The sequence below is a fragment of the Malus sylvestris genome, chromosome 12 (genome assembly GCF_916048215.2).
Source record: "Malus sylvestris chromosome 12, drMalSylv7.2, whole genome shotgun sequence".
Taxonomy (NCBI): domain Eukaryota; kingdom Viridiplantae; phylum Streptophyta; class Magnoliopsida; order Rosales; family Rosaceae; genus Malus; species Malus sylvestris.
Window position 1 is genome coordinate 3,009,377 of NC_062271.1, and position 141,501 is coordinate 3,150,877.

At 37.8% G+C, this 141,501-nt stretch overlaps 11 protein-coding genes, 3 long non-coding RNA genes, 6 other non-coding genes and 3 pseudogenes across 23 annotated transcripts in view; 10 read left to right on the plus strand and 13 right to left on the minus strand.

Moving 5' to 3' along the window:
* The first annotated feature begins 1,428 nt into the window (after positions 1 to 1,428).
* Positions 1,429 to 3,428, plus strand: LOC126594003 (uncharacterized). The gene is made up of 2 exons (XR_007613097.1): positions 1,429 to 1,546; positions 2,829 to 3,428. It is a non-coding gene; the product is annotated as an uncharacterized LOC126594003 (long non-coding RNA).
* Positions 3,429 to 3,760: 332 nt separating this feature from the next.
* LOC126593994 (beta-fructofuranosidase, insoluble isoenzyme 1-like) lies at positions 3,761 to 6,160 on the plus strand. Its single transcript, XM_050260193.1, has 5 exons — positions 3,761 to 4,614; positions 4,864 to 5,022; positions 5,101 to 5,345; positions 5,586 to 5,679; positions 5,793 to 6,160. The coding sequence occupies exons 1-5, from the start codon at positions 3,766 to 3,768 to the stop codon at positions 5,979 to 5,981; spliced, it is 1,536 nt and encodes a 511-aa protein (XP_050116150.1). The 5' UTR covers positions 3,761 to 3,765; the 3' UTR covers positions 5,982 to 6,160.
* Positions 6,161 to 13,450: 7,290 nt separating this feature from the next.
* On the minus strand, positions 13,451 to 15,264 carry LOC126594002 (ubiquitin-60S ribosomal protein L40). The gene is made up of 4 exons (XM_050260203.1): positions 15,007 to 15,264; positions 14,797 to 14,899; positions 13,761 to 13,827; positions 13,451 to 13,612 (listed from the first exon to the last, which is right to left on the minus strand). The coding sequence occupies exons 1-4, from the start codon at positions 15,194 to 15,196 to the stop codon at positions 13,586 to 13,588; spliced, it is 387 nt and encodes a 128-aa protein (XP_050116160.1). The 5' UTR covers positions 15,197 to 15,264; the 3' UTR covers positions 13,451 to 13,585.
* On the minus strand, positions 14,567 to 14,668 carry LOC126594674 (small nucleolar RNA snoR99). Its single transcript, XR_007613397.1, has one exon. It is a non-coding gene; the product is annotated as a small nucleolar RNA snoR99 (small nucleolar RNA).
* Positions 15,265 to 16,384: 1,120 nt separating the features above from the next.
* On the minus strand, positions 16,385 to 18,394 carry LOC126594001 (40S ribosomal protein S14). Its single transcript, XM_050260202.1, has 6 exons — positions 18,285 to 18,394; positions 17,895 to 18,014; positions 17,753 to 17,798; positions 17,321 to 17,406; positions 17,057 to 17,186; positions 16,385 to 16,766 (listed from the first exon to the last, which is right to left on the minus strand). Exons 1-6 carry the CDS (start codon positions 18,285 to 18,287, stop codon positions 16,699 to 16,701), a joined length of 453 nt encoding a protein of 150 aa, XP_050116159.1. The 5' UTR covers positions 18,288 to 18,394; the 3' UTR covers positions 16,385 to 16,698.
* A 14,267-nt stretch (positions 18,395 to 32,661) lies between these two features.
* LOC126593995 (glutathione hydrolase 1-like) lies at positions 32,662 to 35,452 on the plus strand. Of its 2 annotated transcripts, none has more exons than XM_050260195.1 (7): positions 32,662 to 32,908; positions 33,121 to 33,461; positions 33,544 to 34,059; positions 34,186 to 34,421; positions 34,516 to 34,777; positions 34,856 to 34,993; positions 35,077 to 35,452. In XM_050260195.1, exons 1-7 carry the CDS (start codon positions 32,902 to 32,904, stop codon positions 35,308 to 35,310), a joined length of 1,734 nt encoding a protein of 577 aa, XP_050116152.1. In that variant the 5' UTR covers positions 32,662 to 32,901; the 3' UTR covers positions 35,311 to 35,452. The 2 variants fall into 2 exon arrangements, with proteins under 2 accessions (XP_050116152.1, XP_050116151.1); XM_050260194.1 differs by having other exon boundaries at positions 32,687 to 33,041.
* Positions 35,453 to 36,256: 804 nt separating this feature from the next.
* On the minus strand, positions 36,257 to 39,143 carry LOC126593998 (uncharacterized). Its single transcript, XM_050260199.1, has 5 exons — positions 38,839 to 39,143; positions 38,503 to 38,741; positions 37,661 to 37,773; positions 37,068 to 37,208; positions 36,257 to 36,960 (listed from the first exon to the last, which is right to left on the minus strand). The coding sequence occupies exons 1-5, from the start codon at positions 39,065 to 39,067 to the stop codon at positions 36,711 to 36,713; spliced, it is 972 nt and encodes a 323-aa protein (XP_050116156.1). The 5' UTR covers positions 39,068 to 39,143; the 3' UTR covers positions 36,257 to 36,710.
* Positions 39,144 to 39,204: 61 nt separating this feature from the next.
* On the minus strand, positions 39,205 to 39,284 carry TRNAL-UAG (transfer RNA leucine (anticodon UAG)). Its single transcript has one exon. It is a non-coding gene; the product is annotated as a tRNA-Leu (tRNA).
* A 622-nt stretch (positions 39,285 to 39,906) lies between these two features.
* LOC126593999 (protein ORANGE-LIKE, chloroplastic-like) lies at positions 39,907 to 43,284 on the minus strand. The gene is made up of 8 exons (XM_050260200.1): positions 42,952 to 43,284; positions 42,534 to 42,651; positions 42,309 to 42,428; positions 41,809 to 41,895; positions 41,440 to 41,516; positions 41,195 to 41,322; positions 40,683 to 40,819; positions 39,907 to 40,327 (listed from the first exon to the last, which is right to left on the minus strand). Exons 1-8 carry the CDS (start codon positions 43,125 to 43,127, stop codon positions 40,250 to 40,252), a joined length of 921 nt encoding a protein of 306 aa, XP_050116157.1. The 5' UTR covers positions 43,128 to 43,284; the 3' UTR covers positions 39,907 to 40,249.
* A 3,942-nt stretch (positions 43,285 to 47,226) lies between these two features.
* LOC126593991 (uncharacterized) lies at positions 47,227 to 52,573 on the minus strand. 2 transcript variants are annotated; one of them, XM_050260189.1, is made up of 11 exons: positions 52,427 to 52,573; positions 52,280 to 52,295; positions 51,928 to 52,207; positions 51,269 to 51,680; positions 50,972 to 51,127; positions 50,649 to 50,890; positions 49,424 to 50,355; positions 49,013 to 49,356; positions 48,667 to 48,930; positions 48,367 to 48,572; positions 47,227 to 48,146 (listed from the first exon to the last, which is right to left on the minus strand). In XM_050260189.1, exons 3-11 carry the CDS (start codon positions 52,186 to 52,188, stop codon positions 47,439 to 47,441), a joined length of 3,525 nt encoding a protein of 1,174 aa, XP_050116146.1. In that variant the 5' UTR covers positions 52,189 to 52,207; positions 52,280 to 52,295; positions 52,427 to 52,573; the 3' UTR covers positions 47,227 to 47,438. The 2 variants fall into 2 exon arrangements, with proteins under 2 accessions (XP_050116146.1, XP_050116147.1); XM_050260190.1 differs by lacking the exon at positions 52,280 to 52,295.
* Positions 52,574 to 52,598: 25 nt separating this feature from the next.
* Positions 52,599 to 54,216, minus strand: LOC126594000 (uncharacterized). Its single transcript, XM_050260201.1, has 3 exons — positions 53,724 to 54,216; positions 53,426 to 53,479; positions 52,599 to 53,029 (listed from the first exon to the last, which is right to left on the minus strand). Exons 1-3 carry the CDS (start codon positions 54,057 to 54,059, stop codon positions 52,796 to 52,798), a joined length of 624 nt encoding a protein of 207 aa, XP_050116158.1. The 5' UTR covers positions 54,060 to 54,216; the 3' UTR covers positions 52,599 to 52,795.
* On the minus strand, positions 53,602 to 53,675 carry TRNAN-GUU (transfer RNA asparagine (anticodon GUU)). Its single transcript has one exon. It is a non-coding gene; the product is annotated as a tRNA-Asn (tRNA).
* Positions 54,217 to 55,456: 1,240 nt separating the features above from the next.
* On the plus strand, positions 55,457 to 56,311 carry LOC126594004 (uncharacterized). The gene is made up of 2 exons (XR_007613098.1): positions 55,457 to 55,722; positions 55,825 to 56,311. It is a non-coding gene; the product is annotated as an uncharacterized LOC126594004 (long non-coding RNA).
* LOC126593997 (sorting nexin 1-like) lies at positions 56,195 to 61,089 on the minus strand. Of its 2 annotated transcripts, none has more exons than XM_050260198.1 (12): positions 60,713 to 61,089; positions 60,366 to 60,584; positions 60,105 to 60,236; positions 59,606 to 59,741; positions 59,017 to 59,150; positions 58,815 to 58,889; positions 57,978 to 58,137; positions 57,703 to 57,836; positions 57,475 to 57,543; positions 57,089 to 57,168; positions 56,736 to 56,796; positions 56,195 to 56,650 (listed from the first exon to the last, which is right to left on the minus strand). In XM_050260198.1, the coding sequence occupies exons 2-12, from the start codon at positions 60,375 to 60,377 to the stop codon at positions 56,441 to 56,443; spliced, it is 1,203 nt and encodes a 400-aa protein (XP_050116155.1). In that variant the 5' UTR covers positions 60,378 to 60,584; positions 60,713 to 61,089; the 3' UTR covers positions 56,195 to 56,440. The 2 variants fall into 2 exon arrangements, with proteins under 2 accessions (XP_050116155.1, XP_050116154.1); XM_050260197.1 differs by having other exon boundaries at positions 60,105 to 60,239; positions 60,713 to 61,088.
* A 9,397-nt stretch (positions 61,090 to 70,486) lies between these two features.
* On the plus strand, positions 70,487 to 71,301 carry LOC126593610 (uncharacterized; annotated as a pseudogene).
* A 4,020-nt stretch (positions 71,302 to 75,321) lies between these two features.
* On the plus strand, positions 75,322 to 80,559 carry LOC126591903 (uncharacterized). Its single transcript, XR_007612543.1, has 2 exons — positions 75,322 to 75,633; positions 80,397 to 80,559. It is a non-coding gene; the product is annotated as an uncharacterized LOC126591903 (long non-coding RNA).
* A 135-nt stretch (positions 80,560 to 80,694) lies between these two features.
* LOC126594667 (small nucleolar RNA Z266) lies at positions 80,695 to 80,799 on the minus strand. The gene has a single exon (XR_007613390.1). It is a non-coding gene; the product is annotated as a small nucleolar RNA Z266 (small nucleolar RNA).
* Positions 80,800 to 80,878: 79 nt separating this feature from the next.
* Positions 80,879 to 80,981, minus strand: LOC126594664 (small nucleolar RNA Z266). Its single transcript, XR_007613388.1, has one exon. It is a non-coding gene; the product is annotated as a small nucleolar RNA Z266 (small nucleolar RNA).
* Positions 80,982 to 92,714: 11,733 nt separating this feature from the next.
* Positions 92,715 to 94,856, plus strand: LOC126594324 (NAC domain-containing protein 90-like). Its single transcript, XM_050260571.1, has 3 exons — positions 92,715 to 92,983; positions 93,406 to 93,746; positions 94,222 to 94,856. The coding sequence occupies exons 1-3, from the start codon at positions 92,818 to 92,820 to the stop codon at positions 94,558 to 94,560; spliced, it is 846 nt and encodes a 281-aa protein (XP_050116528.1). The 5' UTR covers positions 92,715 to 92,817; the 3' UTR covers positions 94,561 to 94,856.
* Positions 94,857 to 123,053: 28,197 nt separating this feature from the next.
* On the plus strand, positions 123,054 to 124,121 carry LOC126594325 (uncharacterized; annotated as a pseudogene).
* Positions 124,122 to 129,419: 5,298 nt separating this feature from the next.
* On the minus strand, positions 129,420 to 129,520 carry LOC126594666 (small nucleolar RNA Z266). Its single transcript, XR_007613389.1, has one exon. It is a non-coding gene; the product is annotated as a small nucleolar RNA Z266 (small nucleolar RNA).
* Positions 129,521 to 132,665: 3,145 nt separating this feature from the next.
* Positions 132,666 to 136,803, plus strand: LOC126594326 (NAC domain-containing protein 90-like; annotated as a pseudogene).
* Positions 136,804 to 138,967: 2,164 nt separating this feature from the next.
* Positions 138,968 to 141,501, plus strand: part of LOC126593613 (uncharacterized) — a 4,377-nt gene continuing 1,843 nt past the window's right edge. The window contains exons 1-4 of the mRNA XM_050259712.1: positions 138,968 to 139,091; positions 139,415 to 139,483; positions 139,591 to 140,564; positions 140,597 to 141,501. The exon at positions 140,597 to 141,501 is cut by the window's right edge and continues 394 nt beyond it. Coding sequence (XP_050115669.1) covers positions 139,612 to 140,564; positions 140,597 to 141,501 — 1,858 coding nt within the window. The 5' untranslated portion in view covers positions 138,968 to 139,091; positions 139,415 to 139,483; positions 139,591 to 139,611. The remainder of the gene's footprint in view (positions 139,092 to 139,414; positions 139,484 to 139,590; positions 140,565 to 140,596) is intronic.

Below are 141,501 nucleotides of genomic sequence, written 5' to 3' on the forward strand. Positions count from 1 at the left end.
TCTTAGTTTTCGGCATCAAATAAATTGAAGAATATCAATGGTCAAAACTTAACAAGGGTGTAAGAGAGATAAAAATGAGTGTGTGGATAACACTATCCATATGACCTTTATCCCTTTATCTGACGGTCAATTTGTTCATTGATTAAGATTTGCGTTTAGAGTAATACTAATAAGACTAAATTTAGAAACAAAAAACTAAATGATGTTTTACCAATAGAAATTAGCACTTTTATCAACGATTAAGTAATAAACCAATTATTAACTTCCATGTTATTTAGTTTCCAAAATTTTATCTACAAATTTAGTCTTCCTAATATTTCTCTTTGGGTTTAAAAGGTTTGAAGCAAAATATGAACCATAATTTCCAGCATTTTTTTAGGATTTACTAAACCATTTCATCAGAACAACAAGCCATTACATTAACATCAAGAAATAGAAAAATTAATTTTCTTTTGATTTTCACACTGTCACATAATATAAGTGAACGACAAAGTTTACGTTTTTCTAGTCTAATTATACAAATAGTAAATAAATACACATGCCATAACAATCAGGCCGAAAAATCCCTCCAACCTCTTGGCACAAAAGTACTTGACCTAACACCCAATAGATATCATGAAGAGTTTTGACATCCATTTCAAAAGATTAACTGCTAAAAGTGAATTAGAAACCTTAAAACGAGGATTATAATCAACTATGTTGGGATCACAATAAAAAACTTTATAAAAAAGAACATAAAGGTGGAGGCAGTATGTGAACTTTGTGACATAAGATATCAACTCCTTGTTGTAAATAGTGGGATTGTATGCCCACATGTGAATAGAATAAGACATAATTTGTTTTGTTATCTCATGGGAAGTTATTTTCATTCATTGTAAACCTTCTATAAATAGATCACCACATTAGTGATCAAGACACTACGAGAGAAAAACAACTGATAATAATAATATTCATCACTTCCTCTGAAATCATTTTGTGTTAGTTTAATATTTTGCAATTGCTTCGCTCCTCTCCCTAGCAAAAGTTATCTCTCTAACTTTTACCTATTTATAACACTCATTTACTTTTTATTATTTTTCTTTTAAATCCCCATAACTAATAACCGCTCGATTAATAAGAAAGCTAATCCTTAATCCAATCCTCTCCAAACCTACCAACATCAGTTTCTCTCCCCTCCCTTTATATATCAGACTTCCCTTCATCTTTCAATGCACATTTCCTCTCTCTCTCCCACACCACCCCCCCCCCCACCACAAAACCTTCTTTATTATTAAGTATTACACTATATAAACATCCTAAGCCTGTTTCCTAATTCTCTCTGATCTGCAAAACTGCAAATTTTCTGTTCTAATGATGGATATTACAGCAATAAAGTTGCTTGTTGAAGTTATTTTTCTCGCTTGTTGTGTTTTTGCTATAAACAACATTACCGGAGTCGAAGCGTTGCACAATGTTTATCCCGAGTTTCAGTCTCTTGCCGCCGTTAAGGTGAAGCAAGTCCACAGAACTGCGTTTCACTTTCAACCTCCCAGAAACTGGATTAACGGTACTATATACTTACTTTGCTCTATTAATTTTTAGATTTTAGCATCATAAACCTTAATTACACTTTACAATGATCATGAAATTTGGTTTTATTTTTTTTCATCTGCATGCGGCTTTGATGAGCTACTCTCTCATTTCCGAGGGATCGAGTTATGAGTGTTCGTTTTGGTCATTTTCTTTAGTTGTTCAGATTTTGATTTACCCTAATTCCTTTTTTATTCAAAGCAAATGATTATCCCAAGTTGAAATGCGTAAATAGTTACTTGCAATCACAGTCCGACGTATATGATTGAAAGTAACTAATCACATTACGTGATTTATTTGTTCAAATTTTCTTTTGAAATGTATGCATGTATGATTATTTCCCTAACTGATATTTTTTGAGCATTGAGACGCGCAATTAGCACATAGCACTTGCCAAAAAAGAAGAAACCAAGCATGCGATTGTGCGACCATGTAAATATGTTGGGGGATTTGAGAGTGACGTTTACACTTTACAGGCATTTGAGCTCTAGGGTGTTTTTCCCTCCTCATTTTATGGCAATATAAAATTTTCCTTTTTAGTGAAAGAAAACTTGGATAGGCTCTCATCTCCTTTATGTAACTGTTTAAACCATCTTTGACCCAGAACACAAAAATAGTTTAAACCATCCATTTGATAAGCTTTTTAGGCATTCGGAACCAGATCAATAACTTAACCAAATAATTATTTTTCTGGCTTTATGTAAAAAAAAATAAAAAATGGTACAACAGATCTGTCATATATACATATATATATATATAGGCCTTTTATGCAAAGGAATCTCCATTTTTTTCAAAAAAAATGGAGATTAGGTGTGGCGGGTCACTCCACGTTGAACTTCAACGATCCGAACTGTCTATTTTGTAAGTCTCAATTCATAGATCATCCTGGCAAAAATTTAATTCAATCTGAAATCATTTGCCTTCCTAATTATCAAGATAAAATTTCATTGTTTCTTATATAACAAAACATTCGTTAATTTATTTGAATCCAATTAGATGTGTTAAATATTTTCGATTTGGCTAATATTTTGTAATGATGATCTATGAGGTGCAACTTAAAAAATAGATGGTTCGGATAAGACGGTTCGGATCGTTAAAATTCAATGTGATGTAGACCCCACAACTAATCTCATTTTTATTAAAAAATGGGATCCCTTCTCTTAAAAGCTTTATATATATATATATATATATATATATATATATATATATATATATCTTTTCTCTTTTATTTGAGATATCTTTATTTAATTAATTGACAGACTTGCGAGCAAAATGTTGATGAAGACAGTTTATATCCATGGACTCACATCTTTGTGTGCATTCAACCTATTGCTTCTTGAACGGTCCTGAGTGATCAACATCGGACTCATATGATAAAAAAAGGGATGTGATATCCACACATCCCATTTTACTTCTCACACACCTTTTAAATTTTCGGCTGTCGGATCGGATGAATTGAAGAAGATCAACGGACAGAAATTATCAAGGGGTGTGTGAGAAGTAAAATAGAGTGTGTGGATAGCACACCCCTAAAAATATTTTGATCCAAAAAGAACACATATGACAAAATATTATTAATAAAGAGGTGGTTTGTGTTTCTTTTCGGTGATTCATTTATGTGTCCTGGAAAATAGCCGATCTGGTCAGTTCAGAGCACAGGCTTCATGTGGTATTTCTAAAGTTCTGGTCTTTGTTGTAATTATTCTGTAAATTTTGACCCCACAAAGCAAAAAATATTCTAGATTTCACTTGATGTTCTAGATCTGCTCAGTCAGACTCATTATGTTTATTCTTTGTAAAGATCTGAAAACCCAGTTAAACTGCAGCATCACCATAAATACATAATGTTAGATATGAAATACATGTTGATGTGTGGTGTTATTAGTTGATATTCCGTTTGTAGAGTATATTAATGTAAAAACAAAAAGAATACACGTATTATCATTTAAATGGAATAGTAAATATACGTGACAATATTTTAAATACGTTGAAAATCTAGTCGTTGATGTTTTATTACGGTCACTGACATTTTAATTGTTTTACCTTTTTTCTTAAATTCCATGGCTGCCCACAAACGAAATAACACCAAAAGACCCCAATGGTGAGTTCTTCATACCTCCCAACTTGAAATTTCGCAACCCTTTTATTCAATTAACAATTGTTATTTTGATTAATTTCTTAATTTGTCCAGGACCCATGTATTTTGGTGGTCTGTACCACTTGTTCTATCAGTACAATCCTGAAGGGGCTGTGTGGGGCAACATTGTTTGGGCCCATTCAGTGTCCAAGGACCTCATCAATTGGGAAGCTCTTGAGCCAGCCATATACCCATCCAAGCCCTTTGACGTAAATGGGTGTTGGTCCGGATCCGCCACTATTCTACCGGGTAACAAGCCCATTATGCTATACACCGGCGTCGACTCCCAAAACCGGCAAGTCCAAAACTATGCTATCCCGAAAAATGCGTCGGACCCCTATCTCCGTAAATGGATTAAGCCCGATAACAACCCGCTTGTGATTCCGGACACAGGTATCAACGCCACTGCGTTCCGAGACCCGACAACGGCTTGGTGGGGAAATGGACATTGGAAGATGTTGGTGGGAGGCAAAAGGAAGCACAGAGGAATGGCCCATTTGTATAGGAGCAAGGATTTTGTGCATTGGGTGAAGGCCCATCATCCTCTCCACTCTGCTCCCCAAACGGGTATGTGGGAGTGCCCCGATTTTTACCCGGTTCCATTGGTTGGAAAATTAGGGTTGGACACATCAAAAGTTGGTGGAGATGTGAAACATGTGTTGAAAGTGAGCCTTGATGAGACTAGGTATGAGTACTACACAGTTGGAAAATATTTTCCTGAGAAGGATACGTATGTTCCTGATAAAGAATTGGTGGATGGCTGGAGTGGATTGAGATATGACTATGGTAACTTTTATGCATCCAAAACTTTCTTTGATCCTGCAAAGAAGAGGAGAATTCTGTGGGGTTGGGCTAATGAATCTGATACAGCTAGCAATGATGTTGCTAAGGGATGGGCCGGAATTCAGGTAATGGTTGCATAAACAAATATTTATATCGATTACATTGTTGATCATATTTACTAATCACATTGTTGATTGTTTTCTTTTATTAAAGTTGAAACGTACTCAAGTGATTTCACCTATGTAAGAGGTCTCGTCAGCAATGTGATTAGTAAATATGTCAGGCCTCTCGTTGATTTTGATTGTTAAAGGGTTTGCTTTTGTCAAGCAATATGTGCAAGTATTGAGATCTTTTGTTTGGGTTTACTTGTACAGACAATTCCAAGGGATGTGTGGCTTAGTCCTGATGGTAAACAATTGCTACAATGGCCTGTTGTAGAATTAGAAACTTTACGAGGGAAAAAGGTGGGCATCAACAATCAAATTCTCCAACAGGGATCTCATGTTGAAGTCAAAGGACTAACTGCTGCTCAGGTCTAGAATTTTTTTTATTTTTTATTTTTATAATTTGTGCAACTCGTTTTTTTAACATGTTGATGAATCCTCTTGCAGGCTGATGTTGAAGTTATTTTCTCACTTCCGAGTTTGGCCAAGGCTGAAGAATTTAACCCTAGCTGGAGTAACCTTGATGCCCAAACACTCTGTGGTAAAAAGGGTTCAAAAATCCAAGGTGGAATTGGTCCTTTTGGACTCTTGACATTAGCTTCAGAAAACCTAGAGGAATTCACTCCTGTCTTCTTTAGGGTTTTCAAAGCTAAAGGCAGACACGTAGTTCTCATGTGCTCTGATGCAACAAGGTATGTGTCATTGATTTGCCCAAGTTCTTTCTCATTTTGGTTACAAAGGAGTGTTTTCGAACCATGTATCTCTAGCCTACTTCTGCTCATCACCCTAACCACTCTTATTAACTGGCTAACCCCACTAGCTTTTTGTTTAGGCACTATCTAACGACCATGCAATTCTTAACTTGGTCCTTTTTTGTTGGGAAACATTGTGATTAATTTTTGGTATTGTTTTTCCATTTTTGTTTGGGACAGTTCATCTTTGCAGGACAACCTGTACAGACCATCATTTGCTGGCTTTGTAGATGTAGATTTATCTCACTCTAAGCAGCTTTCCCTCAGGAGTTTGGTAAGTACCTAATTGGAATAATTTCTTTTACAATCTGTAACTCTTTTATTTATTTAATCAAATGGATATAATTAATACTAATTATTGTTTTTCATTTTGGTCTTTAACTACAGATTGATCATTCTGTTGTTGAAAGTTACGGAGCTGGAGGGAAAACATGCATCACATCTAGGGTTTACCCGACTCTAGCGGTAAACAACGGTGCTCACTTGTATGTGTTCAACAATGGGACTCAGCCTGTTACTGCGGAGAGTCTCAATGCATGGAGTATGAATGCTCCTACGATGAACAAGCAGATTTAGGGTGTAGAGAGAAGAGAATATGATTAGAATATTGTAAATGCTTTGTTTAAATAATGTAGTCTGAGAGCTAGGGAATAATGAAGGATCTATCAGTCATGGAGTTGCTGTCGCTGATGCTTTAGGTTTTACTGGTACTTGTAGACATTTTATCATAAAAAATAATTTTATATTTAATTAAAGTGCACACCTTCTATCAAATGTCCTCAAATTAAGAAATTAAGGATATAGAGAAGAGATTTAGCCTAAATGTCAGAGTGCCTAATTAAGGTGATAGTTTGGATTGAAAGCCAGACTGATTATTTTAAGACAGTATAGGAGGTTTTGTGAACTTGTAATCCAATGTGCGACGCAACTAATTAATCTACATCGATAACTCGTTCTTGTTGCTCCTGTAATGGTTCTGTGCATTCCAATTCTTCATCATTATCTGCAATTTCAACATCACTCCCTTCATCTTCATACATTTCATTTGAGACTGAAATGGGCAAATTCCTCTTAGCACATTATTTCCAGTCCTAACAAGAGTTCTCATCAAAGATTACATCTCTAGAGATAACGATCTTATTAGTTTTAGGATTGAACAACCTGTAACCCTTCTCACAGGTTCCATAACCAAGAAAAATGCATTTAACACTTGTGGGTGGGTTTGTTTCCCACTCAAAATTAACAGGAGAGCCCACCCTTTAAGTCCTTATACATTCCTCACATTTGGGGTTTTCTTTAGGTATCGGGCGAGTCCCTTAATTTTAATTAAAGAGAGAAACCTCTAGTACAACAAACCCCATTACTAGGGGCACTTGGAATCGAAACACAAACCAAACTAAAATGCACGAAACGGTTCGATTTTTGCGGTTTTAAAATAGTTTTTGTTTGAAACCAAACCTCAAGAACATTTAAAAACTGCACTGAACCAAACCGCACCAGAAAAATTAAATGAATATTTAATCTATTATCAAAGATAATTTATATTGTAAGCTTTCTTTACTTTATTGTTTCAATGTGTTTTGTTACTTCTGTAGTTTTTAAAAGTTTATAACAACTAATGTAATTTATATTGTTTGTGTATTTATATTGTGTAGAGTTAACCAATTTGAATTCAATTACCTCTTATACTCTTAATCCACAACCACAACAACAAGCTCCAAGACAATCTCAAGCTTCTAGCTCATAATATTTATTGACTTCTCATCCATCAGTTTCACTTTCACAGGTTCCAAGGTTTTCCCATGTATCGCATTCAACCTTCAAATAGTAAGTGTCCAAGAGGAAAAAGAGAGAGAAAGGGTTGATGGATGCAAAGTAGTGACTTAAAAGTTAAAGCACCAAAACCTCATTGTTGAATTGTGTGAACAATTTTATTTATTTATGGGTAGTACTACTGATGTCATAAGGCATGTTAATGTTGAAGTTGTTTTAGCTTTAGTTTAGTATGGTAAACTTAACTTTTTCAATTGGGTTGTACTACAGTAGTGCCCTAAAGCATTTTGATGAATTTTATTTCAATTTGAATTTTAGTGTGGTGATCATAATTTTTCTTTCAATTGGGCTGTATTGATGGTATAAAGCATTTAGTTTGCAAATGGTTTGAAACTGAATTGAACCACAACCAAATGGTTTTGGTTCTATTTATTTTCAAATTTCAAAAGTGCACTGCAAAAAATTTGGTCTCAATTTTGGTCTCACTCAAAACTGCACCAAACTAAACCTAGCACACCTTTACCCATTACAATTAAACGGAAAAGAACTTCTAGAAATAGTGGATTAAAACCTATCCCCAATATGTGTCATGTATCTAGTGACCAACACTAGTAATGGCATCGGGAATAAAATTTGCTTTGCGAAGGACACCAAACCAACAAATAAAAGAAAAAGAACTAGCTAGAGATCTGATGTAGTCAAAGATTGTCCTTAGCCACCAAGGAGTACTACACTTGTTCAAAATAACATCAATGATAAGGTTGGAATCTCCTTCAACATACAACTTCTTAAAACCCTTGACATTTTCAGTTCTCAAAGCATCACGCAAAGCAAGAGCTTCAACAACAGAAATGATACATTCTTCGAGATTGCGGGTACCAGCCACAGTAGGTGAACCATTAGAATCTCTTATGACAAACCAGCAACAGCCTGAGAACCCACCAAAGAGCCAACAAAATTAATTTCTATTTTAGGAGCATGGGGGTGGCCTCCACTTGATACTTTGAGATAAACCATGAGTTTCATTATGGGTATGAATTAATCTTATGTTTTATTGGCATGGTATACTGTCTGCCAACTATAGTAGCAACCATAGGGACCCTGGCAGGATGAACCTTGCAAATACAGAAAACAAGATTATTCATCATTTCACACTTACCAAAAAGTTAGAAGAGCCTTGCTAAAAGATAGAAAGCTCAAACTCATCTTTTGCATTTAGCTGGGATAGTCAGGAAATCAAATCTGAATTAGAATTCACATGAGTTCGGCCATTTGTGATCCTCCAGACATTATGAGAGATTGCAATCAACAAAGAGATGTTGATCTTCTTCATCACTGTTACAAACAAGGCAAATAAAGTTAGTATTAGGAAAAAAACTATGCAATCTCTTTCTTGTTTGTAATCTGCCTCAAATTGTTGAGAATATATTAATCCCACATTGATGAAATAAGGGATCTTGAATGTGCTGATAAGTAGTTGGGCTATTCCCCATATTGTCAATTGGTTTTACAGTGGAACCCCAACTTTCTTCATGATAACAAAGCAGGTTGTCTCACATGTAAAGCCCAAAGGCCTCAAGTGTTCCACATCACTCGAGTTGTGTTGTTAATGTGTAAGACTTGAAAGTTCGCCACACGTGGGAGTGTGTTGAGAATGAATCTCATATTGGTGAGAGAAAAGACATTTCAGGTGCTTATAAGTAATTAGGCTACTCCCCATATTGTCAATTAATTTTAGGATAGTTTTGATATAGGCACCTCTTTTTTTAATTTCTTGGATTAAACATCTGCTTCTTTTAATAATTTAATTAAACATTCTTCCTACAATTAAGGTGCCATTTATTTTATAAGGCCCCGTTTGGCACACCATATAAGACATCGGATAGTACTAATAATACGGAGTACGGTGTTTGGTGTCCAATTGTATTAAATAGCCACCGGATTAAACAATCCGGTCCCACCTACTTTATACGGTAAACACCCGCTTGTTTATCCTCTCCAAAACCACGGGACAGTTTAGTCAGGTCCTTCCTTTCCAGACGCAGCCGTGTCTCTGCTCCAGCATAGCCGTCCATCCAAACGGTGATGATGTTGCCTCCCACCTGGTCCTTAGCCTCCGTGACTATGATAATTGGAACGGCGTCGCCGTGCTTGGTAGCCAGCACCTGAGCGATGCAGAGCCCACTGATTCCACCGCCCACCACCACGCAGTCAACAGAGGTGAACATCTTCTTCTTCGTTTCCCATCCCTTTGTTATTCCCCCTTTTTCCCACAAATCCCAAAACCCAATTCCTTTGCCGACGAACCTACAAAGCAGAAACTAAAAAAAAAACGATGGAATTTGAAGAAAAAGAAGAAGAATATGGGGAAGAAAGAGAAGGATTGGGAAATTCAAAGATTTGAAGAAGAAGAAGAAGAATATAGGGAAGAAAGAAGAAGAAAAACCCGGTTGTAGCTAAATGGTTATGGTTCGCTGAATTCAAAATAATACTAAATCATTGTACTAAATGGTTATGGTTCAAATTCCATCGTATTCTTCTTCTTCTTCCTCCTCAGTTCTTCCAGCGAACCCAGTCCTCCTCAATACTTTTGCTGGGCTGATTTGTAGCTAAAAAAAAAGAGAAGGATTCGGAAAAAACCGATGAGAATTTGAAAGGTGGGTTTTGCTGGGTTTCTTGTTGCTGCCTTTGTTTAGTGGGGTTTCGTTCAGGGAGCAGACGGGGAAGAAGAAGAAAGGATAGAGAGGGAGGGATTTTGGGGGGTTTGCGGTGGAGAGATCTGGGAACAAAAGAGAGGATTTCCGTTTCTTTTTTTAATTTTATTTTAAGTTTGATTCCTCTTATCCAGTATAATATCAAACACTATATAAATAATACGATTATTAGTCCGATATTGCACCAAACGCCCGACTAATTTAGTCAGTACTATCCGATGGCTATTTATCCTATCCGACAGAAATAGTCAGTACAGTCCGAGCTGCCAAACGAGGCCTAAGCAACATCCTTTTAATGCCATATTACACGATTTGCCATTATGATGTACCTTTAATTAATTAATAATTATCATGTTAATATCCCAAATCTCCTAAAATGTAGTAGATTAGTTTTTAAAATCTTAACACATCAAACCTGATCCAATTATGCTTCTAACGTGCGTTTTATTCCTAACTTCATATCATACAAGTAACTAACGTTCTATCTTCTTCTACAACCATTAGCAATTTTTTCATGTCACTGCTTTCCTCGATTGGCGGATCAAACCCTCTTTCGTTCTCCCTTGTTGGTCATATTCATTTCCTTCATATTTCATTTTATGTACACCTCTTTCTAAGTATCCATATCAAAGGGTATGCTTTTTGTTTTTGCACACTTTTTACCCATCTTTCCATCTTTTTCACGTAACATGGTACATTTGGGAAATAGAATTTAGTGGTACATTTTCTTTTAAAGGATAAGTTGGTACGTTTCAAACCGATATATTGGTATGTTTTAAGTTAGAATGGGTATGTTTTAATTTAGCATCGGTACGTTTCAAGTTGTTATTGGTACGTTTCAAATTGACCTGAATACGTTTCAAATTGATTTCAATTTAAAATTCACATTTATATATGGGTACGTTTCAATTTAGCATTGGTACGTTTCAAGTTGTTATTGAACGTTTCAAGGTGAAATGGATACGTTTCAAGTTGTTATTGGTATGTTTCAAATTAACCTGAATACGTTTCAAATTGATTTCAATTTAAAATTCACATTTATATATCTCATGCCGAATAGCACTAATCTCAGTCCAAAGACTCCAAACTCATCCTTTTTATCAACAACTTTTATATTTCAATAATAATTTTATGATGTGAACGAGCCAACAAAAATGGTATAAACCCTGACGCCAAAAAATATTTCAAAATTCAAAGTTTATAGATAATATTGGTGATTTAGTTAATAGCCATTAATAATATCCCTAAAAAAAGGTATAAATCCCGACAACCCAAAAAAATTCCCCTTATCAACTAAAAGGATAAAGTGGGAAATCAACATATAACATTTTTATTTTAAAAAATAAACTAATGACACGTAAATAAAATAAATTTAAAAATGATTAGGTGGACCCTAGTTAAAGTGTCTTAATCAAATTTTTAAAAGAAACAAATGTTTAATAAAAATTATGTAAAAAAAGAATGGGGATTCTAATTTTCCCTTAATTTTATGGTGGAACCCCAACTTTCTTGACGAATGAGGAACGAACTAAGCATTTCTATATTTTACAGAAAGTTTCTACATTCTATTTAATAACACTATAGATAGATGTGTCATTTGTTTCTCAGTTTGCAACCAGGTGACCGATTTAACACAGAACTCACCATTAACAATGGACGCCTTATAAATTCATCACGTCTTTCCTGTAACGGTAGCAAGATACTGCATATTCTGCGGAGTCCCTGTATAATAAGACTTTGTTCCTACCAATGTTCTCAATAACATAACTAACTCTTATGTTGGCGAGTTCCTATTTATTTAAACACTTTGAGAACTTGTATTCCGATGCATTGAGAGCTCTTTGTGCCTATATACAGAGACTACGATTGTGAGAACTTCAAATGGAGTTCTTATTGGAGATACTCTTAGAATAAAGAAGATAAAACGAAGAACGAGATCAACAACATATGGCAGGAAACGAAAGGGTTGGCTATTCGACATATAATTATATAAAATATTTTCCCATTGTAATTTAATGGAGAGGTCGGCAATACACAGCAGCAGAAGTCGACATACTAAGAAACAATGATAAGAGCGTCTGGGACAAAGACACCTAGTCACGGAAATGAGAAGAGCTGGTGTCTGGAGAAAACAAGAAATCTGTGTCGTTGGAATTGGAATTGGTCAATAAATGGGCCAAAATAAGTTACCAGTTGAAAAAATATATAAATATATATAGCTCAATGAAATAATCACAATATTAAAATTATGATTAATATGTATGTATTTCTGAAATACAGGTGTTCACATCTGAATACGTTGACTCCTTCTTCCTTCCAATTCTTGCATGTCCCGTAGCAAAACCTATAACAACGAGTTTATAACCTATAACAAGCTAAAGAAAGAGTCAAAATATCCACATCAATAATAACAGTATAAAAAAAACAACATTAGTTATGTTCTAATTGAAATCCCAATTCTTATGTGGGATGATATGAGAATTGACATCAAAGAGAGTTACCGTCAAATTTCACACAGCAACTTCAAATCTGTTTTTAGTGATTATTAAATACTTTTTATTATTTTTGTTAATATTTTTCTTCTGAACAAATGATATTAATTACACACTATGAGGGAAGGGGAGTGAGCTTAACCTCACAATGAGCTAGCAACAATGTGGTGAATCGAACCTAATGCCTCTTATTTACAAGTAAAGTTGAATATTACTAGACCATAGTACTGAGTGACAAATCAAATATAAATTTTATGTTTAAAACTTGACACCTTTTTTTGGAGATAGTCTTAGAAGTCTAAATTATTTTTTTTTTCAAAAGTTTGAGTTTGTAAACTGAAGAAACTACTTAACTAATTTATTCCATGTTTATCTAAATTTTGGTTCGAGCTTCATGCTCATAGTTTGAAATATTCGAATAAGACATTCATGGTATTTTGTATCGTTTGAGAAACGATTCGAGAAATTCATTTTAGAAAATTGTGTGGTTCTTGCGATGTTTTTACTAGTATGAAGAAAGTTGCGATGTTTTTACTAGATGGGGAGGGGAATTACAACACTAGCCCAGACTTACAAAGTGGCCCAGCCACAAAGTAAGAAACCCCAAAAAACTACAAACCCTAAATCATAAAGTGACAAAAACAAAACACGCCCATGATGAACGAACCCAGTTGCCACCACAATCGCAAATCCGCTAGGACCTTAAACCATTCAGAAAAAAGCATATCCCCAAGTCACCACAACCAACCCCAAATATTCCTATCAGAATCTGATCCAAGATTTGGCTCTCGAAGGGGGCGGTAAAGACCCGAATCGAGACGACAATCTCGATTCGGTGCACCTTCAAGTGCATAAGCAGAAACTCGCTTTTGAAATGGGTGCATAAGCCGAAACTCGCGTACATGAACCAAAATGAAAGAGAGATTATTGAGTTTTGTAGAATAGGCTGTGGGAAAAGATAGAGGGAGGGAAGAATAGGAAAGGGCGGATGAGAAGTTAGGAAAAACCTGTCCAAATCCACATCCCACAAAACTTGATCAAACGATAGAACAAATATAGATCAAAATTATCCCAAGATCCACCAAATGTTTAATATAAACTGCAGTAATTCAACTCCGATACATAGCAAATGACAGTTACCTGAATTACAAAAATTCAAACTCCAGTCTAGACAAAAGTAACAAAATATTCGGCCGACACTCTACTTGATCTTCTTCTTGGGCCTCAACTGCAAGAAACAAAGATAAAGTTTCAGTCACTTAGAACGTAAACTGATCCACAGCATATCAATCACAATCATATTCAATTCTATGATCGAATTTCAAATGCAGTAAGCAAATAGCAATGTTGCATACTCCGCAGAAAAATAAATCTACCTGGTTGCTGTGGCCACACTTCTTCTTCCTGCAGTTCACTGCCCTTGGATGCAGACGAGCATAGCACCTATCAAACAAGGGAGACAAAAAAATTAGATCTCAGCAGGACAATATATCAGTGGGATTCTCACATGAAAAATCAAGTGTTGAAACACTACAAGGGAAAAGTCAATGGCAAGATACACAATAATTTACATGTCCAACACAGTATCAATCAACATTACGTAGTGTACAGGTATTAAAATCAACCAAAGGAAAAGCCTTGTTGACAAGGTCGAAACACTAGTTAAGATCTAAGATCAAAATGACACTTTTCAATCAATCACATCATGCAAAATATATTAAGTAAACACAAAAAACAACAGGATGTTCCACCCATGAACACCAACTGAAAACAATTGATCTCAGACGACACGATTAATGGATAGAAATAAATGTTGAGGCAGTATAAACTCAATACACTAGAAAAAAAGGAGGCTAAGTACTTCTCAACAATGAAGGACGAGCCACAACAACATAACAACGCCAAACCAACAAATATACCGTAAAGTTAATAAAATGGAATTTCCTATTGGAAACAAGCATAGAATCTAACTTGCTCGGAAAAGAACACAAAAATACACAGCCATTTGCCACTTAAGAAAAGCCTCATTCCTTCAGTCAAAATCTCAAAACCAAATTTACTAATATCTTCATGTCAAAAATATCATTAATTAAATCATGAGTCGATAGCTTAAATTAGGATACAAGAACAACATTCAGTAATTGTTTTTAGATAACAATGCTATACAATATAAACAATTAATCAATGTTCCACTCAAGAAAATCAACTGAAAATAAATGAGCCCAGCTGACAAAGTTAAGAGAATGGGAATTTTATATCGGGACGAGTATAACCTCAATTGCACTTTATCTGAAAAGGAGGCTAAGTAATTGTCCCACAAACTTAATCACTAAATTAACAACAAATTAGAACACAAAAATACATTAATTTGCTCATAAATAAACGGATTAAAGAGAAAACAAAGATAATTACTTTCTGCAAATCATCTTCTCCTGATTGTACTTGCGAGCCAAAGCCATCAGAGAAGGCTCGATAATCCCTCCCCGGAGCCTCAGCACCAGATGAAGAGTCGACTCTGAATCAAAACAGAGTAATCAATTCAAATCAGACTCCGTAAGCAAATCCAAACAATTGAAAAAAAAATCCCCAAAATTAAAAACCCTAGGAAAAAGGGAGACCGACCTTTCTGGATGTTGTAGTCAGCTAGAGTTCGGCCGTCTTCGAGCTGCTTGCCGGCGAAGATCAGGCGCTGCTGGTCCGGGGGAATGCCCTCCTTGTCCTGGATCTTGGCCTTGACATTGTCTATAGTGTCACTGCTCTCGACCTCGAGAGTGATGGTCTTCCCGGTTAGGGTTTTCACGAAAATCTGCATCTCGAGGTTCGTTGGGCTGTGACTCTGAGAGGCGGAAATGGTTTCGTTAGGGTTTTATAATCAGCTTCTAGGGTTTCATTTCTTCGGGGCATCTCGCTTTGGAGTCAAGGCTTGACCAGGAAGGACCCGGTATATTGGGCCGCTTGCTAAAAAGTATGGGTATTTGGGCCTATTTTTTAAAAGTATAACTACTATGTAAATTTTTTTATGCATTTATAGATAAAATAGAAAATAAATATTCTAATTATAACGTTTGTCCAATGAACTGATGTCACATTGTTATTGAAAAACGAATAACCATAGTCATCGACCAACCCAATCAACCACCATATATGGGTTGGGTTCTGAACATTAAAAATTTATTTTGAGATAAAACCCTACCACCCATTCAATAAGTTGGTGGTCGGGTTGGGATGGAGTACTATTTATGCAATTAAAACCGATCCACCCAAATGAAAATAATTCTTAAACATAAGTGTATATTAGATAGATATATAACTAAATTTAGTAACTTTTAAATATATTTTTTATATTAAAACTTGTTTTGAATAGTGAAGGCTATGTATTAGTCATATGTAGGGATACAACAACATCAAGTTTATATTATTTAGGCCTAATTTAAAGTAGGTATTGATTATTTATTACTCATACTTACATTAGAATAAACCAATTAACTCCAATCTCTAAAACCCATCCAACTCAACCCACTTAAGAATGGTTTGGGTGGTTCGTTTGCCCATTTTATTGGGTGAAAAAGAGTGAACAATTCCAACCCGAGCATGTTAGGTTGATCAACGAGTTCAAGTCCAATCAAACCAACCCACCCAATGTCCACCCCTAATCACAATGACGATCTGTGTCAACTAAAACATAGGCATGTGTTACTTTCTTATCTACATGTCATTGATTTATTGTCACGGAACACGTCTCGTAAATTGTCATCTAGATTCAGAGAAAAAATCAATTATGTGAGTGTATTTGTAATTGACAATGAGTTGGTATAAACATTTTTTGACTTTTTTCCCACGATCAGTTTTCAATAATGATGCCGTATTGATTATATATGAACAACATATAATGATGACATAATGACAATACAACAATGATATAATAACAACACAATTAACATATATAATTTCTGTAACAAAATAACAAAATAGATTTATTGCTGCTACTTGCGCGGTGTAATTTTGCAGTTAAAATTGATGTATAGATGTGAGGGAAGACTCAAAACACTTGCGTCTACTAAGTTGCTGCATATCATGATAAATGGCAACTGAAACTTTATAGATAACAGAATACCATCATTTGTTGTGTGTAAAGCTCAAAGGATCATCACCAACCAAACTAAATTACAGTTCTCTTTTCCGCCAAAATAATCTAAGTTCAAAACTACATCTTCGTTGATCGAACGGCTGATGACAATAGTTTGATCCGAAATAAAAGTATCTCCGAAACCGAGCAGCAGCAGGAACGAGACACGGTTGAAGGCGAGGAAGAAATTACAACCTTCTTCCCCTTCTACCACCCTTTCTTCGAGTACTATCGGTGGGAATCGGAGTCGCATCCTCTGTCAAAACAGAAAACGAAAATCAAGGACTGCAAAAATAACTATTCTCAGGATTGAACATAACAAGCACACAAATATTCTTTTTTTTTTTTTTAACAAGAAAAGCACCAAAAATATGTCATTTGAAGAAAACAAAGTTCCACAATCACCGATCACCGCTCCCAAAGTCTAGGCATCACGAGTGGAACAATACACATTTAATACGAGATTGGCAGACAATGAAAAAAGGGATGTTTATGCATTATAAATTTATCAAGGCCACAGAGAGATGAAAGGGGAAAGGAAATTACCAATGCGGCCAATTCTCATGCCAGAACGAGCAAGGGCTCTGAGTGCTGATTGGGCACCTGGACCAGGAGTCTTGGTCTTGTTCCCTCCAGTAGCTCGGAGCTTTATATGTAGAGCAGTAATGCCAAGCTCCTGCAAAATCAGCCAGCAAAACAAATTAATTTTATTATTACCTATTAGAACTCGGAAAATAGAAACCAAAGAGGGATGTCAATCATAAAACTCAGTCTGCAATAAAAACTATTCAAGTAAAAACACAGGCAAACCTTGCAGCGTTGAGAAACATCCTGAGCGGCAAGCATAGCTGCATAAGGAGATGATTCATCCCTATCAGCTTTCACCTTCATACCACCTGAAATTAGGAAAAAAAGGCAATCTCGTTATATTATAGCAACAGCAGTGGAACAATCAATAGAAAATCATCTTCTAACAGAGTATGCCTGGACACTACAAGAAACGGTCACTTCTATTCATCACATTATGGAGAAGGAACGGTTTAAGAAGAACATCAACAAATTAAAAAACAGAGGCATTCATATTTGAAAAGCGCCATCAAAGAGCTTCGATAACATAGCTCTACGATCAACTACTGGTATACAAATTTACTCTGGAGGACATCCAACCATGCAGTTACAAATCAAACAATACAAACAACTATTTCAAGTAACAATTTTTTAGATAGGTGTTTAAGAGTTTACCGGTGATGCGAACAAGAGTCTCCCTACCGGACAAGTCAGTCACATGCTGCGATTAGAAACACCGAAACCAACAATTTCACATATAAATTCAACTCCAAATGAAAGTAATAATCACATTCAAACCGAAAAACATGGCACTTACAATGAAGGTATCATTAAACGAGGCAAAAATATGAGCAACACCGAAAGCATGCTCTCCATCGCGGAGCACAGGTCCAAGTGTAACATTATCCTCCTTGGGCTCCCTGGTCTTCTTCCTCGACTACAAAACCAATCGAAAAATACAAATGAAATATATACCAAATAAAATAAAAATTATCACAGTGCTTCAATATTTGCATAGTAAATCTATAAATCCAAACAGTGTTAGTCTTCTCCAATCCAACAATTCGTTATGTGTTTGGTTGGCGAGAAAATAAGAGGGAAAAAAGAGTATTTTCTGATCATATTTTACTTTCAATTTCTCGGCAACCACAGATTGTAAAAATCACTAAAAATACAGAGAGGAGAGAGAGGGAGAGAGAGGGTTTACCATGGCTGCGAGCAAATGATTTGGTAAGAGGTCACAGATTATTCAGAACGACGACGCTCCGGCGGCCTCTCAGCGCTTCCAGAAACCCTGCCTGCGTATATCGGTTATTTTATAGTTAGGGTTTTGCATTACGGGCAACTAAATGACCTCATTGCCCTTATTAAAGTAATCGCGTTTGGGAGCTTACCTCAGAGCACTTTCACCGGAGGGGAAGTGTGCCAGCATCCAGTCAAAAAATCAGGCTGGGGTCAGTCCATCCACTCCAGCCCACAAACTTGCTTAATACCCAGTCCAAGCTAGGCAACAGACTAGCTCATTTTTTACTAACTAAGAGACCGGCCTATTTGGTTGGCGTGTGGCGTTCACTCGCGCATTGACGTTGGCATTCACTCGTGCATTGGCGCGAGTAGGAGACAAGAAAGCAGGTGACGGGGACTGCAGGCAGGTGCACTCACCATTCACCCGGGCTCGGCGACGTGGCCCTCTCTGTGCCGTTGGATTTACAATGGCTAGTTTTCCTAGACCGTTGGATTTCCAACGGTTAAAAAAATTGAATTTGACTTTTAAACTGGACTGTCCGATTACAGATCAACAGTCCACGTTTTTTCCCCAACAAAAAAAAGGGCCCAACGGTCAGAATTATGACCGTTGGCCACGTGGCAGCTCGTTGGTTGTTGGATTTTAATATTTTTCAAATCCAACGGTCCAGATTAATTAACTACATTAAAAATTATTAAAAATTAATTAAAAAATAAAAATTACAGAAAAATTTAAAATAAAAATTCTATAAATACCTAACCCTCATCTTCCACCTTACACCACATTTCAAATTTATTTTTTGTACTTTATTTAAACACATCAAATAAGATTACATAAACTCACCAAATAAAATTACATAACCTCACCATATAAACTTAAAAAAAAACACACTAAATAAGATTACTTAAAAAAAATACACTTTATTCTTCAACAACAAGCCTCATTTTAATTATCTTCACCTTCGTGCAATCCACACTGGTGCTTAATCAAGTCATTTTGGTGGGTTACTTGCCAGTATTGCTCTTGCAATGAAGTGTACCGTTGAACGGTCAGTTCATTGTAACGTCCATCATGTTCCAACGGCTTGTGTTGCACGGGATCTTCAATCCGATCATGAGCACAATAGATTTGTGTTCTTGAGTTGTTCATCGGATCCGGCTCGTATTCATCGATGACATCATAATCATACTCATCTTCAACAATCATGTTGTGGAGAATAATATATGTCATCATGATGGATCGAAGAGCCTCGACATCAAACATTCTAGCTACAGCCCTGACAATCGCCCAACAAGCTTACAGGATACCAAAACAACACTCGACATCCTTCCTACACCCCTCTTGACATTTTGCGAAGTGTTTTTCTTTTTCACTCTGTGATGTGGCACTGTTTTGACAAACGTTGACCACCTTGGGTAAATGCCATCTGCAAGGTAGTATGGTCCCTCGTATTTATTACCATTAACCCAATATATGCATTTTTTTGCACAAAGTATGATCATGGTTGCAAACAACACTCATGATTATGTCAAACAAACTTCGTTGCATTCTAAAACGACGTCTAAAAACATGATCAGGGAATACGCTTTTGGGAATAAAATAATCTTCCAAGAGATCTTTACCTCGTATTTCCCTTCTTCTATTGATGTTTGCGGCACGTCTGGGTTTGGCTATCTGACCCACAGCTTCCATGACACGGCGGGAATGTGAGGCCCTCCACTTTCTATGGTGATCATCCTTATCCTTCTCCATTGCAAAAGCCTCATCTCCACTTCCACCTTCCTTGAGATTAACCAATTCTTCATGTTGTGCCAACAACCTTTTCTATTGCTCCTACAACTATTTATACATTCTCCTTGAAGAAAACATTGTAAGAACTCAAGATTTGGAAACGATGAAGAAGGATTCTGACCTAAAAAAAAGGATTGAGTTTGGTGTGAAGATGGATGTAGGGATGTAGGGCTTATATGGACAAAAAAAAAAAGAAAGGATGAGATTCTGGACAACGTCACGTGGCACTACGTGATTGGTTGAAAATCTTATCGAAATTTTGGCTAAATTATTGTAAACATGAAGTGACATGTGGCACATCGGGATTGGTTGAAAATCTTATCAGAAATCTATCTACAAAATAGTATGTTCAAATAATGACACGTGGCGTGACAAAATTGGTTGAAAATTTTATCGAAATCTTGGCTAAAATATTGTAAACAGGAAGTGACATGTGGTGCGTCGAGATTGGTTGAAAATCTTAGCGGAAATCTATTCACAAAATAATACGTTCGGATAATGACACGTGGCGTGACGAGATTGGTTAAAAATCCTATCCGAAATTAAAACTATTTTATTTATTTATTCTTTAAAAAAAATATAAAATATTTTAAATAGGCTGGGTGCCAACGCATTTTTTAGGGGTGGAGATGCTTTGACCTATTACTATTCACTACGGGTCTATTACTATTCACTTGAGTGGATAAATTGGCTGGGTGTTAGCGCAAAGTCTTAGGGATGGAATTGCTCTTGGAGCAATTCCAGTGTGTAAGGGCTTGCCATGACAATTGGCAATTGAATCCCTTCCACTGAATAGTAACTGTCTTTAATGAACAATAATTACATTTTGCATCTTCACCTCTAAACTAAATAGTTATGGCAATAGGCAATAAAATATTAAACAGTAATTTCAGATAAGATTTTTAACCGGTCTCGTTACACCACGTGTCATTATCCGAAAGTACAATTTTTTGTGATAGTTTTCAATAAGATTTTTATCCAATTCCGGCATGCCATGTGTCGTTACCTTTTTAGAATCGTTGAGGATAGATTTTTGATAAGATTTTTAACTAATCTTGTTGCGCCACATGTCACAATTTGTTTATAATCTTTTAGGATATATTTCGATAAGATTTGTAACGAATTACAGCGTGCCACGTGGCATTATCTACAACCTAATCCTTTATGTTTTTCTCCATATAACCCACCATCCATCCTAAGAAATCACACACCAAAATCAAAATCTCTCAAAATCTTTCTCCTTATTCATAATTTCTCCTTCCTTCTTACAATGTATTCTTCAAGGATGTTGTGGGAAATCGATGAATAAGAGGAAGAATTGTTTAAGCAAGGGGAAGAAATGTTCAATCTCCATGAGGGAGAAAATAAGATGGAAGAGGAAGAAGATGAGGAGCATAGAAGGAGATATGATGAAGTAATAAGCCAAAGAGCCTCATATTCCCGTCGAGCCATCCAATTTGTGGCTGAGATCTCCAGGCCTAGGCTTCCGCAAACATTGATAAAAGTAAGCAACGACGAGGTAAGGATCTCTTGGACGATTATTTTGATCGTAACAGTGCATTCCCTTATGCGTACTTTAGACGTCGTTTTAGAATGCAACGACATTTGTTCAACAAAATCATGATTTCTATTTGCAACCATGATTCTTACTTTGTGCAAAAGAATGATGCTTTTGGTGTCATGGGTCCCCTTCCTGAGCAAAAAATTATTGTTGCCTTGCAGATGCTTGCATATGGAGCATCTACAGACTAAGTGGATGAGATAGTGAGGAAAGGGAAATCAACCATTATTGAGTCCCTGATGAGGTTTTGCTCTGCAATCGAATCTATCTACACCAAAGAGTACCTCTAAAGACCTACGACATTGGACTTGCAAAGGCTTCTGAATAAGGGTGAGATGCGAGGTTTTCCTGGCATGATTGGAAGCATCGACTATATGCACTAGACCTTAAAAAAATTGTCTAAGTGCATGACAATGAGCTTATGGGGACAAAAAATAAGCAAAAAGTATCATTTTGGAGGCGGTGGGATCATTTGATACATGATTTGACACTCTTTTTTCGGTGTTCTAAGAGCTCAAAATGACCTCGATGTCCTTACCTAATCTCCAGTGTTCGACGAGGTGCTACAAGGAAAAGCACCGAAAGTCAAGTATTAAGTCAATGGACATAAGTACGACAAGCATACTACCTAGCAAACGGCATTTACCCAAGGTGGACATCATTTGTCAAAACAATGCCACGTATGTGAAGTGAAAAGGAAAAACACTTCGCAAGATGTCAAAATGGGTGTAGGAAAGATGTGAAGTGTTGTTTTGGTATTGTAACGCCCCGTCCCGAAATATTTATTTCACATAACTTTCTCATTACTCAAAGAATTTATGAAATAATGCAATATCAAAGCAAATCATCATTTTCATTAACAAAATTTCATAATCACCCCGGAAATTGCACCACAAACACAATGCAACTCATATATGTATCTCACATTAGAAACAATTTGAAAGATAAACAAGTAAAAAGAAAGATTTAAAAGGTTTTTAAATTTACTTGTTTCTCTTTAAATTTAAAACCAAATCCGCAATACCATTCACACAATGCAACTCATATATGTATCTCACATTAGCCACTGATGATTATGGTTTGCTTTTCTAACATCTCTTTAGGGCGATAATGGTTATAGCTGAAATTTATGATAGTTGTTTTGATAGTGATGAGTATATTGTGATTATTATGCTAGTAGTTTTTAAGCCATGAGAATTGTGACTCGAAGTGAATATTTATTTTGCCAATGAGTACGGCTAGAATTTCTGATATTTTTCTGCCAATGAACGTGGCTGGGAATCTGAGAATGTGGGTAAGAATCACGATTATTATTCGTTGGTTTGCTTATCTTCGAAACTTGAATAAAATTGTAGATTGGGTTTATGATTTTATTCACTACAAAAGGAATGGTGGCAATAGTTCTAATTTCTTTTCGTAACTCGATGGTTGAAATCTCGGGCAAGAGATTTATTTTAACGCGGAGGGGGGGGTGAATGTAATACCCTGAAATTTTTTAATATATAAGTATATATATGTGTGTGTGGAGAAAGTAAAAAAAGAAATCGATTTATGGGTATGAAAAATTAAATTGAGAACTTCTAAAGTTTGTTTCCGAAAATTATTATAAATTAAGTTGTAATATTATCGTTAAGTTGAAAAGACGAAAATGCCCTTAGCTATTTTAATGTAACTATATGAGGACATATTTTGTCACATTTCTTGACATATTTGGATAGAGTTCGATCTTATGAACGCGTAGGCGAAAATTGTTTGTGAAACGGTATTATAACGAAGAAGTTATTAACGAATGAAGTTGAGGGCAAAATAATCATTTTGCCATTTATTTTGGAAGGCTCCAGAAAATCTAAAGCAATGGGAGTGCCACGTGTGTGGCTAGGATGAAAGGAAAGGAAAAGAAGAAAGAGAGATGGACGGATGGGCCCGGCCAATGAGGAAAGAGGGAAAGGAGGGGAAATAAGGGGGAAAAAGGGAAAGAATCAGGTCATCTCTTTGACCCGCGTGACCCAACCCGGATATCCCACACTCCGACGCCAATTTTGGTGTTTCCCCAGCGAATTGAGTGTCGCCACCACCACCATTCAACTCAGCAACTTTCCCTCTTCCTTTTCCACCTAAACTCGACGAGGTTTGGGTTCCATTTCACAAAGAACCCTACTAGTGGATGCGGCGGTTCAAGGGTGGCAATTCCGTCAATCCCAAAGCTAACTCCGACCACCACCACCATCAAACTCCTCCTAGTGAGGCCAGGAACAAAGCCCAATCATTGGTTGGGGGCGGAGCACCGGAGGTGGTGGATCGAAACCACCCATTTTTAGGGTTTTCCGGCAGTTCGAGGGGTTTTTCAGCCATTTTCAGCCGAACTAGGGTTTGGCCCATATATAAAAGTTGTTCCACTTAATTTGCTCTACATTTCTATAAAATTTGAGAATTTTTAGAAATAGTGAAAATTTTCGGCAAGTCAGGGTGGCTGACCACCACCAGCAGCAACGCGTGCAGCGATGCATGGCCAGTGAACCGACATTGCATTCTTATGCAAATTTCGTTATTCTAATTATGTTTTTGGTATCTAATTGACGTGTTTCGATTATTATCACAAATGTGGGATATTTTAGATAAATTGTATAATATGTGGAAGTTGGAATGAAGTTGAAATGTGAACTATGAAAGGCTTGATCCCGCTCAAGAGTACGTAGGCAGTCTAACAGAGTTTAGATGCAGCCTTAAATAATCGAGACAAATCTTTGGTTGAGAAATTGAACTAAGAAAATGAATTTGGTAAATAATTTGAGATTTAACCTTATGTTTTGGTAAACAAATGTTTTTATAATTTTTGTGAGGGAATAAGAAATTGAGGTAGAGAATCGTGATTAATGTTAGTTAACTACACAAGAGTTTAGTTTAGGCCTGTTTATACCATACTTAGGGTCTTCGTATTTAGATCTCGTACAAATACTCGATGGACTTAAATGTAATTATGTAATAAAGGAAGGGGTAAATATGTAATAAGTGAGGAGCCCTTATTCTATAAAAGGACTCCTCACCTTCACAATTAGGGGGAGCCCAATTCCTAGGCCATCAGAGGCCTTACTCTCTCCCTCACGTACAAAGCCACAAGGCTCATAAACAGAGAAATACAATAATCAGTGTGGACGTAGCCCAAACCTTGGGGTGAACCACGATACATCTTGTGTTATTTACTTTCTTGCAGATTCACGGTCGGATTTATGTTGTTCCAAGACCTTCGATTTTGTGCATCAACATTTAGCGCCGTCTGTGGGAATTGACAAGAAAAACTATTGACACGAAAAACTATGTCGGTTCTCTTTCATTTTTTCACCTCCACTGTGAATCTGCAAAAATCCAACAACCCAAAGCTTTCCTAGAAAAAAACCCAAGAAACCAAATCTCTCTCTCTCTCTTGCTCCAGTAATTTCGTTGCACAAAACTTTCTTGGAAAATCCACATTTTCCCACACACGCAATTGTATCTCGCTCGCCGCAGCAATTCGGCACCGAGACGCAGCGTTTTCCTCGACAATTCGAAGAGGAAAAGTCTCAGTTTCCTCTTTTGTGAAAACACCTAGCTCTCTGGCTGCTATGACGCTCCAAACATCAAATCGCCGTCTTTTGCCTGTTTTGAGCTTACACGAAAAGCCTACCGTGTAGCCTCTCTAGCTCTGTCGTCCTCCCCAACTTCTAAGCTTGCTCGGTAACTCGTTCGTCGACTCAGTACTCTCCCTCTCGTAACCGAGTTCGTATTTAACTCGATTCACTCACACGATGACGAAACGGCCAATGGTTGCGGTTGTGGCGTCGCTGCTTCTCTTCGGAGTCGTGGTTGTAGTGGTGCTGCTGTTCGCGCCTGGATATGACCGAGCTGAAATTTTGAAGTCTGAATTGTCTGAAGCTGGGAACTCCACACTTACAGCAATCCATCGTAAGCTGCTTATTCGTGCCACCTAAACCAATGGACCTCTCAAAAGTAATTTCGATTGTCTTTGCTCGAAGCTATGGCCTGTTACAGCTTTGCGAAACTTAATGCGTCATCATCTCATTGGCTCTCAAGGATCAGGTGGTGCGGGCTACATGGGAAGGAGGACATGGTTCGAGTACGCCTACGGGTATATGGTGCGAAAATTATCTTAACACACAAATTTAACCCTCTTTTGACAATTGTAGTACAAGTATAAGTAGGGATCGTTCTGGATAGGGGATTAGAAGGGCTTGCTAATAACCTCTAAACTGACTCAAAAACATAAAACTAAACTTAAAAACACTTAACAAGACTCACAAGACTCAAAGCAAACTTAAAATACTCAAAACAGCTTAAAACAACCAAATAAACTTAAACTAGACATTAGGAATGACTTTGGACGAAAATTGACTTTTACTTGAATCAAAACACTTAAAAACACAAACTAAAACAGATTTGAAACACTTTGAAACAAGAAACTAAAAGGGGGGTTTTGATTTGGATGAAGTTGAAACAAACAAACAAGTATAAAAAACTAGACAGATTGTAAAACGAATGTGAGAAATAAGATGATGGATGGGATAGCTAGAGGCTTTTTCTCCACCCACGACATGTATGCAAATAACTCGATTTCCAGTTACTACTTCATTGAATTATGAACGACAATGCTCCAAATTAACCGTGACATCACTAGTTAACTCTCAGATTTTCCTTGTTTTATTGGATTGGATGACATCATTCGACAACCCAAAACATTCTTCTAAAGTTCCCTACATGACATCATAATAAAGATACAATCAAAGATCATTACGTTTAATGAAAATCATAAACATTGACAAAGCACTTGCAACTATGACATCATGTCACTCATGCTAGGAATTGAACTTAATGCGATCGTTTATAAGCGACCTTCACTACATGTGAATATAAGTTTGTAACGATTATGTGAAACTTCCTTATATTCTAGCAACGGATTTATGCATGCCAATTAAGTGTCAACCCTTAATTAACAAATACAAATAAGTTATCAATCAAATAGTTAAGCCAATTGCATTCACGATTCAAGAGTTCATAACTGGAATTTATCAAATTATATTGCACACATAATCATGGCTTTGAAATCACCCCTAGCCAAGAGGGGTTTAGCCACTCATATTTACAACAAAACAAAAGGAAATGAATTTAAATATTAGAAACAAAAGAAAGAAAACACCTAAACGCTCCAACGACCCAAGTTGGATAGCAAGCACGTCCAAGCACTTTCCTTCCCTTCCTTTGCTACGACACAAGGTGTTGGTGAGTGTTTGAAGGTTTGTTTGTATGGAGGAATGGATGTGAAGATGAATGGATGTGTTTGGATGAAGGTTGTGTTGAAATGGGAGTGAATGATCTAACAAAGTATGAACTCAATTTATGTTACACACACTTCCTTTTATAGAGGATGTGCATGGCAATGGAGGGGAACATGGAGTGGTGTAGCAATTGAGTGCAATGATGCATGAAATCTGAAATGATGGAAGGAACAAGGAATGGTGTAGCACTTGAGTGCAATGATTCAATGTAATGATGCATGAAATCTGAAATGATGGAGGGAACAAGGAATGGTGTAGCAATTGAGTGCAATGATTCAATGTAATGATGCATAAAATCTGAAATAATGAAGGGGACAAGGGTGATTATGCATGGCATGGGTGGAAAGGTGAGTAAGTGGTTAATCAATGAGTGTAATGAGGTGAAAGGATATTGTGCACATGGTAGACAAAGGAAATGAAGTGGAATGATGCAACAAGTGAGTCAATGGAGGGAACATGGATGATGATGCACGGCATAGGAATCCAAAAGGAGTGCAATGGTGGTGCACAGCAATGATGGAAAAGTGAATAGTGGAGTGACACCCCTTTGTGGCTGAGCACTTTGTCCTTTTTACATTAATTCTTCATTCTCTTTAACACATTCCTAGCCTGTTTAGTCTTCAATTTCATCCATCCACCTTGCTCCATGCATGTGCTATTCATTCCAAGCCCAAAACTGCTCCAAAATGCACCAAAATGCATCTTATTGATTTATAAGGCCTATGGACCTACAAACACACTAAAATAGCTTAAATACATAATTAACTAAGAAATAACAACATAAATGCATGAGAACAAGTTAACTCGGCCGCATAAATATGCTCCTATCAGTATGGTTTTGGATCCGACAGTGTATACAGGTCTTCTTGGTACGGATTTTACGTGCTTGAGGTCGTATGAGGCCACCAGTAACCGGCAGGACTTGTTGCTCTACGCTGATATCATCGACAAGTGTGGGGTCGTCGCACCTGCGTCCAGCAGTTGAAATGTTACTTTTACATGCCCAGTAGCTTGGCAAACAGTTTCGTGTTGAGGTCGTGACGCGGAGCCAGCAGGGATCGGTGGCTGCAATTGAGAGCCTGACCAAGAGGTTCTATGGGTTGCAATACCACCTAGAAGTGCTCAATCGCGACCTATTCCCTGCATCTTCTTTACAGGGTGGTAGCAAATCATTTTCTAAGAAAGCAAAAGTGGGATAAAGATAAAAAGAAAAGTGTAAAGCAAAAGTGGAATAAAGATAAAAGGAAAAGAGTAAAGCAAAAGTGGAATAAAGATAAAAAGAAAATAGCAAAGTAGAAAGTGAAAAGAAAAGCTGTATCATAGAAAGCATAAGGTTTGAGCGCCTCCACCAAAGGTTTTGCCATCAATGCAACAGAAAAAAAGAGGAATAAGAATGGATGGGCAATACCAGACTGTCCAAGAAAAGCAAGTGGGTTTGCAAGCAAAAGATACCTTACAAAGCAACATGGGTGGACAGAGAAGGAGGGGGAGATCAAGAAAAGCAAAAAGCAAAAGCAATTAATAAACACCCCACTAGAATGATGTGATTTACTTTTCTTGTTTTTGTATGATGTGATTTATTTTTCTTAACTTTCGGAGACATCTGTATAAACCCCATCAGAGGGTAATGATAAAAAAAAAAAAAAACGGCAAAGCCCAAAATAGCACCAACCAGGTGACCAAAAGTACGTCCAGCACTAAAAAAAATTATTCGGCACCCTGCCGCTGTTAACACCAACCAGGTGACCAAAAGTACGCCTAATACTACAAAAAATTATTCGACACCCCGCCGCTATTATCACCAATCAAGTGATCAAAAGTACACCCAGTACTCCAAATTATTTGGCAACCTGTCGCTATTATCACCATCCAGGTAATCAAAAGTACGCCCAGTACTTCAAATTATACATGAGCATTTACTCGTGTCTATCATACATAAACATTCATGAGCATTACTCATATCAATCATACATAAACATTCATGAGCATCACTCATGTCAACATCCATGAGCATCACTCATGTCAACATCCATGACCATCACTCATATCAATCAACATAAACATTCATGAGTATCACTCATGTCAATCAGCTTCAAAAGCTTCATTTATAAAGCTCTAGCTTCAAAAGCTTCATCTACAGAGCTCCAGCTTCAAAAGCTTCATTTACAAAAGCTCTAGCTTCAAAAGCTTCATTTACAGAGCTATAGCTTTAAAAAACTTCATTTACAAAAGCTCTAGCTTCAAAAGCTTCATTTACAGAGCTCCAACTTCAAAAGCTTCATTTACAAAGCTCTAGCTTCAAAAAGCTTCATTTACAAAAGTTCTAGCTTCAAAAGCTTCATTTATAGAGCACCAACTTCAAAAGCTTCATTTACAAAAGCTCTAGCTTCAAAAAGCTTCATTTACAGAGCTCTAGCTTCAAAAAACTTCATTTACAAAAACTCTAGCTTCAAAAGCTTCACTTACAGAGCTTCACTTGCAAAGCTTTACATACAAAGCTTCGGTGCAGGGTATACAAATACCGCATCCGAACAAACCGCCACTTCGGCTCATACATGGATTCAATTTGAAGTCTCCAGCCAACAGACTCTATTGACCGAAGACTTGGGGGACTACATTATGTACCATATATTGGGCCTCAACTGGGCCCATGAAAAATACTTGGGGGACTTAGCTCATTATTTATGTACTGAGGAGCGAGCCCTTATTCTATAAAATGGACTCCCTCACTTTCATTAGAAAGCACCCATCACTTATGTATTGAGGAGCGAGCCCTTATTCTATAAAAGGGACTCCATCACCTTCAACGCCACAAACCGAGCCAACCAAGGCAACATAAGCCACAAGCCAATCAGCCTCGCAACATATGCTACCTCTAGTTGAGTATCATTTTAGATTGAGCACCGCCTCATATCGAGCATCGGTTCAAGACAACATCTAGTTACTTCGGCCCACATATAGACTAAATTTCAAGTCTCCAGCCAAAAGACTCTCTTGACTGAAGACTTGGGAGACAACTGTTTATACCATACTTAGGGCCTCCGTATTTAGATCTCGTACAAATACTCGATGGACTTAAATGTAATTATGTAATAAAGGAAGGGACAAATATGTAATAAGTGAGGAGCCCTTATTCTATAAAAGGACTCTTCACCCTCACAATTAGGGGGAGGCCAATTCCTAGGCCATCAGAGGCCTCACTCTCTCCCTCAGAGGCTCTGAATCTCTCTCCCTCACATACAAAGCCACAAGGCTCATAAACAGAGAAATACAATAATCAGTGTGGACGTAGCCCAAACATTGGGGTGAACCACGATACATCTTGTGTTATTTACTTTCTTGCAGATTCACGGTCAGATTTACGTTGTTCCAAGACCTCCGGTTTTGTGCATCAACAAGGCCTATCACCGATATTATTTTTCGAAATAAATATTTCGGGGCAGGTCGTTACAGGTATCCTCCAAGCTCGTTGGGCGATTGTCAGAAGTGCTGCTAGATTGTTTGATTTAGAGTCGCTTCGATTCATCATGATGATGTGTATCATTCTTCACAACATGATTGTGCAAGATGAGTATGATTATGATGTCATTGAGGAATTTGAGCCAGACACGATAAACAATTCTAAAACACAAATATATTATGCTCATGGCACCATCGAAGAACCCGTGCAACACAAGTCATTAGAAAGGGATGGACGTTACAATGAAAGGATCATTCACTGATATACTTCACTCCAATCCTCATATTATCACAAAGCCCAGAAAATGACTTGATAGAGCACTTGTGGGGATTGAAACAAGCTCAAAAAACTTAAAAACAAGCTTGTGGTGGAAGAAGAATGCTCTTAGTTTGTTTGGTGTATTTTTAAGTTCATTTAGTGTGTTTTTTTTATTTGGTGTGCTTGCGTAATTTTATTTAGTGTGTTTTTTAAGTTCATTTAGTGTGGTTTTTTTTTTTTGTGTGTTTATGTTCTTTGAATAAAGATTCTTTTAGTTTAAATAAAGTACCAAATTAAATAAAGTACTCTTAGTTTAAATAACTTACTAAATTAAATAAATATGAAATTACCTAAAGTACTCAATTCAATAAATACGAAATTACATAAAGTACCAAATTAAATAAATACAAAATTACAACCCAAAGTGATTGGAAAGTTATGGGCTCCAATTAAACAACAAATTCCCTAGTCCCTCGTGAATGGAAAATCATCACCTAACCAATTTGTCTCTCAAATTATGGGCTCCGATTATACAACAAATCACCTAGTCCCTCATATTTTTTTTTATTTTTAAAAAAAAAAATTTAAGCCAAAAAATGTGGACCGTTGATCTGGAATTGAACGGCTCAGATTATGCCATGTCATCTAGCCGTTGGGGGAGTTATGAAATTTTTTTTGACCGTTGGAAATCGAACAGTTCAGAAAAAAGAACTGTTGAAATCCAACGGCCGAGAAGGTGCCACGTTGCACCCCAACAACGGCTATAGACAGCTTATCCAGCGCGGGCCCTATCACCTGCAAACCCTGTCAGTGATGCGCTCCCACACGCTTGACGTAATTTTTTTTATAACGTGGATGACGTCAGCCTTGCATCACTCTCCCCGCAAGTGCTCGGGCCTTGGGTTTGTGCCTGAGCTATCTCTCGGCCCCCCCTCAGCCCAATAGCTCGAATGGGCTGGAATCACTTTGGCAGGCGATTGGGTTGTTGGAGCAGCCTGTCCATGGGGTTAATGCCCACGCTAGAGGTGCTCTTATTGGGTTTTTTTTTTTTTTTTTTATATTTATATATATTTTTTAGTACATCAATATTTTTACATTAGGGGATGAGGAGTTTAACTAAGTCACAAAATGGAAAACCTAATTTGGTATCGAATTCGCCATTCACGAGATTCGAATCTAAGACCTTTCACTTTCAAGTAAAGAATACTACCACCGTAGTATTGAGTGTCACCTTATTGCTCATTTTAAAGTAATCGTATTGGGGGATTGAAATAATGTGATTGCCCTTCTAAAAGGTACTTTAGGAGCCTATTCTTCTTCACTTGTAAGTAAGAGGTTTTATATTCAATTTTCGTTAAAGACGAATTTGAACAACATTATTTTTAGTCTAGGATGAGACTAAGCTCACCCTCCTCCCTTTTAGTCTAGATAAGAGGCTAAGTCCATAGTGAGGCTAGCCTATTATTGCACTCTTTGTAAATAAGATGTTTTAAATTTGATTCTCACCGAAACATTTGTAAGACTAAACCCACCATTCTCCGAATTAAAAAATATGAATAATATAGTTTATTAGAAAATAAAATTACTCTACGAACCTAGTTACCAATTTGCTCCTTGCTAGCCGCCCACTACATGGCGATTTGCGGATCCGTACTCGACCCGACTAGGAACCTCTGACTTTTCAACACACTCCCTCTCCACGTCTCTCTCTCTCTCTACGTTGAATATCTAAACTACTGAATGAATGAACGAATTGAATTCTCGTCAGATTCTCTTTGGAAGGATCCGTTAATCTTGTGTATTCATTTTATATCGTAAGGTCAGAAATTATTTTAAATATTTTTATTTAAAATTAAACAAAAACAGTATTTGACAAAAAATAACAGTACAATATACGATGAACATACACGATTCACGAATTCTCGTGATCTTCACCGATCAGGAGAGGATCCTCATGATCCCTACGTTGGTGATTGAACTAGTCTTTGACTATCCGAATCCGATACAGACGATACAGATAATTTCGAAAATGGCGTCGTTGTCATCTATGTGCTTTTGGCAGGTGCGCGCATTTGATAGTTTGGACCACCATTTACTGGGGGCGGCTCAATCTAGTCGAAAGGCAGAGGAAAAAAGCGAGACGACGACGCTGGCTGGAAAAATCTGAGCTTTTACACTCACATGTCATGTGAGTCACACTAATATTTTTTCTTCCTTTTTCTTTTTTACTTACAAATCGAAAAAATAGCAAACAGAAAATTTGGTTTTGAGCTCCATCATCCCCTGTTTCATTTGATCACCAACTCCAATGGGAAATTCTGGTAAGTCTTTATATATGTATATAATATGTATATATGCATGGGGTGAGAGTTAATCAGATTATGTTTCTGTTTGTTGTAGATTGGATGATGTCGTTGCTTACCATTGTACTTGTGTTCCTTTCACTGTTGCTTCCTACTTGGAGTGCTACGAGAGGTTCCGCCAAAAGTAGGCCGGAGGTCATTTCAGTGCGCCACGGTGGGGTTGCCACTGATGATCGCCGGTGTTCTAGAATCGGGAAGGATGTTCTTCGCGAAGGCGGTAATGCCGTTGATGTATCAATAGCTGCTGCTCTGTGCTTAGGGGTTGTTAGCCCAGCATCGAGCGGCATTGGAGGCGGTGCCTTCATGCTTGTCCGGCTAGCCAGCGGAGAAGCACACGCCTTTGATATGAGAGAAACCGCCCCATTGCTTGCTTCCGAGGTTCGTTGTGCTGTACATGCTTTACCGAATTCGTTGCCTTAATTAGTTGTCACTCGAGTGTATGCAATAACTATTTTTTCAGAATATGTATGCTGCCAATGTTACTCTGAAAGGTAGAGGCGCTCTCTCGGTAGCAATTCCAGGGGAACTGGCAGGTCTTCATGAAGCTTGGAAACAACATGGAAGGCTTCCGTGGGATAGGCTTGTAAGACCTGCTGAGCGTCTTGCTCGTTTGGGATTTAAGATTTCACCTTACCTCCACAGACAAATGGTTACAGCGGAATCAGGAATCTTGGCAAACGAGGGACTTCGTCATATATTTTCATCAAATGGGAGTCTCTTGCAGACAGGCGAGATATGTCGGAACATAAAACTGGCAGAGACACTCAATCAAATTTCAAAGTTTGGTCCCGTAGCCATGTACAACGGATCGATTGGGTCCAAATTGATTAGAGATGTTCAGAAGCTTGGAGGAATACTGACAATGAAGGACTTGCAAACTTATAGAGTTAGGCTGAGAAAGCCGGTATCTGCTGACACACTGGGGCTTAAAATACTGGCTATGCCGCCTCCTTCCGGTGGTCCCCCGTTGATACTTGTGAGTACATCTTTGTTCTTAAATTCGTGTCACCTAATTTTTTTTGTTTCTCTTCTCGTCTCTTTCTACAAAAGAAGCAATTCAAATAGGTTCGTTATGTACCACTCTGTCAATTCCACTCTACAGATGCTAAACATACTTTCACAATATGGAAATGCTTTTGGAGTTCCGGATCCTCTTTGGATTCATCGAGAAATTGAATCTTTGAAACATGTTTTCGCCGTGAGGATGAATCTCGGTGATCCTGAGTTTGTAAATGTGACTAAAGTTCTAGCTGATATGCTTTCTCCTAAGTTTGCTAAGGAGTTGAAGAAAACCATATATGACAACATGACTTTTGATCCCAGCCATTACGGTGGCAGGTAAATTCCTTGATTGGCAAGAAATTGATTATCTAGTAGATGCTTGCACTTGATCATGTTTCATCGACGATAATGACTCCTTATTTCCTAACAGGTGGAGTCAGATCAATGATCACGGAACTAGTCACTTGTCTATCGTAGATCCTCAGGGAAATGCCGTCTCCATGACGAGTACTGTAAACGGATACTTTGGTGCACATATACTGTCATCGAGTACAGGAATAGTCTTAAACAATGAAATGGATGACTTCTCCATACCTGGAAATGTTTCTGCAAGTCCACCACCAGCGCCACCCAATTTTATCAGGCCGGGAAAAAGGCCGTTATCGTCCATGACACCTGCCATAGTGTTAAAGGTAATGCAGAACCACCTAAATCTTATGTTTTGTATCCGTGCCCTATATGTTCACATATCTTGTTTATACGAGTGACAGGATGACCAGCTGAAAGCTGTAGTTGGCGCGAGCGGGGGAGCCTTGATCATTCCGGCGACTGCAGAAGTTCTCTTGAATCATTTTGCAAGGGGAATGGATCCACTCTCTTCCGTCATGGCTCCAAGGGTCTATCATCAGGTAATTTAACAAATTATTGAGACGTGTACGCTAAACGGAATCTCAACTAAAACTACAAATCTGAAACATTTCTGTGTAAGCAGCTATTACCTAATGTGGTTCGTTATGAAAATTGGACGTCCGTGACTGGCGATCACTTTGAAGTTCCTACTCAAATCAGGAAATCCCTACAAAAGAAGGGCCATATCCTAGAGCCCCTTACTTCTGGGGCTATTTGCCAGTTTATAGTTCATAAGGCTTGGACGGAAAATGAAGGTACTCCGGAGATTGTGGCAGTGAGCGATCCAAGAAAAGGCGGGGTTCCGGCTGGTTTCTAAAACTGCAAACTGGTGCTATGGAAGCGATCGAGGCTAGTTATTGTTCTTGTTCCAACGCTAGTCTACTCCCCCTTTAACAATGTAGTTGAAACTATTGGTTATTTCTTATAGCTAGTGACTGATTCACAAGTTTTCTACTCTACGTAGTTCATGTTGGTTCTTCCTTTGCAATGGATATGCTAACAGAAAATTTTCCGTCACCTTCGAAAAGGCGACGAAGGAAGTTATGCACGATTGACTGGCAATTTGTGCGTTGCAGACTCCGCCGTGTCAAGGATATTGATAGCCGGCCACTGTCATTGGTGATGGAAATTTTTTCCAGTCGCCGGAAAATTTCAAGTCACTGTTCAACTCTTACATAAAAATGAGCAATATTGTGCGAAATTATAGTTTTTTTTACACGTATACACAATAAAATTGGAAAACTTATCTGAAAATTTATCACTTGACATGTTTTTTTGAAAGTCATTTTTTTAGTCTTCAAACTTAACAATATGTTCGTTCATTTTCATTGACGCCACCTATTTTTTCTTTGAATTTAGGGGTATATAAGAAACTTCATCACACATCAGTAACATCACTAAAAATGAATTAAAAAAAAAAGAAATGAGAGAGAAAAAAAAAACCCTAAAAAAATCTATTATTCTTGTGTAAGAAAATTGAATACATTAGGATTTTTTTTTCGTAGTTTAGTTTGTGATTTGTTAGTTGTTTAAGTGCAGCTCGATTTCCTACCAACTTTGAAATCACATTGCCTAACATTTACAAGTTGCTAAAGTTCAACCATTTTCATTTAGTATTTTTATAGTTCAAATTTCATTTTGTTTTAAGTTTTTTATATTCATTTATAAAATTTTATTTGTTTTTTTAGCTTCTTCTATTGTTTTTTTAAGTTTTATGTTTAATTTTCTAATATACCCCAAATTTATCCAAAAACCAGAACAGATAAGCAGAAATAAGACACAAATGCTTTATTACAAATGAATAACCGAAACACTTGGAATTACCAGTGTTATCTACACAACACATCTTCTGTGGCAGATAAATTAAACCCGATATGGTTAAGGCCAAAAGGATGAATTTTTAGATGCCACAAAAACCTTATGGATTGTCGACGTGAACCCAATGGCCGGACTTGGGAAGAACATGAACTGAAACCTTCCCCTCCGATCCATCAGCTTCACGAGTGGCAAGGTTTTCGAATTCTTGTTCGTTGATATCAAACGATAGACATAAAGTATGATGAAACATCATGGTAAACGTTTCGCCCAGAAAAAAAAAAAAAAAAACATAAAGTATGATTAACACAGCCTCACTCATTCCATGAAGGTGCTGATGACAGCCATAATAGTAGAACGATAATGAAGAAATCTCTACTCCACGGTGCATCTTGCGGCGGATCAAAGGGATGAAATCCTTGGTGCCACAATCTCAAGAAGACCTTTTGGATTGTCCACGTGAACCCAGTGGCCAGACTTGGGAAGAACGTGAACTGAAACCTTTCCCTCTGATCCATTGGCTTCCCTATTGGCAAGGCTTCCAAGCCGTTGAACCACATCGGGGTCCCAACGATCACTGTTCTCAGCACGCACAACATCTATTGCCATTTCTTTTGGTGGGTGCTCCAACAGAGGCCAATAAGACTTCTCCCTGATATTTTGGATTCATAGAAAGTGTGAAAGGTAAGGGGGAGGGAAGGTAAAAAATATCATTCTTTCTACTTCCAAGAACTGATATCAAAACAATAAGATATTTACTGGTAAGACTTGAACATCTGGACAGCACCATCAAGATTGAACGCCCATGTCTCGTGATCTCCCTGTTTCTTGAGGTTGGTGCCTATCCATTCTGACAATGACTTTGAGAACCCAAGTTCAATCATATGATTCACAAGCCACCTGAAGCCAAGAACCAAATTCATCACATAAAGATTTGGAATTTGGAAACACGAATGTCATGTGACATTATGACAATTTTGTAACGCCATTATGTAACAAGTTTTGAAGCAAAAACAACGGTTTCGTCATGCATTTATGTAGACTCTTGTAATCAGAGTAAAGCTAGACAGAATCCAGAGCTCTTGCTTGAGTGAAGCAATTTGAGAGTAGAGCAGGCATTGTATGTGCCAACATTACTAATTAACATCATCCTTTTAATGGTAAACACTTCTAGGGAGAAATATGACAATGTATGGATTATTGTTGTCTCCAAATTGGTATGATACCAAAGAAGAAGAAGAAAAAAACAATATTAAGAACTCCGCCTGACACCTACTTATGAACAATTTACCCCATAATACACGCAGTTAATACTAATAAATTAACTTATAATAAGGAGAAAGAGGTTTTACTTTCGAGATGGAACTGATGAAGGTAGACTCTGCAATGTCTGCAAAACTTTCTCAACTTCCCCATCACTTTTGTCACGACTCACTTCTCCTGGAACAGAATCCAATACCCACAGCTGTTCTGGATCACAAAGAAAGTAAAAAGAGTACAAAATATCTTTAAGTGCAAAGTGAACTGAACTTTCAACCACACATGATCATAAACTTTGACTCTCCTATATAATTTAAAAGTTAGAATTTACTAGCCACTGGCTAAGCTGGCCGTAATTGACGGCCATAGTCATATTAAAATGGAAAACCAATCTGAAAGATAATCAGTACTTTGGTTTCAATTCAGTTCATTAGGCAAACATAGCACTACGAAGCAATACTTTCTCATAAACCTAAACGGGGAAACTAAGCATGTTTCATCCAAAAAACCGACTAATCATGATAATGAAAATACAAGCCTACAAGTATTTGGCTGGAAAGTTTCAACATTCAGGGGTCAGGAACCACCGTGCTCAAAAGTCACATACACGGAGTCCCACCTGATGATCCCCAAGATGCAACACATGCAATCGAGTGAGAGCTCTCGGGACCAAAAATGCCGTACGAACACCCCAACCCACGAAAAACATATCATTTGATTCACACTATATACTCAACTTGCATCAAGCAAGCAAAAAAAAGTTTCCTAATTCTGTTCATTCCGCTAGAACGATCAGCTTACATTACGGTTCTGGTTAGTTATTGATAAAGCTCTTGAATTTACATAACTAACTCATAAATGTTCCCAAATAATTCTACCTTCGGCACAAAAGAGCAAGTACAAGTGATGAACTTATGAGGGGAAGATCGAATACCTGCTTGGGTAGCTTAGCGGAATCGCCGTAGTCACCAAGGGCACAGCTCTCTGCAAATTGCAGAGCAACCTTACCGCCCATGGAGTGACCGAGAACAACATCGGGCCAGTCCCAACCCTGAGTCCCAACCAAATCAGCCAAATCTCGGGCCCCATTGACCAAATCATGAGGTGGGTTCAGACCTTCGATCTCGGCCGATTTCCCATGGTTCCTCAAATCCACAAGCACCAATCTCCAACCTGCAATTAGAAATTTGCTTCAATAAAAACGGAGAAATCAAGTAATCGAGACGATCAGAGGAGGGGGAGGGAGAGGGAGCGAGAGAGAGAGAGAGACCAGATGGGTCAGAGAGATGGGAGAGGAGGGAGCGAGAGAAAGTTCGCCAGTTTCTGGCGGAGCCCAGGAGGCCGTGGAGGATGAAAGCGGTGGAGCGGTAGGGTTGTTGTGGGTCCGCGTCGGAGGGTCGGAGCTCTTCATAGGCCAGGGTTTGCAGCGGCCGTCGTGAGATTGTGAATCGGGTCAGGAGGTGGTGAAGACCCGGTTTGTTTCCGAGGATCCGAGCCATGACGACGGCGAAAACTGTCAAACTATTCCAACTGTGTTGGAGGAAACAGGGGGATCAAATTATGAGCTGCACGACGTCGTTTCTACCTTCCGCGGGAATATCAACGGAAAGTGTTGGGAAACAAAAAACAATAATTTTGACAGCTGTGGGATTTGAACCCACGCCCTTTCGGACCAGAGCCTAAATCTGGCGCCTTAGACCACTCGGCCAAACTGTCCTATTGGTGCAAACCATACAGAGTTAACTATAATTTACTCTAATAGCCTCTCAGTTAATGTACAGAAGTGAGTCGTTTATAGATAGATACTATTAGCTTCCGGATACGACAGTCCTCCCACATGAAGGGGCTCATGTGTAGAGTCTCCTCACTAGGAGAGGGTCCATATGTTTGTATGCAAGAATTTCTCCTAATTAAGATAACATCGGTTTAAAAAAAAAAATTAATCGTGCAATACCCAATTGGACTTTTGAGTCGGGGCCACGACTCGAGGCTATTCATGCAAAAGCTCTCTCACTCCCACCAAAATGTAGGCCCCAGGTGTCCTACATGCCTTCCCGACTCTTTGCAAGAGAACTGCCCCATCGTCGAGAAATTTTTAGTTGTGATGGGAATATAAATGGTACACCAATAGAAGTGATAAGAAATTTTATTTTTTAAGTTGTTAATTTTTTAGCACATATATTTTGTGTACCGGTCACATGAAAAATATTTCCCCATCGTCAGGCTTACCGAAGATTTCCTCCAATCGTAGCTCTCAGACGTGAATAGCCACTAATAGGGTTGGCATCTAAATTGCTCATAGAATACTTCTCTACTTTCATGTCAACAAAAAGCAACAAATTCAACAAGATTGGCATTTCTTCACAACCAAGTTCCCAAATCCATGTGTACGTTGTAACCCATTTCATCAAACACATAACTTAAATTTGCGATGATTCCTAGTTTACATGAAGTACTCTTGCAATCAAGCCAACATTTGGCACAAGTTACACACACGATGCTAATTTGAATGGCCAAATTTTGAAAACCATTCTATTCAACTTATTTTGCTTTTAAACAACTGTAACTTCATATACTATTTTGTGTCTTTGGGCAGTCGAAAATTAAGGGCTGGAATGGAAAATATTCCCGAGCTGCATCAACGAGGAGATAACACCGCTAAGTTATTCATCTGGTTTGCTTTAGTCAAATGGATCAATCCGCGGGTCATGCTCGCTTGCCATCATCATCCCAGTGCACAGGCATGTCGGGCACATGACCTAAGTGAACATGGAAGGTGATTAGTCCTAGTAGAGAGCGAAAGAGAGAGAGTTTGGCATTACAATAGATGAACAACACAAACTGCAAATCTCCTATCAACAAATGGAATTAAAGCCTTTTTGCACCAAATTCCTTTCGGAAGTTTGACAAATCATCGTAAATCCCATTATAATTCTTTCTTCCTTTTAAGCTCAGCACAAGTCAACCATCAGCAAACATGATACGATGAAATTGTCTAAAGATTTGAAGCAAGTGTAGCACGAAACAAATGATCAACAACACCAAGAGATAAGTGTGAAAAATTGCAGTGCGATCATATCTCATGGATAAACCACCTAGCAACAAATTTTGTACCTTTCCAGCACCAGAGCAATTTGGGCACCTCTCAGTTGTGGGCACTCGCAAAGGTTGGTCCGATGCACTAGATGCTGATATAGGATTGATGTTCAAGCACACTCCACTTGCAGAACATCTAGCACAGGCCAAGTACCCTGTCCATGTTTGACCAGACAAAATTACCAGATTAAAACCAAAGTATGAGAACAATATAACATTAGAAATAACATTTATAACGAGAAATTAAAGAAAGGTAAAAAGCATCAGAAAAGTAACAAAGTTGAAAAGAATTTTAGTGATGAGAAAGGCAAGGGAGAACTTCCATAAAATTCGAAGAAACTAATAGCATTGTAAGAGCCAGAATGTAAGCCACTTTTTACTTGTTATTTTCATAAATTTATCAGCATACGCAAACTTCATAAAAACTAACTGCAAGAAGATATAAAAACAACCCCATTCAACAAATGATCCACTTATCCCTTAGAACTTTATCAGTTGGCACATTTCATTTGTGACAGTTTAAAACATACCAGTTCCATGGCAATATTTGCACCTTTTCTTCTCTTGCTGCTCAACATTGTTAGCTTCAATCAACATCAATGCTGAAATGACACCCACTGCCCCACCGGAGAAGGATGCCACAATAGGATCAACCTGACTGAAATCAAAATCAAACAAAAGGGCTTTCAGAACAGTAAGTAAGAAAATCCGTACTGGTTGCTTGAATTTCTAATTGTAATCAGGAAAAGAAAAAAAAAGCATGTTCAGTATATACCTTAATTGTAAAGGCAGATGCATGCTACGAATGAAATCTTCATACGAGGTACCTCCTATACCTAATTTTAGTTCCAGCTGTCACAGAGAACAGGTTGAGACATTTAACAAATATAACAGTGAAGAATTTTAAGTCTAACCATTAGGCACAAAACATGAACATCAAAACTAAGGTTCCTAATCCAATATGACCTCAACCAAAGACATCCTCTTTAAACAGAGGAACATGTAGCGTCACGCTTCAAGGGCCAGTAAACATATAAGCAGGTAAAGGGTAAAAAAATTGAGAATCCACCTTTACAAAAGTATACATGTATGGAGCCATCGGGAAATATTCACTATAAACAATCATCCATGCTTATAGACTTACCGATGGCGCAATGAGACCCCCAAATACAATTACACTAGATATCATAGATAAGCTTGTGAGGTAGAGCTGCTTCAACGTCTTTGGTGTCTGCATCATAACACATCACACAATGTCAGTTGAAATAAAAGGTAAAGTGATTGCACAACCACAGAATTCAGAAGAAAAATATCATACAGACATGAAAATTTTGGCATAAGAGCGCTTGTTTTAGTTGGACATTTAATTGGAAAGGTATTAGTTGGTGACTGTTGGCACAAGAAACGGACTCAGCAAGAGCTAAACAAAGAAACGTAACCATCTTATCAATCATGGACAATATTTCATTGTCAATTATCGTTTTCAACCCGCATGCCCCCTCTTGAAATATAAGGTTAGTATTTGTATCTAAACCCATATGTGCTTCTGATTTCTTAGCTAACTATCCAAATATCCCAACTTGTTTGAGGCCGTCGATAAGGAGCATACTTTAGGCAGTTAACTACATTGTAGATGACACTCACCATATGAGGGAGAAAAGGGATAGTGGATGGAATGTCAGGCATCTCATTTGACTCTTCCTCACAAGCCTCATCCATATCTCTCGCCATCCTTATCCGGTGCTGCACCCGCAATCTCCTTAGCTACACAAACCAAACATATATCAAACAAGAAGTTCACAATCCCCAAATTACTGAAATTTAAAAGATCAAACATTTATCAAACCCTTTAGAGTTATCTGCTTTCACCTCTTCCATGAGAAGAAAAATCTTGTTGCGCCGGCTTCTTATGTTGTCCTGAATTTCCTGCAGTTGCATCTGCACAAAGTCCTGCACCGTCTCCGGCCCTTCTATGATACAAAAAGTGCTGAGAGAAGAAAACAAAACATAGAAAATTCAGCATTTTTCTCGTCAACAAGACAGAAGGACCAAAATTAAATTTCAGGTTGATATTGCTAAAAAAGCGCTTTCTGACAGCAAAAGGGCTAAATGCTTTTGGCTCATAGAAGTGCTTTTCAGAGAAGAAATGCACCTGCTAGATGCTTCTTCATAAAGCACTTGGATTTTTAATCAAAAAATTAAAGGCACTTGGATTTTTAATAAAATTTTAAACGTATTTATAGTAAAAGTGCTTTCTAGAGAAGCAATCCCAGACGGGCTTGATTACCTTGGCGTGTTATCGCCGGGGGATGATTCCTTGGAAGCAGAACAGGAAATTTGGGGACGCGGGGAGGTGAATTTGGACAGAGAGAGACGTCTAGGGATTCCATGGGAGGAGGTGGAGGAGGGAAGTAGGGTTTTGGCGGAAGGGGGAGGATGAGAAGTGAGTGAGAAAGAAGCCATTTTTGTAAAGCTTCTACGCTCTGCTCATCTCATCAGCCAAAAAGCAGAGAGAGAAAGAAAGAGAAAGAGAGAGAGAGAGAGAGAGGAAGGAGGGTTTTGGTGAGTGAGAGCAGAGGGGAGAGGGAGAGAGAGAGAGAGAGAGAGAGAGAGAGAGAGGAATCTTTGGGAGGCTTGAGTGGGCATCTTGGTGGAAGACGGAGACAGAAGAGACGATGAGGCTAATGGGTTATTGCCACGTCACCACATGCTTCCCTTTCTCTCTCTTGACCGTTAATTGTTACTTGCGTTCGTGGCAATTACCGTGCCGCTTATGCATCATCTTGTATTTTCGTTACACTAAAAAATCAACCGAAAGAAAGACCAGCAGAAAAGTCCAAGTTAGCTAAAATGGTTCCTATAAAACAATACGGGTCGGTAACATTTTGGTAACGTATATGTTGAGCAAAAATTGTACATAATATGTAAACAAATAATTCACTCGACATAATTTCACCCTCGTTCATTTTTTCGAAGAGGGTTTTATTAATTCGAGTTCGACCCATTCTAGGCTACGCACCTATTAATTACAACCTTTCTTTTGGAAAGGCATACCCTTTGATTCTAATTTGAATAAATCATAACTTGAGGATTTGTGTGTTTGTTTGATTTTGTGACTGCACCTAGGTCGAATCCTAGATTGCCTACGTACCCTCTTGAGGGATCAAGTCACTCGTAGTTCAGGTATTTGGTACTTGTTGGGATTTGATGCCTTGTGCAGTTTTAGCTCATGCGGGCGAGGAGCATAATGTGGCTTCGTGTTATTTAAATCTTGTTACGGCTTTGTGCCCTTTTGATACTTGATACGGCTTCATGCCATTGAAATTTGTTGTGGCTTCATGCCCTTTTGATACTTGATACGGCTTCGTGCCTTTGAGATTGATTGCGGCTTCGTGCCCTTTGAAACTTTTCTTCGGCTTCATGCCATTTTGGTATTTGGTAGCAGGAGTGAATTTAGTTTATATAAACCAGGGATTCGTTTCAGCTTTACGGTTGTGTCTAAAACTTGATATCAGACTGCCTACGTATCCTTAACGGAATCAAACCGGCGTAGTTCATAAATTTGGTATTTATTTGGATTTGATGCCTTGTGCAGTTTTAGCTCATGCGGGCGAGGAGCATAGTGCCTTATGCAGTTTCAGCTCATGCGGGCGAGGAGCATAGTGCCTTATGCAGTTTCAGCTCATGCGGGCGAGGAGCATTTAAAAATTTGATATGGCTTCGTGCCATTTGAGACTTTGACACAGCTTCGTGCCCTTTGAAACTTTTCTTCGGCTTCATGCCATTTTGATATTTGATGGTAGGAGTGAATTTAGTTTATATAAACCAGGGATTCGTTTCGGTTTCACGGTTGCGTCTAAAGCTTGATATTAGACTGCCTACGTATCCTTAACGGAATCAAACCGGCGTAGTTCATTATCTTGATTTCATGGTTGTGTCTGAAAATTGATATCAAACTGCCTACGTATCCTTAACGGAATCAAACCAGCGTAGTTCGTAACTGCTTGATTTGGATTTGCATTCTTGTGTTCAGACTTGGAAAAAAATGAGAAGTCAATTGGGTATTCAGACTTGTTTGAAACCCATACATGACCTTTTGTGACCTTTTGTGAAATGGGACTTCACTTTTTTCTTTAAGTAGCAACCCACGAGGGATGTGCAGTACAAAGTAAATGGGACTTTGTCCTTTCTTTGAGTAGAAGGTGGGATTCACACCATATGGACTAAAAAGGCATTTAAACAACCTTTTATTTTTGGTTGGTTGAAGGGCTTCCCTTGTGTTATAAATCCTTAGTGAATTAGGATTCATCTTTGCATGACTTTTTCACACGGTTTGGGAAAGGTTTGATCCATATAACTTCTTGTGATGCCTGTTCTTTGAGGGTTCCCCGTAAGTACCGTCCGTAATTAATTTGTGAAGCAAACTTCTTGTTTCTTCTTTTATTTTATTTTTTGCTTTTCCACCCCATTTAAATATCGGACTTTGAACCCATTTGATTCAAAACCTTCTGACATCAAGCTTTTCTCTTCATTGTTTTTCATGTGATTTTAAAGCTTCCAAATTCCAATAAGACTTGAAAGTTCGAAATCCTCTCTTCCTCTTCACGTGAGCCAACTCCCACGTAAACCATTTTTCCTTCCTTGCTTTCCTTTGTCTTGTCAATTTGTCAGTGTGTCCCATAATGGGGATCCATGACTTTCTTTTGTTTTTCTCATGAGTGGCCTTCCTGTATGGGAAGAAGACTACATCAATCATTTTTTAATTTTTACTTTTGCTGTAACAAAAGCTTCTTTTTGATGACGTTGGCTGGAACTCTTCTCTTCCTTGTGAGTTTTAAACTCCTTTGTTTTTGTCATTTTTTTCTCCAACTTTGAATTTATCTTTTGCCCAATATTTGACAATGGCTTACTCATCTTGGAGGTTCCACGTGCTAAGCTTTTTGAAAGAAAGCATTTTTTAGTTTTACCACTTCCTGCATGGATTTGTCCTCGCAGGGGAAAAAAATATATATCTTCAACTGTAGTCATGAATCCTTTTTATTTGCTGGAGATTTTCCTTCCAATTCCCTTTGTTTTCTTCTCTTCCCTCTCTACTTTTCATTTTCTACTTTCTTTTGCAGAGTTTGTAATCTTCATTTACGGAGCAGCATCAACACACCAAGCTCCTAAAATGTAGCAGCAGCAACACACCAAGCTCCTAAAATGGAGCAGCAACAACACGCCCAATTTTCCGAGTTGAATTCTTCTATTCTTGATGCACAGTTTCTCAATGAGCTCCTAGCAGTAACCATTTCAATTCTACATGTGAGCTACTGCGGTTGTTGTTCTCACGGCGGCGAACTTCGTCTACAACCGCCTTCTTCTTTTATGCAACACGGCATCACCATACCCATCTCCTTCAAGCCACGTCCTGCGACTTCCTTCGGGTTCTTCTGGTTTTATGCAACACGGCATCACCAAACCCATCTCATTTAAGCCACGTCCTCCATTGACCTTCGGGTTTTTCTGGTTTTATGCAACACGGCATTACCAAACCCATCTCCTTTAAGCCACGTCCTCCATTGATCTTCGGGTTTTTCTGGTTTTATGCAACACGGCATTACCAAACCCATCTCTTTCAAGCTGCATAATGCACGGACTTCTTCTGGAGGACCACCATTATACAATACTGCATCATCAAATTCATCTCCTTCATGTTGCGGAGTGCATGGGCTCATTCTAGATGAGCACCGGACGGCTGGAGAGCGGTAGTGTTGCGGTTTGGTTGCTGCAACTTGGGATGACGTTGGGGAATGGTAGAGGTTGGAGAAGCAAATTGCTTCTTTTCTTCCTGCGAAACCAAGAGAAACCAAACAAAGAAAATTTTAGAAGGATGGATTTGTACCTTTAGATGCTTTGTTACTTGTAGTTTGCTCTCCTTCTTTGAAAGGCTTGGTTTGGAGTCACCGGTATTACTTCGTTGCTTCTTTCCTCCCTCAATTTCTATCTTAATTTCTGCAGCGTCTCCTCTCTTGTTTCCGTCCCTTCTTTTTTTCGTCCACTGCGACTGATGCCTATTTATAGGCATCATAGGAAGCCTCGGGAACTTTTACGTGGGGAGATAGATGCCATATCTTTCGCCATCCTCTCCCACTAACCGTGTAACCTCCCATGTCTTGCATGAAACTTTCCACGTTTTGCAGAAGATGGGGAGTTTTGCTCCACGTTTTCTTCTCTTGTCGACTTGGATTTCCAAGTCTAAACAGTTTTCACGTGAGCAGCATCTTTCTTTTGAAAAGTTTGTTTGCTGCAAACTTTTTATTTTTTTTTTTATTTTATATATATATATATATATTTTTTTTTTGTTCAACAGTATACAATATTTGAGTTACGAGTATGACTTCAATACTACATATCCTGGATCGTACGAGAGGAGATTTAGTGTTCATATTCAAATCCATAACGTATCTTGGGCCGCAAGAGAGGAGATCTAGTATCCGTATTCATTTAGCAATTAAATTTGATTTTCACAACTGTTTAGATATTCTATTTTCAATCGCATTCATTCATTCATTCATTCTCATATCATTCAACAATACGTAGCATTTGAAGAAATTTCCGTGTGTTACTAGGTTTACAACTCCTTAAAGAACCCTAATTGCATTCGCAACTCCTCACTATTTTCTCCCAAACATACTTAAAAACGAAGCTACATGACAATCATGGAATCATCTGCAGTTCATTGTTTTCTCCAACAACAAAAACAGTGACTTGCTTTGTAGTTTTGGTCTGAAACTACAAAAACAAAGACACCAGAAGAAAAAACAACATAAACAACAGCACAACAACAACAGGAGGAGAAAACCATGTTCCAAATTCCCCAAATCCTTCATACAGATCATCAGCTTCCCAATCCAATACCTCTTTTCTGAACCTCTTTCCCTTCCCACTCCTCCCGCTTTCAGCAAATCGTATGTGAGATAAAATGTGAGGAAAAACTTCCTTGTGAGAATCTTCTCCAATCAACAAATCTGAATGCCCGAAGCCCTCCACAACTACCCTTTCGTGATGGAATCCTGGCTGGTGCAACTTCATGTACTTATGAGCGAGGAAAGATGTGTGAGGAGTCACGAGGAGAGACCGCCCTCCGGATATGTAAAGCGTTGGGAGTGCCATTCTTTCTGGATGGATCAAATATGAGTTGCTGCCGTTGCTGTCTACTATGAAACCGGAGTTGCATATCTTTCTCAGGTGGGGAAATGCTGCCATGGGAAGTTTTGAAGAGCTTTGCTTGTTCAACCACTGGTGCATGGTGGGACTTATGTTTTTGTGCCAGAATGTGTTTCCGAAGATTCCTGAGAAAACTTCACATTCGTTGCAGGTGCATCTCTCGTAGCGGGGTATGAAGCGGGCTATAAGTTTCAGGAGGCTGTGGCGTAAGCTGACGGTTGACGTCTCCAACAGAGGAAGCGTCTTATCATTTCCAAGTATGAACATTGATATCTGCATATTAAAAGGAACTTTTGAGGCTCTCGCAGGTAAAAATTAATGTGAGCTTGCTTTATGATTTAATAATTTTTGAATTACTACAAACTTTATTTAATTCCTTCCTCCCCTTGTTCATAATAATTAATAAGTTTCCTGCTTGGTTGTATTCCATCCTAAATCAATAGAGAGAGAGATGGGTTGGGGGGGGGGGGGGGGAGCGAGAGTGAGAACTCACCGGCATCAGAGGAAGCCACATTTTAACTCTGGACCAAGGACTAAGCTTGAAGAACATTGAAGAATTGGTGCATGAGAGAGAAGCAATACGGGTTGCAGAGACGTGACCTCCCATGACAGCTATGTGTATGGCTAAGCCTCCGACACAGTGTGCAACTACATGCACCTTCACGCGCGGCCCATGCAACTCAACAATCTTATTAATTGCTGCAGAAAAAGTGAAGCAGGAAAACGCTCATTGACATACAATAGGATTAGTAAGAGTTAAGTACAATTACAGTAGGTGTATTTGGTCTTTTACCAGCAGCGATGTCAAATCTTGCAATATCTTCAATCGTAAAACTGTTTGACAAATTCAGAGGGTGCAATCGTGATTGCAGTAGCCATGTTTCATGCCCTCCTTCAAGCAGAGTTCTGACTAAATCATTTGGCTCCGTTGGCAGCCAGTAACTCTCAGTGGAGTATCCATTAAGAAGAAGAACTGGATTTAGTTGCTCATTTCCTTTAAGTTGTGGCAAAATATGGTGGCACTTCCATTGCCTACAACTGATATTGAATCCGTCTTCTGCATAATATATGGACAAGAAATTAGGAACTCTATAGCAGCAAGAAATGGACCAGAAACAGAAAACAAAAACATTTGCTACCTGTTTTTAATTCATGGAGAATGCCACTCGGATAAGATTTAATTTGAAAATAGGATGAATCTAAATCCTTGTGGTTCCTTCGAGGTATCTGTAATATATAGGTTCTCAAGAGGGCCCCTAATAGATGGCATAAAAACCTTCCCCTCTTGTTTCCTTCAAGGCTTATGAAACTCTTAAGAAGCTCCTTCATCGAAATGCTAAGCTCCCCTTTTAAAACAACCTTCTCATCCTTCGAGTTTTTCTCAGCAACTTTCACGAATGTCACATGCAGTGTTGTCATCTCCCTCCAAGCATATAATGCAGAAAGATAAGGATTCATTATCTTTCTTCCCTCGAGAATATATCTGCATCAAAATCGTTGTGAGAAAAATAAAAGTAAGAAAATTTATTGAACTTTCAAGTTTTATATACCTTGAACCAGTAGAAGCCCCGAGAAGAAGATGGTAATGCATATACTGTGTGTAAGGCGTTCTGCAATCTACTTCGCAAAAATTTACGTCCCCATCTAAGACATGTAAATCATCCTTCTCAAAGGCTCTAAGTTTCACATGCCCTCCAACTTTCCCTCTTAAAAGGGAATGGGCTTCTTGAGTACCCAACTTCTGCTCATTCGGTCCTTTCTGGTCTTGAGGGTTCATCTTCATTCTGAGATAAGCTGCGCACGGCATACCCCCAACGTAACCTCTCATTGTTTCTTTGACCAAGACCTCTGATCTCTGACCGTTAACCATAGTCTTATCAGTGAAGGAATCCGGACCTTGGTTAGCAATTTTAGGAACAGATGCAAGACCTTCTCTGTACATTAGAGCATCCTGCACAAGGTTCTTGCTTATGTGCTCAGCTGCCGTCGCAATAGTAAGAGAAGGATTTATTCCAATAGAGCATGGGATCAAAGAAGCATCACATACATAGAGGCCGGGATGTACAGTGATAGGTGACACTGGATCAAAAACCTGCCCGTTGGAGTTGCAAACACCGTGTGAAGGATCTGAAGATGCATTGCACCCTCCTAAAAGATGAACTGATGCGCTTCGGTATTTTGACATAAAGAGAATTCCTCCTAATTTCTTAGTGAGCTTTTGGAAAGCTGTAATTTTTCGTGGGAGAAGGGAATCATGAGGCGGGGTAAAGCATATTTTGTTCGTGCCCTTTTCCAATGTGATCTTACCATCACTCTCATCATATCCCAATGCAATAAGAACCATTGCTTGGGTTGCTTTACAACCTATGATATGCTTTATCTTGTCTATAATCCCATGAAGGAACCAGTATCCAGTAGGCCATCCGTAGGTTGTAATTCCTTTAAACAGCAGGTACGGATACGATGTTGGAAGTACAGCACTCTGTAACAATGAAGACTACATAAGAGGTTGATGAATCCAAATCCATCAAACCAGAAAAAAAACATTTTTAAACTTATTTCTTCAGAGATTAACATTTATATACACGCATGCATACTTCATATATATATGTAACTCGTTTTCCACAAAAGCCAGATTACAGCTAGATTTTCCCACCAGATATCTATATGATACATCGTTGATTACGTAAAAAATTAAAAGTCATTTGTGACCAAACCAATAGATTTACATGATTGAAAAACTGAAGTCAATTAAGTTTATAGAAGTTTCTGAACCTGTATTGTAAAGCCGAGCGAAGAAGTGTAAGAGGCAGAGATGGATGGCCCAGGCCTTTCTTCAAATGGTGTCTTAAACATTTGCTTTCTGTCTAATCCGTAACCATTCAGTGGTGCTGGGCTCCCAGCAAGATAAGCCACAGTATTTCCATTGCAGCTGAATCCAGATCCAAGTGCTTCAGAAAGTTTTAGTCCTCTCATTCTTGACTGGTAGAGTATTTTAGTGGTGCCAAAAACTCCCGCTGCGAAAAACAAGTCTAGAAATTGTTAAGAGTCTTTGTGATTAAAATTTTCAGAAGATACCTAATTTGATTGTTTCTCACCTGATAGGATTACGAAATCAGAGGTTATGTAATCAATCTCATTCAAGTAAATAAGCCATCTTCTATTTTTTCTACCGCTTTCTCCTTTGTATTGGAAGTTTTCATGCACGTTTCGAACCACATACTGTACTTGACATTCTGTTTTAACTATGCAGCCTGCCTGCTTCACAAGAAACACTGGTTTTAGTGGAGAAGGTACAGTTAAAACTTAAACACGAACATCTCTTACATCCTAATGGATTTTTTTTTTTTTTTTTTTTTTTACAAACTTCATTGACGTATTAGATAACGTAAGACATGCCTGGATTGCTGAACGCAGATAATTTTTGTCAGTAGAACTTTTGGCATTAAAAGGACATCCAGAAAGACAGTTTCCACAGGCTAAGCAGCTACCCATTGCATCATTTTGTGGTTCTTCAAGGTCAAAATTCATGCTTAGCTTCACCGAAGTCTCAAAAGCTTCTTCAATCTCTCCAATAGCAACCTCTTCCAAGACTTTTGCAGCAGGAAACTTGACAGGAATGCTTTGTGCTTTCAGCATGGCTGCTGCAGAAGCTTCACAGTTATCCCAATTCCTTTCCCAATCCTTTGGCCATTTTGGATTTCGTCTAGCACGAGCTGGTGCTGGAACCAGAACTCCTGCATTCACTAGTGAACCCCCACCAAGTCCACACGCCATAGCTGCTAGAGAATCATTCTGCTCATATACCTAGACTTTCATCATAACAGATGTATATTACACCTTGCCCCGATATGAATGGTTACGGAAAAACTGTATATGTCGCTAAATTATAGTAAAAAGTAAAAAAAACTGGTATATACACAATAGTAAGCAAAAGTGACATCACAAAACAAAGTACATACAATATCCTGCGATTGACATGGTTCAAAACAAACAACAAAATACAGAATCGCGGCAGATATTGCCCGAGAAAAAAAGAGGAAGAGAGAATAACCTGGAACAAAGCATCTTTTGGTCCAAAGCTAATGCCTAGGTTCTGGTTCTCCATCCTCACAGCAGAAAATATCTTCGAGCTGTCAGTTGGAAAGTCCTTAGATTCCCATCTCCGGCCTTTCTCAACTAGACACACCCTTACCCCTGCCATAGACAACCGACAAGCAGCAACAGAACCGCCATAGCCAGACCCCACAACAACTGCATCATAACCATCTTCTTGTCCATAACCAAAACTAACTTCCGATTCTTGCTCCTCCATTTTCTTTCAAGTTCCAGATCTAGAATTCGGGACAATTTCTTACTTAAGGTCAAAACGAAGTGTGAGAATTTCAGTTTCAGATTCAAGATACCTTATAGCTGAGGATACTGCCAACATGGAAAGTACTGGGTATCAAATTTGTTTCCTAGTGTGATTATTTAATAGGTAAATGATTTCAATCACGTTTTAGCATGAAGAAACCAATGAATCCAGTTAAGACAAAGTTGAGAACAATTACCTAGTAATAAACTCCAAGACAATGCAACCTCGTTAGAACATTGAACATCCAAGATTACAGCAAATATTGTGTAGTCTAGCAGCACAAAGGACACAAATCGAAAGACTATAAAGTCAGAGTTTAAAAGTCGTTTAGTCATCTGTCAGCTAGCTAAAAAAGCACATTCGGTCTATTTCTGGACAAATCCCTGATCATCTTAATCTGCATTGAACTTTGTTGAAGCAAACAAGGCTTGCATTGGACCACTAAGCATACAAATTGAACAAGAAACAAGGACTTTCTTGTCTTGGACTTAAAGAAGTAAGAAAATTTGCATTACATAACAAAGTGGAGATAATCTCAACTCAAACATATGTATAAAAATCTTGTTTACAGTCTAGCGATTTGGACCGACTTCTGAAGGGCCTGCATAAGATTTCTCATGATCCTTGGTTCACCAGGAGGTGTCTTGTCCTTCAAGGGTCCGTTTCTGACAGCTCGGAAAATAGGGCCAGAGCCGTCACTTGGTGGGAAAACCAAGCAGTCTATGTACACAGGGACCTCAACCTCCGCATTCCCGATTGTAACAAACCCCAATCTAGTCCCACCTGCAATTTTGTCTACCTGTTCCATTGCAATGTACAAGAAAACATTCAGTCCATTGCTAGGGTCTCAGTGCCATTTTCATAATGTATGCCAATGTGTCCATGCAACCGGAACCTTAAACATGGAAGTCAACATGGCTAAGGGAATATAAGTCAAATAAACTGATTTCCGCATACTCATTTTTCGTTTATTTCTGACATATTGGATTGGATAAATTTGTGATTTTTGTGAATCATCTTTATAAATTGGGTGTTATAAACATAATGGAATTTTATTTTTATTCAAGTTTATTGCATATAGCTATACCTCCAACACAACGCCTAATACGACTTCAGACTTTGAATAAAATAAAGGAAAATGAAGAAACATAAATAAACAGAAAAAAAGAATTGAAGCGAACAATATATTATGTACCTTCAAAGGCATATCAAGAGGCAGGTTGGCTCCTTGGCAGAGACTATTAGCCCACTGTTGAACAAAACGCAGCGTTTAGCACATTGGACCAGAAAAATGGGAAAATACATAAATTTAAAAACGCAGCGTTTAGCACATTGGACCAGAAAAATGGGAAAATACATAAATTTAAAAAGCGCTAGAAGGAGGGTTCGAACCTCCGACCTTGTGGTTAACAGCCACACGCTCTAACCAGCTGAGCTATTCCAGCTTTGTTGTTAGAGTATGCACTTTAATGTTTAAATATACTTTATAGTACCTGGAATAGTAGAATTTGGAATCTGGGAAGATCGGTATCCGAGGGCAATTTCATGGTCCCGAGCAAGACGGCGTCGTCCGAAGGGATAAGGCTGTCCTTTTCCTGAGACGACGCCTTGGCCACCGCCGTTTGATTTCGGTGGCGGTAGTGACGGCCGGAATGCAAATTAAGGTTAGGAAAGAAGCAGTAGCTGGTGGCGGTGGTGGATACTAGTGGACAGGAAGCAGCCAGCGACGGAGGAGGAGGGGAGAGTAGCACGTGGGAACTGACACGTGGGGAGTGGACACGGCGGAGCGAGCTCATCACTCCTCCCGCCACAGCGACAGAAATGGGCATGGGTGGCTGAGCAAATGAAATCTGTGAGGGGGTTTTAGAATTGATGGGAAAGAGGGAAAGGGATTCGTTGGAGGAATCGAAAGTTTAGAGGATATGCTTATATGCTTCTTTCATCTTCTTTAACGAGGCGGGAATGGTTGGCGAGAAGCGCCTCACCAAGCTTCTAATCATTTCATGCCATATCAGCAAATGTAGGCCACCGCTTGCCGCATAAACTTGGCATTTTTTTAACAGAAAATTGTAACAACGGTCCCTCAAATTTATCCCAAAATTCATGATCATTTTCCCTTAATTCATCAAAACGTGCAACTATGATCCTTTTCGTCAACTCAGTTAGAATTCTGTCAAAATGAGTCATGTTGGGAGGATCGTTATTACAATTTGTTTAAAGTTGAGGGATTATTGCTCAAATTGGGTTAAGGTTGAGAGATCATTACGACAATTTTTCTCATTTGATTTTTCATATTTGCCCCTTAGTTCAACCTCACGTGTTTGCCACGTGACTTATTTTGGCGGAAGTTCTTAACAAAGTTAACGAAAAGAACCATAACTACACATTTTAATGAGTTAAGAGACCAGTGGTCTCAAATTTTTAGTTAAATGGTACAATTTCCTCCTTTTTATGTGAAATTAAGGAGTTGTTTGATAAGTATTTCGTTTTTAGTTTATTATTTTTTTGAAAACTGATAAATGAAAATTCGTTTGATAACTACTTTACATTTTCAAACCCAAAACTGAAAGCTGAAAACTAAATTTTGAAGACTCAATAAAATAGTTTGCATTTTCTAGTTTTTGAAAACTAAAAATAGTTATCAATTGAGTTTTCATTCTTCAATTTAAAAATAAAAATTAAAAAAAATTAAAAATTAAAAAAATAGTTACCAAACGGTTCTTAAACTGATTATTTTCGAATTTTAATGACAATTCTCCTTTACCATTTCTCAGTGAAAAAGGATCATTAGCCCAAAAGAAGTTCATACAGCTAGGAGACAAATCGATGTGATTTCAAACCATTAAGGTGAATGCGAGAAAATTAAAATATGAGAAAATTACCAATTAGTAAAACAAGATTCTAATTTCAACGGACAACTCGGAGAATTGGACATTCGAAAGCATACCTGGCATTTCAGACCCGACCTGTTAATCCGATCTAACCCGTTAAAATGAGTATTCGGGTGAATGTTTAACGAGTTAAATTGTTAACCGGTTAACCCGTTAAGCACCCATTAAATAATGAGTCATTTTGGGTGAATGTGTTAACCACCCGTTAAATAACGGATCATTTTGGATGAACCCGCAAAACCCGTTAACCATCTGTTAACACTCATTATTGAAGGCTTTTGTGTAATTTCAATATTCAATAATGAAACCCTCACTCTGTCTCGCATGTTCTGGCTCCCGTTCTCTCTCGTCTCCCTCATCTTCTTCTCAGAAATTACCACTCTATCCGGTCTCCTGCTGCAGCATCTTTAGCTACCTGTAATCTCAACCACACCAGAAACTTCCTCTCCTCCAAAGTCCAAACCCCACTTCAATTCCATCTCTGGCTCTCCCTGCACCTTCCCCACCAAATCTCGATCATCAACAATCGTTTCCATGGCGCCCCAAAAGAAGGAAATTACGTTCACTCTTGCTCTGTAACTTCTATTTGGCTGCCAAGAAAGTATCTTTATATAAATTTACGAATACCGTTTTGTTTTTTGGTTAATTTACAAATACCCTTTTGTTCGTTTGCTTCGTAAATGTGAATTTCGTAAATTTTCAGGTGAACAAGCTCAACAGCGGCTGGGAGAAGAAGTGGTACGGAGCGGGAATCTTCTACGAAGTGGCAGAGGAAGTGGAAGTCGGCGTCTTCAAGAAGCTGGAGAAGCGGAAGGTCCTCAGCAACGTCGAGAAGGCTGGGCTTTTGTTCGCGTAGGAGCTCGGGGTCACCCTATCATCGATTGAAAATAAAAAATAAAAATGCTAAACTGGTGAAACGAGTGAAACAAATAATCCGTTAACTTAACGGATTAAGTTTGGATGACCCATTAGTTTAACGGGTTGAATTTGAATGATCCGTTAAATTAACGGATCAGGTTAAACTCGACCCAAATCCAGTAAACCCGACCCGTTTACAGGTCTATTCGAAAGCATATCAAAATGTGTGACTTGCCCTGTAAGTACCAGTGCAAGCAACAAATCTTTTCAATTAGTTCTCAATTTGTACAGGCGGTAAGTGAAAAAGTTAAAAAAAAAAAAACAGATAATAATCCACAAGAAGTACAACACCGGAATAACAGAAGAAACTCCTGAAGATCGAAAGTTTTTACAAAGAGAGAGCCGCCCTACCGTCTATACGAACCAAGTGAAGTATACTGCTCCAGTTTATATTCACTCAACTAAGCCGGGGAGCAAGATTCGAGCTTAGGGAGGAGACTTCGCCAAGCGTCTGCAATACTTTTTGCCAGGCGTGCCTGTCCCTTGGCAAACTCATGGAAAGCAACCCCCATGTCCGTTGTTTTTTGTTCTTGAAAGTGAACTATCTCTTCATTCATCCGTCGCACTATCGTTTCAAATCTTCTGGTTGCTTCCTCACCCTCAGCCTTCAACTGCATCACAAAACCAATCTTAGTCAAATAGTGAAGATGCCACCTAACATGTGTAAACCATATACGATTGCATCAGCTGACTTGCCTCCTTGTACTCGTGCTCAGCTTCGCCCACCCTGTCCGATCTGGTCAACATGAGTTTGTCACTGCAAACCAATCAACACTTATTAGGCCAATCAACAATTAAAGACAAAATGAGCGCCAGAGTATTTATATCAAAATGGTGAGTGGAATCCAACATTAGTTGAATCAAATGGTCCCCATCATGCTTTTTCACAAATCTATTTTTTTTCTCCTTAAACTTTTATTTTTTTTATTAACTAGAAACCTAAATATGATCACAGGTGCTACTTGTCTGTGTTTTCAGTATACAAGAGGCTAGCGTAACGGAAAATCCAGACACGCAGAGAAACATAAAACAGTTGGCCAGATGCATACAGATTTATCTCCTTCAACTTAATTGTTTCGGCAAGTTCACACTGTTGCCTGAAGGCATTTGCTCTCTCAGCTATTGTCGCCTGTTTCAACACACATAAGTAAAAGAATCAGCTTTTATTTTATGACAAATGAAGACTACCAGAAGGCCACAATCAATGAGAAAACTTTAACCAAGGGCAATTCCAGGAAGAGCTTCTATTACATATGAACCCAGAATGGTAGGAAACAAATTCCATGAGTCCAATGCAGAATGGGAAGGATAAATATTCAAATAATAATTTGTGTCCATGAATTTAGAAGCTAAAGTTATATCCATTGCAAAAAGAGAAGAATGCAAGTGTAAAGAGTATAATCTAAAGACATGTATCAAGTCAAACACTTCTCACCTTAATAGATTGCACGGCACGGACATAATCTTTCAACGGTTCTTCAAAATTCATTAACAGTTGTTGGGCCTACAAAGAGACGAAAAGATATGGTACCACCATAACATATAATGATAAGCTCTTATACAAAATGGAAAACAAAAGGAATGCATGCAAAGAAGAACAAGCAAACACACCATAGACACTAGAATGCCAATGATATATATCGAATTCTCAATTCAAGCCTACCTCCTTTTGCAGCCTAATTGATAATGTCTCTGACTTCGCCCCAAGCTCGGTAAAGGCCTTTCCAAGAGCATTACCTTCGGAAGCTCCTAGGAGCTTGGCTGCTTTCCCAAAATCTGCTAGAGACTGTCCCAGCTCTGCATAAATATAGTTATAAAGAATCACATTCTAACCACATTCAGAATTCAGAATAAGGAAATGCAGCCATAAGGCCCCTACTAGAGAAATTCAAAAGAAAAAGGTAAAGAAAGAACATTGAGCCTTCAAATCGTCATTACCTCTGTGCCTCTTGACAAGACGGTATGCATGCTTCTGGGCTTCAGCCAAGTGGTTTTCAAGCTCAAAGATGTAGTGTTTCAACTTCTCATATTCAGGATTTGACTCTTCCACCGGCTTTTCCTTTCCGAGAACAACATCGCTCACTTTAGATTGTACATCCTGTTAAATACAGAACTGCTGTTATTGTACAACCAGATCAACTCTCAAAAAGGAAAGATACTAGTTTAAGTGACCTATTTAGTTCAACAAATACAATAAATGCGGAAGACATCATGCAGCGGAAAGGATTGCCTGTTATGTTTGCACTTGACAATACACTAAAGCATTTAAACAAACAAAACCAGGAAGGAAAAATAAACTTGAAGGACTTCAGAAAACTTCAACTTATTAATAAGAATATTAATTGTCGAATTGCAATTGAATTATGTGGCATTCAAGACAGACATTGGAAGGAGATCTCTTCCTCAAATATTCTCCTACATTTATTTCCATGTGATACACGTTCCATTTTCTATTTGGCTAGACAATCCAGAACGCAGATCATTAACCTGATAATGAAAATAGATTATAAACAACTTTTCCAGGGTTGAGAATAATTGTTAGTGTGCACTATTTTTCACACTGAATACAGTGACAATTTTCTACAGGTTTCCAGTACCTGCATAACAGGATTTAACTGTTCAACCTTCCCACTACAGATTATATATCACAGAGACGGAAGGATAAGCAGAACAAGGTACCGATCATTTCTATTTCATGAAAAATGCCTTTTTAGGGAAATGAAATATCCCATGGAAACAGTTAGTCTTAAAAACACTATGCAGAATCAAAGTTACCTTGAAGATTTGCATCAAATCTGCTGGCTTCTTCTTAAAGATACCAGTCTCGTGAAACCTTAACCTTTCCATTGTCTGAAAAAAGCATATAAACACGTCAACTATTCTAAAGTCCAACAGAGGTGCCTGATAAGTTATTGACTTTCATAGTAGTGACATGAGAATAACTCTGTGACTCAAGGCATCACTTTAGAAGCACCACCTCTTCATCTGCTTGTAAGAAGGTTCTCAGATCCTCACTTTGCTGAAGTTCATGATGTGAAGCTATCCGATTAACAAATACATCCAATGCTTGACGCCTCATCTCAATAAATTCAGCACTGAAACGGAACTTTTCTGCATTAAGGACTAAAGTTAGTCACAGTGATAGGTGTTTATTTGGAGTGATTCCAAATTCCAATTCTTGGTGCAAGGCCAAGTGTGCTGGGCCCCTGGAGGAGTCTAGTTTATCTTTTATTTTCGTTTGGTTTTAAGTTTTCTGTGTTTTCACTTCCGCTAACCACTCTAATTTCCGCTGCCGAATTCTATCCTACACACCAACAAAAAAAAAAAAAAAAAAGAGAGTGAATTTTCTTAGGGTTGGCTCCACCTTGTCACTATCACAATTCCTTCATTCGCAATTTGAATCAACAACTAAGATACCTATACTAGCTAGTTAAGGCCTACACATGAAGATACAAGTACATAAGTTTAGGCATAACAAAACAATGCACATGACGAGGTGAATATAGCATTTTCTACTTTACAAGTACAAAAGAGTTCTAAGAAAAAGGGTATAGCTTTGTTGTTACCTACAGCACTCTTTTCTGGAAGAGGTGGAATAAAAATTCCTTTATACTTTTCAAAGAGACGATCCCGTAGCCAAACAAAATCACTGTAACGTCGAATAACAATCTTCTCCGGCCCTTGGTATTCAGGAAAATTTGTCTGAAAAAACAAACATAGATAGCAACGACGCCCTAGGTAAAAGCTATGGTACATAAAGCTAGAATAGTTATCAATTCGCAGTGCATTTTGAATGACCGTGGAAATACAAATTCTAATTTTCTTTCTTTCGTTGCCCAGGTACCCCCTTTTTTTCAAATTTCCTTGTTTTCTAAGGCCTATTCTCATTAAATAAACAAAATCCCCTAACAAAGTGAGAATTTATATCTTCCGTACACTCTGAGCTAAAACCAACCATATAGTTACTGTTAATTACGCAATCAACCCAATCACAGGGACCTTAACCCTAATCAAATCAAAGCCTACAATCAATAACAGAAATTGAGAGCGAAATAACGAAATTACCTTGGTGATCACTCGGTAGGAGATGTATGCCTGGACGCCATTTCCCAATTTCACAGGATCAGTCACTGAGACTGACAGGTACGGCTGCGACGATGGAGATCTAGGGCTCTGCGACGGCCCCGATATGCTTCTCTGCTGCTCCATGCAAACACAATCAAACGCCAACAGAAACGAAGATTTCAACTTACGAGCAAATCATCAAAACAAAGACCCAACAGAAGAAGACGAAGAGGAAGAGATGAATGGCAGGTTCGTAATTACCGTGGTAATCATGGCGGCGTTGTGATGAAGGTCGGGTCGGGTCGGGTCGGGTCGATGAAGAAGATGGGGCGAGACGGAGCTCTGCGAGATTTCAATCTGATAGTCAACCAGAGCGTAAAGCGGTGGAAGTGGGAGCGGAATTTTCTAAAGTGCGCCGTGTGTGCACCGCGCCCTGTTCCGTGCAGTCGACGCCAGGGAAATGATCAGTTGGATGTCTTGCTGCGTAAATGAGTAAGAAGAAGAAAGTATTGCTTGTTTATTGGCATTGCTGAATAAGTTTTTTGTTTTTGTCAAAAGGTAAAATTTATTACCAACCACCGTAATTACAAAAGAAGAGGTCCAATTACATGAAAAGCACAGAAGAAGATATGGATCCTCAAAACAAAGCCCAAAATAAAGTTTCGAGCCCAGAAACAGGAAAACCCAACAATCTTGCTTGAGTTGCCACCACCAAAGCATCGTCGAGAAACAGAGATCCAGCCATCCAAATACGCAAAAATGATGGAAAAGACGACTTTAACAACTTCCTCAAAGCACCACATAGATCGGAACAACAACCACAAACCAAAGAAAGCTAGTGAGATATGACCCACTAGGAATTAAAGTCACTGAAGGAGAAAAAAAGCCACTAGGGATAGAGTCATGGGAGGTGATGGTGTGAACACCTGCGTCCGAGCTCTACACACTTCTCGGGAGAATCACGTCAAAGCACGTTGAAGGAGAGTGACTGCAGATCCGTAAATATTTGGGGTGGAGGAAAGCCGGAGCCAGGTGGGAAGGGTAGGAAGAGGAAGGAATAAAACTATTACAATTAAGGGTAAATTACATAGTAGCCTCTCAGATTTGAGATCTATTACAACCACATACAGTGTCTTTAAAACATTTCACTTTTATACATCATGTACCATTTTATTTCAAAATAATACCTCCGTTAGATTTTATGACCATTAATCTGTTAAATGCTAACTTGGCTACCACATTTGTACTGATGTGGCTGCCACGTGGTAAAAAAAATATTTTTTTATACATTAAAAATATTATAATATTAACCCATTTAAAAAAAAAACATAAAAACCCGAACCCAAATCCCCTTTCTTCCCCCTCTCCTCTCTGCAACTCCCATTTACAAAATCCCTTTCCACTATCCCTCACCCACTCCCCAGAGACCTCCCCCCAAGTGACCCACATCCTTATCCCTAACCTAGAACCCAAAAACCTACAACAAGAAGAAGAAGAAGAAAAAGAAGAATAGGGAGGAAAAAAAATAAGCCATAGTTCGTCCCCCCCCCCCCAAAAACCTGCAAGAAGAAGAAAAAGAGGGAGAAAAAAAAGCCCCAGTTTACGGGAAGGTCGCGGGGAGGGGGGGAAGGGAGGTGGGTCGCGGGTCGCGGCAGGGTCGAGGGGGGGAAGGGAGGTGGGTCGCGGGTCGTGGTGGGGCGGGGGGGGGCAAGGGTTCTGGGCTTCTTCTTCTTTTTGTTTTTTGCGGGTGGGGGACAAACTGGGTTTGGGGATTTCTTTTGTTTCTTCTTCCTCCCTCTTCTTCTTCTTCTTTTCGTTGTTGCAGGTATGTGGGTCGCTTGGGGTGGGGGGGGGGGTAAGGTCGCTGGGGGGTGGGTGAGGGATAGTGGGAAGGGATTTTGTAAATGGGAGTTGCAGAGAGGAAATGGGGAAGAAAGGGGATCTGGGTTCGGGTTTTTGTGTTTTTTTTTTTTTGTTTAATTGGGTTAATATTATAATATTTTTAATGTATAAAAAAAAATTTACCACGTGGCAGCCACGTCAGCATTTAACAGATAAATGGACGAAAAATCTAACGGAGGTATTATTTTGAAATAAAATGGTATATGATGTATGAAAGTGAAATGTTTTAAAGACGTTGTATGGGGTTATAATAGACCTCAAACCTGAGAGGCTACTATGTAATTTACCCTACAATTATTTATAGGAATGGGAGTTTCGAACCCAAAATTTATGGGTAAAAACTCAACACCATATTCACTAGGATATTGAACCACATGCACTCATTACCTAAACACATATTCTAGAAACTTTCATTTGTAAGGTTGTAAAAGAGCTTAGTCAAATCGAATCATTATGCTCAAATTTGTAATTATTCTAAGGAAGGAAATTATACCTATGCTAAAACCCGGTGGGAAAACCACTGTTAACAGTGTGTTGATTGTCCTACCCCTCAATTTCTTCACGTTTTTGGGCCTTCTTAGGGATTCTCACTGAATTGGCGGTTTTACCCTTTTCCTCATTTTTGTTGTCTCGTGTCGCTGGAGGTGGAAATACGTTTTTCATTTTCTTGGTTGGGCTTTGGTTTCCTGATGATAAGCGATCATCGAATTGACAGTGCCTTTTTCCCTTTCTCTCTTACTTTTGTTGTTTCCTTTCACTTTCACTTCATTTTGGAGCTTTGGCTTTAAGACGGGATGTGTGTTTTGTTGCTTCTAAATTTGGTTGGTCAATTTTCTTTGTCGTTTATTCTGTTTTTGTTTGGACCTTTGGCTTTTCTTTTCGGTTTCTGTTGTTGTAGGAGTGTGGTTTCAGCGATGGGTTTTCAACTTTCGTTTTTTTAGCCGTTTTGTTAGCACTTTTCGATTATGGACAGGGATGTTTGATTTTTTTTTTTTTGTTGTTGTTTGTTTGTTAGTCTTTCAGCAGGCTATGACTTTGTGTTTTTGTTTGGTTATTTTTGCAACTCTTCAACGACTTTGTGGTCAAGATTTGAATGGTTCTGTGGTCACGATTTCCAGTTGCAGCGGTTAGGTTTTTTCTCAAGTATTAGTTTTTTCTGGTGGTCACAGTTTATCCAGTGATGCGGGTGTTGTATTTGGATTTTTTGAGTTCTCTTTTGATTGTTTTGGTCAATTTGTTGCTTAATTATTTTGTTGTCAAGCGTTTCTACAATGTTCAGTTGCTCTGTAAACATTTAAGATTGATTTTACTCTTGAAAGTTTATAGCTTTTGTTAGTTAACATAAAACCAGGTTTTGATTGTTTTTTAGGATTTGGATAGTGTTCTTTTTAAAACTGAAACGGCCATGTGATTTCTTCTTTCGATTATTTGGTTTTGTTGGGTTGTCTTTTGATTATTTTAAGCGATCTATTGCCTGATTATTTTGTCACTAAGCACTTATGCGTGGTTGAGTTTCTCTCTAAAGATTTAAAATTAGTTTTTCTCTTCAAAGTTTACAACTTTTGTTGCCTGGCATAAAATCAAGTTTTGATTGTTTTGGAGCATTTGGATAATCTATGTTGATGTTGTGTTTCTTCTTGGACAATAATTTTTTGTGGCATTATTGAAAGTTTATCAGGTGATGTGTTTGTTTAAATTGGATGAGTGCGGTTTTGTGCGTGTTAGTTATTAATTTTAAATTTCGGTATTTACCTGGGTTGGATAATTATATGAAATTTTTTGTAGTTTTAATCTTGATGAATGGTGTTTGAGCATGGAATTGGCTGTTATAAATGATGTTGTGGTTCGTGTATTGTTGGTGGTATTTAATTGATCTTTTTTTTTTCCTCGGTTTATCATTTTTTGTTATGGTATTTTTTTTGTGTTTGTATAGAATTGAGTCTTGACTATTCTTTTGTGTTTTGTTTAACAATTTATTCAATTATTTCATTTCTTTTTTAGCTTATATTATGTTTTGATCAGATGATGTTCAAGTTTTTTGAGTTTTCTGTCTACACTATTTGTGAATTTATAGACCTTGAATTTCATTTGAGCAGTTTAAATGGAAGATCAAGGTCCAACTCCTCTTAATCTTTGTATTCTTTGATTTTCAATTGTAGAATAATATATCAGTTTTCATGCTACCTCTATGCAATGTGTAAATTTTTGGGTGCATATCCATTGTCTTTAAACTCTTAATTACACTGATGAATTGACTCTCAGTACTTACTATCCATGTTACTCTTTGATGTTTGTCATCTGTGTCTATTTTCATATTATTTCAAGTGTTAGGTATATCAACTCTTATATTAACTCTATGTAATATGTAATTTTTTTTATGCATATCCATCAGCTTTAAAATGTTAATTACAACAATAAATTGGCTTTGACTATTCACTATCTCTGTTAGTTTTTAATGTTTGTTATTTGCATCTATTTTCATTTTATTTCAAGTGTCAAATTCAGCATCATTTAATTATTCATAGTGTGTTTGACAATTTTTTTTCTTGCCTTTCCCATGTTTGATTATCAAGCAATAAGTGATTAAGGCGTCTTCTTATGAGATAGACTATTAAATAATGTGCATGCTACGAAATTATGAATTTTTGCACCAACAAAATGAGGGCCAGTATCGAGTGGTGCCGCATGACACTCACGTTGTGTTCATTGCTAAAACAATTTTTAACAAGTTGACAAGTATCTTTTTGCCTATTCCACGCCAAAGATTCTTTTTGCTAGACTATAATAGGTTGTATCCTCGGTTGGACAAGCTTGATGTCCTTACATGTGATAATATGTATATACATATATGTGTGTGTGTGTATGTGTCGTAGAATGGATTAGTATATATTTTATGAAACATTTGTTGGAAATTATATATTATAATATGAAATATTGTAATATATAATTTTAATAATTGAATGGAAAATAGTGTTAACCAATTTCTTAGAAAGGTTATGTTGTTTAGGTGTATTCCCTTGATAAGTGGTGTATACTTATAGATGAAAAATTACATCTCTTTAATAAGTAGAAATTGGATTCTATATAAACCCATGAAACCATTGGTATTGGACATAGAAAATTAGAGTTAATTTTTACTATTGAGAAATAGGGTTTCCCCACTTTGTTTCTCTCATGCTTCGTGTGTCAAATTCCAAGTCGTGTATTGAGAGTAAGGAATATATAAAGTTCGCTGGAGTCCGAAGATTGAAGTGCTTTGACTTCAGATTATAAATTGTTGAATCCTGGGACATGGACGCATATCGAACTACAAGCATAAGAGTAGGCGCAAAATTCTATCTTTAAGACATTGCATTTATGCAAGCCTCAATCTCTAAGTTTGTCAGTTTTTCTATCTTTATCTCTAGTTGTTTATATTAATCTCATATATAATTGATGTTGTGAATTTCTTTATGATTATTATCATTGGAATCATATTGTTATTTTTCATATTTTCTAATATTGCTCCAACAACATTTTGTTGTGACCTAATTATGTTTCGTTCTTTTTTTTTTCTTTCAAATTTGAAGACATTATTGGTCACATGGTTGGAGTCCATCATTTGGAGCCCATACAAGTGAATCAGAGGATTGATCACAAGTGTGTGGTCATTCAAAATATCAGGTTATTTCCTCTACATAATAAACTTTTTAATTGTTTTTCGTATCAATTGTATTTATGTCATAGATATCCAAACTGCTATTTTGTGACATTGGACAATCATATACTTTTCTTAAAAATAATTTACTTTTATTCAATCTTAAACTTTTTTTGCAAAATAAATCCAGATGTTCTCTGGCTGTGTAATTCAAATATTTTGATGTGTGAATAAATTTTTTTATGCTGTGATGTAGTGTTCGGACAACGCGTTACTCATGCATATACTGCGTCATATCTCTTTTAATTTTCTTCTTGAAAAATTAGTACAGGTCTCAGTTACTGATTCATCAATTTTCACCTGTGTCTAGCAATGTCTTAACAATGTATTATTACAATAAACATGTTACGAAGGCTGCATTCATTTTTGGAAGGTTAACTTTCACACTCCCTTTTTTTTTTTTGTTAAACATCATTTATTATCGCACACAACATCCATCCAATGTAGACAATGCTTAATTCTGTAAATTTACCCTTTTTTTTCCAAGCGTTTGAGAAACTGTTTACAGTGTGTGGTGTGACAAGCCCAAATCTCGATGTCCGAAGGACAACGGGATGGCCACGTGCTTGCTGACACTCGAGGGTGACGCATGTCATTTTATGAATGCATATGCCAAGAACATGTGAAACATGCGTATAATTTTTGCGTGCAACAACACAATATAGTAATCAAGTACAAGCCTTAATAAAATATAATATTCAACTCCCAACAATGTAAAAGTGATAATGCATGACATGTTCAAAGCATACGACTAATTTGAAATACAAGCGGAAGGAATATTAGAAAGTGCGATTACAAGAGGAATGGGTCCTACACTGAGAGGACTCGAAGATACCAATGCGGGAGTGCCATGACGCCGGGATTATACGCCTCGATTCTAAGTCATGAGGGGGCGTAAAACAAAACATGACTGGACCAAGTTATATATAAGTAATACTAAAACAATTATTCTTCAACATACTAACCTCCAGTGTAGAAAACTCATATAGCATAATAAGTAATAGGTTTTCCGAAAACCCTACCATGCCATAAAACCTTCGTAAAACATATATCATATATAGTGTGCTTAGTAGTGGTATCACAATCACCCAAAGGCACTATATCACCCGTCCGAAGGTCATATATAAATATCTTCCGACCGAAGCCAATACATCGTCTGGCCGAAGCCATATATAAATATCTTCCGACCGAAGCCATTGCATCACTTGACCAAAGCCATATATAAATATCTTCTGACCGAAACCACTACATCACCTAGTCGAAGCCATATATAAATATCATTTGCCTGAACGCCCCTTATCACCCGCCCGAAGGCATATATAAGTATCATTTCCATATGTAAGCACAAAAAATCATAAACATAATCTTTCCAACATATATATCTCATCAGAGCTCAATAGCTCAAACATCATATCATAAATCATATTCATAAATATCTCAGTAAGCATAAATTCGATAAAGCATGATATTTGTCACATCCCAGACCGGCTCCGCCGTAGCACGATATTGTCCGCTTTAGGCCCCGACCACGCCCTCACGATTTTGTTTCTGGGAACTCACATGAGAACTTCCCAGTGGGTCACCCATCCTGGGAATGCTCTCGCCCAAACTCGCTTAACTTCGAAGTTCCAATGGAACCCGAAGCCAGTGAGTTCCCAAAAGGCCTCGTGCTATATGGAGGTGGGCATGTACATATAAGGCACATCACCCCCTCTCCGTTGGTCGATGTGGGATGTTACAATCCACCCCCTTAGGGGCCCGACGTCCTCATCGGCACACTCGCACCACACAACAGAGTGGCTCTGATACCATTCTGTCACATCCCAGATCGGCTCCGTCGTAGCACGATATTGTCCGCTTTGGGCCCCGACCACGCCCTCATGGTTTTGTTTCTAGGAACTCACATGAGAACTTCCCAGTGGGTCACCCATCTTGGGAATACTCTTGCCCGAACTCGCTTAACTTCGAAGTTCCAATGGAACCCGAAGCCAGTGAGCTCCCAAAATGCCTCGTGCTATATGGAGGTGGGCATGTACATATAAGGCACATCACCCCTCTCCGTTGGTCGATGTGGAATGTTACAATATTTCATAAAGCGTAAATCCAATTTACTCATAAACTTTTCATAAAACGTAGTCGTAAAATCATGTTTTCATGTATGCATTTTTAGTAGTAAAATAATGCATTTTGGAAGGGGTCCACTCACAGATACTCAGTCACCGAAGAACCCTTCAAACTAGAGAGGACAGGGTCTCCACTAACAAACACACATAAAAGGACCAATTAATTAAACTATACTAAAACGATTGAATTTGGGAAAACGTAGCACTAATTTGGAATTAGGACGTCGAAATTAGTCTAGGAAAGGTCCCGGCCGAAATCCGAAAAACCCAACCAAAAGTCAACGTTAACGGTCAACGGTCAACACTGTCCAGAAGTCAAGGGGTCGAGTCAACTGTCAATAGGTCGGATCAATGGGTTGGGACAATGATCAATGGGTCGGGTCAACCCAGTCACCGGAAAACCCATCGGAAACTGGGTTTTGGCTGAAAGTTTGGGAAATTTGCAAAGCTTCGTAACTTCTTCGTTTCTTAACCAAATTCAACTCATTATATATCAAAACGAAGCTAGAAATGTGTAGAACAAGATTATACTTCTTTGGAAGCCCAATGGTTGCTGAAGATGGCCTGAAAGGTGAATGGTCAGCGAAAAAACTGGGGAACTCATCGGATTTCTAGGTAAATTTTAAACGTTCAAAACTTTTTCAATACTCAACAAAATTGAGTGATTCAAAAATAAAAATCTTACTTCTCAACAAGATGAAGATAATGGTACCTTTCTCAATGGCTAAATCGTCATGGTTTGGCCGAAAAAATGGCCTAAAAGGTCACAGCCAGACTTGGGTTTCAATCCCGACGATTCGAAAGGAAGTTCGAGGTGAGGTTGGGTGTTCTAGGCTCATAAGGACGAGATGAAGCTTGTGGTGCTCTTAGTTTGGGCGATGGTGGGAGTGTTGTCATTGTTGTTTGTGTGTTGCATTCCCAGAGAAATAAGGTTTTTGAGAGAGGAATGAGAGGGCTGAGATGTGAGGGAGAGTTTGAGAGAGAGTGTGTTAGATATTTTCAAAAAATTAGGGCTGGTTCGGGTCGGGATCCCGAATCAAAACCCAAAGCCCAAATCCCAAACCGACTCCTTTCGGGATGCAATTCTAAAACCCGAAACCGTACTAAAATTTCGGTGTTCCCGAATTTCGGGATTCCCAAAATTGTTTCGGGTTTTCGGTTCGGGATCGGGAATGACTGCAGTCCTAATTTAAAAGATCGAATCAATGCAGATCCCAAATCCCAAATTTGCAGACAAACCCTAAAAATTCAAAGAGTCAACAATACAAAGATCGAAGAAGCCCTCGATCAAAATTCAAAAGCAGAAAGCCAAATACAAAGATATCAAGCAGTAATTGAAATAAGGGGATTTTCATTAATTCTAAATCTCCAAATTGAAAGTTCAAAACCTTCTCAATTTTAGAATCCAAATCAAAATCAAGGTACAATAATTTCATGAATCTTGACACATTCATTATCATATCAGAGAAGCTTCGGTTTGGAGGTCGTTCGAGGTGGAACCATGGAAACCTGGATCTGGAATATGGAGGAGTAATAGAGGTGTGGTGGTCGATCGGACATGTTGAGTCAGCTCACAGAGGGAGGAGGAGGAGAGTAGAGTGTAGAGTGTAGAGACGATTTGAGAGATTCAAGAGAGTGTTGAGTTTGTTGACATAGCTTAGGAGGAGAGGAGAGAGTGCAGAGATATTTGAGAGGTTAGAGAAAGAGTGCAGGTCGTCTGAGTGAGAAAGGGAGTGCTGGCACGTTTGAGAGATTAGAGAGAGTGAGGTCTTTTACACAACGGTTGAGATTTAATCTCAACCGAATCCAACGGTTACAATTTATCCTAATATGTATAATATATAATAAATAAATGTATAATATGTATACAAATCGGTTCGGGATTACCGAACATTTGCCAACCAAGTCCCAATTCCCGTACCGAATCTATAGGATTTTTTCGGTATGGGTTACCGAACTTTTCGGGATTTTTTATTTCGGGATTTTTCGGTTTTGAATTCGGGAATTTTCGGTCGGGTTCGGGTAATTCGGGATTTTTTTCCAGCCTTACAAAAAATAAGAGGGGGACTCACAGGTACAAGGGGAAACATGTGGGCCCTAGTGGCTCACAAAATAAGGTTATCCGAAAAACTTCGACGTTTCGTAACGTAAAATCTTTGTTATAATTCCAAATTCAAATCCGTTCGCGCCCATGCGTTCGTGGCGATGAGTACAATAAGAATAAACTAAGAAAATTAGTAATATGCTTTTCGACAAGATGGTCAATGAAAGTCAACATTCAAGCCTCCAGGGTAATTTGGTAATTTCATATGTTCAATAATATAAAAATACGACAAATTTAGGATGGGGTATCACATGGTGATACATCTTTTTTCCCTTTTTCTATTTTTATTTTCGGTTTTTTTTTTGTGAGCATAGACAACATTATCCTCAACAGCACTGGTTCGACGCTCTTTTTTGTTAATCCAGACACTCCAGAGTTAAATTTGTATAAATCAGTGTAAGTCAATTCATTATCATAAAATATAAATCATAACACACGTAGAATTATTAAAAGAAAAACAACTATTTTTTTATATGCTTATTCTACTAATGTTGGATCAAAACTGTTGCAGGTTTTCTGGTTGGCCTCACCTTGTTAGAACACTTCCTCCTTCCAAATGGTGACGTTTGAAGAATTAGGATATTTGGATCCGGATCTATATAAGGTGCATATAATGCTTATATTTTATCATGTTAAATCAAAACCATCTTATTCACTTTTTACTTCTTTTACAGCAACTTTCTATTTAATGATCATCAACGATGTAAACATCTTTCTAAATATTTTACAGGATGACACATTTTTGTACAAGGCATCAATTAAGCGGTTTAACACAAGGTATGAATGGTGGTATGCTACTTGCCTTACATGTGCCAAACAAATGTATAATGAGTGGTCAATTGATTTGTCAAAAACATCCAAATCAAATCTCAACTCCTTGGTAATAATTCAAATACTGTATTTCAATTCTATTAATCAATCATTGTCTCACACTGTTCTTAGATTAAAATTTATACTTTATTTAGTTTTTACATATTTTTAATTAATAGTTCATCACTTTTTAGAACAACATTATCAAGGTTTAGCCAATGAATCATAAAATTTGTATAATGCAATAAAATCATCGCTTTTAATCATCTGACTGTAGGACGAGCTAAAAACTTAATTATATTTTCATACCATTGATATTAACATTAAGCTATAACATAGAAAACTATATAAAAATGCAGTTTTCAACTTATTAGACAATTTATGCTTTGTAATCAATGCTTTTTTTGTTTGAATGAAGGTACAAAGTGTTCTTGGTCCTTGAAGATGAAACAAATGAAATCAATGCTCTCATTATCGGCAAATCAGGTGAAAAGGTCTTTGGCACGCCCTGCAAAGATTTGGTTTTCAATCAAAGATCAGCAGATCAAAAGCAATTGCTAAGCGAGTTTCTCAGACTTATAGGTCAAAGAAAAAAATTTCACCTCTGATTTGGAAACAAGAAAAAATTGTTGAATTCAAATGATTTCCTCATCTACAATGTTTCTGAGAACACTGCAATCCCACCACCAACTCTGCAGGCTACCAGTAGAGAAATTGCAGTGTCTTACACAACAGTTTCATCTTCTACTACACCGCCTAAAATATCTGGAGAATCACACAAGAGAAAAAGAGATTCAATCAACATAGCCCTTTTTACAGGAGTTGAAAACATGTTATATTTTGCAGACTAACATTTTTTTTCTGTGCCTTAGATTATTTTCAATGTGATCTAAATTTATTTTTGCAACATTTTTAATATGTTTAGCATAGTGGCACAGAGGAAGTCTCTGAAGTAGATGTGCAAGATTTTGATTAGGTGCCAATCAAGTTATTGAAGAAAAAATCTTCTCCAACTAGCTCAAAAATAGATGCTCCACCACAAAAGAAGAACTAGGTAACTTCCCTTTATTCCCCTTTTTAATGTGATGCAACTCTATTCATACACACGCTCTATTTCATCTTTGTTGCCATTTATATTTTTTTCCCCTCTACACACTCTCTCATTTGCAGTCAATCTTGGAAGGAACAAACTTTTGCTGATGTACAAAACAATGTTATCATCTGTTGTTCAAACCAGATCGATGCTTCTCCATATTTTTTGCATGTGAATAGGCCATTGTAAGATCACTTCCCCAATTTTTCGTGTATAAGGACAATCTAATGTTTTCAAATCTTTTATTTGCAACTACTGATGTGAATCAAGAACTAGGATGACTGCTAAGGGGGAATATCAGATTAACCATTTCTGTGTGTCAATGACAAAGTGTTTGCTAATTTTTATTTTTTTTATTTTTTATTTTTTGTATAAAGAGAATAAATCTAGACATTGGCATGTAAAAAATATTCGCAACATAATCTATACATCCTTCATTATCTTTGTATAAATAGTATTAGTTTGGATTTCTATGCATTTATATTTTTAGAACATGTTCTATAATTGGATTTTCCCGCAACAACGTGCGGGCATAGTTTTCTAGTTTGGACTTAAAGACCTGACTTGCTTCTTGTACGAGCCAAGCTCGAGCAAACTTAAAACCAACTAGCTCGATATTGAGCTCAAGCTGTTTCGATTATTTACTACAATTAGTTGATCTGTTCTTGTAACAAATCTATGATATTTGTATTTTAATTAATTGTTGTTCATTTTATTGGCTTTTTTTTTCCGATGGACAACAACTTCATATTCAGCAAAAGGCAACTTGCGGATGAGAGTAAAAAGGGAAACTCTCTCATATCTCAGAGATTGTTTCAAGGTTTTTTTTTTTTTTTTTTGGTCAATAAGATTGTTTCAAGGTTAGAATCTCAATAATTTGTACTTTTTGCACTCTTTGTTCTCCTAATTTTTTATTTTTTTTTATTTTTATTTTTTTTTGCATGAGTAGATGCATCTCCATGGCTTTACACAAGAAAGAAAAAACAAAGATTTAGGGATTGTAATTTGAAACCCGGATGCAATTAAAACATGAAGCTAGTTGCACATGCATAGTATGTGTGCCGGTCGCTAGTATATATTTACTTTTCAATCGTTCAGTACGGCATTAGTTAGTTCCCATCAATGGATACCGCACTGATCATGCTTAATGGGATATGATTTGGTTTGAAGATGAAATTGGAAGTTTTATCAATGAAAACCGAACAAAACATACACTAAGCAAGTAACCCTAGAGTATCATGAACGCAAAGCGTCGACTGTATGTAACAATTCCGGCTCAGTTTCAATTATATGATTTTAAATGCTCACCCTTAAATAATGGTCAAATTGCTTACTAAATGTATATGTGAGAATCAAAAACCAAGTGTAGATAATAAATGTCGAGTATTTTATAGAAATGTCGAGTATTTTTTGGTAATTTCGATTTCTGCTTTTGGTTGGTCAAGAATTGTGGTGTTTTTGTAATGCCAAGATCAATTGGGGGAATTTTTTTTTTATATATTACCCAATTAAATTTTTTTTATTCTGGATAATAGTTCTATATTTTGATGTTGAATTTGCTTATGTTTTTTTTCCAAATCCATGCGAATTTAATTTTAATCGAATTTCTTTAGTGAACTTTAATTTAGCTAATTAATTTTTAAATAGTCAATTTTCTCTTACATTAAATTTTAAAATTTTTCATCTAGTTTTTCATTAATTAAGATTAAGAGATAATTCACTATTTATAGAAATTTAGGGTAATTATATAAAATTAGAATTCAAGAGAAAAATTGACTAATTATAAAACTTAAAGTAGTAATTTGACTAATTATAAAAGTTGACGAAGAAAATTGTTAGTTCTATACAAGTTCAGATAGAAAATTGTATGAAATTTTTTAAAATATAACATTCGAGAAAATTAGCTATTTATAAAAGTTCAAAAGTACTCGATTAAATTTTAAAACAAATGACTAATTACAAAAGTTTAATCGGTTAAAACTAAAATTCATAGATAAAATTAACAATTCTATACAAGTTCGGGATAAATATGCCTCCATCCAAGTCCCTCTTATAATATAAGTAATGGTTAATCACAGTTTACTGGCCTAATGTTTCATGGTTTTCAACATTTGGTACATGAAATTTTTTTTATCCCAAAGTTATACCTCAAGTCTTAATTTTGGGACAGTCTCATACTTCCGTTAGTCTTTATATTAAGGGCTCTATTAAAACGTGATGTGGCACTTGATTGGGCAATGACAATGCAAAATGTGACACTGTGGGCCCCACATACCTATAAAACAATTAAAAAAATTAAATAATATTTTTTGCCTACCCTTTTCTCTAGTAAGGAGACCGAATAAACAAAAAAATAAAATAAAATTATGACCTCCATCTTCTCATAGTTTTCATCACTTACACCTTCTCTAGCCACCCCCATATCTCCTCTGACAACCCACTCCCAAGCTTCCTAAGCCGCTATTTTTCATATACCTAGAACCCAAATCCTCCACTTTCCTCACCGCCTCCATCTCATCCTTCGACTCTCTAGCTACCATAGTCATCTCCTTCACCAAACCCACAACCTATCTCGCTGCCATAGCCGTCGATTACGGCGATCCAGATCCGAAGACCTTCTAGAAGATTCCACGGCATGTTGAATATGGGCACGATGGTGATCGACTGCTCGAATCTAGTTGTGACGGTGAATGGGCTGTCTGCGATCGAGTACCCCAACTGGATTGAGACGAAACAACGACTTCAAATCTTGGCTTCGTCCGTACAATTAGGAACCGATTCTTTGAACTATGAGGGTTCCATAACCTTAGCGACGTCTTCAGATTTCAATATCGATGGCGGAGATAAGCTGTTGGAAATAGCTTATTGCCGCGGACCAGATCCATTGTGAAATAGATCTTAGACTTGCTCACCATGACCTTTGTAGAGCTGGATGATGTTGGGTTGTTCACCATCCTCATCACAGAGGACGATGTTGAGGTCCTTTTATAGGTTTTAGAGTGGGTAAAGAGTGGGTGATAGAGGATGGGTGGGCAAGGGGTGGGTGATGGGGGATGAGAGAAAGAGGTGCTCGGGGGAGAAAACAAAGAGGGTGAAAGGGTGCTGAGGTGGATGGGATGAAGGGGTGTCGGGTAGGGAAGACAAAGATGGGTTCTGGGTTTATTTTATTTTATAATACTTTTATTTAATTAATTATTTTAATATTTTAAATTTGGGCGGAAATTTTTTTAAAATTTTTAATTTCCACGTGGACCCCTTAATGTTATTATCCACATGGGCACCACATCATCAGTTAACAGGATATTTAACTACCAAACTAACGAATGTATAAAACTGTCCCAAAATTAACATTTTAGGTATGACTCTGGAACGAAAAAAACTTCAAGTATTGAATGTTGAAAACCACAAAACTTGAGGGTAATTGTTGAAGGAATGAAGTGTTGAAGTGTGTTCTGATGGGTTTAAGGTTAGCTTATAGGGTAAGCTACCTTGGGTGTATCTCTAAGGTAAGGTTAAGCCCATACTTGTTGTAAATCTGTTTTTCCTTAATTTAAGGGAAGCGACTGATTAGTGTAAAGTAGATAAAGCATTTCCTTAATCTAAAGAAGGTGATTGATTAGGTAAGATAGGTTAGCTCTAATTGGCTGTGATAGACAACCCTCTTTTCTTCCTTCTAGTCAGTTGTTTGTTGCAACTAACTACCCAGACTTCTTCTCTTCTTCCTCTCTTATATATACCTTGTATCTTGTACTTACACTCAAGTGAAATACATTGAAACTTAAAGCTAAAATATCCACATGGTATCAGAACGGGTTCTTTCGTAACATGTCTCTGTCATTCTTGCCGCTGCGTTATTCCTTTCGTCTTTGAGCCATGGCTGAAGAAAGTTCAGTAAACTGCGATGAAGAAACTCAACATAGCCTCTCCCCAAATTTCTCAGATGTTGAGGTTAACACCAATCAATATCTGTGTTCAGTTCTCTTGAACGAGTTCAATTATCTTCCTTAGTCTCAAGTTGTTTCACTAACTCTCGGAGGCAGAGGGAAATTAGGGTTTGTCAATGGAAGCGTGTAGGCTCCAGACAACTCCTCGACAACATACAGTGCATGGCTTTGTAAGGATCAGCTTGTCATGTCCTTACTCCTCTGCACCATGGAGAAACATGTTGCTGAGATTTTTAGCTATTACAATTCGTCACTTGATCTTTGGAAAGCCTTGCAGGATATGTATGGAAATCAAAACAATTATGCACGAGTTTTTCAACTTAAGAAGGACATTGCTAGTGCCCAACAAGAAGGAAAAACGTTTGTTCAACATTTGAGGAGTCTCAAGGCCATGTGGAATGAGTTGGATGTTTATCTCCCTCATACCATATACCCTACCACTCTCCTGAAACGAGCTAAGGAAGACATAATCTATTAGCTATTAGGGAGTTTGAACTCCAAATACGAGGACCTAAGGAGTCACATATTGATGAGTCAAGAACTGCCAACTTCCAACAATGTATGTGCAACTATTCAACGAGAAAAAGCAAGGAAGAAAGTGATGAATGCTGAGCACAGCTCAAGATTGACTGAAACTCGTGCATATGCCTCAAACTACAAGAACTCAGAGGCAAAATGGTATAAGGGAAGAAATACACACCTAAAATGCAAATACTGCAATGGTGTTGGTCATGTGGAAGACAAGTGTTAGGAACTTCATCCTGAACTCAAGCCTAAATTTAGCAAAGATAGGAAGATGATACCAAGATCCTCACAACAATTTCACTCTCAACCTAAAGGCTCAACTTGCTAATGCTCACTCTTCTACTGTCTCACAAGGATCCATGGAATTCATTGCCAATCCATTGTCACTCATCAATGAATTTGCAGCCTATCTTCAAAGTAAGGGACATGGATGAGGTTCACAAGCTCAAGGCAAGGATGAGGGTAGTCATACAACTATATTGGGATAATTCGCCGGCTTTCTTGCTGGAAATGAGAAGGCATCATAAGAGAAAACACCACGTATACTCAGAGCCTTCATTACTGCCCTATTGACTAGTATTGAAAATGATTGTTGGGTAATAGATTTAGGCGCCACAGATCATATGACAAACAAAGTCACAAACTTGCATCATTTTAAACGTTTTTCGAGTCCTTCACATGTTTCAGTTGCAAATGGAAAAAATGTCTTAGTTTTGGGCAAAAGGGAAGTAAACTTACTCTCACACAAAATACCCTCCACTACCTTATATGTACCAACCTTTCCTTTCCAACTTTTGTCAATTGGAAAAATCATAAACACCCTAAATTGCCGTGCTATTTTCTCACCAGATAATGTAATTTTTCAAGATGTTCTCACCATAAAGATGATTGATGAATGGGTCTTCATAAATGGACTTTACTACTTATGCAAGAATGCCTGCTTTTCTCAGGCTCTTCAAGTTCAATCGAAGTCCATAGATGAAAACCAACTTTGGCATAAGAGATTAGCTCATCCCTTAAAAGCTGTCCTGTCAAAACTATTTCCATTTTTTTTGTAAATCTCATCTTACTTGTGATACTTGTCATTTTTCTAAGTTTACTAGACTACCTTTTGGTAATTCAATGTCTATGACAAGTAAACCTTTTGAAATGGTTCACACTAATGTATGGGGACCAGTAGCTGAATTAATTGAAGGTTTTAAGTATTTTGTTCTATTTGTTGATGACTTCTTTCGAATGAGTTTTTTTATACTTTATGAAATCAAATAGTGAAGTCCCAAACATTTTCAAAGACTTTCATCTACATGTTAAAACTCAATTTCAATCAAACATTAAAGTCTTAAGGTCAGACAATGGCACTGAATTTATATCCAACAACATGCTTCAATACATAAGTTCTCAGGGCATCATACATCAAACCAGTTGTGTAGGAACTCCCCAACAAAATGGAGTAACTGGGAGAAAGAATATGGATCTCTTAGAGAAGACTCGTGCTCTTATGCTTCACGTGAATGTTCCAAAGAAATTTTGGTCATTTGCAATCCTCACTACCACTTATCTCATCAATCGACTCCCAAATCGAGTGCTAGAGTTCAAATCTCTCTATGAAGTACTCAAAGGTAGAAAGATTGATTTGACACACCTCAAGGTATTTGGATGTGTTTGCTTTGTTCACATTCAAGCCTTGAATCGTGACAAATTAGATGTCAGGGCTACCAAGTGTGCGTTTATGGGTTACTCTTTCACCCAAAAAGGATATAAGTGCTTCAATCCAGCCACTAAAAACTGCATTATGTAAAGAGATGTGAAGTTTGAAGAAAAATGTCCTTATTTCACTTCCAAATGAACTGCTATAAGTCAGGGGGAGGAATTGTTTGAATTATTTCCATTCCCTCAGAACTTTAATCCTCTTGTGTTGGAAGAAAACTCAATCTTTGTGATTTCTGATGGTGAAGAAGTGCAAACTGACTCAGTCACTGCTAGTCCGATTCCTGCTAGTGAAGAGAATGATGAGTCTCATTCTGATAACTCTTAACCTTTCATAGAGCCTTAAGTGATTAAAAGAAATCCTCATCGAACAAGGAAACCTCCAACTAGGTTGCAAGATTATGTTACTTATGCCTCACGGCACCCTATCATTGAAAGCATCAGTTTTCGTGAGTTCTATACATCTCATGCTGCATTTCTCAGTGAAATTGATAAACACTGTGAACCTAGGAGTTTCCGAGAAGCATCACTCCTTCGATAATGGAATCAAGCCATGGCAGATGAGCTTCATACACTGGAAGAAAATAACACCTGGAGTTTTGTTCAATTACCACCAAGAAAAAAGGTTGTTAGAAGTCGTTGGATTTACAAGATTAAATTCAAGGCTGATGGTTCTATCGAGTGACACAAGGCTAGACTTGTAGCTCAAGGTTTCACCCAGACCTTTGGGGTAGATTACAAAGAAACATTTGCACCTGTGGCCAAGATGAATTCTGTGAGGGTTTTACTTTCAATTGCTGTAAATTGTGGGTGGTCCCTCTATAAAATAGATGCGAAGAATGTTTTTCTTCACGGAGAATTACAAGAAAAAGTGTATATGCAGCCTCTTCCAGGCTATAATGGTCTTGAAGGCAACATGGTGTGTAAATTGCACAAGGCAATATATGGATTAAAACAATCCCCAAGAGCTTGGTATGCCAAGCTCAGATCAGTACTCTAGAAGGCTGGTTTTATGCGAAGTAATGTTGATTCCTCACTGTTTGTAAAAACTGGTACCAATGGGAAATTATTGGTTCTCATCTACTCAGACGATCTCATTATCACATGAGACATTGCTGTTGAAAATGAGGCACTAAAACGTTCACTACATCAAACATTTGCTATCAAAAATCTGGGGCAGCTCAAGTATTTTTTGGGTATTGAAATGGCAACATCTTCAAATGGGCTATTTCTCCATCAACTCAAATATGTACTAGATCTTCTTCAAGAAGCAAACATGCTTGATTGCAAACTTGCCATCACTCCCGTGGATTGCAAACTGAGGCTCAATACAGATGGAGAAGCCATGCATGATGTGATTTTTTACCAACAGTTAGTAGAGAAGCTTATATATCTCAACATCACACATCCAGATATCACATATGCAGTAAGCTTGGCAAGTCAATTTATGCAATCTCCCACTATGGATCACCTTCACATTGTTAAAAGAATTTTGCGCTACCTAAAGGGGTCAATAGGGCAAGGAATCATCATGAGTAACAATAAGTCCACTACCATTAGTGGCTACACGGATGCAGATTGGGCAGGGAATGCACTTGATAAAAAATGTACCACAAGCTATTGTACATTTGTGGGGGGCAATCTTATTACTTAGAATAGCAAGAGGCAATAATTAATTGCTCATTCCAACACAGAGTTTGAATATCGAGCCATGACAGCCACTGCTTGTGAACTTATTTGACTTAAAAGGCTTCTTTCAGACTTAGGGTTCCCTACTTCGTCCTCTATGTCCATTATGTGCGATAATCAAGCAACCATGCACATTGCTGCCAACCATGTGTTTCATGAAAAAACCAAACATATCAAAGTGGACTGTCATTTCATTAGAGCTCAAATTTAATCTCAAGTTATACGAACCATCTTCACACAAACCCATGATCAACTGGCAGATCTCTTTACCAAGGCACTGCCATCAGCTCCATTTCATCATTTTTTTGGGCAAGCTTGGCTCAATTAACCTCTTCAATCCAGCTTGAAAGGGAGTGTTGAAAGAATGAAGTGTTGAAGTGTGTTCCAATGGGTTTAGGGTTAGCTTCTAGAGTAAGCTACCTTGGGTGTATCTCTAGGGTTAAGCCCATACTTGTTGTAAATCTATTTTTCCTTAATTTAAGGAAAATGACTGATTAGTATAAAGTAGATAAAGCCTTTCCTTAATCTAAGGAAGATGACTGATTGGATGAGGTAGGTTAACTCTAGTTGGCTGTGATAGACAGCCCTTTTTTCTTCCTTCTATTCAGCTGCTTGTTGCAGCTAGCTACCCGGACTTCTTCTCTTCTTCCTCTCTCATATATACCTTGTATCTTGTACTTACACTCAAGTATCCACAGTAATAAACTGAGAGTTACCCTATAAGTAAACAATTGGTTGCATTCTGACATTAGCCACAAACTATAACAACTGCGTTCCTCTCTTTGTGATTGAAGTAGCAATCCGACAAAATCCTGAGCGCTCCTCGGACAAATTGATCGAAATCCAACACTTCAAAAACAACAGATGAAAATTCAGCAACTGCACGAAGCAAGAAACACAGAAAAAGGTTGTTCCCACTTCAAAGTTTATGCCAAAAGAAACAATTAATTAAGACAAATAATGCAAATTTTAGCGAGGAACTAGATAGATAGTGATGAAAGGCAAGTCAGACAAATCCAAATGCCTCAAATAATTGAGTTCATAAAAAGAAAAAAGGATTACTCTCTTTTCACACATCTAATTGAATCATCACTCTTTGTCAAATCCCACTTCCAAATTAAATTACTAATTTGAAGGTTTAGTGAACTAATTACAGCAACAAACAAGATATATAAATGATGCAAGGCAAGTCAGACAAATCCAAATGCCTCAAATAATTGAGTTCATGAAAAAAGATGTCTCCTTTTTTCACACATCTAATTGAATCATCACTCTTGCCAAATCCCACTTCAAACTCAAACAAATTCATCAAAAAAATTGCAAAAAAATACCGAAATAGGATTCAAATTTAAAATGTTACCTACCCAAGATCGAGGCATTTACAAATTAAACAGTATACCAAATGGGCCAGAAGCACCCCAATTGACTGAAACACCCAGAATCAAATAGCATGGAAACTATCTGCCTTAGGGTTTCAAGAAAAATGGGGAAAAAGTGCTCCAAAACCCAAAAGGAAAACAGAGCAATGCCTCAGAAAACCCAGGTGGGAGGAGAGGAGGGTTTCAGAAGGAAAACCCTAAAGAGACCCTCCCCGATGGAGTTTTTCACTATTGCGCAGCTATGACTCAAAACGCTTCCATGGGTAAAAAGGGAAGGCGATCTTAAGGGCCACGCTTAACGAGAACAAATAGAAATTGCAGAACAAGCATTTAGACTAAAAGTTGCGGAATTTGAATGGAAGAAAAACCAGAAAACCCTAATGCCCGAGGAATAAGAGGAGGCAGATGGAGGGCAGAAGGTGGGAATATATAGGGGATGCGGTGTGTGTTGGTTGGGCTTTTTGGTTGTGAGTAGCAGAAGACCCAAAGACTTGGAATTTGCGTGAGGCCCAAAATGTTATAATTTCAACTTTTGTTGGGATGAGATGTTAGAGATTTTGGGCCAAACAAGTTTAGAATTTCATTTGAAGTCGGTGGTGCCAGCCCAATTATCATCAATAGCTTAAAGAATAATATGAATGTTAGGCACTTCAACGAGAAATTTATTAGCGTGCCTAAAACACGGTCTAGTACATCAAATCTTAATACAAGTGGTTGAATATTTGAAAAAAAATTTCAACTACTTGTATTATGATACTGCTGTACCGGACTGTGTTCCCATCATACTAAAGAGTCTCTCCACTTCAACATACTAAAGTATACGGCTAAGGAGATTGTCAATAACGGTTTCCTAATTTTATTTTAAGCAAAACTCTTAACAAAGTAATCCGCCACTTAGTACTACGGTCTAATGATATTCCTCTTTCACTTGTGAGTGAGAGGTCTTAGGTTTGATTCTCACAAAAGGCAAATTTAAACCACATTATTGCTAATCCATTATAAGACCAAACCCACCCCCTCTCCTTATTGTAGATAATATCGTTTGTAATAAAAAAAAATGCGAGTTTAAACTAGCTAGCATTCAATCAGATAAAAAAAAAGTATTTATCAAATATATCCAAATATTAGTCTCTAATTTCAAAAATGTCTGTTTTTATAAAAACTTTCAAATATATCCAAAATATCACTTAAATAGACACAAATACCCTTAAGTTTTAAACCTAATAAATTAAAAAACCAAATGTCACATCCCGGGTTCAACTCCGTCGTAGCACAATATTGTCCGCTTTAGGCCCTGACCACGCCCTCACGGTTTTGTTTATGGGAACTCACACGAGAACTTCTCAGTGGGTCACCCATCATGGGATTGCTCTCACGCGAACTTGCTTAACTTCGGAGTTCCGATGGAACCCGAAGCCAGTGAGCTCCCAAAAGGCCTCGAATAAATTTGAAGTTCCCAGAAATTGTTTTAAATGAAATGTGATTGAAATGTCATGCCATACTTGCGTTATATCTTAGAATATGCATTTAGTAGTTGTGTATGTTATTGTTTGATGCGGTAGACGCTCAGCTAAGTTCCAGGTGAGTATATGTATTGATGATTGTGTTGCATTGTAATGGTTATACTTAGAGGCAGTTAGAGTTCATTATCTTGCACCCCAGTGTTACTGCTCCTGCCCGTGGCCAGGACACAGTCCTTCACGTGATGTTCACCTCCCGCACCGCACGCTCACCTTGGATCCAAGTTTGGTGCATAGCCATGTTGTACATACCAGGTGAAATAGCTTAGTTGTTTACTCTAAGTCTGCCAACAATAGCCAAAATTTAACACTCACTTTCATAAATTTCACTTTTTATAAAATCTTTCAAATATAACAGAAAATTCACATGAATAAACCTAAAAGCCCTCAAAATCCAAAACCCATTTACACAGAAAAACCAAAACAATTGAATAGATCTCATCTACATCTTTGTTTGAGAAACTATCATCCCCTATGATGACCGGATACTTTACTTTGGTTGCATATCCCGTATCCGATACTTTTCGGAAATGATACTTGCTGGATACTCTCAGATACTTGTTGGATACATATCATGGTTAATGGATACACTTTGACTGGACGGATACACATATCCCACATTTGGGATACAAGTATCATGCTTTTAGAATCCTTTTACACGTTCAAATAAAAAATTGGAAAGAAAAAATTAATAAGAGACAAATCTTTATTTGAAATCAGTGAATATGAATTATGAAGAGCAACCTCTAATTGAAACTATGAATACAACTGTCATCCTTCTTTTATATGTACTAGGGGAATTAGATTTCTAACTTTTCTTCTCCAATAAATCAAATGAACTTGAATTTGAATGATCTTGTGTTATCAAAATATGTTCTAAATTATATTTTTGTCTTTGTTTATTATTATATAAGTTTAATTGCCGTATCTATTGTGTATCGTATCCTACTTTTTAGAGATTTTTCATATCACCGTGTCGTGTCGTATCGTATCGTATCACCGTATCTGTGTCCGTGTTTTACAGATCATCCCCAAATTTCGACCTCTTTTTGATGTTGAGTTGGGCAATAATTTGGGGAGCTAGGAACTCAATGTTTTGAAATGGAAAGATGGAAGCCCCGAACATCCTTGTATCCTGTACCACCTCCCTATGGTTTGGTTTTGTCCACAGCAACTCAAACTCCTCCAAGCCTAGACCCTTTACTCTTTTGTTTTGTCTCAGCTTTGGACTCTGAATTTTCATTGGCATCAGAATTTTTGTCGATAATACTACTACGGTCCTGACATTTTTGCTCGCGTTGTTTCTTGTACTCCTCTTTTAAGTCTTTCTTTTCTTCTCTTCTTGGTGACATGGAGTTTCTCAATTCTGATCTAATAAGATGTTGTCTCTTATGTTTATTTGGTTTTAATTATAAGGGTATTTATGTCTATTTAAGTGGTTTTTCTGCTATATTTGAAAGAATTTATAAAAAATGACATTTATGAAATTGAGTGTTAAATTTTATCTATTATTGATCAATTCTTCAATTTTTTTCCCTTAATGTAAGACTGCCGACAATAGCTTAGTTGTTTGACTTGAAATTATCTGACTGAGATGTTCAATTCCACACTTGTTTTACTAATTATTATATATGACTAATTAACCTAATTAGAAATATTATTTTTGAGTTGATTAAGGAAAAGGGCGAATGTCCTCGAAATTTCACAAGTAATTAACAAATTAAAATAGAACGAATTAAATTAAGGTCAACATTCTGTTATGTAGAGGTCAATCGTGCGATTAATTTTTCATTTCCCGTGTCGTATTCCTAATGATGCAGTCCTCACATCAATTTAGTCAGAAAGTAAACGATGACCAATTTTTTTAGCTGCAACAACTGATCACCAAGTCTGTTTATTTTATTTTATTTTTTATTTTGAACAAAAAGACATAACTGATGATCAAGTCTTGAAAATAAAAAAAGAAAAAAATTCGAAATAAAACAGAAGTGTACGTAGTATTATCGATATATTTAATTTTTGATCGTCAGATCGAATGAATTGAAGAAGATTAATGACAAAAATTAATAAAAACGTGTAGAAACTAAAAATAAGTGTGAATGTAGCACTATTTAAACAGAAATGCATGCATGCATGCATTGTCCTATATGAATTTTCCAGGGTTGGGAGTGTTGATATTTGACGTCAGGGCATTCACATAACTTGAATTTCTAAACGCGTTCTTCACATGTTTGGATGACTGGGTCGTTCGACACATAAAATAGGTTATTAGTCCCTCAAGGGAGAGTATGTAATAATTCAAAACTGATAAATAATAATAAGTGAGGCTTATAATATCATAAATTGTGTGATACTGTAAAAATGCCACCCTAAGTTATACAGTTGAAATCAAACCAATTTTTATACAGTTGAAATCAAACTAATTTTATAACTTTATAGCTCGTTCAGAAGTATTTTTAAAACAACTGAAATCACTTTTAGACAAAATATTTTTTGAGTTGTAAAAGTACTTAAAATGCTTATTACATCACCAAAAATGCTTTGGTCATTTTAAAAGCATTTCCAAACGAGCCCTTAGGGATGTTATTACTTAATAAATGTGTAGTTAAAAATATTATTCCTTGACCTATTTATCCGTAAGAATATTGTTCCTAAATACGATTTCGTGAGCGCCAAATATTTTATTTCTTGCATATTTTTGTACTCACTGACAATCATAAATATGTGGAGGCGTGTTTCCTTAAGATGAGATCAAGAAAAATTATAATTTATTAGGGAACTTTAACGAAAAGCACCCGGTACTGTTCACTTTAACGAAAAACCACATTTTTACACTAAAAAGTCAATCCTGGTACTATTCACTTTACCCTTTATTTTATCCTTATCATTAAAACTCAAAGTTTTCAAGCACTTTTCATTAGTTTTCCTAATTTATTATGGAGTTTATTTCAATACATAATTGGTCCCAAGTTGAAACCAAAATTTTTTATGACTTGAAAATTATTCCATTATAGAGTATTACTTTAGAGAGGTTTTACTATATAACTAATTAGTGAATTAATCATGCATGGCCTCGTGCTATTAGTAAAGAAATTATTTATTTATAGGTAGTAATTTATTTTTGTCAAATTCATCTAAGAAGCACGTAGACAATTAGGCTGAGGTACGGGTATTTTGCTCTCTTTAAGGAGATTCAAGCCCACTGCGGTTTGACAAAAGTTCACGAATCGGTGTAGCAGTATATCTCTTGACTTGCCCCGTCCAGGATACAAATAAAGAAGAGTCCAAAGCTCCACCACAAGAATACCCTTCTTTGGCCAATATGTAAAAGATAGAAAGTATGGAGGAATAAAGAATGTAGTTGTGAGGAAATTGGTAGTGGGATCATAAATAAAAAGATAATGGGAAAAATGCTAATAATTATATGTTTATTATTAAATTAACAAAGAAAAAATGTTACAAGAGTTACAAAAGTTGAAAGGCTAAAGATTCGGAAAGGGATCATCTTCGGATTCCTTCCACCAAATCCACCAAATCATCCAATCTAGGTCATTGAAATTTGATCAAATAGCTAAATGTATATTAACTTTTAAATGGGCCTCATGTGTTTAGTCGTTTGATCAAATTTGAAGGGTCAAGATTTGTTGACTGGATGGATTTGGTGGAAGTGATTCGGAGAGGATTTATTTCCTAAAGATTCCATCTTAATTTCCCACTAACCACGAATAATGACAAATAAACTTACTTTTCCACTAACAACCAAACAATAACAATTATAATTAATTTAATATTAAAAATGAACCAACATAATGTTTATAAAACATAAATCTAATTTACACACACACACATCATCCATGCGCTAATTTTCTCCACAAATGAATGAAATTAAGTATTTGTCCTTGAATTCCAGAAGTTCATAAAATAGCACATATCTAAAATTGAAAATTGAAACATATCGATATCAAGTCGTGTGGAAGCTAAACAAAATCAACTTGCAGATTTACAGCATAATTACATAACTCTCTTTTTCAAGACATTTGAGCGTGGTCTATGTCCAGTACAAATCTAATCTAATATGATCCCTTTGAATTTTTTAATTTCCTATTTTCACAATTCGCTCTTTCGTTGCTTTCCGGGGCCCATTTAAGTGATGTGTGCGGTACAAACTATCAATCAGGTAGGCTCGGAACTATTCATTCCCTTCTTCGAATATGTCATTGCGCGTGAACTGATCTCTGCATTTTGCAGCCTTAAATTGCAGACAAGGAAAGAAGATATATATGACATCATAAGTTTTTGTTGACTTCTTTTGTTGACTACTTTGTGACTCATGCATTGACTAATTGCAAATATAAAGAGTCTGTTGTTTCTCAGAAACCAAACTACGTATCTATCGCCTAAACATGCAATCATATGGGGCCACGAGTATTTAAAATTGGCATTTTCTTCAGATCCCGCGTTTCTTCTCTTAGAGAGACTTTCCAATGTGCCATCGGAACATGGGCATGTAATTTATTTATCATTATACAAGTGAATGAACACTTGAATAAAAGAATTTTTCTCCACTTGTATAATGACGTATTGCATTGTATATCAGACATATTGAACCACATTATTGATAGCTCATTGTGAGGTTTAGCTCACTCCCTCACCCCTTTAGTGTAGATAATATCATTTGTTCAAAAAAAAAAAAAAAACTTGACAGAGAGAGAAAAGAAGATTGTGAAAATGACTTCAATATTAATTAGGGTTAAGTCAATCAATATTTTATGCTCTTAAGGAGATGTAAATAAAGACCCTAACAAAAAGAAGATGTTAATAAAGAGAAATATTAGAAAGGGATACTGACCTTAGTTGAAGAGAATAATTGTTTCAGTTGACCTACACTAGAAAGTGAAAATCTATCAATTTATACTGAAGTATGAGATTATTTATTGATCAAGATAAACCAAATTCCTTCTCTTTTTTACTTTATAGAAGGTCGCGAGTTAATTAGCATTGCCATAGATATAACATGATTAAAGAACATCTTTAAAATACATATAGATTATTTATTCGTAATTTCGTATGTGTAATAAATATAAAATACTAAAAAATCATCTTTTTAAATCACAATTATAAACCACTTTATGTGGCATGTCTCGTTATCATTGCTTCACTTATCAATTCATGTGAGGTCGTTATATATTAAACTTAATCTGCCTAGCTAGCCACATTTGTAATATTAGGCAGAAATATACATCTTCACGTATTTGCATGTCATGACTAAAACTTGTTGCCCAAAGTCGGCAGAGGAAGGAGTGGGGACCTGATGGCGCCACTCGCTACTGTAAGGAAAGCAGCCCTTCGTTTCTTTTGTCAGATCGGTAGGGAAAGCAGCCCTTCGTATCTTTTCCCAGTTCGAAGCTTCGTATCTTCCAAACATTTCTATATGCGCGTTTCTTTATTTTCTTCCGAGGTCAAATTTGGAAATGCTTCTGCGTTGTTGTGGTCTTAATTTTTCATTTTTATGATATTTCGATTGTTTGAATGACTGAAAGACAATATTGGAGAAACAAACTAACAAAGGGTTCATGGAAAATATTTTTCTTCCCTTTCCCTCTTTTGGTAAAGGAGGAAAAAGGGTTAGTTCGGTTGTTTAAACACAGAGGAATGAAAAATGTTGGGTTCCACATTAGGTATATAACAAAGTAATGTGCAATTAGTACATGAAAGATTTTACTCCTAATATCATCGAGACACTTTGTGATATAAATCTAACACCTGATAATAGGTGGTTAAGTTGGAAAAATGCCCGTGATATTAGTGGTGGATCATGATAGACCTAAAATGTTTATCAAGAAATTGGGAGAAGTTAGTGTGTGTTTTCTTTCTCATTAACTTAATTATATATTAGAGCTACTTGGAGACTCGGAGACTAAGCAAGTTATTACATAATAATCCTAAGAGGACAACCACATGATTAATAATAATATCTACAAATAAATGTAAAGGATCAAGGAAGAAGCTAGTTGGTATGTTTTGTTGGAATGTAAACAGAAGAAGATTTACTCCGAGTAACAAGTAAAACCATGCCATGTATGAACTATTGGACAGTTAAGTTTTGTCCATGTTCTGAAGACATTTCAGCGTGGTCTCCAAGAAACACTAAAGTTTTAATCTATTGCGTGTGAAATCGTATGTGATTGCCACGGTAGTCTGCAACCTTAAACTGTTCATGACTAATTGACTTTAGTCCTTCTCATAAACCGAACATATTTTTATACAATCTCTCTAACCTTCTTTTACGATTGAAAATTCAAACTCAGACTCGATCAAATATTTGGGGGGCCACGCGTCAATTGGTTTCATCTTAAGCATGCGCCCGAATCTTTTCGATAGATTTTGTAATGTCGGTGAGGTAGCCGAATATCGATTTATTCATTATGTTTGTTTATTTGCCTTATACTGTTAGTGTCACCGAATAAAATGTACTCATGATACACTCATTGAAACGAACGGTTTACTCATTATGTTTGTTTAATTGCCTTCAAATCAAGATACCATTTATGTCACCGAATAAAATATAGGAACCGGATCCTCTTCGGATCCTATGGAACTGAGCTCAAGGATCAAATGATCCAGGCCATTGAAATTTGATTTAAATGTTACAATTATTATAACTTTTAGAGGGACCTCCTGTTTATAGCCTTTGAATCAAATTTCAATGGTCCGAATCATTTAATCATTAGGCTTAAATTTTTTGGGTCCGAAAGGGATCCGGTTCCTAAAATATACTCATATTGCACTCATTGAAATGAGCAGTTTACTCATTATGTTTGTTTAATTGCCTTCAAATCAAGATACCGTATATGTTACCGAATAAAATATACTCATATTGCACTTATTGATCAGTAAAAAATATTTGTCGCTTCTTGGTAATAAAAAATTCCTCGTTGCTTTTGTTGCCTAAATAACTAACGAATTAATTTATTACAATTTATTTGTTAAGAATTGATAGGCAGTGGCACTACTGTCATGCAATTGATCAGCACAACTAGGCCTAGCTTTTCGAAGCAGTCCATATGCAACTTCCTTTACTTTATATGATAAATAATGCATGCAGATCGGGAAATTGAAATTTCATTAAAAGTTATTTGTGTATAAAGAGAGTAATTTAACCCTTTATTAATTTTTATAAAGTTTCTTGGATAATTCTTTACATTCTCACACGCCACCTTATATGTGATAACGTTCATGCCAAACATCCGTACAACATATATTGGATAACATGAAGTGAAACACATATGCTTGTTGAACTTCACACGTAAACTAACCTGTTATGTTACAATCACTGTTTTATGTTACACTCTAAAACTAATTTGACAATGAAAAGAATAACTCAATTTCATGTTTCTTTTAACTTTTCAACGTGACATCTTCTTATAATGGTTGTGTTCACTTGCAATGATAGGTGACCGTTGTGCAAGCACATGAAGGAACCAAGGAAGTTGCTAATGAAATTTCAAAGAACTAGCTAGCAAATGATCATCACAGTCCAAAAACTTTTGTATTCCTGTGATTTTAAATTATTTTTGTTCTCCTCCTTTTTCGAGTAAAGGAGGAAAAAGAAGGTGAGAGATTCGATTTTTTTTAAAGGAAAAAGGAAAAGTAATATGGCATATTAGAGAAATTAGGGTTCGTGGTTGGTATTTGCAGATGTTTTTGTTTTATAAGACTAACGCGAACTCAAAAGTATTGTAAAACACGGAGCATGATAAGAAGGTTAGAAACTCAGTTCAAATTTGTGCTTGAGTTTAGAGAGTGTCTTATTCCTCGAACGTGTTGATCAATAAAGAAGTTTACACTTCGTGTTGATTAAGTGGTAAAGGCTTCAGAGCCGGTACTGATCCATCGTTGATGTAGGATTAATTGTTTTCTTTCTTTTGTCCGGCACAAACCAAGAAATGGCCTCTCCAATGCAGAAATGGTCGCTAGGGGTCAGGCGAAAATGATAATATATATCATTGTTTTGTATAAGAATTAGAGGGTTAAACGAAAAATAAACATACACATATGGTAAGAGATAACTTGGTACGTAATTTCCACGACTTACCCAAGAGTTAGGCCATCCACTGCCACTAGACCACCACGGCCAGGTCGAATTGCTGCTTGTTGCACCACCAGGGGCCATTGCGCTGGCTTCTTTGCACTGATCACACAACAAATGGCCTCTTTAGCGAGGAACGTGTTAGCAGTAAAAGTAGGAAATTCGTCGGATAAGAATTTTGCCGATTCCTTTCTCGCTAGGTTGTCAATGGCTCGATATAGGACCAATGTGAAGTCTAGGCCGAGGCACTTTTTGATAAAAAATTCTACGCCGAGGAAAATATTTTTATCAGAAAGTAATCGGTAGTGACGAGACAAATCTTTCTTGGCATATAATTTTTTGTCAGATCTTTGGGAATTATGTTGTGTTTTACATGACTACATCGTTATTAAACATGGAAAATGACACTTGGAAAACAAATTCAAATTTGTGCTTTAGAATTTAGAAGACAACAAAAAGTCGTATTCCTTTCACTTAATTACGTAAAATTTGAAGCACGCAATGATAGATTATTCAAGAAAAAAGAAAAACTTATAATTGATAACCTTCACATGGTCAGCTTTACACATTGTGCCTTCACATTTCAACTTTCCATCTCGCTACTCTCTCCATTCTTTTTCAGGTGCTCTGACGTTTATCGGTTGATTGGATAAATTGTTGCACTATCTTCTCTTCCATATATGTTGGGTTTTCTCACATTTATCGCTAAGAAAATCAGGTGAGAAATTGTTTGGCAAACTGTGTGTTGATCATATGTTGGGATATCTTGGTGGGATTCATGTCCCAATTGCAGCTTTTGCTCATAGTCTTTCGGAGCTCCCAAATTTTCATTTCTCTTAGAAGTTCTCTTAATTGATTTTTTTTTTTTGTAATAATTTTCTACTTCTTGTTAAGCTTTGGCTTCATATCCCCTCTAACTTATTGTATCTTTACTTTTTTTTCTTCAATATATATTCATAATAATGTCTTTTTCCTTGATAGCAATGCCGAAATGAATGTGACATCATTGTTTTAATTATTAAAATTAAAAAATAAAAAATAAACTGGAGAAGATGTGAATTATTAGTCAGAGATGCTAGTCGAGTAAATAGGTTGACTATCATATTCATGCATGTAAATAAAAATCATTCGGCCAAACTCTGTTACCATAGACGGTTTACCAAAAAAATAAAAAATAAAAAAAAACTCTGTTACCCTAGACGACTGATTGGTTGGAACATTGGAAATTTCATACTTAGCCGTATTTGTGTAGATTTTCCCTCCCTCCAACCAATTAAATCTCTCCCAGCTCAACCAATCAAGAGGGCTCTTGAAATGTTGCTATAATTACTTTATATTAATATGTAGTAATTTTCTCGTACAATTAAACAGATAATTTAAAATGCAATGTTAAGCATTATGCAAATCCAAAAATACAATATTGTATTGATCCAATAACTAAAAAGTTATACTATTGCCTCGTGGTTAGGTTCTTTTTCTTCAACTCACTACATTTTGGGTTCAAACTATCCCTCTCCCATATATAGACGGAATTCAAAGCGGTTCAAATCAACTAAATTGTGCTGGTACGAGAGCATCATGTTGTGACACCATGTAAGTTTACTCCACATCCTTATCTCTGATGCTTTCTTCCATGCCTTATCTGAGTACACGATTTAAAAAATGGTCTAACGATTAATATATGCTAATCGTCTTGAGAAGAATTAAAAAGGATAAACGCAAATAGTATAACAGCGGTGCAGTGTAAAGACCCTAGAGACTGTCGCACAGGAACATGCCATATACATGACTATTGACTGATTCCAGGAACATGCCATATACATGACTATTGCAGGGTTTTCTTCGTCCACAAGCGCGTGGAAATTTCCAAGCAACTCAAAAATTTGTCTTTCCTTTCTCCTTTCACTCGGCCTCCTTTTTGCTCGATCATTTGGCTAACACAGGCCATTCCATAATCATCTGCTCTATATTTAATGTTTGAAACCTACGTAACTGAAAAACAACAAATTAGTACCACATAGAAACTTGAACTAGCTACTAGCCTTGAGCTATTCCTATTTATTTGGGTAGCTTGTAGTAGCTAGTGTTATTAGGGTTAGGGTAGAGGGAGGGAGATCGAGAGACAGATACAATGGAGGATTTACCACCTGGATTTAGATTCTCTCCAACAGAGGAAGAGCTGATTTCGTTTTACCTGCAGAAAAAACTTGATGGGAGGAGTGAGGACTTGAACCGAGTTGTGGATCGAATCATACCCGTTGTCTACATTTACGAGTTTAATCCATGGGAACTCCCACGTAATTCAACATCTCTCTCTCTCTCTCTCTCCCTCCCTCCCTCCCCCTTCCCCCTCCCTCCCTCTCCCTCCCTCCCCTCCCTCTTTAATTGTTGGATTTATGCTAGCTTCGGGCTTGCTTAACTCTAGGAAAATGTTGGTTTTAGTGTACTGAATATACATTTGATAATTTTAACATGAAAAATCCATATGATGCATACTTAAAATTATGAGGCCAATATGCAAGTCTCAATCAGATTTTCCCTCTTTTGAGACAATTGATAGACCAAGAAAAACGTGATATATGAAGCTAGCTAAGCTTAAGATGCAATTTTATGAAAGCATTTATTTATACATGCATATGCAGTGCTTCAACTATTGTATTTTATAGTTGGGAATATACTTTACATGTACTTTAATTAATTATGGTTACTAATTAAACAGAGGCTGCCGGAGAGGCGATCCATGGAGATCCGGAGCAGTGGTTCTTTTTCATCCCAAGACAAGAAAGTGAAGCTCGAGGAGGGAGACCGAGACGACTCACAACAACTGGGTATTGGAAAGCAACAGGATCTCCAAGCACTGTTTACTCTTCCAATTCCAATCACTATCGTGCCATCGGCCTCAAAAGAACCATGGTTTTCTATACTGGCAGAGCTCCCCATGGAAAGAAAACGGAGTGGAAGATGAATGAATACAAAGCCATTGAAATTCATGCAGATGATAATAATCAACCATCAATGGCCGCCTCCTCATCAAACCCTAGTACTCCTTCTACTCCCACGGTACGTACGTACTAATTAATTTCTTAGCTCAAACTTAACATCGTTTTTTTTAATTCACAAATTCAATTATGTGCAACACAATGATCTAGGTTTTCTGACGACATAGTTTGACGAAGATCTACATTTATTGTCTGACGTTTATGTGTTTGTGTATATGTATAATATTCGAGAGATTACAAGTGAATGATTTTGTCCATCAGCTGCAAGTTGCACCATATATATTCAAAAAGCATATATGTATATGTTCTAGATTGGGCACACAAGAGGACATTTAGTTAGTTTGTAGAACGACACCAACAAGGCCTGAACATGTTAGTGGTACCACAAGGCCGCACAGTTTTTAAGCGACTTCTTTGATGGCTAACGGCATTGAGTTTTCAGTGCTGTTGATTAGCATCTAAACCAATTTAATTAACAATACTTCATAATTCATATTAATTATTATGTTGATATATGTTGGCATGTATGCATGCAGTTAAGGCAAGAATTCAGCTTATGCCGAGTATACAAGAAATCGAAATGCCTTAGGGCATTTGACAGGCGACCTCCAGGGATTGAGATCACAAGAAACCCTAACTTAAACATTCAAGCAGCTCCTGCTCAGACTGCAGATCATCTGGATCAGGGTTTGACAACATCGAATAGGAACCCTCAGAATATGGAAGGGAGAACAAACTCAAGCTCACCGGAGAGTTCATCCTCAGGAGGACATGGCTCTCAATCCTCTCAACCAGAACAAAGTGGGACTTTGCCAATGGCCGTTGATAATGAAGCTATTTGGGATTTGGATCAAATGATAAATTTTTTGCTTTAAGGGGTGGATAGGAAGAAATACTAAGGGGTATTACCACGTTATCCAAAATCCTTAAATACAATGTCTAGCTACTAAGAAAATAAACTAGTGCGCGTGGAATCATAATCACTCATATGTACTTATGTAGGGTTTAATCGCTCTAAGGTAGAGTTAATTTGTACTGGAATTGGGGACGAAAAGCCAAATTCAAAGGCTATTGTACTAGACATGTCCTGATCACAAACTTAACCTATGCATGTATATGTATGTATGTTAATTTCCTGATCACAAGCTGTAACAAACAATTGGGTTCTTTATCTGTTGTGCTTTCATATGTATGTATGTACGTTAATTTCTTGGACTACTATTCCGTATAACCTTGAAAGTTTGCAGAAGTGATATTAGAATTTATCACTTGTATTGTTATGCGTAGGTAATTAAATTTTTGAGCATTGTTGTCATTTGAAGGCCTATTGATACATGTAATTCACTATTAACTTTATGTATCAACTGCACAAAACTGATATTTTTCAATTAAAAGTTTGGTTCAAATTTTTTTTGGTTCGATCATTTTTGCATTTCTAGTTTTTTTCCCATGCATTCCTCCATTTTTTCTAACCTTTGAATTGATTAATTTAAAAGAGATTCAAAGGACAAAAACAAGAGGCGAAGTGCAAAGAAAGAGAAAATGAGAGTGTAAAAATCACTACTTTTTTGTCTATTGAGCAATGTGTCAAACTCTTTCAAAATGGTACCAGGTGGAATATCCTGCGATCATAAATTAATGTATGCTAGATTGACTAGTCAAACTCATCAGTCAACTAAGTACATATTTATTAGTTAAGCAAACACAAATCTAGCAACTAAACTTGGTTTACCACAGGTTATCCTAGTCAGCAACTGCTCAGTTCGTTATTCATACTCATGTAGTGTAAACTTAAGTGCAAACACGCATCAAATAACAAGCCATAGAATGCATGTATCATATGCTAATTTTTTGTACCATACTTGACCAATCCCAAAACTACTGAGCACCGGTCAACGTTATACCGTCAAGGACCCATAAGAGTTTCCCTCCAACCATGATGCCAATCACAGCGCGACACTTGTCAACATCAGAAACCAATCACAACACGACACGTGTCAATGTCAGAATGAAACTAAAAACTCTCTTCTATAAATAGAGATCATTCTCTTACAATATTTCTTAATGTCATTTGTACTAAATTATTCACTTGTACTCACTAAAGGAGAGCTTGAACCTATGTACTTGTGTAAACCCTTCACAATTAATGAGAACTCCTCTACTCAAGGACGTAGCAAGTCTGGGTGAACCACGAACATCTTATGTTTGCTTCTCTGTCTCTATCCATTTACATATCTATCCACACTAGTGACCGGAGCAATCTAGCGAAGGTCACAAACTTACCACTTTCTGTTGTACCAAAGTCCTCACTGATTTTGTGCATCAACATTTGGCACCGTTTGTGGGAACGACACTTATTCCCACTCTCTTTAGCTTTGTTAAGGTGGTTTCCACCATTCCTACACTCTCTTTTGACCAGGCATCCCTCTCTAACATGGGGAGCGAAGGAAGTCACAGCACGTAGAATGACACCTCTCTTGCACTTGGTGCGAGGCAACAAAAGAAGGAAGGAAATATGGTTGCTCTTCAAGCTAAAGTCGATGAGCTAGAAGCTCAGAACAACAAGATAGCAATGAAGAATGAGGTCTTCCAGGAGCAGTATGAGAAACTCTTTGAGACGTTCCACGAAACTAGGCGTAGTCAAACACGCGAGCTCGTTGCCTCTGTGGACATCAACCATCATCTGGGTGCCTCCCAACACGGAGGGTCACCTCCATTCGACATAGGTATCCCTGATGAAGAGCGAGCTAATCATCAAAACATTGATCAACATGAGACTTCTCTCAACCCAGATGCTTCGACCCGAAGCAGGAGAAATGGAGGAAGACACCTCATTGCAGAAGGGTTAGAAGGATCGAAAGTCGTTTATTGTGACTGGCGAGGCTTTCTAAAGTAACGTCGAGAGAATCCCCTCCACATATGTTCGAAGGTCAATGACCCAAGGATCTCTGAAAGACTCAGTCTCATCCCACGACCCAGGCCAGCTGCCAATCTAGGGAAGGAACGACAAGTCCCAGAGGAACATGAAGGTACAGGGGACTCTGAGGTATTCCGACAGACTCGCCCTAGAAGTCGGTACGGCGAGTCCGAGGAAAAACCACACGCCTTTGCTCAAACTTTCCTACTTCTTAGAGGCGATGAAGATTTACGAAAGAAAATTCCAGTGGTACATGACTCCACTCAGGACCCTCTTGTCTTACAGCTCTTTGAGGAAGTAAACAAGTTGAAGGCCAAACGTCAGGCCGAGATACCTGACTGGAACCAACCCAGGCCTGGCTCTCTCACAAGGAGGATCCTCGACGCCCTCTTCAAGCGAAAACAAAGCAAAAGCTTGGTTTATAACTCTATACTGGAAGGGATGACCTAATTAAACACCCTAACCTCTTTGAGTCCACCATGGCATATCAGATGCACACCGACAAATAATGATGTTTTCTTTTCCCCTTCACCCTCTCTGGCGGAGCTCTAAATTGGTATTGCCGTCTTCCACCTGAGACAGTAGACTCATTTGAGGAATTGAGGAAACTGTTTGTCTCTTAACACATCTTCTAGATCGATCGCTTGCATTACGCAGATGACTTGTACACTATTTACCAGAAGCCGGATGAGTCACTACGAGAGTATGCCGGCCACTTCAGCCATGAGTATTCTCGCTGCGTTAAGGCAGATGATAAAACCGCCCTCAAGGCCTTCACGGCAGGCTTACGTGATTGTTTCTTCAAGTACATGATCAATGTCAACACTTGGAAGACTTACTCTGAGGTGATGGCACAGGCTTACAACCACGCCTTCACCGAAGTAAGGACATACCAAAGGAACCTCCATATGATTAACCCCTATCAACAAGTGGGAAGTGGAAGTCAAGTTTAACCAAGTGAGGAGATATTGGCCATTCAGACACCCATTGCATCATCTCCTGCCTCATTTAGCTACTCGCTAAGTCACCAAACGTATCTGTCTCTTGGTAAGAGGAATGATTTTTACTCTCAGCAAGCCTATTACAACAAAAGGGATAAAAGTTCGTATCAAGACAACTAGGGGTGAACGTACCGTCGACTATTATGACTATGGGGCCAAGCCTCACTCTTTCAAAGTAGAGGGCTAGGTACTGAAGGAAATGTTATTATAAGAAGGCATACACATTACAAATGTTTTAACTCTCAACCACTTGAGATCTTTTGTCACATAAGCCATTCGGCAAATATTTAAAGAAAAAGGAATTCAGACAACTTCTTCTGAGTCCTTTGCGTTTCTAGCACTGGAACACTTGGTCTACGCTGACCTACCCTTATACTTCAACTCAGAGCTTCAACATGCGTACTTTGACACAAAGTATGTGATACTAAGTGTTACAACCAACATGGTTCACATATCAAAAGCATGGATCCCTTCATGCATAGCAAAACATTCATAAGCATTACTCATATCAATCAACATAAACATCATACATTCCAACACATTCATACATAAACATCATACATTCCAACACATTCATACATATACATCATACATTCTAACACATCCATACATAAGCAAACTGTGCTTTGAAATGGTTCAACATACTTTGTGTCATTCGACACTTGCTACAATGTGCCTAGACACTTTGCCCTTATTCTCACTAACCAGGTGATGAAATGTAAAGAAGGAACTCATCTTCATGCCACCAACTAGGTGATGAAATGTACAACCCGTACTCTCCTTCATGCCACCAACCAAGTGATGAAATGTACAACTCATACTCTAATATCATTTGGCAACTTGCCACTAATGCCACCAACCAAGTGATGAAATGTACAACCCGTACTCTCATTCATGCCACCAACCAGGTGATGAAACGTACAACCTGTACTCTAATATCATTTGGCAACTTGCCATTCATGTCACCAACCAGGTGACGAAATGTACAACCCGTACTCTCCTTCATGCCACAACCAGGTGATGAAATGTACAATCGGTACTCTAATATCATTTGGCAACTTACCACTCATGCCACCAACCAGGTGAATAAAGAACTTATCTTCATGCCACCAACCAGGTGATGAAATGTACAACTCGTACTCTCCTTCATGCCACCAATTAGGTGATGAAATATACAACCCGTACTCTAATATCATTTGGCAACTTGCCATTCATGCCACCAACCAGGTGAAGAAGGAACTCATCCTTGTGCCACCAACCAGGTGATGAAATGTGATGAAAGGTGATGAAGGAACTCACCTTCGTACCACCAACCAAGTGATGAAAGTAACTCACCATTCATTCCACCTACCAGAAGACGAGTGGTACAACTTGTACATGTGAACTCCTAGCATTCACAAATAATAAAAAACCCTCAAGTTTGACAACTCAACTAGGGGAGCACTTATGCCCAACAAGAGTTATAGTCACCAACAAAGTCTTATTGCAAGCCAACAACAACTTCAGTGCATGGCATACGAAGATCAAGCTATTCAGCCCTCTTGCATCTGTTTCAGACATTTTCCCTTTGTAACAATGCAAACACTACAACTCGTAGAAAGCTTCACACACTCTTGATCAAGACAGTGTGAAACAAAACCAATTTATGGTGCCAACAAGAGCTTCATTAAAGGAGTTCAACCACAATTCTCAAAAGTTTCGCACACTTTTGATCAAGACAGTGTGAAGCAAAACCAATTTATGGTGCCAACAAGAGCTTCATCAAAGGAGGGCAACCACAATTCTTAAAAGCTTCACACACTTTTGATCAAGACAATGTGAAGCAAAACCAATTTATGGTGCCAAGAAGAGCTTCATCAAAGGAGTTCAACCACAATTCTCAAAAGCTTCACACACTCTTGATCAAGACAGTGTGAAGCAAAACTAATGTATGGTGCAAACAAGAACTTCATCAATAGAGGGCAACCACAATTCTCAAAAGCTTCACACACTCTTGATCAAGACAGTGTGAAGCAAAACCAATTTATGGTGCCAACAAGAGCTTCATCAATAAAGGGCAACCACAATTCTCAAAAGCTTCGCACAATCTTGATCAAGACAGTGTAAAGCAAAACCAATTTATGCCAACAAAAGCCTCATCAAAGGAGTTCAACCACAATTCTCAAAAGCTTCACACACTCTTAATCAAGACAGTGTGAAGCAAAACCAATTTATAGTGCCAATAAAAGCTTCATCAATGAAGGGCAATTACAATTCATAGAAAGCTTCACACATTCTTGATCAAGATTGTTCGAAGCAAATTCAATTTATATGGTTCATTCAAACCTTCGACTACTACAAGGTGTGGCTTGCATCATAATCTCTTGCTCAACAGTGTGGAAGCAAAATTTGTATATGTTGTCTCTCCCACATTTTCAAATTTCTAATTTTTCCAAAAACAAAAAGAAAAAAAAAGGAAATTGGGAAATTCAACAAAGCTTCACCAATAAAAGCTTCATCAATGGAGGACAACTACAAATTCTCAAAAGCTTCACACTATCTTGATCAAGATAGTGTGAGCAAAATCAATTCATGGTACCCAACAAAGCTTCACCAACAAAAGCTTCATCAATGGAGGACAACTACAAATTCTCAAAAGCTTCACACTATCTTGATCAAGATAGTGTGAAGCAAAATCAATTCATGGTACCCAACAAAAGCTTCAACTCCAAAACTTCACCTACAAAGCTTCATCCACCACAAAAGCTTCCCCCACCATAAAAGCTTCATCCACGACAAAAGCTATACCTATAAAAGCTTCACCAACAAAAGTTTCACCCACAAAAGCTTCCCCCACCACGAAAGCTTCATCCACCACAAAAGCTTTTCACCCACAAAAGCTTCCCCCACCACAAAAGCTTCACCCACAAAAGCTTCACCCATAAAAACTTCACCAATAAAAGCTTCCCCCACCACAAAAGCTTCACCAACAAAAGCTTCCCCCACCACAAAAGCTTCACAAAAGCTTCACCCACAAAAGCTTCACCCATAAATACTTCACCAACAAAAACAAAAGCTTCACCCATAAATACTTCACCAACAAAAACAAAAGCTTCACCCACAAAAGCTTCACCCACCACAAAAGCTTCACCCACAAAAGTTTCACCCATAAAAGCTTCCCCCACCACAAAAGCTTCACCCATAAAAGCTTCACCAACAAAAGTTTCTTTTACCATAAAAGCTTTACCCACCACAAAAGTTTCACCCATAAAAGCTTCACCAACAAAAGCTTCACCAACAAAAGCTTCACGCACCACAAAAACTTCACCCATAAAAGTTTCACCCACAAAAGCTTCACCCACTACAAAAGCTTCATCCACAAAAGTTTCACCCACCACAAAAGTTTCACCCATAAAAGCTTCACCAACAAAAGCTTCACCCACAAAAGCTTCCCCCACCACAAAAGCTTCACCCACAAAAGTTTTACCCACCACAAAAGTTTCACCCATAAAAGCTTCACCAACAAAAGCTTACCCACAAAAGCTTCCCCCGCCATAAAAGCTTCACCCACCACAAAAGCTTCATCCATAAAAACTTCACCAACAAAAGCTTCACCCACAAAAGCTTCACCCACAAAAGCTTCACCCACAAAAGCTTCCCCCACCACAAAAGTTTCCCCCACCACAAAAGCTACAAAAGCTGTACCCACAAAAGCTTCCCCCACCACAAAAGCTTCCCCACAAAAGCTTCACCCATAAAAGCTTCACCAACAAAAGCTTCACTCATAAAAGATTCATCAACAAAAGCTTCACCTACCACAAAAGCCTCACTCATAAAAACTTCACCAATAAAAGTTTCACCCATCACAAAATCTTCACCTACAAAAGCTTCACCTACAAAGCTTCAACACAAAAGCTTTACCTACAAAAGCTTCACACTATCTTGATCAATATAGTGTGAAGCAAAATCAATTCATGGTACCCAACAAAGTTTCAACCTCAAAGCTTCACCTACAAAGCTTCACCTATAAAGCTTAATATATATATACAGAGAGCTTAAGGGAAGGGATCCCAATTTTTTGAAAAAAATGGGGATTAGGTGTGGGGCCCACTTCACATCAAATTTCAACGATCCGAACCGTCTATTTTGTTAGTCTCGATTCATAGATCATCCTTGCAAAAATTCAATTCAATCCGAAACCATTTGCCTATTTAATTATCAATATCAAATTTCATATATTCTTATTTAACAAAGTATTCGTTCATTTCCTTGAACGCAATTAGATGTCTTAAACATTTCCAATTTAGCTAATATTTTGCAAGGATGATCTATGAATCGAGACTAACAAAATAGACGGTTCGGATCGTTGAAATTAGATGTGAAGTGGGCCCCACACCTAATCCCTCCCCTTAAGCTCTCTGTATATATATTAGGAAATTCAAAAATTCAAAAATTAAAAAAAAAAAAATTGCCTAGGCCTCCTATTCTTTAGGCCTAACAACTTTCATAACAAATATATATGAATGAGGAGTTTTGGCTACCACTTAGAAAGGAAAATGGTAAAATTTTGTTACTTTGGAAACTTGGATACTAGCAAGATACCTCATTCGTCAACTCCCTCGATTGGAGACTTGGGGGACTCCTACCATATGCTACTGCACCTTGATACTCGGAAGTCTCACGACCACTCAGTGATTTGGATTTTTTCAAGTCTCCAACCGAGAAGTTTTCCTCACTCGGGAAATTAAGAGAGCACTACCTCAACCTACATGTTTCACTCACAAAGCTTCAACATACAAGCTTCAACAAAAGGAAAAATTCAAAGAACTTAGTGGAGAAGGCCTAGGTGTATTTAACGCAATACGTTGAAATGAAGTAAAACTTATTTATTGATATATTCGATAAGTTACAAATATGTACATATACATGAATCAAACTAAACAAACAAGAGAGAGCCTTCACAAATGTTGCTTAGGAGAAGTCTCAGCAGTCGGCAGAGCCCCAGAAAGATGAGGCACTTGAGGGTGATTATTCGGAGTCTCAGTACTAGGTAGAACCCCAGAAGAAGGAGGCACCAAAGGTTGATCATTTGGAGCTTCATTTCGCGGTACAGCCCCAGAAGACGAAGACAATAAATGCATTTAGAACAAACCCACAAACCTCTGATGATCAAGTAAAATCTGACCATCAGATTCCTACAGCTGGTTGAGCTTCATCTTCATGTTTGTAGCATAGTCATGTGCGAGCCTGTGCAACTATTTATTCTCATGCTTGAGCCCTCTGATATTCTGTTTGAGATTTATCACTTCAACCGCCAATGATTCAACTTGGCGGGTTCGAGCAAATAGGCGTTGGGCCATATTAGATACAAAACATGCACACTAAACACTGAGAGCCAGAGAATCCTTAACAGCCAACTCATCAGACCGTTTGAAAAGTAGTCTGTTATCTTTAGGAGTGAGAAGGTTTCTGGCCACCACCGCAGCAGTCATATCATTCTTTATCACAGAGTCCCCAATGGTAAGAGGACCAGTAGGGAATAAGAATGATGGGCGCCATATGTTGTCTTGAGAAGGCATAAATGCCTCTTCACCAAAGTTCAAGTCAAAATGACGGTTGGATGGGCTAGACATTCTCAGAAATGATGAAGGAGAAATGAGGTGTAATAAATCTCTGAAGTAAGGGGAAAATTCCTATAAGCAATAACTCTTTGAATGTACTTCTTACATATAAATGGTGCCCTTATAAAAGAAAGGGCAATAGGGCCATTGGTTCAAAAATCGAAGAGGCACCACTCTCCGGATTCCGAAGAGGCACCACTTTCCACACGCAACATCAGCTCCTCGGGTACCACAGATAACTTTGCCAAAGATCTCTGAAAAAGTTTAGACACATAAATTTTGAAGGTCCAGCTACTTACTATTACCCATAAGGGTAAAGGAACAGCACCACTGCTTGATAACTAGAAAGTTTCAATGTGTGTCAACCTCCGTGCTCCGTGGCAAGGCAGACTAGCAAAAATGCCCAACGTTTACTCACATTCGAGAAAACACTCATAACAAGATTGCTTGCTAAAAAATCGAAGATGCACCGCTCTCCGAATCTCGAGAGCCAGACTTCCAACAGGATTACGTGTTCAAAAATCGAAGAGGCACAACCCTCCGAATCTCAAGAGCCAGACTCCTAACATGATTACTTTCTTAAAAATCGAAAAGACACTGCTCTCTGAATCTCAAGAGTCAGACTCCCAACATGATTGCTTTCTCAAAAATCGAAGAGGCACCGTTATCTGAATCTCGAGAGCCAGATTCCCGACAAGATTGCTTGTTCGAAAATCGAATAGGCACAGCTCTCCGAACTTCGAGAGCCAGATTTCCTTGGATAAAGCTTGTCTGCAATCTTCACACATAACATTAGCTTTCCAGATACCACATACCACTTTTTCAAAGTGCTTTGACAAAGTTAAAACACGTAAAGCTTGCAGCTCCTACTACCTTGCTATGACCAAGAAGGGTAAAGGAATAACACTACTATTTGTTGTTAGGGAGACTCCTATATATGTTGACCTCAATCCTCCACAGCCAGGCAGACCGGCAAATAAAAAAATGCTCAACTTTTCTTCACATTCGAAAGGGCAATCTTAGTAGAGTCTCTCGAAATACTCAGCTTCTTTTCCCCCCAATAATACCTCTGCAAACAAGCCATACCAAAGCAAGAGTATCTCATATCATTAAAGTTAAAAGCAAGAGTATCCCATATCATGCTTTTTCCCTGTCTTTTCCTTTGGCCTTGTTCTTACCTGCAAGACAAAAAGAAAGAGAGCAATAAGTCAGCACTTGGAATCAAGCTTCCAGTCAGGAACTGACTGCCTGGAACCCCTTGCCTGATTACTTACCTGGCATTACTCTCGAGTACTGATTTTCAACATATTATGCTTCCAGAGAAGATACCACATTTGCCTAAGGAACAAATAGGGTAAGTGAGAAAGATACAAGGAAGCATGTGGAGACAAGCGTAACAGAACACGTGCCGATATATCCACTACTTTGTCAACAGCAAAAGTATCCCATATCATTAGGGTCGAATGTACTCTAGATTTGATAGACTTGTTTTGACCCTCAAATTCTTGAGTCGGCCTTATACTCTGGAGGAAACCAGAAAACCCTCCAGCCCAGTTCAAGAATAAGCCTGTGGAAAGTTACTTCTTCAAAAGAAAAAGTATCTCATATCATCTCTTCTCCATTTGCTTCTCTTTATCCTTGTTGCTATTTATGACACAAGGAGAAGGAGAACAATCAACCGGAAGCTGAAGTCGAACCTCCGATCCAAGTTGCTTGCTTGGAAGCCTGATTGCTTACCTTGTCTGTTACCTCATTCGGCAAATCTCCTAGCTCGGTGACTTGGGGGACTCCTACTATAGGGTTTGTATCGCACTTGACCAAGCCCGAAACTACAACTAAGCTTCAAGTGAAATTGATACATTACCTTGTGCATCTTCATCGGTTAAAGATACCACCCCTAGATGAAGGAAAAGTACTTCCAGAAAAGATGTCATATCTACATATGAGACAGATAAGGCAAGTGAAAATGATACCACACTTCGGTACTTAGAAGTTTCATGATTACTCAATGGCTTGGATCTTGCAAGTCCCCAACCAATGAGCTTCCTTCACTCGGGAACTTAGGGGAGCACTATTTGTACCATACTTGACCAGTCTCGAAACTACTGAGCATCGGTCAACGTTATACTGTCAAGGACCCAGAAGAGTTTCCCTTCAACCAGGAGACCAATCACAGCGCGACACATGTCAACATTAGAAGCCAATCATAACACGACACGTGTCAATGTCAGAATGAAACTAGAAACTCTATTCTATAAATAGAGATCATAACAACCAGAGAAAAAAATGAGAGCTAGCTATGGTTTTAACAAAAAAACAAACACTTGTTTTTTTTTTCAGCTAGCAAGGATAATGACACTTGTCAAGCAAAAAAAACGATATAAGTATATCAAGGTCTAAAAGCTGGCTATCAACAAAAAGGTGTCAGCAGCATGAAATTCACCCTTATAAATAGAAGTGGTTCTACAACATTGAAAAGACCTTCAACTTAAAACACAAAAACATTATGCACAAATCTTGCTCTACGCGAACCTCTCATACTTTAAGAAAACACTAACTTCCATTACTTCATCAACACACCTTCAATTTGGATTAAGAACATTGTGTTGACAACCAGTGACATCTTCAATTTGGATTAACAGCACTGGAGCCGTAGAAACAGGTGACCGATAAACATCTTCAGTTTGGAGTAATAACGCTGCTTCATGTTTGGCTGATCACTTATCCAAGTATTTGTTGGTGAGGAGTCTTTAGTCTTTTTCTTGAAAAAGGTCATCTTATTAGCCTTTTTGGCGAAGTGATTTGTTACTAGGTAATCAATGTTCGGCACATTGAAAGTCTTATTTGAACTTCACAGTGACTAGTAAACTTGTCTTCAAGCTCTTGAACTCAAAGGCCGAGGCGTCTTTCTTTCTTAGCCATGATCGCTCATACATAAAAATCAGCAGCGCGTTCGAGATAGCTACCACATCCATCTTACTTGAACCGAGCTAGGTGGCAAGTTGGCATGCCCGCATTCACCAGAAGAATGTAGTTAGCTCATTAATGACTTAGTCTCCACGCCATGTAGGCTAAGTAGTTTTTAGGGTCAACAATATGTTCTTTCAGTATTGGATAAGTCAGTGTGTGAGATGAAAAATATAATTGTTTTTCTTATTTTTAAACGAATATAGAGTTGTTATTAGCACTCTAAAATAGCGATTTTGGCCTTCTTAAATTGCAACTTCTTATAAGTTTAGAATTTTTTTTTAAATGCTATTAAAAAGTTTCTTCTACATATTGTCCCTAAAAGAGATTATGCATGTGAAGTTTTTGTATGTTTAGGAGGTTAACTGCAATTTTTAAATGTGAACATGACGTTGATTGTTGATACCTATAATCTATTTTTTGTTGATATGTAGTTGATATTTGATATTATTCTTGTTAAGTTTTTGTATGTTGAGGAAGTTAAGTGCGATTTTTAAATGTGAACATATCGTTGATTGTTGATACCTATAATATATTTTTGTCAGTATGTAATTGATATTTTATTTAAAATTAAAACCCTAATATAGAATGAATGTATGCATGTTTATCAATTATAAGATTAGTTAAGGATAATGCTTGTGTTTTCGTCATGAAAAAACCTTATGGTAAAGTACAAAAAACTACTTCAACTATTGCTGTCACGACACTTTCATACCTCATCTTTTAAAATTGACAATGTCATACCTCATCTTACGAATTTGATCCAATGTTATACCTTCCGTTACTTGGTCGTGAATTTGTCAGTTAAATACTGACGTGGCTTGATTCGGGACCTACTTTTTATTAAAAAATTAATAAAATATAATTAAAAACTAAAAGAATTATTTAATATTATTTAAATATTAAAATAGTACAGAAAAGTTAAAAAAAAAAAAAACCCTCAGTTTGTCATCTTCTTCCCCCCTCACTTTTTTCCCTCGTCATCTGCTTCCCCCTACCTGCTTAATCTTCAAAAAACTAAAAATAAAAAATAAAAAGTTTGAAAACCCATCAACCCCATCCCCCCTCCCGCCTAGATCCCGTCACACCCCCCTCAAAATATCATCATCGCACCAAACCCTTAGATCCCAAGATCCCATCACCCCACCAACCCCCACCCCTTCCCAAAACCCCGATCCCTCCCACACCTACAACCCAAATCAGAAAAGAGAAGGGGGAAAGAAAAAAAAAAGAAAAGAAGGAAACCCAGTTCATCTGTCCCCACCAGCCTAACCTGCATAAGAAGAAGAAGAGAAAAAAAAAAAATAGGAAACCTAGTTCGTCCCTCCCCCCCCAAGCCAACCTGCAACCCATAAAGAAGAAGAAGAAGAATAAGAAGAAAGGGGAAGAAAAAAAAAAGAAATCTAGTTCGTTCGTCCGTCCCCCCAACCCCCCTTCCCCCTGCCCAGATCCCATCACACCCCCCAAAAATATCATCACCGCACCAACCCCCCTCCCCCCGGCTCCCAAAACCTCGATCCCCACCTGCAACCCAAATCCACCACCCCCTAACCTACAGAAGAAGAAGAAGAAGAGAGAGAAGGAAAAAAAAGAAAAAAAAAGAAGAAGAAGAAGGAAACCAGTTTATCCGTCCCTTTCCCCCAACCCAACCTACAGAAGAAGAAGTAGAGAGAGAGAGAGAGAGAGAGAGAGAGAGAGAGAGAGAGAGAAAAAACCCAACTTGAAAAAGCAGAAGAAGAAGTAGAGAGAGAGAAAAAAAAAGAAGGAAACCCCCAAGCCAACATGCAACCCAGAAAGAAGAAGAAGAAGAATAAGAAAGGAAAAAAAGAAAAAAAGAAAGAAAAGGTCGTCCATCCCAACCCCTCTCCCCCACCCACCCAACCTGTAGAAGAAGAAGAGAGAGAGAAAAGAAAAAGATTTTTTTTTTTACTTTTCTTTATTATTTTAATATTTAAAAAATATATAATAAATTTTTTTTAGTTTTAAATAATTTTTTAATAGAAAATGGGTCCCGAATCAAGCTACGTTAGCATTTAACTGAAAATTTCACGGCCAAGTAACGGAAGGTATAACATTGGACCAAATTCTAAAGATGAGGTATGACATTGTCAATTTTAAAAGATGAGGTATGAAAATGTCGTGACACTAATAGTTGAGATAGTTTTTTGTACTTTACCCAAAAACTTACTTGTTCCTCTACTTACAATTAACGACTTTTTACCATTCAAACATAATTATTGAAACCGGTCATTCTCTTGATCACCTAAAGATGCAAAAAAATCATTCAATTTGGAGATCGTTAGTCATCCATACGTGTTAAGCCACAATGAACAATTTTGGTACCAAGTAGCATTTTCATGATGAATCATCCATTTGTTATATGCATATGAATGAATATAAGATCTCCACATTGAATAATTTTTTGCATGTACGACCTTTAGATTATGATAAAAAGAATAGTTCTTTAGATATAGACCCTTGAAATTCTTATTCCCTAAATAAAAACCCACCTAATTATAAACATCCAAATAAAATCCAAATTTGAAAAAAATTGCCAAGTAAAAAAATAATTGACCTACACACACACACACGTCAAAAGTATATGGTACTACTATAAGTTCAATATATATATATATATATATATATTCCTAACATATGTAGACACACACACACGTCAAAAGTATATATAGTACTACTATAAGTTCAATATGTGTGTATATATATATATATATAATTTACCAATATGTACTACTATACGTTCAAATATATATATGCACAATACTAACATATATGTTAAAAAAATATTATATGTAATTAGTTTATCTATATGTAAATTTATGATTAGCAAATAATATATATTTTGTAGGTAAATTAATAATGAATCAAATAACATTCTTTTATTTTGTAGGTAACTTATTTTTCATATATTATTACATATATTTGACACATTTTATTATTATAAGACATATGTACAAATAATAGGTAAATTAACTTCGAATCAAATAACCTTGCTTTATTTTGTAAGTAAATTAATTTTGAATCAAATAGCATTCTTTTGTTATGTAGGTATTTTATTTTGTATGTATCAATATCATATATATATATATATATATATATATATATATATATATATATATTGTCTGTACCATACTTAGTGCCTCCGTATTTAGATCTTGTATAAATACCCGGCGGACTTAAATGTAATTATGTAATAAGGGAAGGAGCAAATATGTAATAAGTGATGAGTCCTTATTCTATAAAAGGACCCCTCACTCTCCTCATTAGGGGAGGCCAATCTCTTAGGCCATGGGAAGAGTTCTCTCACCCTTAGAAGCTCTCTCCCTCATTCCTCTCACCTCTCAGAGAAATACAATATCAGTGTGGATGTAGCCTAAACCTTGGGGTGAACCACGATACATCTTGTGTTATTTACATTGATTTTAGATTCACGGTCGGATTTACGTTGTTCCAAGACCCATCCGGTTTTGTACATCAACATTTGGCGCTGTCTGTGGGAAACGACACGAAAAATTATGTCGGTTCTCTCTTAATTTTTCACCTCCGCCGTGAATCTACAGAAACCCAAGAACCAACAACCCAACATCCACACTCAGAGACACATCCATTCAATCTACAGAGAGGAAGAAACAAAACATGGGTTCTTCTGCAGTGTTCGTGCAGCTCTCAATCCTCCTATTGTGCTACGTCACTGTCTTCGGTAATGTAATTACCACTTTACCTGCCATTCTTCCACACCACAGTGTTCACTATCTACATCCATCCTGATCTCCTATTCTCCCTCAAAAGAAGCACCTACAACTTGGACTCCCCTCTCCCTCCAAAGCTCTTCTCTCACCACCCTCTTCACAATGGATGAGACTGTTTCCAGATGGGATTAGGGAGAAAAATAGACCTAGAGCCAGGAAGGTGCAGAAGAATAGATGGGAAAAAATGGAGGTGTTCAAAAAAAGCGTTTCCGGATTCGAAATACTGCGAGAAACACATGCATGGAGGGAATACTGGGCCCGATCTGGGCCTGGGGTTTAGCCCCGGACCCGTGACTCTTGTCTCAAACTTCTTCTCCCACGGTGGCGACGACTGCAAGTCCTTCTCCTAACTGCTCGCCAGAGCCGTTATGTCTCCACCGCCGAGGGCACCAGGGTTCCCGCAGCTTCTATGCGGCAGAAAACCCATTACTCCCACGTCATCCTCCTGCTCCAACGGCCACAGCAGCAAGAACAAACTCACCTCTATAAAAAATTTCGTGGCCTGCCGCACCACCAGCCTCGCCTCCTCCACCCGCGCCGCTCTTCCTTCTGCGCTGGAACCCTTTATCCCCAAAATCATGTCCACAGTCACATTGTTCCAGAGATTTGGAAACTCCCCAGTGAGATTCACAGCTTCACAACTCTCAGCTTTCCTCAATGAGGCGCAGTCGAGATTCCTGTTACAGAGCTTTGGAAACTCCTCAATGAGGTGCAGTCGAGATTCCTATTGTAGGGGGCTCATTTTCCTATCTAAGGGTAGAGCTAGGGGACTTCGTGGCCTTCACTGCAGCAAGCAACATCCTCCTCGAGTATGTCATAGGCAGCGTAGCCGTTGCTCGTTCCTGGACCTCTTACTTCACCACTCTCTGCAACCGTAACAACATCAATGATTTCCGCATCGTAGCCCACGATTTGCCAAATGACTACAGGTTACAGAGTTGTCTATAGATCATCAGATCCTCAACAAGGTCGCCGTCTCCTTCCTCCGCCCTGTGGTTTGATTCTCGTCGACATTGAAGGAGTTAAGTGATGCGTATGGCACTGGATGAGGAGAAACTCACCCGTCGTAACCATCTCGATTTCCCGATTGAGTAGGAGAGGCCGAACCCGGGTCCCTGCATCTTCTTTACAGGGCTATGTGAAATCATTTTTTTTTAGAGAAAGCAAAAGTGGAATAAAGGTAAAATGGAAAGAAAGAAAAGCACTATGATGTTTTTTTTTTACAGCTGGAGTACACCAGCTTGTGTTCAAACAGCATAAAAAGAAAAAGAGAAGGCATATATACCAAAGCTGCTTATGTCGGTGCAGATATTGTCGGCAAGGTTGAAAGAAATATTCCTGAGAATGACCCAAGAAACCCAGCTGTGATAGCTGATAATTGCTTGCGCACTTCCTTAACCAATACGGAAGCGTTATCTGCCATCTACCAAAAGAGGAAAGAGGAAAGCACTTAGATAAGTATATTGACCTTTCATCATGTATATTCCCATTTTGAAAAACCCATCCGGATAACATGCAAAAGTATCAAAGTATGAGAGACCATGATTGCTGACCAAACCTGCCTTCACGTGAAGTTTTCCTCCAACAACTGCACATGCTATCCCACTATCCAACCATATTTGCAGTAGCTTTTCTGAATGATGTGATTTATTTTTCTTATCTTTTGGAGACATCTGTATAAACCCCATCAGAGGGTAATAAAAAAAAAGGGCAAAGCCCAAAGTAAATGGGCTGGAATGTTATGTGGAGGGCGAATGCCCATAAGCCCAAAATAACACCAACTAAGTGACCAAAAGTAAGTCCAGTACTACAAAACATTATTCGGCACCCTGCCACTATTACCACTAACCAGGTGACCAAAAGTACGTCCAGTACTACAAAAAATTATTCGGCACCCCGCCGCTATTATCGCCAACTAGGTGATCAAAAGTATGCCCAGTACTCCAAATTATTCGGCAGCCTGCTGCTATTATCACCAACCAGGTGATCAAAAGTACGCCTAGTATTTCAAATTATACATGAGCATTACTCATGTCAATCATACATAAACATTCATGAGCATCACTCATATCAATCATACATAAACATTCCTGAGCATCACTCATGTCAACATCCATGAGCATCACTCATGTCAACATCCATGAGCATCACTCATGTCAATCAACATAAACATTCATGAGCATCACTCATGTCAATCAGCTTAAAAAGCTTCATTTCCAAAGCTTCAGCTTCGAAAGCTTCATTTACAAAAGCTCTAGCTTCAAAAGCTTCATTTACAGAACTCTAGCTTCAAAAGCTTCATTGACAAAAGCTCTAGCTTCAAAAGCTTCATTTATAGAGCTTCAGCTTCAAAGCTACAACGCTTCAGTGCAGGATATACAAATACCGCCTCCCCAACTGCCACTTCGGCCCATACATGGATTCAATTTGAAGTTTCCAGCTAACAGACTCTATTGACTGAAGACTTGGGGGAATACATTATGTACCATATATTGGGCCTCAACTGGGCCTCATGAAAAATACTTGGGGGACTTAGCCCATTATTTACGTACTGAGGAGCGAGCCATTATTCTATAAAAGGGATTCCCTCACCACCATTATTTATGTATTGAGGAGCGAGCCCTTATTTTATAAAGGGGACTCCCTCACCTTCAACGCCACAAGCCGAGCCAACCAAGGCAACATAAGCCATAAGCCGAGCAACTGATGTGAGAATTACTTGACACACAAATTAAACCCTCTTTTTGACAATTGTAGTATAGATGTAAGTAGGGTATCGTTCTAGGCCGGGGATTAGGAGGGATTGCTAATCTATTCTAAATTAATTTAAAAATATTAAACAAGACTCAAGGACACAAAACTAGGCTAAAAACTCTAATAACTCGAAACACACTTAGAATGACTCAAAATAATGAAAACAATCAAATTAGACACTAGGAACTGAAATGGACGGAAATTGAATTAAAAGACTAACAACAATGAAAACTAACTAAATAATATAATTTAATAATGGGGGGGGTTTGGTTTTGACGAGAAGTAAATTAAACTTAAATAAATTACAGAATTGACAAAAGCATGAAATTAAGGTGAAAGGATAGGTGATGGACTAGCTAGAGGGTTCTTCTCCACACATGACACATATGCAACCTAAATTGATTTTCAGTTGTTCTTTCAATAAATTGTAAATCTCAATACTTCAGATTAACCGTGAACAGCACTTTTTTAATCTTCAAGTTTTCCTTAAGTTATTGAATTGGACGGAAAAACGCATACAACAATTCAAAACATTCTTCAAAAGTCCCCTACGTGAAAAGCACAATAGAGATACAATCAAAGATCATTAAACTTTGTGAAAACTATAAGCATTGACGAGGCATTCGTAACTATGATTTGCATGAAACTTATGCCAAGAATTTACTTAACGTGATTGTGACTAGCAACCTTCACTACTTGTGAATATAAGTTCATAACGATTAGGTGAAATTCACTTATATTCTAGCATCAAATTCATGCATGTAAATTAAGTATGCATTCTTAATTGACATACAAAAATAAGTTATCAATCAAGCAGTTAAGCAAATTAAATCACAACTCAGAAATCACAACTGAAGGTAATCAATTCATATTACAAATATATTCATGGCTTTGAATTCCCCCTAGCCAAGGGGGGTTTAGTTCCTCATACTTGCAAAACAAAGATACATAAAATTAGACATTGAAATCAAAGATAGAAAACACCTAGAAACGCTCCAACACTCCCAAGGCTTGGGCTTAGGCACGGCACAAGATGTTCCTTCTCCTTCCTTACTTGCAAGCTGCGGCACTAGAGGTTTTGGACGGTTTTGGGTGGTTTTTATGGTGTAGAATGGATGGGGAATGGTATGGAAAGGTTTAGGATTGATGGGTGGTGTGGCTAGGGGTGGTTTTTGGCTAAATTTGGAGAGAAAATCTGTTATGACTTTGATGAATATGGAAGGTGGTATTTATAGGCTTGAGATAAGACCACTCCATTTCCTTTGCATGTGAGCTTGTGTGGGTGTGTGTTGGCATGTTTCCCCTTTACATTTACACACACATGCTTCATCATTTCAACCACAAAACACACACATTTTCTGCCATGTTTTTCCCTTTACATTTACACACACATGCTTCATCATTTCAACCACAAAAACACACACAATTCCTTCACCTTTGCCATGAGTTTTGTCTTCACTTTGCATGTGGGCTTCTTTGCATGTGTTTTCTCCCTCTCTTGCCTTGAGTTTGCATGTGGGCTTCTTTGCATGTGTTTATCCTTGCAATTACACACACACACTTGCACACACAAAAGCCCAAAACGTCCATCCTCATGTCTCCATGTTTGCACCATCCAATCTTAGCCCAAAAATGCTCCAAAATGCTCCAAAATGCATCTTCTTGCATCCTTGGCCCATAGAACCTACAAACACACAAAAATGGCTTAAACTACTAACATAACTAAGAACTAAGAACATAAATGCACGAAAACAAACATACTAAGTCGCATAAATATGCTCCTATCAGCAACCTCGCAACATGTGCTACTTCTAGTTAAGCATCATTTCAGATTGAGCATCGCCTCATATCGAGTATCAGTCCTAGACGACATCTAGTTACTTCGGCCCACACATGGACTGAATTTCAAGTCTCCAGCCAAAAAACTCTCTTGACTGAAGACCTGGGGGACTACTATTTGTACCATACTTAGGGCCTCCGTATTTAGATTTCGTATAAATACTCGGGGGACTTAAATGTAATTATCTAATAAAGGAAGGGGCAAATATGTGATAAGTGAAGAGTCCTTATTCTATAAAAGGACCATTCACTTTCCTCATTAGGGGAGGCCAATCTCTTAGGCCATGGGAATAGTTCTCTCACCCTCAGAAGCTCTCTCCCTCATTCCCCTCATCTCTTAGAGAAATACAATATTAGTGTGGATGTAGCCTAAACCTTGGGGTGAACCACGATACATCTTGTGTTATTTACATTTCTTGTAGATTCATGGTCGGATTTACGTTGTTCCAAGACCCCTCCGGTTTTGTGCATCAACATATATATATATATATATATGGCACATTTTATTATTATATGTATATATAATAGGTAAATTAGTATTAAATAAAATAAATATTGTTTTATTATTTATATGACAACCCGTCCCTAATTTTCTATGTAATTTCTCCCTGAGTATGTGAATTGACATTTATGCCCTTGTTGGCAAGTGATGTAGACGTGTTTATTTGTTCTTAAATTATTTTTTTCCCTTATCGTAATTAATTAGTATTCGTTGATACGATCGCATGAACGTGAGTTGGACCCGAATTGGATTCGTAACGAAAAAGTTACGTTACATTAAAGTATGTATTTGACAAGTAAAATTGTACACGAGCATGTGTTAATTTATCAATGTTAGAAACACTGTTTCGGATAGATTTTCTGGTTTGCTTTTACTGTAGGAAATTTGTAAAAGCCCATCCTTTGTTCTTTTTAAATTGGACGCATGCCTTCCTCTTTCACCCACCAATCAAATATGTCCCTCACACCCTTCACCCAATCAGTTTCTCTCCCTTTCTCTCTTTGCCCAATTAGAAAAGTCATACTCTCTCTTTCTCTTCTCTTTCCCTTACCCAAGCTCTCTTTCTCTGCAACAAGGAAGACCAATGTCAAAACCTTGCAGATCGAGCTTAAAAACCACACCATCACACACCTCTCGTCACCACGAACTTAACCATACCCTCAGATCACACGTTGGTTGGGTTTTGAGTGGTCAATGAGGAGCAACTCGAAAGCTTCAACTCTGTGAGTTCTACATCAATGTGATCTCGACATTGTTCCAAGGTTTTGAAGGTTGGGGAAGCTTCCGCACAACTCCAGGGAGACCCTAGATTAAGTTTGGAGTGAAGTTAAGGCAAGAACCCACCATTTCAAGGAGTTGAAATAAGGTCCGAGAGCTTCAAGCTAATTTCAGACAATTTCCATCCACTTTTTGGACTTTCTAAAGGTACAAACTTGTTCTCCTCTTCATTCCTTTCATTTCCATATAAAGTGCGTTGAAAATGGTTGAGAAATGAAGAAGATATGAAATTTTGAAATTTTTACCAGAAATCGACGATTTTCCCAGTTTCTGGCGAAACCAGACGGCGGCGGACAGCAAGGCTCATCAGATAAGACAAGGAATATTCCGTCAAAGTTGACGGAATATTCTAACGGTGTCAGGTAATGCCGTTAACTTTTAACGGAATATTCCGTCACTTTAACGTAATATTCCTAACTGCCGTTAAGTTCTTGTCAGACGCGTGCCTCCATGTGGCCATGGGTTGGATGGCGCGTGAGGGCGCGTCAGGCCTCCAGCCGGTGAGTGGTTTTTACGTGCAGCTCCGTGACTTCGAGTAAAATATTTTGGTATATTCAAACCTTCCGTTTGAGCAAGTTATGGGAAGTTTTTCCGTATATGTCCTATTAATTAATTGTAAGTAGTTGTTTCACATATAAGGGAGACTTACCCAGAGGACATACGTGGACAAGGAAGATTAGGGGGCTACGATCCTACGACATACTAGTGAGTGTGCATTTTGTTTTCGTATATATATAAACTTAATAGTTTCCTCAAATGCTTTTAAACTTTTTTATGCATGTTGTGCCATAAGTTATATAATTTTTAAAATGGTATTATGTGGTTGAGATTTATATATTTGATCATGGCATATTCATATGCGTTTTACCTACTCATAAATATTATGCAATTGTATAATGCTAAGTAATTCTACAGGACGCGCAGGTAAGTATAGGTGAGATTGTTATGTTGTTTGGAATGTTGAGTTATGGCATGCGTATTTTCATATAGTCCATTCATCATTGTTACACCGGTGTTAATGCCCGAGTCAGGGCAAGTCTTTCACGTGATGTTCACCTCGCACCCCACGCTCGCCTTGGATCCAAGTATGTGATAGTCCTGTCGTACAGGTCACATTAGGCGACTCTGACTCGTAGGTGACGCGCATAGTGCTAGTCTTCACATGATCATAGCACTAGAGCGTATATTATTACACCTAGTCCTGTCATACAGGTCACATGAGGGGAATCCGACTCGTGTGTTAGCCTAGATAGATGAGCAATAAGTGCAGTCGTATAGGTCACATTAGGTGACTCCAACTTACATGTTAGTATAGCTTGTTGAGCACATGATTATATTCATATTGCCATTGATATATTTTGATGTGGCATCTTTATGAATTTATTGCTGGCATGCATTTGATTTCATACTTACTTAGTATGATTTTCTGGAAACTATACTTGTTTTACAATGAGGGGTTAGTATATTTGGAAAATAAATGGATTTTTAAACTTTTATTTTTGTGCCCACTCACCCTTCTATTTTTCGCCCCTTCGGGTCTTAGTTAGTTGATTTATCTCTGTGGTGTATAAGGAATAGCTGGTGGATTCTGACATATCTCCATCTTAACGTAGGAACTTATCTCTAGTTGTGTAATAAGTACTTCTTTTATTCGACTGCTTTACCCTTTGTTATCTATACTATGAATCTTAGTAGTTTATGGGTTGTAATCACTACTACGCACTCACTTTATTAGTTAATTAATTTCTAGTTTCGGTTTTAATTTATTCACAATTTTCTTTCATCAATTGCACTTTTGGTTACGTCACCTTCACGTGACGGCCAGTACGCCTTGATTCCGGTCAGGGTGTGTCAATGTAGGTAAATTATTTTGCTTGTATGTTGCATATAATGGGTTTGTTATTATGTAGGTAAATTATTTTCATGTATTTTACATATATAGGGTAAATTATTATTTTTTAAACCAATCTAACATTTTAAAATTTTAATAGTAGGTGCCCTATTTGAATCAAAATGTTTTTTTTTGTAGGTAAATTATTTTGCATGAATTTTACATATATCAGGCATATATATATGTATATTTGTGTGTGTGAAATAATTTACCTACATTAATATGTAAAATATATTTTGATTGACTTAATTAAGCATGTATAATAGCATATATTAGATGTGACAACCCGTCCCTAGTTCTATGATTTTATAAATTTTAACAATGTGAATTTACAAAAATGCCCTAGAGGCAAGAATTTTGACTTCCATTGACAATTGTTTAGAGAGACGTATGACTCGTTCTTTTGGCGAATTTAAGTAGTACACGAAGATACGAGTGTGTGAACGTAAACAGAGCGTAATTTGGAGCTATAACGAAGGAGTATTAACGTTTAAAGCCGAGGGCTTTTTAGTAAATGTAACCTTCACTTTAGAAGGCTCCAGATTTTCTGGAGCAATCTGATTGAGACAAGTGGACAGTTGTGATGAAGAGTGGAGAGAGAGGAATGGATGAGAAAAAAGAAAAGGATCTGGGAGACCAACCAGGAAATGGAGGAAGGAAAATAAATAAGTGACGAATAGGGGAAGAGGGACAGGGAGAAAGTAAGAAGGTTGTCCAATGGGAAAAGAAGGAAATAAGGGAAAGGGAGAGAGTAAGAAGCACCGGATTCTCCATCCCCACCTGTTTCTCCTTGCGTTCTAACTGCAACCCGACGGGTTACATGGTTTCTGAAGGAAATAGTTGAATTTTTCGACGAGTTGGGGTGGTCGTCGACCGCCACTTGACCTCCATAGGCTAAAATGGGTGCCCCGATTCCATATTAGACATCCGATTAAAGAGATTCCGTTGTTTGGTTATATTTCCATTAAGGGCCGCCACTTGGTTATTAAATGATTCGACGATCGGACCATTGGATCATCACCAAACTTTAATACGTAATAATACACAATATTTAAGGATATTAAGAATTGACGGATTGGGAATTTGATGTACGGATCTTCCCAAATGGGTTTTCTAAGTTTGTAAATCTAAATATTGACCGCCACTTAATTTTTGCAATTGGTGGAGATCCGACCATCGGATCATTCCGAAACTTTAGGATGTTGTTCTAGAAGCTTATTGAAATTCTTGGGAAGTTACGGATCAGAAATCTGAATTGCGGATCTTATGGATCGAGTTACGTAGAGTTGTGGACTCTACCGTCGACCTTTGACCGACAGTTGACTTTTGGTCAATAGGTTACAAATCATTCTAGAACATCCTTGGGGATGTGTTTTATGTAAGTTACATGTTATATCGATAAGAATTTGAGACATGATTTGATATTTGTTCTAGGCGACGATCGTTTGTGACATCTCGATATTCATGCTAAGGAGTTGTAATGCGGACTTCAGGTGAGTGGGTTTTTTCTTTTATATAGTATATACATATTTGTTAGTTTCCATTTATAAATTGAAAGAGAATTTACTAAGTATGCCTAACTTAGACTAATGATGATAAGAATTAGCAAACTAACGGAAAATTACGAAGTGATCATAAATCCTACGGGATGCACATGTATGCGTATGTTTATTAATGTCATGACTATACCTACGGCTATGAATACATTTGAGTTATCGAATAAGTATCAATTTTACCGAAGGCATCAATTAAGCGGTTTAACATAAGGTATGAATGGTGGTATGCTGCTTGCCCTACATGTGCCAAACAAATGTACAAGGATCCAACGAGTGGTCAATTGATCTGTCAAAAGCATCCAAATCAAATTCCAACTCCTTGGCAATACTTCAAATACTGTATCAGTTCTATTGATCAATCGTTGTCTCACACCGTTCTTAGATTAAAACTTATACTTTATTTAGTTTTTACATATTTTTAATTAATAGTTCATCACTCTTTAGAACAACACTATCAAGGTTTAGCCAATGAATCATAAAATTTGTATGATGCAATAAAATCATCGTTTTAATCATCTGACTACAAGATGAGCTAAAAACTTAATTATATTTGAAAAGCTCCTTTATACAGCCATACTTTTATTTTTGAAGCCAATGATATTAACATTAAGCTATAACATAGAAAAATATATAAAAATGTAGTTTTCAACTTATTAGACTATTTAGGTTTTGTAATCAATGTTTTTTGTGTTTGAATGAATGTACAAAGTGTTCTTGGTCCTTGAAGATGAAACAAATGAAATCAATGCTCTCATTATCGGCAAATCAGGTGAAAAAGTCTTTGGCGCACCCTACAAAGATTTGGTTTTCAATCAAAGATCAGCAGACCAAAAGCAATTGCCAAGCAAGTTTCTTAGACTTATAGGCCAAAGAAAAAATTTTCACCTCCGATTTGGAACTAGAAGAAATTTGTTGAATTCAAATGATTTTCTCATCTACAACGTTTTTGAGGACACTGCAATCCCACCAACAACTCCACAATCTACCAGTAGAGAAATTGCAGTGTCTTCCACAACAGTTTCATCTTCTACTACACCGCCTGAAACATCTAGAGAATCACACAAGAGAAAAAGAGGAGAGCCCTTTTTACATGAGTTAAAAAAAGGTTATATTTTGCAGACCAACATTTTTTTTTTTCTACGCCTCAGATTATTTTCAATATGATCTAAATTTATTTTTGCAACACTTTTAATATGTTTGGCATAGTGACACAGAGGAAGTCTCTGAAGCAGATGTGCAAGATTTTGATCAGGTGCCAATCAAGTTATTGAAGAAAAAATCTTCTCCAATTAGCTCAAAAACAGACCCTCCATTACAAAAGAAGAACTAGGTAACTTCCCTTTATTCCCGTTTTTTATATGGTGCAACTCTATTCATATACACGCTTTATTTCATCTTCGTTGCCATTTATATTTTTTTCCCCTCTACACACTCTCTTATTTGCAGTCAATCTTGGAAGGAACAAACTTTTTCTGTTGTACAAAACAATGTTATCATCTGTTGTTCGAATGAGAACAATGCTTCTCCACATTTTTTGCATGTGAATAGGCCATTGTAAGATCGGTTCCCCAATTTTTTGTGTGCAAGGACAATTTAATGTTTTCAAATATTTTATCTGCAACTACTGATGTGAATCAAGAACTAGGATGACTGCCAAGGGGTAATATCATATTAACCATTTATGTATGTCAATGACAAAGTGTTTGCTAATGTTTTTTTTTTTTTTTTTTTTTTTTTTTTGTATAAAATGTATAAATCTAGACACTGGCATGTAACAAATATTTGCTACATTATCTTTGTATAAATAGTATTAGTTTGGATTTCTATGCATTTATATTTTTTGTGTACAAGCATTGTTCAAACCAGAACAGTGCTTCTCCATATGTTTTTGCATGTTAATAGGCCATTGTAAGATCAGTTCCCCAATTTTTTGTGTACAAGGACAATCTAATGTTTTCAAATCTTCTATCTGCAATTATTGATGTGAATCAAGAACTAGGATGACTGCCAAGGGGGAATATCTCTGATTAACCATTTATGTATGTCAATGACAAAGTGTTTGCTAATTTTTTATTTTTTATTTTTGTATAAAATGTATAAATCTAGACACTGGCCTGTAAAAAATATTCACTACATTATCTTTGTGTAAATAGTATTAGTTTGGATTTCTATGCATTTATACTTTTTAGAACATGTTCTATAGTTGGATTTTCGCTCCCGCAACAACGTGCGGGCACAATTTTCTAGTTTGGACTAAAGACCTGACTTGCTTCTTGTACGAGCCGAGCTCGAGCAAACTTAAAAACATCCAACTCGATATTGAGCTCAAGCTGATTCCAGTATTTACTACAATTAGTTGATCCGCTCTTGTAACAAATATATATGACATTTATATTTTAATTAATTGTTGTTCATTTTACTGCCTTTTTTTTTTTTTTTTTTTTCCTTCTGATGGACAACAACTTCATATTCAGCATAAGGCAACTTGCGGATGAGAGTAAAAAGGGAAACTCTCTCATATCTCATATAGATTGTTTCAAGGTAGAATCTCAGTAATTGGTTCTCTTAATTTGTACTTTTTGTACTTTTTGTACTTCGGTGACCTTATTGCAAATTTGTACTTTTTGCACATTTTTTTCTCCTAATTTGTGTTTTTTTTTTTTTTTTAGATGCATCTCCATGGCTTTACACAAGAAAGAAAAAACAAAGATTTAGGGATTGTAATTTGAATCCCGAATGCAAGTGATACATGAAGCTAGTTGCACATGCATAGTATGTGCGCCGGTTGTTACTATATATTTACTTTTCAATCATTCAGTACGACATTAGTTAGTTCCCACCAATGGATACCGCACTAATCATGCTTAATGGGATACGAATCGATTTCAAGATGAAATTGGAAGTTTTATCAATCAAAACTGAACAAAACTTAAACTAAGCAAGTAACCCGAGAGTATCATGAATGCAGAATGTTGACTGTATGTAACAATTCCAACTCAGTTTCAATTATATGGTTTTAAATGCTCACCCTTAAATAATGGTATAATTGCTTATTGAATGTATATGTGAGAATCACAAACCAAATGTAGATAATAAATATTTGTAGTAGATAATTCAACAAAGAATATAAATTTTGGAATTGCCCTAATCACCTAAATTTAAAAATAGTTTATTAAAAGAAAAATAATTAAACTCCCTAACAATGTCACCAAAAAACAAAAGAACAAACTCATTCATAGTTGAGTGAAGAAACTTGAACAAAATCATGGTTAACCATCATAAGCATCAATGTAAAGCTTAGTTTCATACCACATGTTAGGGGCGTAACTACCATCACATAAGTGTAAGTCCACCTATTTTAGAAGAGCAAAGACAATAAGAAGATTCTCAAGACAGTGTCAAACACTGAAGCGGATATGTGGTGGGCTCTGGAAGCGAGAGAGAGAAAGAGACTTAGTGTTTTCTTTTTGGTCGAAGAAAGGATTGAGTGTCTAAAGTGATGCAATTTTGAGATAGAGAAAGAGAGTCTGTGATAGGACAGGAGTGGAAATGGTTCGGGCCAAGTCTTCGTTTCCCAAATTTTTAGACCTGCCCTGCCTTGCTAATTTTGTGGACTCACCCTATCCTGGTCCATTCCGTGTTAAAAGTTTTGGGATCCACCTCGTACCCATTCCAAACCGCATGGATCCGTCTCGATCCCCATATTCATGACCCGTTTGCCCACCCTATAGGTAAGCTAAGAATTACCCTAAATTATTTCTACATAATATTACATTATTAAATCACAACATCAAATTCACTCTCCTATTTCTAACACATACAAAGAAAAAGAATCGAAGATACCGTTTTGGACATAGATGCGACATCCTTTAGGCCTACAAAACTTAAACCTCCAAACTCCCAAGAACCATCGCCCACCACATCCTTTTTCCCCGAAAGCAACTCCCACCCCCCAACATTTTTAAGGGCCCGCCCTTCCTTCTCTTTTCTTCTATTCAATTTCCACCAAACTCCACATCCCTCCGCCACATCGAAACCCATAAATCTCCTCATTTCCCCCCTTTTTTATTCCCCACCCCCTCACCCAGAAAAAGAATCTCAACCATGGACTCCATCAGCTCCTGCAACCAGCGATCGCCGTCGTTGGATCGGTTGCTTGGCCTCTTCTCCTTCTCTCCGCCCTCGTCCGCCGTCGTCGGCGATGAGCTCAATGAGGTTAAGGTTTTCTGGACCATTGATTTCACTGAGCCCGCTGTCGACGCCCCAAACCCCCGCCTCAGTCTGACTCGCCACGTCAACTCTAGAATACTCGCGGTCCTTCCGAAACCTGGTCAATCAGCATAAGTGTTGTATCAGAAGCCGACAATTTCGTTGTCATCGAAGCTCATCCCTTCAATTCCAAGACTTTCGCCGTCCCAATCGCAATCCCAGTCGGTTCCAAATTTGAGAAAGCTCCAGAGCTCAGCCCTGATGATGGTGCCGATCCTGTCCCGATCGGTGGAGAAGCACTGCAGAAATGACAGTTTGGTTGATGTGGTAGACGACGAGGACGGGGTAGATGATGAGATGATGCCACCGCACGAGCTGGTGGCGAGGGGGTCGGGGGTGTCAGATAGGACGATGTTCTCGGTGCTGGAAGATGTGGGGATGACGCTTAAAGGTAGGGATTTGCGTCAGGTTAAGAATGCGATTTGGAGCAAGATAGAGTTTCTTGATTGATCGATCGAGAATTTTACAAAAACGTCGAGTATTTTTTGGTAATTTCGATTTCTGCTTTTGGTTGGTCAAGAATTGTGGTGTTTTTATAATGCCAAGATTAATTGGGGGAAATTTTTTTATATATTACCAAATTAATTTTTTTTTTATTTTGGATTATAGTTCTATATTTTGATGTTGAATTTGCTTATGTTTTTGCCAAATCCATACAAATTTAATTTTAGTCAATTTTTTTTATTAACAAATTTCTTTGGTGAACTTTAATTTTAGCCAATTATTTAAAAAAAAATTAAATAGTCAATTTTCTCTTACATTAAATTTTAAAATTCTTCATTCAGTTTTTTACTAATTAAGATTAAGAGAGAATTGGCTATTTATAGAAATTTAGGGTAATTAGATATAGATATAATTAGAATTTAGGAGGAAATTTGACTAATTATAAAACTTAAAGTAGTAATTTAACTAATTATAAAAGTTCACGATGAAAATTGTTAGTTCCATACAAGTTCGGATAAAAAATTGTATGAAAAATTGTAAAATATAACATTCGAGAGAATTAGCTATTTATAAAAATTCAGAAGTACTCGATTAAATTTTAAGACAAATGACTAACTATAAAAGTCTAATCGGCTAAAACCAAAATTCATAGATAAAATTAACAATTCTATACAAGTTCGGGATAAATATGCCCTCATCCAATTCCCTCTTCTAATATAAGTAAATAATTGGTTGCATTCTGACATTAGCCATAAACTTTAACAACCGTGTTCCTCTCTTTGTGATTGAAGAGAAGTTTTTCAGTGTGACGGAAACACAAGTGGTACCATACGTGTTTTTATATAAATGGTGAAATTTTTTTGGGCTAATCTCGGTTTACTACCTTGAAGTTTCGTGGTTTTCAACATTTGGTATATGAAGTTTTTTCTATCCCAGAATCATACCTCAAGTCTTAATTTTGGGACAGTTTCATACATACGTTAAGTTTTCCGTTAGAACTTCTGTTAACTGATAACATGGCGTCCACGTGGACAATAACTAAGCACCACGTGTCAATATGGGCCCACTTCAATATTAATAAATTATAAAAAATACAAAAAATAAAAGGAAAACCCACTCGTCTTCTCCCCCAACCTTTTTCCCTTCCTTCTTCCCTCTGTAACCCGCACCCTCTCCACCAGCCTTCCTTCACCACCAGTCTCCCCCAACTTTCCCCCACCTTCCTTCTTCCCTCTGTAATTTCTTCCCCATCCGCTTATCTTTCTAAAATCCCTACAAGCCTAACCCATGTGGATATTTCTCCTCCTACCACAATTTCTACCCCATTCCCCACTCTCTCTCTCAAATCCCTCTTTGCAACCTGCAATCTACCGTCTCATTTAACACACTCAAATTATAATTTGTAAAACCCTAATTTCTACCCATATCTCTCTCCGCTGCTTCAGAAAGGAAAAAAAAAACCTAATTTCTATTGGTGAAGGGACGAGAAGAATCAGGGTTGCCGAAGATCGAAGTTGAGGAGGCGTAGATGCATGTCGCAGGAGTGAAGAAAGGAAAGTGGGGGTTCCTGCACTTCATATTGTAGGTTGCCCAGAGAGAAAGGAGAGAAAAAGGGTGGTGAAGGAAAGTGTGGGAGGGGGCTTCACGACGGGGGTTTTGGTCTTCTACTTCTTGTTGCGGGGGTCGTTGGCGACCGAAACGATGGCATAGAAAACGGAAGGAAGGGGGTTGGGTACAAGTTGCAAGGGGTTAGGGGAGGTAGAAGACGGGTGAGGTTTTTTTTTTTGTGTTTTTGTATTTTTTAATATTGAAGTGGGCCCATATTTGACACGTGGCGCTCAATTATTGTCCACGTGGGCACCACATCATCAGTTAACGAAAAACTTAACGAATGTATTAAACTGTTCTAAAATTAAGACTTGAGGTATGACTCTAGGATGAAAATAAACTTTATATACCAAATGTTGAAAACCACGAAACTTTAGGGTGGTAAACTAAGATTAACCCAAAATTTAATATTTAAATTATTAACTTTTTAATACACATATCTCACCATTTATATAGTGACACGTAATGTACAATCTCGTATTCCTGTCATACTGAAAAATATTTCGTGATTGAAGTAGCAATTTGGCAATAATCCTGAGCACTCATAGGACAAATTGATCGAAATCCAACACTTTACAAACAACAAATGAAAATTCAACAACTGCACGAATCAAGGAACACAAAAAAAGGTTGTTCCCACTTCAAAGTTTATGCCAAAAGAAACAATTAAGGGTAATGACAAAAAACTACCTCAACTATTGGTGTCACGACACTTTTATACCTCATCTTTTAAAATTGACAATGTCATATCTCATCTTACAAATTTGTGCCAATGTCAGACCTCTGTCAGTTTTTGTGTTAATTTTTCAGTTAAGTGCTGACATGGCTAGAGACGGGACCCATTTTTTATTAAAAAATTAATTAAATATTTAAAAACTAAAAATTAAAAAACTAAAAAAATAAAAAAAATGGCCTAAGGGATCCGGCCTTCCCTTTCCTCCACCCGAACCAACCTTTTTTCTTTTTCTCTTCGACAGCTGCCAAACCCTCCCCCGTCCCCTCAACCTTCCTCCGTCACCCTCTCTCTCTCTTCTCTCTGGGATACGGTCTCCCTCCTTCGTCCATCTCCCCACTTGCACTCGTCCTTCCCTCACCACAACCTCTCAATCCGACCCATCCCTCCCTTGGTCCCTCCATACCCAACCTTCCTTCACCACCCCACCATCGCCTCTCTTCCTCCATCTTCACCACCCCATTGAAGAAACCAAAAAAACCAAGCCCACACCCAGATCCCACACCAAAAAACAAAAAAAAACAAAAAAACAAAAAACCAAACCCACACCTAGATCCCTTTCCCCTCCTACACACCCATCACCCTCCTACACACACCCAGATCCTTTTCCCGTCCTACACACCCAAACCCTCAATTTCGATAATCAAGTTTCAGAAAATGGACGAGGTTTGAGAAGGTGCATCGGAAACCCAGATCCCTTTCTCTCCTCTCTCATTTCTCTTTCTCTCTTTCTCTCTCCAAAACGCAGACTTACAAGCCATGGAATGCACGAATTCTCTCATCCCTTACCTCATCACCTTTCTCTCTCTTCACCTCATCCTCCTCATTTTCTCTCCAATTGCTGCCGCCAAGCTCACGAACCATCTCGGGCTCGCCAGGTCTAGCTTTCCGTCCGTGCACGTGAATCAGTTGATTAGAGCCTTCAATCTCTTCATGAGGAAGACATCAACATCATCGACCCTGATTCCTCGACATGAACAGGGCTAGCTCGAGGAGTTGTAGGTGAAGCCATCGTCGGTCTCTTTGGCATCGAAGAGGGTGGATGGTGAAGGAAGGTTGGGGGGACGGGTGGGAAGTGTTTCTGGGTTCTGAGATTTTAAGGATGCAGGTTACAGCCTTGTAGGGAGAGAAGAGAGAGGCGAGACAAAAATAGAGAGGAGAGATAAAGGTTGGGTGGGAGAGAAAGGGATCTGGGTTTTTGAGGAAGGGGCACCCAAGTTGATGGGTTTTTTTGGTTTTTTATTTTTTATTTTATAATAATTAATTAATTTTTTTAAATATTTAATTAATTTTTTAATAAAAAATAGATCCCGTCTCCAACCACGTTAGAACTTCACTGAAAAATTAACAAAAAAACTAACTAAGGTTTGACATTGGCACAAATTCGTAAGATAAAGTACGACATTGTTAATTTTAAAAGATGAGGTATAAAAGTGTCGTGAAACTAATAATTACGGTAGTTTTTTGTAATTTACCCAACAATTAATTAAGACAAATAATGCAAATTTTAGTGAGGAACTAGATAGATAGTGATGAAAGGCTAGTCAGACTAGGGCTGGGCAAACGGGTCCTGAACCCGCGGGTAGGGGCGGGTAATGCGGGTACGGGACGAGTACGGGGCGAGTACAGATATTGTAAATTCAAAAGGGGGCGGGGCGGGGCGGGGCGGGTACAGAAATGGGAAAATACGGGCCCCCGGCCCGGACCGTTGATTCCTACCTTGATTTCCTACGTTGATTTCCTACCATTGATTTCACCTTCTCTCTCTCTCTCTCTCTCTATCTCTCTCTCTCTCTCTTATTCTTGTCCGAGACTCCCAAGACTCTTATTCTCAGACTCACTTCCTCAACTTTCCATTCTCTCGATCTCTCATCCTTGAATCTCCTTCAACCTTCCAACATGCAAAATCTCCTTGAATCTCCTTTATCGCCGCCACCATCATCATCAGACCTCGATCTAGGGTTTACACTGAGGCTTCGCCGTCGATGAGCTAGGGTACTGCGAGGTGGGCCTGAGAAGTAGGGTTTACACTGAGGCGGTGTCGGCGATGCTTGAATCCGACGACAATTGATCCATTTCTCTCTCAATTTGTCTGATTCGTTCTGTCAGAGTCCTCTCGAGTCCTCCACTCAATTTGTCAGGACGACGCTCATCTCTCCACCATTCCCACCGTTTCCACCATTGTTCCTATCTCTCTCGCTCATCTCTCCTAATCCCAACTTGATGTCTCTGTCTCCCGACTCCGGTCGTCGAAGATGGCGTCGACGATGACATGAGGCTCCAGAATTCAGATCGGAGATGCTCCGAGGGACCTAAGGGATAACAGAGATAGAAGATGGACGATGATGGCGCGACGACGATAGCGAGCTCGTCGATGATGGTGGGCTCCAGATCGACGAAGATGACGCGACAACCACCACCCACCACCCACCACCACTATCGCCGGCGCGACAACCACCACCCACCACCACTATCGAGGACAGTATCATCCTTGCGAGTTCTGGGTTCTGTTCTGTTTTTTTTTTTTTCCTGTTTATATGTTGATTGTTGTTTCTTTTCAATTTTGATGTTTTGATCATTGTTTGGTGGTTGGTTTTGTCTGTGTGCATGATTAAAGGGGTTTGATTTGTTGTTTTTGCATCTGGGCTTTCATTTATTGCTTGCTGTGCAGCTGTGCTGCTTGTTCTCGTATGTGGTGGGGAAGACGACCTCAACGAGGTCGTCCCTTCTATGGCTAAAAGAAAAAATGGGTACCTGTGGACCCGCCCGAACCGGCCCGTTTTAACCGGGCCGGGTAATGTCTGGTTCCTATACAAGAAAATCCAATCCCCACCCCGTCCCGGCCCGTTTCGTTTAAGCTCCGGTTCCTACAAACTTAGGTTCGGCCCGGCTCGCCCCGGCCCGTGCCTAGCCCTAAGTCAGACAAATCCAAATGCCTCAAATAATTGAGTTCATAAAAATAAATTTAAAAAAAGAAAAGAAAAGTATTTCTCCTCTTTTCACACATCAAATTGAATCATCACTCTTGCCAAATCCCACTTCCAAATTAAATTGCTAATTTGAAGGTTTAGTGAACTAATTACAGCAATAAACAATATATATAAATGATGCAAAGCAAGTCAGACAAATCCAAATGCCTCAAATAATTGAGTTCATGAAAAAAGATTTCCTTTTTTCACACATCTAATTGAATCATCACTCTTGCCAAATCCCACTTCAAACTCAAACAAGTTCATAAAAAAAAATTGCAAAAAAAACCCAAATAGGATTCAAATTTAAAATGTTACCCACCCAAGATCGAGACATTTACAAATTAACAGTTCACCAAATGGTCCAGAAGCACCCCAATTGACTGAAACACCCAGAATCAAATAGCATGGAAACTATCTGCCTTAGGGTTTCAAGAAAAATGGGGAAAAAGAGCTCCAAAACCCAAAAGGAAAACAGAGCAATGCCTCAGAAAACCCAGGTGGGAGGAGAGGAGGGTTTCAGAAGGAAAACCCTAAAGAGACCCTCCCCGATGGAGTTTTTCACTATTGCGCAGCTATGACTCAAAACGCTTCCATGGGTAAAAAGGGGAGACGATCTTAAGGGCCACGCTTAACAAGAACAAACAAATATTGCAGAACAAGCATTTAGATTAAAAGTTGCAGAATTTGAATGGAAGAAACCAGAAGACCCAAATGCCCAAGAGGGCAGAGGAAGCGGATGAGGAGCGGAAGGTGGGAATATATAGGGGATGCGGCCTTTGTTCATTTTCTTGTGTGTTGGTTGGGCTTTTTGGTTGTGAGTAGCAGAAGACCCAAAGACTTGGAATTTGAGTGAGGCCCAAAATGTTATAATTTCCAACTTTTGTTGGGATGAGATGTTAGAGATTTTGGGCCAAACAAGTTTAGAATTTCATTTGAAGTCGGTGGTGTCAGCCCAATTATCATCTATAGCTTAAAGAATAATATGAATGTTAGCACTTCAACGAGAAATTTATTAGCGTGTCTAAAACACGGCCTAGTACATCAAATCTTAATATAAGTGGTTGAATATTTGAAAAAAAAATTCAACTACTTGTATTATAACACTGTTGTATTGGACTGTGTTCCCGTCATATTAAAAAGTCTTTCCACTTCAACATACTAAAGTATATGGCTAAGGAGATTGTCAATAACGGTTTCCTAATTTTATTTTAAGAAAAACTCTTAACAAAGTAAAGAATCCGCCACTTAGTACTACGGTCTAATGGTATTCCTCTTCACTTGTAAGTGAGAGGTCTTAGAATCGATTTTTGCCAAAGGCAACTTTAAATCACATTATTGTTAGCACATTGTGAGGCTAAACCCACCTCCTCTCCCTTAATGCATATAATATCGTTTGTAAAAAATAAAAATAAAAATCAAGTTCTTTGACTAACGTAGCATGTTTTTTGTCTGATTAAATGCTAGCTAGTTTAAACTCGTAATTTTTTTCCCTTAATATACGCCAGCCGACAATAGCTTAGTTGTTTGACTTGAAATTATCTGACTGAGATGTTCAATTCCACACATGTTTTACTAATTATTATATATGACTAATTAACCTAATTAGAAATATTATTTTTGAGTTGATTAAGGATAAGGGTGAATGTCCTCGAAATTTCACAAGTAATTAACAAATTAAAATAGAACGAATTAAATTAAGGTCAACATTCTGTTATGTAGAGGTCAATTGTACAATTGATTATTCATTTCCCGCGTCGTATAGGACCTAATGATGATAGTCCTCACATCAATTTAGTCAGAAGTAAACGATGACCAATTTTTTTAGCAGCAAAAACTGATCACAAAGTCTCTTTTTTTTAGACAAAAAGACATAACTTTTGACCAAGTCTTGAAAATAAAGAAAAAGAAAAAGAACTCGAAATAAAACAAAAGTGTACATAGTATTACCGACATATTTATTTTTATTTTTCACACATATTTTTAATATGTGATCATTAAATAGAATGAATTGAAAAAAAATTAATGATACAAAATTAATAAAAACATGTAGAAAATAAGAATGAGTGTCAACACTATTTAAACAGAAATGCATGGATGCATGCATTATCCTATATGAATTTTCCGGGTTGGGAATGTTCATATTTGACGTCAAAGCATTCACATAACTTGAATTCTATATTTTCAAATATCAACTTCTTGACATGCAAGCCAAGCTTTTTCTTTGTCTTTGCTTGGAGGTAGGTGTTAAGGATCCTCCTTGTAAGAGGGCCAGGCCTAGGTTGGTTCCAATCAGGTATCTCAGCTTGTCGTTCGACCTTCAACTTGTTTACTTTCTTAAGGAGTTGTAGGATAACAGGGTCCTGAGTGGAGTCATGTACCACTAAAGTTTTCTTTCGTAAATCTCCATCTCCTCTTGGAAGTAGGAAGGTTTGATCAAGAGCATGTGATTTTTCCCTGGACTCGCCGTACTGACTTCCAAGGTATGTCTGTCGAAACATCTCTGAGTCCCTTATACCTTCGTGTTTCTCTAAGACTTGTTGCCCCTTCCCCAAATTAGTAGCTGGCCTGGGACATAGGAGGGGACCGAGTCTTTCAGAGACCCTTGGGTCATTGATCTTCAAGCTTACATGGATGGGATTGTCTCGACGTTGCTTTAGGAAGTCTCGATAGTTGCGAAAGACAGCTTTCGATCCTTCCACTCCTTCTGTAAGGAGGTGTCTTCCTCCACTCCTCCTGGTTTGGGTCGAAGCAGTTGGGTTGATAGAAGTCTCATGTTGGCCGCCATTTTGATTAGCAGCTCGCTCCTCAACAGGAATACCCATGTCAATGGCAAATGACCCTCCGTGTTGGAGGGCACCCAGTTGATGGTTGAGTTTCACAGGGGTGATGAGCTCGTGTGTTTTAGTATATCTAGCCTCGTGGAACATCTCGAAGACCTTCTCATACTGCTCTTGGAGGATCTTATTCTTCATCGCTATCTTGTTGTTCTGAGCCTCCAGCTCATCGACTTTAGCCTGAAGAGCAAACTTCTTTTGTTTCTTCTTTCGTTGCTTCACACCAGGTACAAGAAGGGTGTCATTCTGTGTGTTGTGGCTTCCTTCGCTCCCCATGTTAGAAAAGGATTCATGGTCAAAAAACAGTGTACGAATGGTGAAAACCAGCTTAACAAAGCTTAAAAGAATGGGAATAAGTGTCGTTCCCACAGACGGCGCCAAATGTTGATGCACAAAATCAGTGAGGACTTTATAACAATAGAAAGTGTTAAGTTTGTGACCTTCGCTGGATTGCTCCGGTCACTAGTGTGGATAAGTATGTAAATGGATAAGGACAGGGAAGAAAACACAAGATGTACGTGGTTCAACCAGATTAGCTATGATAGGAGCATATTTATGCGACTTAGTTGGCTTGTTCTTGTGCATTTATGTCGTGTTTCCTTAGTTATTTTAATGTTTAAAGTCATTTTCGTGTGTTTTCAGACTCTAAGTACAAAGTATGCAAGAAGATGCATTTTGGAGGCATTTGGAGCATGTTTCGGGCTTGGAATGGATAGCAAATACATGGGCCAAGTGGATGGACGAATTTGAGAACTAAAGAGGCCAAGAATATGAAGAATTATGGTCCAAAAGATGAAGAAAACAGCCCAAAAATCTGTCACCCCAACTTGCATTCCTTGCCATGCAAACCACATAGAATTCCCTTTGGATTCCATGCCATGCTTGATCATTCTTGTCCCCTACATAATTTCTAATTTCATGCTTCAATTCATTTAATTATTACACTCAATTGCTTGATACCTCTTGTTCCCTTCACTCATTAGATTTTAGACAACATTTACATCCATTACATGCACCAATTGATGCTCCATCATTCACATTTGGAATCCCATGCCTTGTGTACCACATGTTGCTGCACCTTTGACCCATTTATTGACACATTTTCACCTCCCTTTCCATCTCTATGCAATGTACACAATCATTCATGCTCCCTAGCTTCAAGACCACTCAATTTTACCCTTCACACTTTGCATCATCACTTCATTTTCACCCTTGGACCATTGCACACCACACACACAAATTGCCATGCATTTCATCCTTAACCTAACCTGATTTTCTAAGGTTTTTGGGGCCTATAAATACATGTTTACACCCCTTGGCAAAAGACAATCCCCCATATTCATCATTTTATCACAGAAATTCGTCCATACACACCCTAGGAAGCAAAACACCCCAAAAACACCATTCTAGTGCCTAGAAAACATAACAGCCACTCCACCTTCTTCCACCCTCTTTGCCTAGTTCTCCACCACCTTCCAACCATCAAACACTCTTCCACACTCACCCTAAACCCCTCCATATCATTCCCCATCCATTCTACACCATAAATCCACCCAAAAATCTGTCCACAAGCTTCATGCCGCAACAAGGAGGAAGGGAGATCCATTGATGCACTTGCTTTCCAAGTTGGAGCATTTTAGGTGCTTTCTTTCCTTTGATTTTAATGTCTAATTTTATGTATCTTTGTATTGCAAGAATGAGGAACTAAACCCCCTTAGTTGGGGGGTGATTCGAAACCATGTACATGCTTGCAATATGATTTGATTACATTCAGTTGTTATTTCATAAGTTGCGGATTCAATTCGTTCATCTACTTGATTGATAACTTATTTGTGTATGTTGATTGAGAGTGCACGCTTAGTTTTCATGCATGAATATGATGCTAGATTATGAGGGAGTTTCACCTAATAGTTACAATCTTATAATCACAAGTAGTGAAGGTCGCTTGAAAACGATCGCGTTGAATGAATTCTTGGCACTAGTTTCATGCTCATCATAGTAACGAATGCCTCGTCAACACTTATAGTTCTCATTGTGCTTCATGATTCTTGATTGTATCTTTATTGTGCTCATCACGTAAGGAACCTTTGAGGAATGCTTTGAATTGTTGTATGCGCTTTTCCATCCAATTCATTAACTTAAGGAGAACTTGAAGGTTAATTTAAGCGTATCTAATTAACTTGGGGTGTTGAGTTTCATAATTTATTGAAAGAACAACTGAAAATCATTTTGTTTGCAAGTGTGTCATGTGTGGAGAAGAACCTCCTAACTAGCCTTTTATCCATCCTTTTCATCCAAAAACGTTTTACAATCTGTTTTGTTTTAAAGTTTCTGTTTTGTTTTCAATTTTCGTCCAAAACAAATCCTCCTTTATTTTGAAGTCTTAGATTAGTTAGAAAGTGTTTTGATTTGTGTTTCTAAGTGTTTTGATTCAAGTTTTCATCCAACTTCGTCCCAACATATTTTAATATTTATAAAATCATTTTTATGACACTTGTTTATACCATACTTGACCAATCCCGAAACTACTAAATACCGGTCAACGTTATACCGTCAAGGACCCTGAAGAGTTTCCCTCTATGGAATGAGACTGTTTAAGCTTTTTGGTTGTCAAACAGACACAAAATTCTCAATTGTACCCTTTGTTTTGTACCCAAAGCTCATTTTTGTTGTAGTGTATGCCGTGCTTCAACTATTGTATTTTATAGTTGGGAATATAATTTACATGTACTTTAATTAATTATGGTTACTAATTAAACAGAGGCTGCCGGAGAGGCGATCCATGGAGATCCGAAGCAGTGGTTCTTTTTCATCCCAAGACAAGAAAGTGAAGCTCGAGGAGGGAGACCGAGACAACTCACAACAACTGGGTATTGGAAAGCAACAGGATCTCCAACCACTGTTTACTCTTCCAATTCCAAACACTATCGTGCCATCAGCCTCAAAAGAACCATGGTTTTCTATACTGGCAGAGCTCCCCATGGAAAGAAAACGGAGTGGAAGATGAATGAAACAAAGCCATTGAAATTCATGCAAATGATAATAATCAACCATCAATGGCCGCCTCCTCACCAAACCCTAGTACTCCTACTCCCACGGTACATACGTAGTAATTAATTTCTTAGCTCAAACTTAACATCGTTTTTTTTTTTAAATTCACATATTCAATTATTTGCAACACAATGATATAGGTTTTTTGACGACATAGTTTGACGAAGATCTACATTTATTGTCCGACGTTTATGTGTTTGTGTATATGTATAATATTTGAGAGATTACAAGTGAATGATTTTGTCCACCAGCTACAAGGCCACACAGTTTTTAAGCGACTTCTTTGATGGCTTACGGCATTGAGTTTTCAGTGCAGTTAATTAGCATCTAAACCAATTTAATTAACAATACTTCATAATTCATATTAATTGTTATGTTGATATCACTGTTCTAACAATCCCCGCCTAGCGCCACCTAGGCCCCGCCTAGGCGCTAGGCCCCAGCCCACCGCCCCGATTAATGCCTAGGCCCCAGCCCACCGCCTAGACCACCTAGGCACCCGCCTAGACCACCTAGGCACCCGCCTAGCCCGCCTAGACCCGCCTAGGTTGCAACTCACTTAGACAGAAAATACATAACTTTCATTTTGCATTTTGTTTTTTTCCAATAAATTGTAAGAGACTTGTTGCATACTTGAATGAACAAACATTATATCCTTATTTCACATGTTTTCATTATGTTCCAAAACTTCATGATATATATGCATTCTATTTTGTAGTTTATGATGAAATTATATATATTTCAAGTAGAAGTAGACACTTATTTACATGAAATATGATAGATTTACTTAAATCCGCCTAGACCGCCTAGGTGCCTGCCTAGGCCCCGCCTAGCCGTCTAGGCGCTAGGCCCCAGCCCGCCGCCCGACTAGCGCCTAGCGACTTTTAGAACCTTTGTTGATATATGTTGGCATGTATGCATGCAGTTAAGGCAAGAATTCAGCTTATGTCGAGTATACAAGAAATCGAAATGCCTTAGGGCATTTGACAGGTGACCTCCAGGGATTGAGATCACAAGAAACCCTAACTTAAACATTCAAGCAGCTCCTGCTCAGACTGCAGATCATCTGGATCAGGGTTTGACAACATCGAATAGGAACCCTCAGAATATGGAAGGGAGAACAAACTCAAGCTCACCGGAGAGTTCATCCTCAGGAGGCCATGGCTCTCAATCCTCTCAACCAGAACAAAGTGGGACTTTGCCAATGGCCGTTGATAATGAAGCTATTTGGGATTTGGATCAATTGATAATTTTTTTGCTTTAAGGGGTGGATAGGAAGAAATACTAAGTAGTACGGTATTACCACGTTATCCAAAATCCTTAAATAGAATGTCTAGCTACTAAGCAAATAAACTAGTGCGCGTGGAATCATAATCACTCGTATGTACTTATGTAGGGTTTAATCGCTCTAAGGTAGAGTTAATTTGTACTGGACTTGGGGAAGAAAAGCCAAATTCAAAGGCTATTGTTCTAGACATGTCCTGATCACAAGCTTAACCTAAGCTTGATCCCTTTTGCTTCCTTTGTAACAAACAATTGGGTTCTTTCATATGTTTGTAAATTTCTTGGACTACTATTCTGTATAACCTTGAAAGTTTGCAGAAGTGATATTAGAATTTATCACCTGTTGTTGTCATTGAAGGCCAATTGATACAAGTAATTCACTATTAACTAATTTATATATCAACTGCACAAAACTGATATTTTTCAATTAAAAGTTTGCTTCAATTTTTTTTTGGTTCGATCATTTTTGCATTTCTATTTTTTCCCATGCATTCCTCCATTTTTTTTCTAACCTTTTAATTGATTAATTTAAAAGAGATTCAAAGGACAAAAACAAGAGGCGCAGTGCAAAGAAAGAGAAAACGAAAGTGTAAAAATCACAACTTCTTTGTCTACTGAGCAATGTGTCAAACTCTTTCAAAATGGTACCATGCAGAATATCCTGCGATTATAAATATATGTATGCTAGATTGACTAGTCAAACTCACCAGTCAACTAAGTACAGATTTGTTAGTTAGGCAAACACAAATCTAGCAACCAAACTTAGTTTACTATAGGTTATCCTAGTCAGTAACTGCTCAGTTTGTTATTCATACTCATGCAACGTAAACTTAAGCACAAACACACATCAAATAACAAGCCATAGAATGCATGTATCATATGCTAATAAATTAGATATGTGGACAAGTTTAGGTAATAAAGAACATAAGAAATTTGACCGGAAAACCCACCTCTAGGTTAAAAAAATGGAGACTCCACGGAGTCTAATCCAATGGTGCAAATAAGATTCATACAAGGTACCACATCAAGCAGCTCATTTCCTAGATCTAATCTACGAAGCGGCTTTACCTTTGTGCAACCTTACTCTGCATGAGATGGAGATATCATCAGTCTTCACAAGAGGGCAACCTCATCCCTTGAGCTCATCTTCTTATGGCACATATTCTATGCATAATGGTGTAATGATGAAGATGATATGTAATGTGGATTCAAATGACAAGTTAGTTTCTCCAATCAAATCAAATGATTGAAGGAAGAAACTAACGTAATAAAAAAAACTAGGCTAAATGAAGATTTGAAACTTCAAGCAAGACCATGAAAACAATACAAACCTATTTCTCAATGATTGGGTGCTTAATGCATGAAGAAAGGTTTGGCAGCTAGGGTTTCATAAATGAGGAAGAGGGGAAGCTCACGGCTTTGAGTGCACTCTAACTCTTAAGTTTTTACAAACTAAACAACCAAAGAACAAATGAGACCTAGCTAGGGTTTTAACAACAAAAAAAACACTTGTTTGTTTTCAGCTAGCAAGGACAAGGACACTTGTCAAGCCATAAAACGATATAAGCATATCAAGGGCTAAAAGCTGGCTCTCAACAAAAAGGTGTCAGTCAGCACAGAATTCACCTTTATAAATATAAGTGGTTCTGCAACATTGAAAAGACCTTCAACTTAAAACACAAACACATTATGCTCAAATCTTTCGCTCTACGCAAATCTCTCATACTCTGAGAAAACATAATTGATGACCAAGTCTTTTTTTTTAACAAAAAAAAAACATAAATGATGATTTTTTACAGCTACACTCCTTGATCCTATATGAATACAATGAATGAGCTCGATCTTCAATTTAAAATATTTACACTTGTGGATACCACAAATTCTTATGTTATACTTAATGAAAGTATAAATAAACTCTAAGTGTTAGTGAATCTATCATTTTCATGGGATACACATTCTACGAAACTAATTTCAACGATCCAACCGTCAAACTTGTTTATATATGTTTCGAGATCGCATACGCCAAAAATTGCAAAAAACAAACATTCAGAGATCATGTAAGGAGACAAAACTTTTTGACGGTTATAAACGAAAAATCATGATTTAACGGTTATTTTAACTCCGATTTTGATGATTTTTTACAGCTACACTCCTTGATCCAATATGAATATAATGAATGAGCTCGATCTTCAATTTTAAATATTTACACTTGTGGATACCACAAATTCTTATATTATACTTAATGAAAGTATAAATAAACTCTAAAGGTGCATTTGTTATACATAACAAAAAAAATTCGAATCAGAACCCTCTATTAAAATTAGAAATCAGTATAAGACAAAATTTAAATGCACGAATTGCTAGCCAGTGCTATTTGAATGTACCATGCATGTCACTCACAATTCTAAACTTAAGAAAACACTATTTAACAAATTAAAAGGAGGCGCGCGTGGGATAAAAGGGCAGTATCAACATAGACGCGGGGAGTTAGAAAAAAAATTAAGAATTAGTCTCTCCGTCCCATTCCTTCTCCCTATCCTTCTCCCTCTCCACCTCCATCTCCGTCGCTGCAATTAGACAGACCGACAGCCTCCTTCCGGTGGAAATCAAAACCATCGTCAAAGTCAAATCCTAAAAAAGGTTTTTCCCTCCTAATTGTCATCTTCAATTTACGTTTCTGATGGATAAACCCATCAGTTTTCTGTGTAATTCTCTTAGGGTTTTAATTTTTTTTTTTCGATTCTTTTGCGAGTATATTGTGGGTTCTTCCCCTTCTAATTCTCATCTGCAATTGTTTTACCTTCTGCGGGGTGGGGGATGTGGCTGGGTACTATATATGGATTGGTGGAATCAGGGTTTAATTATTTTCAATTTTTTTACTGGAATATATATATATATATATATATATATATATATATATATCTCTCTCTCTCTCTCTAAATTTGTTCAATTTTCCTATACAGAGGGCGGTTACAAGGCTGGGCTTATATACTGAAGAATCTGATTATATTCTAGGCTAGCTGCTTTCTTTGGTAAGGTATGTTGTTACACCATCACCCTCAGCCTATCTTATTCATTGTTTGATTGTTGGTCCTAATGAATGTTGCATGTAAAATTAAATTTGTAAACATGTAAACAGGGAGTAGATACTTTATATGCCATGGACAGGGAATGGATACGAAATCCGAATCGAGTGAGTAGGGAATATTTAAATGGGATTTCAAAATTTTTTAAAAGTGCAAGCAAACATGTCAACGCTGAGGGTTATACTAAGTGCCCATGCCAGAATTGTAACAACTGTAGATTGAAGTCATTGAGAGAAATTCAACAAGATTTGGGTAGATATGGAATGTCATTCAATTATACTACATGGACTCATCATGGGGAACGATTGAGAACTGTTTCAAGTTGTTCAAACCCACAACCAATGTCGCGACCTATTACTGAAATAGGAAGTGATAATGATCATGTAATGAATGTAATCAACGATCTTCATCCACACACGCATGTTAGTCAAAACAATGCGTTGGAGGAGGATGATAACACAATCAGCAATGATAATGTGGAAGTGGATGAGTCCAGCATGCCTAGAGAAGAACATGAAAAGTTTGAGAGATTATTAAAACAAGCTCAACGAGAATTGTACCCTGGGTGTGAAGGTTTCTCTGTACTAACGGCAATTGTGGAGTTCATGCATGGCAAGGTCATGTTTGGAATGTCCAACACATGCTATGATTATTTCATGGCACTTTTCAAACGGATGCTTCCGAAAGATAATGTTTTGCCTCCATCACATTATGAAGCAGATAAGATTTTGAAAGATTTAGGGTTAGGGTGTGAAAAAATTCATGCCTGCAAGTATGATTGTGTGTTGTTTTACAAAGAAAATAAAGCGTTAGATCAGTGTCCTGTTTGTAATGAGCCTAGGTATCATAAGAGTTCTCCGGACAAGAAGCGAAAGATTCCGAGAAAAGTGCTACGATATTTTCCACTTAAGCCAAGATTGCAACGGCTGTACATGTCAGTGCACACGGCCAATGATATGATGTGGCATAAGGAAAAGAGGGTTGATGATGTCATGCGACATCCCGCTGACGGAACTGCATGGAAAGAGTTTGACAATATATATCCTGACTTTGCAGCAGCCCTCGGAACGTGAGGTTAGGCCTTGCCACGGATGGATTTAATCCATTCAATAATATGAGTAAACCTTATAGTATGTGGCCTGTGGTGGTTGTTCCATATAATTTGCCGCCTTGGAGATGTATGAAAAAAGAATTTTCCATTATGACATTGCTAATCCCAGGTGATAAAGCACCTGGAAGAGAAATCGATGTGTATTTACGATCGTTAATTGATGAGTTGAAAGAATTATGGGAAAATGGTGTGCCGACATATGATAAGGCTACTAATTATGTGTTTAACTTACGTGCGGCATTGATGTGGACAATCAATGATTTTCCAGCTTACGCAAATCTATCGGGATGGGGCACTAAGGGCTATAATGCATGCCCTGTTTGTAATGAGGACGGAACATCAGAAAGGTTCAGCGACAAGATTTGTTACATGGGACATCGACGGTGGCTACCTTGGAATCATGCATGGCGGGATAACAAAGACTCTTTTGATGGGAGAACTGAATATCGTGCTAGACCTCGGGAGTTCTCAGGGGAAGAGATTTTAGCACAAGTTGCTAATTTAAATTTTGGTCGGATGGGTAAACATGACAACAATCCGGACAAGAAAATGAAGAAAACGCCTGAGCATCGAAATTTGTCGAAAAAAAGTGTGTTCTTCGAGTTGGAGTATTGGTCAAAGTTGAAAATCAGGCATAACTTAGATGTGATGCACATCGAGAAGAATGTTTCTGATAGTGTTGTTGGAACAATACTGGACCTAGAAGGAAAATCTAAAGACACGCACAAAGCTCGCAATGATTTGATGAACTTGGGCATAAAAGAAAATTTGTGGTTAGAGTGGGACGGGAGTAAGTGGAATAAAGGTCACCCGTTTTATACCGTGGAACCAAAGTTCCAAAAAGAATTCCTTG

What these genes read in the sequence shown, in the direction of transcription:
- LOC126593999 (XM_050260200.1), bottom strand. Translation starts at nt 43,127, where the DNA reads ATGGCTTCTTTCTCACTCACTTCTCATCCTCCCCCTTCCGCCAAAACC. An exon ending in TTTTTCTTCTCATGGAAGAG is followed by an intron (nt 42,429 to 42,533) that starts GTGAAAGCAGAT and finishes TGGTTTGTGTAG; the next exon opens with CTAAGGAGATTGCGGGTGCA. An exon ending in GGGGTCTCATTGCGCCATCG is followed by an intron (nt 41,517 to 41,808) that starts GTAAGTCTATAA and finishes TCTCTGTGACAG; the next exon opens with CTGGAACTAAAATTAGGTAT.
- LOC126593994 (XM_050260193.1), top strand. Translation starts at nt 3,766, where the DNA reads ATGTATTTTGGTGGTCTGTACCACTTGTTCTATCAGTACAATCCTGAA. An exon ending in AAGGACTAACTGCTGCTCAG is followed by an intron (nt 5,023 to 5,100) that starts GTCTAGAATTTT and finishes ATCCTCTTGCAG; the next exon opens with GCTGATGTTGAAGTTATTTT. An exon ending in ATGTGCTCTGATGCAACAAG is followed by an intron (nt 5,346 to 5,585) that starts GTATGTGTCATT and finishes TGTTTGGGACAG; the next exon opens with TTCATCTTTGCAGGACAACC.
- LOC126593995 (XM_050260194.1), top strand. An exon ending in CCCAGCCATTACGGTGGCAG is followed by an intron (nt 34,422 to 34,515) that starts GTAAATTCCTTG and finishes ATTTCCTAACAG; the next exon opens with GTGGAGTCAGATCAATGATC. An exon ending in CACCTGCCATAGTGTTAAAG is followed by an intron (nt 34,778 to 34,855) that starts GTAATGCAGAAC and finishes TACGAGTGACAG; the next exon opens with GATGACCAGCTGAAAGCTGT.
- LOC126593997 (XM_050260197.1), bottom strand. An exon ending in GTGCCGTGCAATCTATTAAG is followed by an intron (nt 57,169 to 57,474) that starts GTGAGAAGTGTT and finishes GTGTTGAAACAG; the next exon opens with GCGACAATAGCTGAGAGAGC. An exon ending in AAGTTGAAGGAGATAAATCT is followed by an intron (nt 56,797 to 57,088) that starts GTATGCATCTGG and finishes ATTGGTTTGCAG; the next exon opens with TGACAAACTCATGTTGACCA.
- LOC126593998 (XM_050260199.1), bottom strand. Translation starts at nt 39,067, where the DNA reads ATGGCTCGGATCCTCGGAAACAAACCGGGTCTTCACCACCTCCTGACC. An exon ending in CCGCTAAGCTACCCAAGCAG is followed by an intron (nt 37,774 to 38,502) that starts GTATTCGATCTT and finishes GATCCAGAACAG; the next exon opens with CTGTGGGTATTGGATTCTGT. An exon ending in TCATCAGTTCCATCTCGAAA is followed by an intron (nt 37,209 to 37,660) that starts GTAAAACCTCTT and finishes TCTTGGCTTCAG; the next exon opens with GTGGCTTGTGAATCATATGA.
- LOC126594001 (XM_050260202.1), bottom strand. An exon ending in GACTCTTGTTCGCATCACCG is followed by an intron (nt 17,407 to 17,752) that starts GTAAACTCTTAA and finishes TCCTAATTTCAG; the next exon opens with GTGGTATGAAGGTGAAAGCT. An exon ending in CATGAGAATTGGCCGCATTG is followed by an intron (nt 16,767 to 17,056) that starts GTAATTTCCTTT and finishes CTGTTTTGACAG; the next exon opens with AGGATGCGACTCCGATTCCC.
- LOC126594324 (XM_050260571.1), top strand. Translation starts at nt 92,818, where the DNA reads ATGGAGGATTTACCACCTGGATTTAGATTCTCTCCAACAGAGGAAGAG. An exon ending in TAATCCATGGGAACTCCCAC is followed by an intron (nt 92,984 to 93,405) that starts GTAATTCAACAT and finishes CTAATTAAACAG; the next exon opens with AGGCTGCCGGAGAGGCGATC. An exon ending in GTACTCCTTCTACTCCCACG is followed by an intron (nt 93,747 to 94,221) that starts GTACGTACGTAC and finishes GTATGCATGCAG; the next exon opens with TTAAGGCAAGAATTCAGCTT.
- LOC126594002 (XM_050260203.1), bottom strand. Translation starts at nt 15,196, where the DNA reads ATGCAGATTTTCGTGAAAACCCTAACCGGGAAGACCATCACTCTCGAG. An exon ending in TGACTACAACATCCAGAAAG is followed by an intron (nt 14,900 to 15,006) that starts GTCGGTCTCCCT and finishes GTTTTGATTCAG; the next exon opens with AGTCGACTCTTCATCTGGTG. An exon ending in GAGAAGATGATTTGCAGAAA is followed by an intron (nt 13,828 to 14,796) that starts GTAATTATCTTT and finishes CTTGTTTGATAG; the next exon opens with GTGCTATGCTCGTCTGCATC.
- LOC126593991 (XM_050260190.1), bottom strand. Translation starts at nt 52,188, where the DNA reads ATGGAGGAGCAAGAATCGGAAGTTAGTTTTGGTTATGGACAAGAAGAT. An exon ending in GCGTTCAGCAATCCAGGCAT is followed by an intron (nt 51,128 to 51,268) that starts GTCTTACGTTAT and finishes TGAAGCAGGCAG; the next exon opens with GCTGCATAGTTAAAACAGAA. An exon ending in TGTGGCTTCCTCTGATGCCG is followed by an intron (nt 48,147 to 48,366) that starts GTGAGTTCTCAC and finishes TTTAATATGCAG; the next exon opens with ATATCAATGTTCATACTTGG.
- LOC126594000 (XM_050260201.1), bottom strand. Translation starts at nt 54,059, where the DNA reads ATGCCCATTTCTGTCGCTGTGGCGGGAGGAGTGATGAGCTCGCTCCGC. An exon ending in TCCAAATTCTACTATTCCAG is followed by an intron (nt 53,480 to 53,723) that starts GTACTATAAAGT and finishes TTTGTTCAACAG; the next exon opens with TGGGCTAATAGTCTCTGCCA. An exon ending in CTCTTGATATGCCTTTGAAG is followed by an intron (nt 53,030 to 53,425) that starts GTACATAATATA and finishes GCAATGGAACAG; the next exon opens with GTAGACAAAATTGCAGGTGG.